Raw genomic sequence first — 144,179 nt, forward strand, 5'->3', positions numbered from 1 at the left:
CCATGAAAACTCTTCAGCATTTAAGTGCAAATTTCTCCTAATACATTTTTGTATGCAGTTTTGACTAATGTACACATTTTTACAGGAAATGTATCCTAATATAATGCATTCTGGTATGTTATTTTCACCAGTGTATTCATTTTGTGTACATTTTCCTCTCATATATGCTTTTTTTGTAAGCACTGCTTGGCTGGAGAACTGCATTGAAAAATTTGGTTAAGTACAAATTTCGAAGGATGGCTGTGTTTCAGTTCTCATATTATTTTGGAAAGTGCAAATTTGATAGACTGAGCTTTAAATGAGAACTGAATCAAATTTCTCCCCCATCCCTAATTAATGTATGTGGTTCTTCTTTGAACTTTGAGTTTTAGCAATATGTACCGGTTAGCCCCCGTGAGAGAGAAAGAGGGTGGAACCTCTTACTAATTTTATTATACATTCCAATAACTAGATGGGACAGCTTAAGGCTACAATCCTGTATACACTTATTTTTATTTATTTATAAAAATATTTGTATACCACTATTTCATTAAAAACATCAAAGCAGTTTATAACATGTTAAAGAAAACCAACCACCATAGAATAAAAACATTTAAAAAGCAATAAAAACAAAGGTCAACTGTTGGGGGGGAAAAAAGCATATTCTTAACTGCCTACATAAGCCTGACGAAACAGAAAGGTTTTCAACAAGCACTTAAAAGTTAAAACAGAAGGCACCTGCTGAACCTCTGTTGGCAGAACATTCTAGAGAACTGGGCAATGACACTGAAGGAGTAAGTCCAACTAAGCCCAGTTTGGCTGACCTCTAAACAATTATGGATAGGATTGCACAGTTAATGTGTGCTAAAATATACAGCAAAGAGACAAATACACTTTACTGTTTTCTTCGTGGCAAATTTTACTGTAAATGTTGTAGCAATTGTTTTTCTGGCTTCCTTTATAAAACCAGGCGCTACAGGTGCTGCAATGTCTATTATGTTTGTCTGCACGGATAGATACGTTTGTAAGCCTAACTCTCGCAATGAGCTGTTAAACACAAAATGGGTGTACCTGTACCGGAGAGAAGTTATTTTGGTGTAGCTGATATTTGTGATTTCTAGGAAACAGTGTCAATGTAATATTATAATGGAGGCCTTGAATAAATCTAATCACATAACATCTGTGTCATCTTGTTAAAAGATTTTCTCTAGTAACTGCCTGCTCAAGCTTTGTAATGTGTGTCAGATCGAAGTATCAAGACGAGAGAATTAAACAAAGACAACAGATAATTAAGCCAGACAAACACCTGGTACTCCTATATTGTTTCCAGTAGCAGTTAAATGCTCTTAGAACATACCAGAATGCCTACAAAATAGTGGTATTGTGTAAGGGCAGAGGTCACCAACTTTTTTGGGCACATTTGCAAAGAGGAGAAGCTGTTATGGGCACCATATGTGTACCACAATTCTCCCCTCCAGCTCTAATATCCCTTCTCTTTCCTCCCCGCTTCTGGGTCATCACCCCACATACTGCAGTTCAGCTCAAAAGAGCATTCTATTGGCTAAAGAAGTGTTCTTTCACAGTAGGCAGAGACATGTGACCCTGTGGGGCCACACGGAAGGTGTCGGAGAGCGCATGTGTGTCTGCAGTGCAACATTGGTAACCCATGCCATAAGGAACTATGGCACTAAAGGCAGGCTACAGTTGCACAAATTGGCTGGCAAGCCAGCTTCAACTTATGTTCCTTCCTCCTACCTGGGTTAACTGTACCTTCCTTTCCTTTGGTCCCTATCTGCTAATAGCCCCCATCATTTTTTGGCCCTTTGGAAGCAGTCATCTGCTCAGATCCTTGCTGTCTTCAGTGCTTTCCCCTTTCCTCCTTCTAAGGCCTCCCTGCTTCCGCTGTCCTCCATTTTATTGACACTCCTCTCCCATTGTCATGATCTTCCCTCCTCATCTCCCTTCCGTCCCACTTAGGCATGGGAGAAGTGAGTTATTTAATGATGAGCAGAGGCCCCCTTTTAAAAAAAAAAGACTGTTCCCAAAGCTGGACACCTTTAAAAAGGTGTATGTCCAGGCCATTAGGTATACTGACCAAGTTGGTCAGCTGTGTATGTCCATGTTCAGTCTTGATCATTCATTTCCAGATATCCATGGCATTTTGGAGGCCTTTTGCTGAGGCTGCAGTACATATAATTTCCTAAATGCTAGGTAAGGGCAATTTAGTTCGTAGGCACTCTTTTTATTTTTGTCATGGAATGCTCAACAACAGCTTGTCAGAAGAATCAGGAGTTTCTAATAAAATGAGCAATGGTGCAGTGAAGGGGGAACGTGGAAGAGCACAGCTCCAGGAATTTCCGCAAACCAGGAGCAATGATGTCATTTGCCAAAATGCCAAGGCAATTGACGGACTCCTCTATCTGGCAAATGAATGAGATGATAAGGAGGTGTTCCAAGTTTTACTGTTGGTTGTGACAGATTAGCCCAGAGACCAAGAGTCCTGCTAGATCAGACCAAAGGCCTGTCTAGTCCAGCATCCTACTCTCACAGTGGCCAACCAGATGCCTGTGGGAAGCTTGCAAGTAGGGTAGGAGCGCAACAACTATCTTCTCCACTTGTGTTTTCCCACAACTAATATTCAGAGGCATACTGCCTCCTATACTGGAAGTAGTACACAGCCTTCATGACTAGTAGCCATTGATCAGCTTATCCTCCATGAAGTCAGAGAATGAGAAAAATAAATCAAGAGATGCTGGATGGTTCTTTCATTTTCTTTGATGGGGTTCATACTTCATGCTGACAGTTTAAATTCCTTGCAAGTTTGTTTACATTTCTAATTAAAAGCTAAAGGCTGATCAGGGATGTGAACTCAGGGCTCCTAATCTAAAATTCAGCATGCTAACTATGTACCATCTTTTGCCTACGTACAATTTTATCAGCACAGACAATCCACTGAGCTTAATAAATTAATTTTATGCTATGTACTGCTGCCCTTTGGTGTGTATCTGTACACACACACACACACAGGCTGCATTTTTGGATTCTGCTTGGGGTACAGCTATGAGAGCTGTTGTGATGAGTTTCTGAATTTCAAAATGTTCCACAATACCACTGCAAGAAAACATGAGTGGGTTAAGAAAAATCTGTTATCTGCTGCTGTCATAAAGGCACTGCGTTCATTAAGCAGTATGCTGATGATACCCAACTCTGTTTCTCTGTAACATCCGAGTTGGGAGAGACTGTGTAAGCCCTGGACCAGTGCCTGGATTTGGTGGTGGGCTGGATGAGGGCCAGTAAACTCAGTCTGAATCCTAGCAAGACAGCGGGGCTGTGGGTAGGTGATCCAGGTCCAGATAATTGGTCAATTGCCTGCTTTGAATGGGGCTGTACTAATTCTGAAAGAGCAGGTTCATAGTCTGGGGATGCTTCTGGATCTATCTTTGTCTCTAGAGGCCCAGGAGACCTCAGTGGATAGGAGTGCCTTTTACCAGCTTCAGCTGTAAGACAGCTGTGGCTGTTTCTGGACTGCTCACCACTGTTGTTCATGCGCTAGTAACCTCCAGGCTGGATTACTGTAATGTGCTCTATGTGGGGCTGCCCTTGAGGTTGGTTCAGAAGCTGCAACTGGTGCAAAATGCAGCTGCACGACTACTCACTGGGGCAAGATATCGCCAGCATGTTCCTCCTCTGCTAAAAGAATTGCACTGGCTGGCCGTTAGGTGCTGGGCCAAGTTCAAGGTGCTGGTTTTGGTGTACAAAGCCCTATACAGCCTGGGGCCAGGATACCTGAAATAATGTCTTACCCCTTATATACCCAGTTAATCCCTATGCTCTGCAGGCAAGGGCCTCCTGCAAATACCATTTTATCAGGAGGTCCATTCCACACAACATAGGAAGTGGATGTTTAGTGTTGTGGCACTTACCTTTTGGAATTCCCTCTCCTTAAATATTAGACAGGCACCATCTCTGGTATGTTTTGGTGCTCACTGAAGACCTTTCATCAAGCCTTTTAAGTAGAGACCTCTCAGTTTGTGTCTGTTTTGGAATTGCTTTTTAAGATGTTTTTAAAGATTTTTTAAAAGATATTTTTAAGATGTTTTATTTTTAAAAATGTTCTTAAGATGTTTTGTTTTTGAGATGTGTTAAGATGTTGTTAGTGTTTTGTTCTTTGTTTGCTGCCCTGGGCTCCTTCTGGAAGGAAGGGTGGGATAGAAGTTTAATAATTATAACAGTAACAATAATATAAAGTTAGTTTGTAGCAGACATTTTCATACTGAAGCGTAACTCACCCATACAACATAAAAACATATGAAAAGCCTGCTGGATCAGGCCAATGGCCCATCTAGACCAGCATCCTGTTCTCACAGTGGCCAACCAGATGTCTCTGGGAAGCCCAAAAGCAGGACCTAAGCACAACAGCACTCTTCCAAAAGTCCTCTACAAAGAGCAGTGGATGGCTGTTTGAGATGCAACTATAGAGTTTGCTCCACTTTCCAAGCTGTGTGTGAGAAAAGGATTGCTATGTGTTTCTTGCCGTTTTCACCATGCAGCTGCAAACTACAAAACAGAATGTTTGTGATGGCATAACTGTATGCAGACAGCTTACCATGTGGTACAGCCTCTGCATAATGTCATTACAAGGCTACCATGCTGCTGTTTGTGTGTCTGAATCAAACCAGGAATAAAGAGACCCATCTTTGAATATTGTTGTGGATTATAATGACTGTGTATATGAAATGTTTTATAAATGAATTATTATTTAATAAGTGTATGAATCAGGTTGTCACAGGTTGTCATATGCATACGTGGAAAGTGCATCCATGCTTGTGTGAATATACAGAAATACTCAAGAGCAGACACATAATAATTTTGAAATCATAGCCTGTACTGTATTAAAGTATTGGATCCACTGGGATAAAAATACAAGTACCTGTATTCCCCCTCCCCCAAAAGTGAGGCCAATATCTGCTTCTTGGGAAGGGGGATTGGGAAGTGGTGCATGGAGGTAAAGAGTTAAAACTGTCTTTTTCCCCAACACTAATGCCTTGTCAAAAACAAGAGCCTCCCACAGCTGCTTTTATGTTTTGTTTCTAAAGTCAAGAGATCTGGTCACTGCTCTCCCACATCACAACAATGGTTACTGATCGTGATGATTATATGCTACCTCCAGAACTTGAGGCAGTGTGCCTCCAAATATTATTTGCTGGGAAAGAACAGCAGAGCTCTTATGTTGCTAGGTCCCCAGTCGAATTTGCAAAAAAAAAATCGCACATGTCATTCTTCCTGTTTAGATCTTGACATAGGCTGAAATTACATTTAACAGTATCACACATAATTATGTCCCAGAGATTTTCTAAGCAGAAAGATTCCAAATCAGAATACCTAACTCTGAATTCCTTGGGGTATGGTCTGAAGACACATGAGACCACCACCCTGTTGAAGCTAAGCAGGCAGAGGTCCAGGCAGTGCCTGGATGAACGCATGGCACCTTGGGTCCCATAATGAAAGAAAGGCAGCATATAAATATAAATATAAATAAATTACAGTTTCAAACAAAAATTGTGGCATTTTTTTAACTTGTAAGAATTTACATTTGCAATCTAACTTTTTTTTAAATCCACATGAGAATCACTTCTGATTTTGTTTTTCCCTTTACTATTTTCTGTTTAGGGTTTTTTTCCCCATTCATCATATGAACACATATTGTCTAACAACTCTTTTGCTTTTATTACAAGATTTTTAGGAGGATACTTCCCATCATGCATCTGAGGTAATTTCCCCCCCTGTTATCTTCATGAAAAATCTGCCATGGCAGGCTTCATTTAAGCAAGTAGCATAGCCCTTTTGTTGTAAAAGGAAATTAATACATCTTCAGGAAGAAGTTAAGCTGGAGAAAGCATCTTGCTCCTTCATTATAATGTAGCATGATCTGACGTTGTAATGCCTTATCTCACAAGAGGATGTCTTTTCACTATGTGATTTAGATATGACAAAAAATCAGCTTCAATAAGATTTATTCTTATTAGATGACTCTTTGCCCCCTACAGAGAGTCTTATATCGTTCAAGCCACAATTATATAGACATTTAACAATGACAAAAAAAACACCCTGTCTGAGTGTAGTACATTGTTTTTACAAAATAATATCAGGTTGTTTCTTTTCATTGGCATAGCCTACCCTATTGACATGGGGCCTATTTCTGCTTCCGCATGGAGTACAATTAAAATTAATTATTGTAAAGACAAAGCCTTATATGTAAAATAATGAGAACAGTATTTTTAAGAAGAGCTGCATTCTTTGAGCTGTAATCAGCACCTTCCCCCTCTGTGTGTGTGTGTGCGTCTGCGTGCGTGCCTGTGCCCCCTTATGCAAAAACTAATTCCAGTTGTTATAATTGCCCTTAGCCCTTCCCCACCTCTCTCCGAGTGTTTAAAGTACTTCATATGCTTTATCCCAGTAATCCTTACAACCACCATGAAAGTTAGGTTATTGTTATTCTCCATATATCACAGTTTGGAGGCTGAGGCTAGCAGCCTGCCTATGGGCTACATAGTGGACTCATGGATGACATGAGATTGGAACTGGAAACTTTCTGCCTCACTGCTCCCTATAGGCTGGCCAAGTGTCCTATATTCAGAGGGCTCTCCGATCCAAGTCAACTTTAAAGATACATAAGAAGAAAACAGAAGCCTTGTGGTTGTCTATCAACAGCCCCTGGACCACAGACTGAGCACGTGCACATAGGTGTTTGGTCACAGTGGGGAACTATAACGAGATATATTGAATTTGTATTTAAAGTAGTAATTATTTCTAAATTTGCATCTGTGCATTAAAATTAACATATGCAAATTTATGCAAATTTGTCCTCTTTTGTCCTCTTTTTGGCAATGTATAAATGGCTACCCTAACTCACTTTTTACCTAATATGCTACACCACTTAGCAGTTTAAAACTTATATACCCCACATCTCTAAAGCTCAAAATACCTTAGAACAATTTCAACTTTAAAAAAAAAAAAACAGTGATATACAATACCCACAAAAAGTTGTACTGCTAAAACAGTGTCAAATATAGATGATGATAAGCTAAATTAGCCTTCATGCTAATGCTTCATATACTATGTATGTTTTTATTAAAATATTTTGTTGTAAATGTGTTTGCCACCCTGGGCTCCTTCAGGAGGAAGCTTGGATATATATTTAATTCATTTCATTTCATTTTTAATTTGTATACCACCTTTCTACATCACTGCACTCAAGGCAGTTTGCAACCATAGAAATGACGAAAATATACAGAAGTAATCATACTATCATCCTATAATGCAACAAAATATAAAGTAATATAAAATAAGCTTAAACAACAAATGTTACAAATATACACAATAATACATATACAAGTGTTACACCAATACAGATTACTATTAAATAAACCCATATCAGTCCCTTCTGCTTCTATCAGACACACCTTCTCAGGCTCCTGGCTCTCACCCAGGACTCCATCCATCCATCCTGGCTCTCACCCAGGACCCAAACACAGCTCACCCCCGGAATCTTTCAACAAAGGGACCTGGGAACTGCTTACATCATAATTTTAAAAAACTGCTTACATAATCATAAAAACAAAGCTTGTTTTTATGAATAAATACTAAGGTAGATGGCAGTTCATACAAAATATCAAAGTAACATATAAAATATACAATAAAACATAAAATACCATACAAACAATACAAAACAATCATTAAAATGAGTAACTAATCAAAATAAAACTGTATAGGTATATTAGCATAAAAAAGGTCTTAAAAAGACATCCAACAATTAACAGATATTTAATAAATAAATATAGCATAGGTCCTTAATCCAAACTGAATCCCCTGATGTAATGCAAGAAGCTGAACATAGGTCTGTGGAAAGAATATCTTGCGTCCTATGTGGGCTTCTTCAAAATTTTCAACAACACACAATAACTTACTCCTTCAAAACTGAAATCACAAGCGTGCTTTGGAAAGTAAGGTATTTTCTTTACAAGTATAGTAAAACAATCTTGACTGGAAATTGGGATGCCACAGAGGACAAATAAAATTATTTCATGGGTCAGTGAAGTGGCCCACGGTATGTCACTTGTTCGTCCCTAATGTAGGCAATATCTGTTTCATCATGTTCTAAGCTATTTTGGCTTGGATTTGTGTAAATGAATATGTTGTGTATTCTGAAAATGCTTAATACATACAGGTGTGCCCACTACACTGGTGTGTGTGTGTGTGTGTATTTTAATGTAAGACAGATGACAGGGTAACCTTTGATCCATCATTCCTATTGATTTACTAGCCACATCAAATGAGTGATGTCAGATCAGGTAGCTGTAACAGAAAGGAATTATCATAGACCAATATGGGTGCCATTACAATCTGCTAGGCAACACTGTGCCTAACATGCTATATTTTGGCTGAATAATTAGTTTTTCTACTATTTAACTAAGAAATAACAAATTATAGTTTCCCTTCTTTTTCCTTGAGTTCCTAGAATTTGCCATCTTTCCTCTCCCATTCAGCCTAGACCAGGTTTTTCTTCATCCCCATATTCTAGGCAAATAGCCAGGCAGCAATCCTTGTAGTGTTACCAGATTCATACCAACCATCTATCAATATGTCTTTAGGGGACGGGCTATAGCTCAGTGGTTAGGTGCATGCATCTGTAGGCAAGGCAGGGGGAATATCCGTCTGAAACCATGGAGAGCTGCTGCCAGTCATTGACAATATTGAGCTAGATGGACCACTGGTATAAGGAATGTTCTTTCCTATGCCCTGCACCCATTCATCCCAGCCATTATCTTGTGGAGACTATGGACTGGTTCTGCAGCCCCAGTCTTCCCTCAGCAGCAACAACCATAAGGAATAAGGAAGCGTCCTTTGTAGCTATGCGTCAGTCAACCCTGATCATGTGTCCTGATGAAAGAGCTGATGCTACTCGGCCACCTCTGCCTCCACCTTGATCCTGGGCATACAGGACCCTGTTATCTGCATTAAGCACTCCATCTTCGTTTCATCCCTTGTTTCTCATGGGCATTACAAGAGCAAAAGAAAAGCTTGCTTTATTTGCTCCTTACTCCTTGACATAATCCACTTCTGACAGCCTGTAGTTGCTTAATGATAAAGCTGACCTTGGTTGGGGACCTCAGTCTATTTTCTTTTTCTTTTTTGCATTCTATATACCAACATGTCACCCAACTTTGATTATGGATTATTATTCTATTTATCTAAGACAGATACTCCTTGCTGTTTTCTCTGCCCTCTAATTTGGTTGCTCCTTCTATATTAATATTTGCTTCCTGTATATGTTTCCTTCGGCCTAGTTCATTTGTAACAATGGAAAATGAAACTGATTCACCCAAAACAACAAATCACTTTTGAGCTCCATTTGTCTATATGCAAACCACACATGACTTATGAGTGCACAGATAGTCCCAATCTTGTGTGGTGTATATAGATTTTGCACTGATTTCACATTTTTAATTTAGGAAAACCCTTTCTCAATCTGCTTAAAAATATTTTGTTTTAAAAAACTGATCTGATATTGTTGCTCCCTAACATGACACACAGAACTCCCAAACGCTGCAAAGTTGTCATTGTTTGGAGTATTTCTCACTGCATCACCATCTCCCAGATGCCTGGCAGGAAATGCACTATTTTGTTGCAATGAATAATTTACACACACACACTTTCTGTATACCGCAGCACAAACCTAACATTCAGATTTCTCAACAGTGTTCTTAAGGGGCAAAATTGATCTCTGCATCTGAGTTTTCATGCTGACAACAGAAGGAAACTATGTATCTGTATCAGCTGTAATCTCTAGAGTTCTGTCTTATGATGAACAAATTCCTGGCACCCTAGAAATATTTGACAAATGATCAAGGTACATTTGGTTTTCCTAGAAGGTAGGATTTTCAAATATGTACCTGACAATTGACAGGCCAGGGTCTGGATCCAGTCTTCCAGTGCAGGTTTTAGAGAGCATCAGCCCCTCCATGAGGTAAAGAAGAGAATTTGCACACATGATAAACTACTGCAACTGGCCTGTACCTGAGCCTCCAGCTGCTGTTTGTTCACAGAGTACCATAAGGCGCATAAAGGAGGAAGCCACTGGGTGCAGTAAATCCCACTCTCCCTCTGCAGTCCTCATGACCAAAAGGATCAAACATATTCCTTAACACAGGGGTAGCCAATGTGGTGCCCTCCAGATGTTGAACTCCCATCAGCCCAGCCAGCATGACTAATGGTTATGGATTATGGGAGTTTGCAGTCCAACAATATCTGGAGAATACCATGTTGGTTATCCCTGCTGTAATACATTCCTATGAAAGATAGGCACTGGAGGACTTGAGCTTACAAGAGTGAAAGTTTGGCTTCTGGGTAGGTTTTGAGGTTTTTTTTATCTTAACTGATACATTTGAGTGCATGGAGGTCTGAGAGTAAATACTTAGTGTTGGGCCATGGGCTGTGCATTTTAAAGAATATGGAGGAATTAGAGGGCTCATGAGAGAGAGAGGTTCAGGGGGTGAGTATTCATTGTCACAATAGCTGGGAGTTAGAGCCACCAATTTTGAACATTATTATGATATTCAACCAATAATATAATCCAGTGTTTTCCAGATTTATATACTGGGCATGGGGGTGGTAGTTCTGAATTAAAATTGGAGGCATTATTTGCTTTAACTTACCCTAAAGAAAGGAAACATAAGTATTTTGCCAATGCAGTTCAAATAATAGGCAGGAATCCACCTTGAAACTTGCTCCTTGCAATCAGGGATGGGACCATACTTTCTGGATAATGATGGTCCACAGAGCCAGAAATAAGTTGCAAAGAGGACCTCTGTGCATGGCAATTCTAGTCCCACTTACTTGGGAGTAGTTCCCATTGAATTTAGTGGGATTTATTTGGAGTAGACATGATTAGGATTGCAGTGTAAGTCATAAGGACTCTACCTGAGTCCCAGGAATCAGGTAGCAGTGTCCTGTTAGTCCCAGCTATAATCTTGGATACCCCCACCTTTAATAAAGAGAAAACCAAAGAAAATAGATGCAACCAAACCAAGGGGGTCACCCTTTGCTGTCCTTGACTTGAGGTGCACTCTCTCTCTCTCTCTCTCTCTCTCCTCTCTCTGGTTCCAGACCCAATCTGCCTTACATTTCCCCCTGCCTAAACTCCTAACTTCAGTCCCACCTGTTTCTTCCTCCCAGCATTCGCGTAGCTACAAGAAAAGGGGTAGGTTGGCCCTTTGAAGGTGGGAGCCCCACTATTCCTCCCCTTGAGCCCTGCCCTCCTCATTCCTCCTAGATGTGTGCTGGCTCCACATTCAGAAGGAACATTAATGGGTATGGCTGCTGCATTTTCCTTGTTAAGTGCACCATCTGGTTGTTTTGCCAGTGGAATGGGAGGATGCTACGCCCAAAGTTTGGAATGGGGCTGTTCAGAGCTTGGAAGAAACTAGTTACAAGTAACGAATTACTTGTTACTCAAAAAAGTAATGAATTACAAGTGGGTAATTCCTTCACATTTTGATTGTAATAGAACTAGGAGTAATTTTACCACTTTTGTGGAGTAATTGTAACATTTCCAGAATTACTTTTGGCATTACTTGGGGGGGGGAGCAGGGGAAGTCTTTTGCTCCTCTGATTTGTGGATGAAAATCATGTGCCTCAAACTGGGCTTCTGTGCAGTGTCGCTCTTTCCTCATGCTCTGTGGATGGGCAGGAGGCAACGAGGGAGGAGGCAGAGAGTGAGATGGGGTGGAGTGGAGAAAACAATTATTTTAAAAAATGGATAGTGGTGGTGGTGAATGGAGTGGAGGGGAAAAGGATCTGGAGGTCAAGAACATGGATAAAGGAGGAGAAGGAGATATCAGCAGAATGGAGATAAAGAACTCTGTGTGCACTTGGCACACAAAGTGGCCTACACCACCCTCTCTGGCTACTGTGCTGCATTTGCAGTATTTTAACTTTTTTGCATCTCAGGGGAAAATGTTTGCTTGAGTAAGTGTCCCTTAGATGGTGGCAGGGCCTGGTTAAGTAAGAGAGATTATGCTTGGTGGCTGGGGGGGGTGCACTTGGTTTGGCATGCAAAGATCTGAATAGTGGCCTCAGCTTCCCTCCTCACCACCCTTACCAGCAGAAAGACCACCATTGCTATCTTATGAATAAAAATAATTATTCTACTACCTCTGTATGTGTTTGTTTATTTTTAATGTTGTTTTAGGCTACTTAGATGTGCAGCAGCCAAGGCCAGCACCTTGTAGGCATTTTTTTAAAGTAACTGAAATGTAATGATTACTTTGGAGGAAAAGTAAAGTAATCAGTTACTTTCAGAGCAATTGTAATTGTAATGGTAATTACTACTATTTGGACCATGTAACTGTAACTGTAATTTATTACTTTTTAAAAGTAATCTTCCAAGCTCTGGGGCTGTTGCAGTGTTGTGACATAATTATGCTTCAGGGATTCCCCTGCATCTGTAGCTTGGGCTGCATCAGAGAATCCCAGAGCATCTTTTTTCCTTTGGGATGATGTCATTGCCCAAACACCGGGAGAGATGAGAGGGATCATTGCTACACTTGGTGCCTCCCTGCACCAGGGAGCATCAAGCAGGGAATGGATCCATACGGTGGCTTAATTTTCTGGGCATGCTTCAGCCCCTCTTATAGCACATTAGTGTCCCCAGCTAATCAAGAATCATGGCAATAAAGAATCTGAGACAAGTTCACCCACAGCAAGCAATTAAAAGGCTCAGTGAAGAGAATTCTTGATTATTCTTCCACAGAATGAAAAAGAATATTCTTACCACTGAAGGCTTAGCTGTCTATAGAAATATTGCTGTAAAAGTCACATACAAAGAGGCTGGGATAGTTACACAGATTTACAGAGATTATAAAGCAAGAGTTTCCAGACAGTTAAATGATACTACTTTTTTACAGGCCTTTAATTTATAATCCCACATGTGAAGGCAAAAATAGAAGCTTACTTGGAAGTCAACACAGCATTCCACTTATGATAGATCATTAAACAGGACATTTCATATGTGATTGGAGAATACCTAATTAAAATACTTGGCAGTACGCTTTACACAAATCCTAGGGAAAATATACCATTATTTACAATCTGTAGGTATCATTTTTTAAAACCATCAGCTCATTTTATTGAAGTTCTTAAATTATGTATCTCCAACACACCATATACAAGGAATATTTTAAAGGCACACTGCAGATTTTTTGAATTAAAAATGAAAATCCTCTCCATAGGGCATGAAACATACATTAAATTTGCAAATGTTTAATTAGTATCTCAGTTTAAAACAATATTTTCCTCAGAGCTAGCCAGCCAATTACCCCATCCCCCCCAAATTACAATTTTAATTCAGCTACTTGATATTTGTGGATTGGCATATGGTTGGAGATACTGAATAACAAATACCCCCTTCTTGCATTACATGAAGGAGCAAAGTGGGTACAAAGGGGTTGTGGGTGATGATTCTGGGCCCATCCCCAACAATATATACCTTCACCTGCCCCCACTGTTCATGCATTAGTGAGCAGCCAGGGAATGGTTTGCATCTGTAGACCTCTATGCATGGAAACTTCCTGAGATTGCATGGGGTTCCAGGACCTGGAGAAGCCTCCATCACAAGTTTATACACAAAGGCTTCCCTGCCTCAGACATCTATGCTAATGTGTGGGTAGTGGAGCAGAGCCTGGGGAGCTGCAATGTGGTGGCAGCAGGGCTGCAGAGCCATGCTTTACATAAGCGGAGGAAGCCAAAGCAGAAGACAAACTGAAACTTAATCTAGGTAAAACAAAAATAAATGTATTGATTTATTTGTTTGTTTTGTTATTGCATTTATATCCCACCTTTTCTCCAAGGAGCTCAAGGTAGCATACACGGTTCTGCAGGTTTGCATCTTATTGACCCAGAACTGCTGCTTGATGTCATGTTTTAGTCATGTATCTTACCTACTTTGGTTAGTATATCAGGTAGACAGACCTGATCACAGTGATACATTATTAGTTAGTTACCTCCAGATTAACTAATGCTACATACTGTATGTGGGTCTGCCCTTCAAAAGTGCCCGGAAACTTCAATTAGTCTAAAATGCTGCCACCTGACATTGTTGTCCAAGACTGGCTATTAAAAGCATATTACTCCAGTGCTTGCTTTCCCACTTCACTGCTATCCGTTCATTTCTGGGCTTGTTTCTACCCTTAAAGCCCCAAGTGGCTTGGGAATGGGATATGGGTACCTTAAGGACCACCTCCTGTATGTTTCTTTCTGCACGCTCCTATTAACATCAAAAATCCTGCTCCATGTCTCTCTCCACTGATTGAATGTGGTGGGTGAGTGCAAGGGGCAGAACTTTTTCAGCTGTAGTGCCAATTCTATAGAACTCCCTCATAATAAAAGCTTGTCTGGCTCCATCTCAAACCTTGGTGTTTTTGTTTTGTTTATTTTGCAAGCTTTCAAGGTTGCTTGATTAGGTTTCCTTCTGTGCTGCTGAATGCGCTTTGTTGTTTTGGCTTTTTTTATTGCGTTGACGGTCATTATTGTTCGATATTGTTCCATATTCCTTCAGTGTTGCTTTTGCTGAAGTTTCTCTGTTGATAAATTATTTTTGTCTTGTTGCTTTGGTACTGTATTTTATATGCCACTGTCTTTTCTTTTTGCAGCTTTCTATATTTTGTTGTTTTGGCTCTCTTCATTGCTTTGAGTCTTTATTGTTCTGTATTTGCTCTTAGGCACTTTGGTTTGTTGGTTTGTTTTTCTAAAAGAAAAGCAGGATTAAAACATTTTAAATAATAAAAATATTGGACTAAGTGGTTTAGTCAAACCCCAAAATTGAATTTGATTAGCTCTGTGTTCTGTAGGCTGACTAAATATGCAACTTCAGCTTTGTTAAACAACCAACCAATTAGCTATGTTAATTAATTTGTTTTTAATAAAGTTGTAGATCAGTATAGATATGACAATGTAGTTAAAGTTAATTTAAATATTTATTAATGTGAACAAATTCATTAAATATTTTTCAGATCTAGTCCAGGTATTAGGCACTGATGCACTAAAATTTTCAAAGAGCCAATGAAGCAAACTACCATTTTTTGCTAATATATAATATATGTACACTAGTTTTACATGATACACATATCTTTGCAAGTCCATAACTATTGCAGAATGGGGAGTGGCACTGAGAGTGACACTGTCAGGCTCTCTTCTAGTTGGATAGTAGCCATCAGCTGCAAAGATAAACAGTGTGTTTCAGGAGAAGGTCCTTACATCTATACTCTTAGTCAAGCTACAAGATTTCTGTGATAGGAAGCAGAGAATGCATCCACAGACCAGGCAAGGCATCCAAGCATGGAAAGGTAGGAGACCACTGCAAGGTAGATTGTTGAAATACTTGTGGACTTCCATGGGTGGAAGGATGCAGCTCAAAATGCAAGCAGTGGATTTTAGGTTGCTTAGACCAAATGCAAAGGGTGCTACACAAAGTTATATAGGCAGTATGAATCAACCAAACCAAGGATCAGCCACTGGACCTGGCCATTCCTTCCCTCTTCAGGTTCTGTTAAGGGTCCAGAAATTTTGATGGAGGAGGAAACTGGGACCAAAGTATATGATGTAGAAGATTACTCTTCTATTTATTTGAGAAGCTGCCATGCTTTCATCTTGGTTGGCTTCCTATGTCAATTGAGAATGGGACCCCAAATCCTCTGTAATATGGAGATGATTATGGGATGGGGGTCTTGATCATAATTTGCTAGGACAGCCAATAACTAAAACAATGGTGAAAACAATGTGGTTAAGCTAGCAAAACTTGAATAATATTTGTTTTGAGTTTGTACTGCTTTTGTTTCAAATGATGTGATTTGAAAAGTAAGCATGTTTGAACTTAATTTCCAATACATTAATAGAAGCATAATTAGGAATAATATGGTTCCTAGCTTGAATAATATGGTCTAATTATAATTGGCTACTGTAAAAATAACAACAAATTTGATTTTTGCTTTCCAATAATTCTAACTATTGAAATTTTGTGATATGGAAACTAATGCATTCACATTTGCTTATCATATCAATAGTGTCTAATTTTGTTAGCTCTTCTGTCGAATTATCTGATAAATATAACTAGCAGTTTTGATTTAGCGTCATTCTTTTTTTCATTTATTACACTTCTTTGGTCTGAAGAGCAATATGTTTGTTTTCACTAATAATATTAAATAGGAATCAATTTTCATATCATCATTCATCTATTTTTTCATATTGAATAGCCAGAACTCATTTAACTGAAGTATAACAAATGTGAAATGAAGTCCTTGCTTAATTCTGCTTGCATTTTTTAAATGTGTACAGCCATCAGAATGGCCCGTTGGTGGTAATATTTTCTGTTGAAACAAAATTACATTCTTACAGTGCCTCTGCATGTGGTTTTATTGGACACAGAACCTCCAATCTTCCTAAATCACACATGATCTGAGGTGAGCATGCAGTAGGGTTGCCAGGTCAGAAGCATCCCAAACGGTGAGATTTAGGGGTGGGCCCTAGTGATGTCATTAAGCATGATATGTTAAGCATCAACCACATTTGAGCATACCACTCAAACAAAACAAAATTCTCCAATTGGAAATTAAGCTGGAAATCTTAGCTAAAAAACGGTGTTCACAGGTCCAGCTGAAGTGATGGGTTCATTCCTTCTCATCTGTTTAAGGAGCCTAGGTAGGGAACATTTATTCTAGCCTACTTGCTTCTGGCAAGAAGGGTTTAAGTGCCCTCTGGACAGGCCAGTCACCAGAAGGCCACTGTAGGAAGAAGGGAGCCTAGTGTTGTGGAAATGTTAGATGGGAGAACTCAGGAGTAAAGATCGATGCCCCTGAAGGCTGCATTCTAAACACACTTACTAAGGGACTAAGCCCCATAGAACTCAACAGGACTTACTCCTGAGTAGATATGGATGGTAAGGCATCACTAGGGATCCTCTGCAAAGATATTGATATCAATGCAAGGTGGGCAACCCCCTGCCTGGAATGTCCTGCCCCTGCCTTCTAATGTCTCTGTTCCAAATCTCTACAGACTTGACCCTTCACTGCAGTCAGAGGTTTGGGAAATGAGTAAGAATTAAGAAGATTCTCTACCCTTTCCTGCCTATCCTGTGGGCTGCTATAAACTAAATTTGACAGCCAGCCCTATTCCAGTGAGTAATAATTGACAGAGGGAAAACACACATGGTTTGGTCTACCTTCATAGGCAGTAGCATGAGAACAGCAGCAATTGAAGCCACATTTCCCAATATGTGAATTCTCTTTTACCACTGTTGGGAAAGAAACAAACCATCATTCACACAACAAGGCGCATCATCAGTGGGTTTAAGGGGATGACCTGAGCACATGGAACCACTGTTATTGCTTTTATGGATGTAAGGAAGTGAGGTCAGAGGTTAATGAAATGCAAATAGAGAAGAAAAGAAAAAGATAGTGATGATTCCCTAAATGCAATACCATACCAACTACAACAAAATTCCTATGAGTAAGACAGAAAACTCAGCATCCCACAACCAGTCAGGGTTCCTAAACAAAAACAAAAATTAAAACTACCTGGCAGCCAATGCCACAGAAATCCCCATGGAGCACAACTTGACCTGGGGGCTGCAGTTAGTGCAGGATGCTGCAGCACAATTGCTGACATAAGTGAGACCCTGTCAACACATAATATCTCTGCTCTGAAATCTGCACTGGTTGTTGATTTGCTACCAGGCCATGTTCAAGGTGTGCTTTCCATGTTATGGATGCCACATAGTACTTCTTCTGCTCTTATGTGAAATCGATCCTTTAGTGTGGCAGCACCTACACTTTGGAACTCCCTAACTATATACATTAGGCAGGTGCCTTCATTGTACTCATTTGGCATCTGCTAAAAATATTTTTGTTTAGGCAAGCCTATCCAGGCCTGCAGAAACTATTATGCTTTTTATCTGTTTTTAAGTCATTGTTGGTTTTATTATTTTGAATGTTTTTGAATACCTATCTTTAACTGCTTTTGCCAATAATTTTATTGTTTTAATTCCTTCTGTAAACCACTTTGAGGGTTTTTTACAATAAAGTGGTATATAAATGTTGTAAATAAAATGAATAAATAAATTTCAGAGTCACTGTGGCCCTTTGGTCTCTTTCCTCTTTTAGGAACAAAGGAATCTGCCTTAGACCGACTCAGGCCATTTGGTACTATCTAGCTCAGTATTGATGACATGGACTAGCATTCGCTGTTCAGGATTCCAGGCAATAGAGATTGGATATTGGACCTTTGCATGCAAAGCATGTGGCCTACCACTGAGCTACAGCCCTTCCCCTGTTTAAAAATTATCTTTTAAAATTGCTCTTTTCAGTTCACTAATGAATGCACAACATACCTAGGGCAGATCCACACCATGCGTTCAAAGTATATTCAACATACATTTGAAGTACATGAATCCCACTATAGAATCATGGGAACTGAAGATTGTTAAGGGTGGTGGGAACTATAACTGTGAGGGGGAAATGACACTTCACAGGATTCTTTGGGGGAAGTCATGCACTTTAAATGCATGTTGGATGTGCTTTAAGTGTACTATGTGAATCTGCATTACTTCATAAACTTTGCCTGCGTATAAATCATTTTAATTATTTTTAACATGGAAATCAGCTTCAAAGTTTACTTGATGACCATGGGCTACTCACCATCTCTTAGCCTATCTGCCCTTCAGGGTGAAAACTATGGAGGGGGACTATGACCACTCCAAGGAAGAAGGGCACACTTAAAATGTAGAGGAAAAAATAATGTACAACCATAGTGCGTAATTAGATACTTATCAGGACATAGTATGAAGAAAAAATTATATGATCATGCATGTCAGAGATGTTTATTATTTATACAACCTGTTAAGATATTTATAGTGCAATCCTATGCATGTTTAGTCAGAAGCAAGTCCCAATGTATTCAGTGTTTTCAAACAGAAGCATGCACAGGACTGCAACCTAAACTCACTCACCCAAACCAAAATTCAGAATCATGCCACTTTAAGCTCTTGTACAACTGTTTTATACTTGTTTTATGGTTATTGGATTTTGAATAGATTTATTTCTTGTTGTGAGCTGCCTTGTTTTCCAACCCTACCTCACAGGGCTTTGGAAATATTCCATACACACACACACTAGAGATGTAAAAATACATACACCCTATGTTGTTGTCAAAATCAGTTGGTCATTGCAGAACATTTTTTTAAAATCAGTAGTATTTTCCTACCAAATAAAAGTACTGACTTTTGGCTGAAGGGCGGGTAATAAATTCTAATTCTAATTCTAATAATAATTCTAAGTTAGCCCTGCCTCGTTGCATTTTTAAAAAAAAGGATTGGAGGGGGAGAAAAATATTTACAATGTAATCCTTTGCCATGTTCACTCAAAAGTCCCATTGATTTACAGCACAATCCTAACCATGTCCACTCAAAAGTAAGCCCTACTGTATTCAGTAGGGTTTACTCCCAGGTAAAGGGATTAGCATTGCAGCTTTACTCCCAGGTAAGTGGGTAATGGATTAAAATTTCATATTGGAAAGGTTTTCAAAACAGGCTATGAATTATACAAATAAACTGCCCTCTTCAGCAGCCCAGTAAAATTTAAAGAAAAGTGTAATATAGGTTACATTCACTTAACTTCTGATGTGCACACAAACGGGAAAAGGAAACTTTTCAAGATTTGCAATGGGTTCTAGCATATTGCCTGGAGGTCAGCAAATCTCTTGTCAGTCACAACCCTGACTTCACATATTGGCTAAAAACCTGAAAGGGCAGGGATTAGAGCAGCCGACTTCTAACAGAAGTTGTGGTTGGGTGGCTGACGTTTTGGAGTATATCTCTTGGACCAGACCACCTAGAAACTTATTTTTTTAAAATGAAAGAGATCAGAGTCCAGAGATCAAAGTAACTCACCCAGAGACAGAGAGAGGACCCCCAAAAACCAGAGTCTTCAGGCGAAAACTGGAGACCAGGCAACCCTAGCATGCACTGATCTTACTTTTTTTTTTTTACACATTAGAAAGTGACTGGTATGGCCTGGATTCAGAATTCTCAAACTGGTGATTAGTCCAGTAAATTCTGTCAGCACCAGCCAACTGCCAGGTAAACACATGCGCAAACATATATGTATGTAGCTGCACATGTTGAACCCTCAACTACATATGTGTATCTTTTACACTGGTCTGCACAACTTGTGATCTACCAAGCTGAATGAAGCCTAACAGTGTTGCATTGTAGTCTACTAGCTGCTAGACATCTTTATTGTATTGGCAGTCCCAAGAAGATAGCAAAATTAGGTGGTTTATAGCTCCTTGTGACTGACCATACATGGCTAGGGGGTTGCATCTGGATTGGTAGAAACAGGTTGTACAGGCCTGGTCTATATGAATTAATATTTTGTTGTATTTTTATAATTACCATATAAAATAATACTTGAAGGAATAGACAGACATTAACATAAAAAGAAAGGTTGCTGCACTACGAATGCCCTACAAATGCACCTTTATTACTGAGCTGAACGTACAAGCATGCAATACAAGCCCCCCTCCCACTCACTTCCTTATTGCCACCACATCCTTGTCTTCCTTCTGCTTCATTCAGTTATTGTCACATCTAGTTTGGCTCTAAGAAATGAAGTGAGTTTGTAGTCTGAATCTAGAAAAAAAGAGAATTTAGATACAAACAGATGTATCCTTGGAATGCAATCACTCTTTTTGGTAACATGAAGCAGGACTAGTGGATGTGCTAACTGCTTATAGGAGACTATTTGCCTCAACTGAACTGTGTAATATATGTGTAAATACATGAAATATTTCGAAGTCTCAGTGCTCTCTCATCCAAATGTAACCAAATCCTGTATTGCTGCTGGACTTCTCAGCATTCCATGCAAGGGAGTAAGTGCATTAAAATATAATAAAATGCCATTCAACCCATCATTAACACCAAAGTATTTCCAGCTATCTTCAATGATAATTTAAAATGTACATACTTTTTTTAGCAATACATGATTTTCAGATTAAATCTCTAATTTCAAAGATTTAGAAATAATTACTTTCTTTAAATAGAATTCCTTCTCATTCTGTATTCAAATCAAATTTTATTAAAATATAGTAACATTATATTGTAACAACTACTTTCAATAATTTTATTTACACCCAGTTCTCTAAGCAAATCCCCTATGTGTATTTTTTTAGTTAGCATCTCATATTAAAGAACTGAATCTCCAAACCATTTACAAACTCAGCCTTTGTTATCTTTAATAACAACCACATTATAATAGGTTGGATCCAGACTTCCCACGAGTAGAACTCTGCTCATGGGGTGCCACTGCTAGAGGAAGTGGAGACTATTTTTGCTGATTTTCCCTTCCTCCTGCAGTTGCCTATGCCCCCTGAAAAGCTACTTTGGAAGGCATGGGGACATTCTACAAAAGTTGGGGAGGGAGCTGCAGGAGGAAGGGGAAATCACATTGTGACAGTTTGAAAATAATGATCCTGGCTTGCTTAACTATAGTCTAGCAAGCCAGGAAAGAACTTCAGATTTGCTCATTTTTTCCTTACCTCCTCTGCATATGCACTGACTTCAACACTTCCGTCACAGTCTCTTTAAACCAGAGTTCTCTGTTAAATTCAAAACAGGGAACTCTGATTTAGATCACATCCACACCATACAATTAAAGCACCCTAAAGAATCCTGAGAACTATAGTATGTTAAGAATGCTGGAATTGTAGCATGGTAGTTCCTAGGATTCTTTGAGGGAAGCTATGTGCTTTAAATGTATGGTGAGGATGTGACCTTAACATCAGATTACTAACCAGCTTAAAATCCTTTAGATCAGAGTTAAATCAGACTTCCACCGTTAAATCAAGCCGGCATTTTTACCTCTTACAAAAGAGATTTTCAGAATTATAATTAACACAAGCTTTTTTAAAAGGCTTCCAACTATTTGTAGATTGTGTTGCCCATACATTGAGATCTCACACAGTGAGCCTGTCTTCTAGCTGTAGGATGTAACAAGCGCTCCCCACTTCCCCAATCAGTGAAAAGTTCCAGGTACAGCACTTCCTTGGTTTGGCTTCCTCTGGAGAAGAGATCACTGACATCATTTATCTCACAACCATTACAGCACAATCACCGGCTGCAGTTAAGGCCTGAATATTAATTTATTATTTATTATTAAATATGTATTTTAGACCACCCTTCATCTGAGTATATCAGGGCAGGTTATACTTCCATTAAAACTACAATCAAAAACACAGTAAAAGAAGATTAAACAGCCCTAAAATTCTGGGCATCAAATCGGCATCAAACCTCAGAGAGCTTCCCATGGCTCTCATTGCAGTGGGTTGCAGTGGCAGACTAAATCTCTGACATGCTTGAGCAAATATATTTTTACTTGGCAGTAAAATGCTAACAATGTTGGTGCCAGTTGCGTTTCTAAGGGGGCGGCATTCCACAATCTGCGTGTGACATTAATTAGAAGATTAGCAATCATGTTGTGCGTTTTTTTAAATTAAATGCCAGGCCCAGGTGTGTGTGTGTGTGAGTGTGTGATCAATTATTATCAATATTACAGCATTGGAGAAGGTGCCAATGGAAGTTTTTTTTCCTAAAGCTAATTGCTGAGGAGAGGGGCGATTTAATGAAGATTATGACTTGGAGGGAAGCCTTGAATTTTCACTCCCCATGCAATGTGATCTTCATAACAATTGCATCCGCACACACATGCATGCCTTGTATTTAATTTAAAAAAAACACACGGCATGATTGCTAAACATGTTAATGTCAGGTATAGCTAGGCTTATAACGACCAATTTACCTGTTTGTTTTTGAGGTGATGAAGTCTATGTGTGATGATGTTACCATATCATTTTTATAGGGAGAGCCATTTGTGTGAGAAAGGCCTGCACATGAAAAAATGAAAGGTTAACTTGTCAGAGAGAATATTTGAACATTGGTGTTTCTCCAGTGTGAAGTTCCTAACTTTGTGCTTATGTTCATTCCAGGTAGAAATGAACTAAATGAAGGAGGAAAAATCAGGGTTGTGCCTTCTGTCCCTATTGCCAGTTGCCCATTCATTGAAAGTATTATTTCCATTGTAACGTATTCATATAAATGCAGGCATGTGTACATTCTCCACACAATATCAGTTCCCTGCAAAAATGCAGGTGTTTTTTTTTCAGGGGAACATTAATTTGCCTTGCTGTATAGCACATAGGTCTCCTGGTTTCTGTTCATAATCACTGCCTTGTTGTTCACCTTTGGAAAAGTCGCAAACTCCCAATTCTTTCACCATCACTCAGTTGAAAACTGGCAAGAACTAGCAGCCAGCTTCCTCAGATAGCTTACAATGAAGGTTTCTCCCCCCTTTTTTAAACTGAATATATTCCTCAAGAATTATTATAATTTGTTTACCAGAATGCCTTTTCCATTACTAGCTTTTGGGGCATCAAGATAAGAGAAATATATATTTCAGCAATGTGAAAATATCCCCTTTCAGATATATTACAGTTGGCTTGCTAACCATTTGCGGAAATTTGAAGGATCCATTTGCTGTTTGAATTGCTTATCATCTACTGAGAAATCTGCTGGCAAGGTTAGGTTATCAACAGAAAATAAGAAATAAGATGAGAAACAGTAAGAGAACTTGAAAAGAGTAGTTTAAGACATTGGCCTCTTTAACTGTAAATAGCTTCTATTCTCTCTAGACCAGATTATTGAAATGGCAGCACAATACTGATATGTCAGGCCCCAGACCATCATCTTCTTTACATGATTCTATCTTGAGTCACAATCAGGTGTCATTGCTTATATACCTGACTACATTTCTATTAGATTTTAGACCACACACACACAGTGTCTCTAATCCTGCAGTCATTGTAATAATCCTGTTTAATCCCCTTGATTTCAAAGGTTATTTCAGACCAATTAAATTAAACCAGCCCAATATAACTCCAGAACATGGATGTGGAAACTATGGTCCCCCATGTGTTGTAGAACTAGAACTCCGATCCTTCCTGACCATTGACCTTGCTGACTGGGGCTGATGGGAGTTGGAATACAACATATAGAGGACCACAGACTCCTTATCCCTGCTCTAGAGGCTGCCTCCTTTTCTATGTCCCACCATTTTCCTATGTCCCAGTTAGACTATTATTCAAACTATACTATATGGATACCTAGAAAAAATATATTGTTTCTCTTTGAGTTCCATCGAAGACTAAGGGCAAATGTTTCCCAAGAAGTAATGGGATATCTTGAAGGCTAGCAGGGCATTTTAAATGTATTGCATTATATTTGTTTAATTATTGTATGAACCCAATACAATATTTGCAACTTTCCCCCCAGGGATCAGTTAAGAAGTTTCTCTGCCACCTTTTTGATTTTAAGTACTTGTTCTTTGGTTCCACTCTGGTTCAAGTGGATCTCAGCTTCTTGTACAGCTTCCTCAATTAAGTCAAGCAGCAGCTTTGTATGGGGGATGGCATTTCCCACCTACCTAGATGACATCTGGAGAAACAGAGGAATAGAAATGGCGTGTCCAACACATAACACTGAGTTTTCTTTTACTAAACTGAGAACATTAGATGCATCGTACACAAATTAAAGAGAGGGTGAATCAGACTGGGACTAGGGATATTTTATGCAGCATGGTAAATAGATGTGTATAACTGGCTGACTCCATCCAGGATTTTTGATACATTATGTCCTGCAGACTTCATCTACAGCCTGACTGTAACATTCTGCATCAGAAAGGGGAAATTTTAGTCTCTTGAAACCTGATGTCTTGATCACTCACATATATTTGCTGCCTTACATATCTCTGGAATAGAAACCTCAACCATGGTAAGGCTCTTGAGATGAAGGTAGGTATGGTGGAAGGGTAACAATGCACACATGTACACCAAGGAGTATATTCCATGTGGGATAATAGTTCCTGTCAATCCTTATGGTGCCCTTTCCCCCCTCCTTAAAGGCATCAGTGTGCACTCAACATTTTCAAAATGTTGGATTTCTTATGTGTTATCATTAAGGCTCTTATTGCAAAGCAGTGTAATTCCTAGAATATGTAATCATTTATTAATATTTTTTAAACTATTGCATTCATGGTATAAAAATAAAAGCTGAAGATTAGTCTATTGGAACTTGCATTTCCTTTCACTTTTGTTTGACAAAATGAACTTACTTGGAAGGAAGGGAACCATCAGGACGCAGTTAAGATCAGAAACAGAAGAGTGATGTGGGCTGCCTCTTTTGAAGATATGTTTTTTAGGAGCTGAAAGAAACTCAGGATTCTATGAGAAAGGAGAATAAAGATAGATCTGGAAAACAAAAAAAGGATGAAAGAGAAATTAAAGGCAAGGTTCAAACTATGGAGATTGGCTTAATTATGGACATGAAAAAAGATTTGGATTTCCTGGCTCTGACGGATCCTGGAGACAAATATTATAGTTTGGAATTCAGCGCTGTCCCTGAAGGAATTGAAGAGATTGGAGATAAAGATATTATCGGTTCAAAAAAATTCCTGGACTGGAAGGATTTGATGGAATTTGAAATGGAGAAAGTTAACAGAATTAATCCCTGTTTTGTGTCAATGGAAAAATCTTCAAGAGATGTACCAGTGTATCATGTGGAAAAGAGGAACAGAGATGCGGCTTTGCAGCAATACTTCCGTGATACGTTCGGAATTCATGGCAAGAAAATATCTGTGATGGAGGAAATTCCTATCAGACTTTTATTATATGACTATGACAGCAAGATTTTTGGATGCGTGGAGATGGAAGATGGAAGATGGACCTAATACGGATAAAGACAGAAGAGCGATTTGAAATTACTGGACTTAGTAGACTTGATGAGTTGGATTAATTGACATGTTTATTTAGGGGGGGGAAATTGATTGATATATATCTCAAGGATTGGAAACTTCTCTTTGACTTTTTGTGGAAGATTAAAATATGATGTTAATGAGATTTGAAACCAATTAAGATAACCGCTGGAGGAAGGTGATTTTATAATCTATTAAGAGATAGGTTTGTTATATATTATAGATTTATAGCTGAACTATGACAAATCGGAAGTCAATATTTTTATATATTTTTTCTCTTCTTTTCTTTTTTTTATTGTATTAGTTATTGATTTGTGGTTTTTTTGTATTGTTTTGGTTTTGAAAATTTGAATAAAAATTAATTGAAAAAAAAAAAGAAGATATGTTTTTTCAGTACCATCCTATACATGTCTACTTAGAAGTACATCCCAATAAATTCAATGGGGCTTACTCCCAGGCCTTAATATCTGAAAAGAAGAGAGATTAGTTTTCTGGCCTTTCTGGTTTCTGTTTGCCTGACACATGACTGGAGATATGTTGGGCCTGGCTTTAATGTATCCATTGGTAAAAGAAATGCACTTAGTGCATGCTCAGGTATGGTATTTTACATGTTCTATCCAGCCTGAGCCCAGGTATTTAAAGAGGTAAAAAAACAATTATTATGGATGTTGTTTGAGCATCATGTTGTAAATAAATCTTGCCTTTTGACTGATGAGGCACTGCATGTACTGCATGTCTATTTGAGAAGGGCATCATATATATATGCCCCCTCAAATAGACTCACTCGTAATGTAAACACGTGATGTCTGAGCTCACTGACTTTATGAGCTTCCCAGAATTAAAAAACTTCCATGACAGTCTTAAGACACCTCAATAACTAGAAAGTATTTTAAACTGAACATTTTTGCCTCTGTCATGTGAAAAGTCGCAAGGTGAAATCTATCACATTGCCAGCAAGCAAGGTAGGCCATACATGCAAAATACTGGTATAAAGTGGTCTTCCCTTAATAGGTTTAAACCACTCTTTGATTGGGAATGGAGGAGGAAATGGCTCCAGCAGCCCTGAAAGGTACACATGAGATACAATGGAAGGATGTGGAAGATTCCCTACCCCCACTGGTCACTTTAGCAATGCTCAGATTGAGGAGGGATTTCCAGCCTGAGAGAGAAGCTGTCTGCTCTTGCAGAATGCATTTATTTACGACAATTCTATAACCCCAGTTCTTGATTTTTAGATACGTTTAAGAGCTCAACATCCCTGAAGGTTCTGTGCACCCCAGTCCCCAGTGTGCACTGGTGACACACTGCCATGAAGACAGTACTTTAGAGCAAAATCCCAAGTCCCTCTTCAGTGGAATAAGCAGGAGGACCCCCATACTCAGCAAGGCTGGCTTACCACATTTTGATCTAACTGAAGTAATATTATATTACCATCTAAAGGTGTGTATGATGGTCGTGGGACATAACACTATTAAATCTTGAGTCCTACACCACTGCAGATGTGTGTGTAGGAAGAATTCATTCATTTATCAATCTTTCTGTTCTATTCTATGCAGTTTTGTGGAAGTACATACCACTTCCTACATAAGTGAACATATGCACAGCCCTTATAAAGCAGAAAAGTACGATGTAACTTCAAAATATTGAAGCCTGTGATTTTTTTACTTTGCTTTATTTATTTTATTAGTCCGGATTAATTGGTTCTCTAATAATAAAAACGAATAATTTGGCTTTGTTTAAATGTGGGAAGAAACTGTACAGATGCTGAAGATGCTTTCTGTTTCTTCAGTTCATGTCTTCCAGGTGCTGGAGCCCGACACGTCGAAATAGGCTCTAAGACTAGATACCGTGTGGATTAAAACTCTTCTGCAATATCTGATACATATATGTGAGAGGACGAGACGTCCAAAATAAAAATTAGCGGGTTGATAGTTTTCATGTTTGGGTTCTCCCCCCCCCTCCATCCGTAAGGCCTTAGAAGACACTGGAGAAAAGCTTCGTGTGAGGGAGAAAGAAAATCAGAACGACAGAGCGTGAGACAGAGCGCCCTAGCGAGAGTTTCGTTTCTGGCGGGAAAGCTGGGACGGGGAAAGCCCTGAACTGACGGGGCTGGCGCAGTGCCAGGCGCAGTCCCAGGCTGGCGCGCGGCTTGTCTGCCCGGAGCGAGCAAACGAGCACGCGCTCGCTCCTGCCCCAAAGCCATTGTTTCCTTTCCTGGCGGCGTCAATGGAAATTCCCCCCTCCCTTCTGCTGCCCGGGCTGGGCAGGGCTATTTATACAGCTTGGCGCTGCCGTCACGGAGAGCGGCTTCGCTGACGGGGGAGCTGACGCTCTTGGCTGCCGGAGTCGGGCTTGCGGCGTCGCTGGGGCGGCTACAATGGACGCTCTGTGTGCGGTGACAAGAGAACTAGGAAGGAAGGAAGGAGAGATGAGTAGGAAGAAAGACCTCCTCCCCACCCCCACCACTTTCACCGCCTACCCGTACCCCGCTTACTTCGAAAGAGAAACGCTGCGGCTGCGAGAGCCCCCTGGAGGTGACCACTTGCCCCTCAGGCGAAAGGCTCTGGCTGGCACAGGGAGCTTAGCCCTGGCGTGCGAGTGATTGACAAGAAGAAAACCGGCGAGCCAGGCGGGCGTTAGCAGAAAAAGCCTGTGCTCCCTGGTATAGCCCAGAAATAGGTAAGAAGGGGGGATGCGCATGTGGCCCTCTAGATTAAACCTCATTCTCAGTAACAACTTCTAATAGCACCTTCCCCCCCCCTATGAGGAAGGAGGAGGGGCCTCTCTTCTTTGTCCCCACCCCTAAACAAGCCCACTATTTCTAGATCAAGGAAGCCTTTTCCCTTGGGCGGGGGAGTGGGGAGAAGGGGTTTTTCGTGACACTGCAAAGGATCCTTTTGGATCTTCAGCACTAGCTGTAGTGGAAAGCATTAGCTTGTTCTTTCCTCCCTGGATGTTTCCCAAATGTATCAGTTAAAATTGTTCACAAACTTGCTTCTTCTACTCCTCCTCCTCCTCCTCATTTCACAACGTCCTATAAAGCATTCCATACAAACTGAATGTCCATATCTGTATCCTGGTAGAGTTAAACCTACCTCTACTTCTTTCTCTCTTCTTTATTTAGTTAAATCTTGATAACAGTTTTCTGTGCAGCTGGATTTCCGCTGGGTGCAGATGTTGCTAATGGCAGCTTAAGCACGGATGGGCAGATAACATATGGAATGCAACATGTTGCCATATGGTCCCTTTAGCCTTTCACCTCCAAGAAGATCAATCAAATATATTCTGGGAGGAAATTTAATGACTCTGAACAAGAAGATGAATTGCTTGGTACAATTTATATTCCTTGACCTGAGACTTTATAAGACAGTTAGCGGATCTTCCATTCTGTCTAGTAAGGATGTGAACTGACATGCAGGAAGACAGCAAATGCTATCAGCTTTCTATTTGTCCTCTGGGATCTTGTGAACTGCCAAACATGTCTCTTGGCCTGCTTCCCTATAACATAATTTGACAATACAAAGAATAATTACATTAAATATATCTATAAAATGTTATCAGCATCATATATGCGGTGTGTGTACAGTTTTCTGTGTTCGCTGGAAAAGGGAAGCAACAGAAAGAACAGCAGTAAAAGAGCAAATTATAGAAAATTGGACTGATGTTAGCAAATCCATTGCCATGCTCTCATGTAGCCTGGTTATGTTCTCATCTAGAGCAACGTTTTCAGGTGTGTGTTTTTTAACTTATACATATATATTTTGTTTTGGAAGGACAAAAATGTATCTCATCTAATCATACCAATTTAACTTTACAGAAAGGGGTTAACTGCCCTAGTAGAAGTATAAAAGGTATGTCATCGATACATTTTAGTGAGCTTGGTTTGCCTGGCAAATATATCTTCATGTGTAAAGTATTGGAAGTCCTTTCACAATTTTTTCCTGTCAGTGGTTGATAGCCATACTCACAGTAGATCTATTGAAAACACTGGACTTAGGAACTTGTCAATTTGTTCCAGTGGGTTTACTCTTAGTATCGCATAGTTGGATATCACCCAGTGTGTATAGAATAACATTCCTTAGAATCCTGTTTATTAGGAGAGTAATCCTAACACCTGTTTTTGTTGCCTTTGTCTGCCACAGCTTCTATGCACTGACATACAGTGAGAAGAAAAACACTCTTCAGTCTTGAAATGAAGGTTTTGCCAAGCTCAAAATCCATGGAAAGCATTTTTGCATAGCTGTATATGCTCAATCAGGTTGTGAAACTTGTTACTTCAGTAGGAGAGTGGATAATACTGTCTTTTTAGTATGTAATCAAGTATTCTTTCAAACTGTTATACCATTCAAGTGCACCACTGTGCACCACTGATGTGAAATGGGTATAATGGGTATAAGATTTTAAAGTCTGATTGTACTGCCTATGTAATGAACAATGAAAATAATGATTTCCCATTCACAGGTGTAGAAATGGAGGTAGTAATGTCTGGTACTGTTAAAAATAGCGATATAGATGTTTTTGAAAAGCACATAAATTGTTCACATGCACTTTTATATCAATATCTTTAAACATTATTTCCCTATACTTTAGAATCTATACTTTAAAATTAAGCCATGTTTAATGTTAACCTGATGGCCTCTTCTCCATTGCAAAACACTTTCAGGAAGAAACACTCTACCACAGAAAAGGATTTAGAGTTCCTCCACAACCCTCTCTGGTGAGGATGCTGTGCAATGGAGAAGAAGCCACTACACTAACATTGCACATGGTTGCAGCATAATGTATAGTTCAGTGAAGAATCCACTTTGGGTCAATGTCTACAACCCCTTTGGAGCCAATAAAAGCTTTTCCTGAAGAGCACTGGAGTGGTGTTCTCTGCTTAGAAATAAATGTAATGTATATCAACAACACAGAATTATTTGTCTCAAAAGCCCTACTTTCCATACTTGGTCATGTACTGGACTTCACCATAGATAAAGAACTTTGTTTAGAGGTTTTTCTTTAAATAAAAATAAAACTGAAATACATTAACTGCTAGACTGCAGAACTGAGCATTTAAAGGGATAGAAAACCATTATTGGTTGGAAATATCCTAACAAGCTGAAGGGGAAAATGCTCTTAGTGAAACATCAGAACAAATAATTATGTATTTTAATATGGACCTTCCAAAACAGAGCTTCCAGCGGCCCAGGAGAATTCATCATTCATTATTTTATCTGCTAAACTGTCAGACAGGAATGCTGATACAATTGCTTATGTCTTTCATCCCAAAGGGAAGCAGAGCAAACCAGAAAGAATTTGAAGACTGCGTATTGTGGATTCTAAGTGCACAGGTTTACCCGTAAGCATTACTCTGATTTTATTATAACCACAGCTGCTGTCTTCCTGATATATTAATATTTCAGCATTCTGCTTTTCATGTTGATATATTAGCTAACTTAGTGATTGCATTTGTAAAAGATGCTAATGTTGTAGTATTTTCTCCTCACCCCCAACAGAACAGAATATATTTGCATATAGTTTTTACTTCTAAAGTTAAGATGTTCTAAAACATTGTTCCATACATAACCTGTCAGGTTACAAGTGTCTAGGCAACTTCTTTCTCATATGAAATTTTCAGATTTGGAGTTTTTTTGGGGGGTTGCTGGACCAAGACACAAAATGTGGTGTACTTTGTGGCTAACAGATGGGTGACATTTTTAATTGTGGTCTGCGTTTGAGTATTTAGATACCAAAATGTAGAATTATGCTATATCTATAAAACTGTTTCCATTTATTTAATGTAGGCTTCTTTTTGAAGCATGGAGCCATGAATGTTTGTTCTCCCTCTTTTTTTCTCACATCATTACTCTGATACTGCTTGATTAGCTCCCTCCCCAGTCATGATTGGTAATTAAAATAGGCATTAAAATTAGTCACTTAGCAATTTTGCTGTTCAATTGGCAATTAAATTACTTAATTGCAATTAAAGTCCTAATTTTAATTGGCAAAATGATAGATGTAGATTTAAGATAATATGTATAAATACTTTAATAAGTGTCTATATAAGGATTACTTAATTACTCAACTTCAAGTTTATGTTGTTAACTTCAGAACTTTAAAATGAGCAATGAAATTTTATATTATATCTATTCTAAAGATATGATAAATAGTATCTAACTTATCACTATAAAGGCCCAACTATAAGTTACTTCTGTAATGTGCAAGAATGGCATAGGATAGCCAATGTAACAAGCAGCAAGGCACTGGTATGCCTCTTGCTTCGAAGCACCTCTTAAAGCAATACAACTTGCTTATTAATAAATAGGGTTGGGATGTTGGTTTTAGACAAAATCTAGTAAATTTCTCATTGGAAAGAGGGGTGGGATTAAAGTGACACAGAACATTCCTCTTCCAAATAATGCACAGGATGCATCAATTTTGAGATATTTTATTACTTTCCTTGTTATTGATTAGCTTCAATGTGTTACTGAGATCCAAGTACCATTTAAAAATTGCACTTAAGATCTAAAACCAAATCCTTTAAATATACCTTGTCAAGGCTGCTGTTCCTTTAAGTTGTGCAGAATAGGGAATTTGGCAGATGCCTCATGTGCTACAGGGGTAAGAAAAAAGACCTGCTGAAATTATATTTTCTACGTAATTATTAAAGGTGCAGGAGCTCTTTTGTCATTTGCATCAATCTACCCAACTTTTTTTGAAAACCTGCTTTATTAATCTTAGTTTATGTTTTTTTACAAACAAAAGTTTCAGATAAATGATTGAGAAGAAAAAGCCAGGGTAGCTTAAACATATAGATTGGGCAGTAACAAGAACTCCAGTTGTTGGAAAACAAAAAATACAATAATGTGCTTATCAGTTTTTCTGTATCACCAAATCTAGCAGTCTTTATTGGTATTGTTAGCTGTATATCCCATGCATTTCTGCTCCATACGAGTTCTGTTTTTTCCCCATAATTTGGCCAGGGGGAAGGGGGGGGACTTAACTTGGAATGCAATTTTTACAGCTAATTGAGATAAGTATCAACTGTACCTCATAAAAAATATATACATATGGCGTAATTTGAAAATTGTACTTTTATTTTCAAAGCTCTTCATAGAATTAGTCCAGGTTTAATGTTAAACTAAAGTATATTTCTTGTTTACATTGAATGATGCCAAATAAAACATTTATTACAAATTTCAAGTGGAAAGTTGCATCTTCTATATTGATTCATTTATACTTGGCATATAAATTGTTTTTAACTAGTGTAATAACTAGTCATTTTGCGTTCATTTTCACATATCCCTAATCATGACAGTTTCCCAACATACTACAAATAACTATTAATGCCTCAATTCTAAAACATTTATATTTTAAGTGAAATCAGTGGAACATGCTGTCAAATAAATGTTCTTAGATCTGAGTGTAAGTCAATACAAAAAAAATTGTTACTAAATAAAAGTGTTGGTGGTTGGGATGCCAGGCTGCAACACTAAACACAAGGGCACAGAAGTGAGGCCCATTACTTTATCACTTAAGATTAGTCAATATTTATAGAATACATTTAATTTACTCAAAACTCTTTTCAGTCAGTCCTACTGAGAGTAGACCCATTGAAATCACTGGCCCCAATTAATATTAGTCCATTGATTTCAATGGGTGAACCCTGAGTAGGACTGGTTGGATACAATCCAAAGTGCTTAAGCCTGCAATCTACCTGGAAATAGACAAACTGAACTTAATGGAACTTAATACCTCACCTCAGTTGTTCATGCTTTGGTAACTTCTAGGTTGGATTACTGTAATGCGCTCTACGTAGGGCTGCCCTTGAAGACAGTTCGGAAGCTTCAGCTAGTGCAAAACGCAGCAGCCAGACTGCTGACGAGGACCAGCCGGTCAGCGCATATAACACCTGTTCTGGCCCGTTTGCACTGGCTACCTATTTGCTTCCGAGCCAGATTCAAGGTGCTGGTTTTGACCTATAAAGCCTTACACGGCGTGGGACCGCAGTATCTTGTGGAACGCCTCTCCCGCTATGAACCGACCCGGTCACTTCGCTCAGCATCTAAGGCCTTCCTCCGGGTACCAACCCATTGGGAAGCCCGGAGGACAGTTACTCGATCTAGGGCCTTTTCTGTAGTGGCCCCCGAATTGTGGAATAGCCTCCCCGAAGAAATACGCCTGGCGCCGACGCTTCTATCTTTTCGGCGCCAGGTTAAGACCTGGCTATGCTCCCAGGCATTTTAAAGCGTTTAATGTTACAATTTTAAATCTCTTTGTTTCAGTTTATTTGTTGTGATATTTGTATTTCTGTACTTTTAATCTTTTGTACACCGCCCAGAGAGCTATTCGCTATGGGCGGTTTAAAAATGAAATAAAATAAATAAATAAATAATAGGTATAGGATTGCACTGTTACATACATCATCACATTCACCATTACAACAAGCTACAGAATGGTTTTATCTTAGAGTGTATGATGGTTTTAAGTTAAGCAGGTTCCAGACTGATCAGTGTTTGGATGAAAGGCTGCCCAGAGTCCCCCACAAACCATTCTGAATTTCCCGAAGAACGAACATAAAATAAAGGCATAACTCGTGTGAGATAAGGGAGATAATTTCCACTGAAATCAGTGAGACTTTATAAAATGTATTTTGAATTGGGGTGTAAATTCAGTAATAGCAGCAAATATTTTTCCTCCTTCCTAATAATGAATATTAGGAACAAAACACATACACACTGGCAATGCCTATGCTAGATTGTGAGTGAATCTCCAGAACTTACAGACATATTTACATTTTTAAAACTAGTATGTGTTGAGTTTGCCTATAGCTAATTTCTTTCAGTAAAGAAATATAAACTGTCTTTTTCTGCTCTCATTTGCAAACCCCCCCGAAAACCTCTTGACATTAATAATTACCAACAGTAACAATGCAATCAGAAACATCATTTAGAAACATGATAGTCTGGTGTTGCAGTGATTGCTTTTGGGGTGAAACAGGAAGATCTGACAGCATAAATGTTTAAGGGCTAGATTCTGTACTCATGCTGATAATGGTACTGTGTGTGTATAAACAGAATTCATAAACAGTTATACAAGTAAATGTACCAAAAAAGAATTAAATGTTTTAAATTAAAATCACAACATACATTTTGACAAGAGTGGCATACTCAATATCCAAATATGTAACATAGTAAAATAACAATATTTCAAAATGCTTGTGTAGACAAGGTTTTTAATAAGACACCTCTTCTGTGTGCTTGTCCAAAACAGATTATTATCATTCCTTTTGACTTTTAAGTATTAATAAATACTTCTAGAATACTTTTATTCAGTATAAACTTAAACTGAAATTAATCTAGAAATCAGTAAGGTAAAAGGAAAATGCTACCAACTGTTCCAGTGACCCAAAATGCAAGCCTTGGATACCAAGATGTGAAATACGTAATATCTTTCCTGTCTTCACTAGAATAGGAATAGAATGTTATACAGCTTAATCTTTTTTGAGCATATTACAAGATTTACTGAAGCACGTTTGAAACCCTACTCAGATTTTATTACGCTATTCCAAATACACTTGGCTTGTATTGATTGTTAAGCCAAGCCCCCTACCGCCAGGATCGCAGAAATGCAGTAGCTAATGGTTGTAATTGGCTAACTACAGGAGTGTTTACACTAGAGGGAAAGGCTACAGACTTGGCGACTTAACTCTTCCTTCAGTTTATGTTCCATGTACCCTCCCCCCAAAAATTCCTTCTGGGTGGCCCTATGGAAAACAAAAGGAGACTATTCACTCCCAAGATAGAGGTGTTTAATTAGTGAAAACTTCACAGTGGGGAAGAGAGTTTTAGCAGACAACCCAGATGGATCGGACAGACTGAGTAATTTCAGATACAATATTTTTAAAAAGGCAGTAGAAGATAAGCACACTTAATCACTATAGACAAACTTGTTTTAAAAAAACAAAAACAACTTTTACCGATCAGAATTCGTACAATACAAGATGCCCAAAACATAGGCAGAAGGACAGGTGGATACCTCATAGTTTTCAATGCCCAGAAGGTGTTGATCCAAAGGAGTGCAGTGTAGTGCTAGCCAGAACGCTGAACGCCTGAGGTTCCATTCAAATCTGTACTTAGTCGTGACGTTAACTGGGCGCCAGTTGGTAGCCAGTTGCTGCCAGGCTAAATGGGACAGCCACATCTACGCTAGCCTAAGCGCCTTTGAAGTGATGATACCATTGTGATAAGTAAATACCACTCACACTCCTAAGTCAATAGCGCGCGCGCGCACACACACACAAAGTATGCTTGCTCTCTTTATACACAGAAAAGCAAACACCAGACTGACATATGGAAAGCTCTAACTAAAAGGGGGCAAAGCAGGGGTGTGACATGCCTAATTCGTTGCACATGCTTTGGATGAGGGCGAGCAACTTCTCGAAAATAAAAGAAAGAAAACAAAAGTTCTCCGTCTCAAAGCTCAGGCCAGGAAAAGGTTTAAAAATAAAACCCTTCTTTGGCTGCTTTCGAGTTTCCGATTCTGGGAGCCTTAAAATAGGCCAGCCCACTCCCAGGCTGTTGCTTCCCCCTCTCTCAGCGCAATGGAGCAGCCACCGCCGGGGCAAGTTGCCTAGGCGCTCCTGCTGCCGCTACTATTTTTGGCGCATCCCGACCCTGCTGCGTCAATGGCACCGTCCCCTTGCGTCACGCGCCGCCCCGCCCCTCCTCTCCTCTGCTCCCTCCCAACTCTCACTTTTTCCCTTTCGTTCACTTCAACCCACGGGCGGCGGCTGACGCGGCTACGCTCATGCTAATGAGCTCGTGCTTTCCCCTCCTCCCAGTCCTCTCCCTGCCTCTCGCCCGGACCAGCAGCAAGAGGAAGAGGAGAACTTAAGGTGGCCGGTCAAGGTTCCTCCCCTCCTTCCCCCGACCCTACTGGTGCGCCTCTCCACGACAGTGCTGCATGCTATCTATAGAGTTCCTAAAAATAGTTCGGGGGCGAAGGAGGTTTTGCCCGCCCGGGAGGGAATCCCGGTTGGCTTCAAGCATCCTTCACCTTCCCAAAGCAAGGGAGGGGTGATTTTTAGGCAGGAAAAGAAAGCCTTCCGATTCTAACTTGCAAAAAGATGCTCAAGACTTTCTTAAAAAGAAAAAACTCCGGGGAAGAGACCTAAGAGTATCCAAGGGGCCAGATCCTCCTGCTCCAAAGTAAATAAAGAGAAACAGATCGGTCTACGCTTACTTGAGAGTAAGCCCCGCTGAGCTCAGTGGAACTTACTTCCCAGTAAACATGCGTAGGATCCGGCTGCTCGGACACTTTCTGGAGACGTGGCGATCAACGTTGGATTTCCACCCCTCCACCTCCTTTCTTTTAGTTAGTCCCACACAGAGCTGCCCCATCACCACCTTCCACGTGTAAGATCGGGTCAGTTCAGGAGCCAGATCTTAGTTCCACGCCACTGTCAAGGCATGAATGAGGTTTTGAGTGTGGGGTGGGGTTTGGAGGGGTGACACTTTTTGACGGGAGGGTGGGAAATGTTCTCCTCCAGGACTGTTGAGGAGGGGGGATGGGTCCAGGGGGAAGAAAAGAGCGAGCACGTGTAAATCGCCCCTTGGTTGTTTTTTGGGTTTTTTTGCAGAGCGCGGGGAAGGAGGGGGGAGAGTGGGCACGGGGCTCTTGGCTAACAACTTCTCCAGCTAAGGAAGTGAACGTCTTGGCCCTCTCCTTCAGCACCAGCCCCGCGTTCTGCTACTAACCCCGAGAATTGAGACGCCTACTCCGAGGTCGCCCTGCCCAATGGCTCGCTGGGGCAAGCAAACCAAAGGAAAAGGTGGGAAGGACAGGCAAGCTCCTGCTACGTCTCCCGCCAAGTTAGCAGTAATTCACTACTTGGATAAGCACTTACTCACAAGTAAGTAAGTAATGCCTAATTTAGTGGAAAGTCCAGTACAGCCTTAAACGTGTTTTCATCCTTACCCTGCTTCTGAACTCAACTGCTGTATGTCTAATATATTTGCAGCCCCCAGGACTGGAGCATGTTCTTCTAAATAATATTGTGTCATCTGTTTGTCCTTCCCCACATGTTCCACAGGCACGAACTTTCCCAAATATCAATTGTTTCCTTCCCAACCCCCCTCTCTCGCACACACATACACACATTCTCTTCCCTCCAGAAATTATACCTTTTGCGAACTTTTTTTTTTTTTTAGCAGTTGGAAAGAGGAATGAAGGAGTGATGCTTCGGGACGTAAATCGGACTAGGAACGATTGTGCAACTTGTTGAATGCGTTGGGTCTGCTTTAAAAGGATAGACTGGGTGCGTCAACACATTCCTGTTTCTTTACCTGTAACATGCCTTGCTCAGAAAAACCGAAGGAGGGGGAGAGCATCCGGGATGAGAGAGAGATAGGTAAAGAGTCTCTGATGCAGACAAGAAAGTAGCTAGGTAAGCAGGTAGATGACAGACAGCTATGCAGAGCAACTTTGTCTACTCTGCTGAATTCAGTGGCATTTTCTCCCAGGTAAGTGCGTCTATAGGATTGCAACCTTAGATCTGAAGGGGGGCATACCTGAGCAGATGCACCTGTTTTCCCTGTGGTAGAGAAGCCTAAGGTAAAAGGAGCTCACCTAGCAACGAGGGGGAGGGGGAGCAAGATGAATTGACAGTGCCCAGCGATTCTCGGCTCCGTGTAGGACAGCAGGGGGCGGGGAGAGGGAAGGAGGCTTCGCGCTTTGTTTACTCGGACGTCGGGGTGTAGCCGAACAACGAGGAGGAGGAGAAGCGGAGGGCCCTGCCCCTCTTTTGGCAAAAGCAGCGCCAAGGTGGAAGGCCGGGCGGCAGCGAATTGCTTCCCACCTTAAAAGCGCCACTCTCGGTGATGTCACGTCGGAAATTTACCAAAGCAAGAACTAGCCAACTGTGCCGAGAGATCCAGCCCCTTGACTGGCTGATTGGGCGGGCAGCACTGACGTGCACTGACGCTTGGAGACTTGAGGTGCATGTTGGCTGTGCAAAAGCGAGCCCACATAAACAAAGGCACATTGGAGGGAAGGGCCAGTCTGTCCAGCTTGCTCGCCCGCGCTTTGCTCGCACGGCACTTCCTGGAGAGAGAGAGCGTGTGGCGGCGTGCTCGCGTGTATATATGTGCGTGGCGCGCGCCCGCGTGTGTGTGTGAGAGAGAGAGACAGACCAGACCAGACCTAGCGAAAGGGAAGAATAAACAGCGAGGGCTCTCTCGGCTTTCTCCGTTCCCTCGCCGATCCGCCCCTGGGAAACTGAGCTACCAACAGTTGAATGAATGAAAGAGACACCGCCTAACAAGTAAGTGGATCGCGCTCCTTTTCGGGACTCTAGCCTTGACTGCCATCTGCATGAGCTGCCCGGTTTTCTTAAGGCGAGGAGAAGTCATCGCGGAGGGGAGGGGTGTCGAGGAGCGCGCGACAGCAAGTGATGAAATAGTAACACATCGTGCAGGAGGTTTACTCAGCATGTACTTCCTAAAAGGACCTCGCTGTTCGGCCTTTGGATCTGGGGTTCTTCCTTCCCCCCTCCCCCACCCCCATTCCTAAACCGCTGTTTTCAGTTTTATAAGATGGGGAAAGTCAGCTTTGGGTTTAGTCTGGACTTGGTGCCGTAACGTTCAAGCTCGTGAATGCGATCCTCCGTGTAGGGTTTTTGCCCGGGGCTGGACTGCAGGATCTGTGTTGCTTGGGAACGACTTTGATCTCAGCCCGTTCCAAGGCTAAGCCAGCTGGACTGGCGCTGAGTCCGCCGTCACTTCGTCGCCTTTCAGGTTTATTGCTACCGGAGGTGTATGTGCGTGAGGGGGAGGGGTTAAATTAGTGTAGCACACGCGGCTTCATAGCGGGGGATGCCGGCCTCCTTACTTAGCAGAGACAGGGCTGGTGGGAAAAATCTCTTCAACCCTCTTCTGAACTTCCTAGCCACACGGGATGGGGGGGGGGAGGAGGACGCACGAGGTAGAGCAACTGACAGATGAAGAGACTGTTTGCTTTGAATGGGATTCGAATTAAGGCATGCTGGGTACGCGGCTCTGGAGTGGACGCAATCAGCAGGCACTAGGTGGGCATCAGTTGTCAAACTTCCCAGGGCTGGTTTTCTTGGAAGCTTGCGATCATCCTCCTTGCGATGCCACCGTCAGGAAAGCCCCCTGCAAAGTTGGCTTGTGTCATTTCCGAAGGCGATCCGGAAGATTTGGGGGAGAAGGTATCCCCGCCTCGTTTATTGCCAATCTGTTACTTTGTCCACGCACGTCCCTTGGACGCCTTTCCATGTTCCGCCTGCAGCCCTGGGGCTGTCATTTGTAGCTTCTTCGACCTTTCAGCGCCTGCCTCATTGTGTGTGTGTGTGCGCGCGCCTGGGTTTTAATTAATTCACTTTATGCTGTTTTGCTCCTTTCGTTCAGTCCAGCGGAATTTCTAGATGAAAGGGAGGGGAGAGATCGGCTTTTCTCTCTCCTCCCCTCTCTTCCTTTAAATTATTTGATCTAATTAAACTTACATTGTGATCCTAAGGACATTTTCTTGGAGTCTGCTTTCCAAAGGACCGACTGACTTCCAAGACATTTTAGAGATGTGCGTGTACGTGGGTGTACATATGCCTATACATACACTATTAAGAAGTGGGAGGGAATCAAACATACTTTTGCTGTACAACCAGAAAAAAATCTCGCGGTATGGCAGCTTTTTTCAAAAAGCTTTTCTCCTTCCACCTTTGTCTTCATAACATATTCGCACATATGTGGGAGGCTCTAGCAGCCAAACTCTAGCCTTTGGAGAAAGTCCTGCTTTTTCAGGGGCTGGGGAAACCAGCTCCTTTCCCTGCCAGTTCCTTCCAGGTGAAGCTGAAGGAGTAACCAATTTTTTGTTTCCTTCTTGTGTCTCGTCCGTCTTCCAGAGAGCATCCAGGGCAGTCTGGAGTCCGCAGTGCTTTGCTCAACTCTTGGCAACTGGTCCCTCCGCTGAATCCTGACGCTGTCCGCCTTTAACCCCCCCGAAAACGCCTCTCACTTGGCCGAAGGTGGGTGAGCTTCTGGCTGCTTTCATCTCCCACCGGCCACCAGATCGCTCCACTCTCCCTTCCTGGGGCCTTAAAGGGGAGAGATGTGGCAAGTCCAGAGAGTGGGGCTCATGCAAAATTGAGGGGGGGGAGGAGAGAAGAGGAGGGCAAGGGAGAGACGCCGGCTACACCCTCGGCAGCTCAAGAGCTGACAGCTCTCAGACAGTTTCTCCTTTGGCTTGTCTGCGGGGGTTTCTTTCTGCTTAGGGGGACAGTCGCCACCCGTCTCCCCGCTCCGCCCGCGGCTCCAATTTCCCTTATGATCCTCTCTTCCCGCCCCCTCCCCTCCTCTCTTCTCCGCCCCTCCTCTCTTCCGCAGTTACCTCTATACACCCCACCCTCTTTCTTACCTATCTCTCTACCTAATCCGCCTCCGTTTCGGCCCCACTGTTCATCTCTCTCTCTCTCTCTCTCTCTCTCCATCCGCCAGGCTCCTTTCCTACCTCCCATTCGCCCTTCTTCTACTCCTACTCCCTCTCTTTGCCTGCCATCAGCCACGCTTTCCACCCCCTTACCACACCTCCCTCTGTACCTCCCATCTACCTCTCTTTCCCTGTTGCTGCTCCTCCTTCCAAAATTCCCTTCACCGAGGTGGGGTGGGGGCGAGAGGGGTGGGAAGGGAAAGGGCGGGGGGAGGAGGGCTGAGGGGTCGTTTTCCCCTTCGGGGGCTTGTTGCCCAGGACCAGCTGAGCTATGTTGTTGTTGTGCCGTGTTTCGTTTGCAGCCATGCCCTGCGTCCAGGCTCAGTACGGGTCCTCGCCGCAAGGAGCCAGCCCGGCCACGCAGAGCTACGCTTACCACCACTCGGCGGCTGCCGGGGAGTACAGCTCGGACTTCTTAACGCCCGAGTTTGTGAAGTTTAGCATGGACCTGACCAACACTGAAATCACTGCCACCACTTCTCTCCCCAGCTTCAGTACCTTTATGGACAACTACGGCGCCGCCGCCGCCGCCGCCGCCGCGGGCTACGACGTCAAGCCGCCCTGCCTGTATCAAATGCCCTCGCAGCCACCCCCACCGCCGCCCCCGCCGCCGCCCTCCATCAAGGTCGAGGAGCTGCCCCTGCACGGCCACGCGCACGGCTACCCCCCGCCGCCCCAGCCGCCGCCGCCCCAGCCGCAGCCCCCGGCCGGCGGGCCCCAGCAGCCCGAGGAGCTGGCCGTCTACTACAAGCCCTGCTCCTCGCCGCCCACCCCGGCCGCACCGGGCTTCGCTCCCGGGCAGAGCGTCTGGGACGAGGCGGGGCCCCTGCACGGCTTCCACCACCACCACCACCACCATCACCACCATGCTCAGGCCTACGGCGGGACCGCGGCGGGCGGAGGCAGCGGCGTCCACAAGGCGGCCCCGCCGGCCGTGCCCCGCCTTTCCCTCTTCTCCTTCAAGCAATCGCCGCCGGGCACGCCGGTGGGCAGCTGCCAGATGCGCTTCGACGGGCCCCTCCACGCCCTGCCGCTCAACGGCGAGCCCTCCGCCCACGGGCCCGGCGCCCACCACCACCACCACCACCACCACCACCACGACGGGCAGCCCTTCGCCCTGCCCAACCCCATCCGCAAGCAGGCCGCCGCCGCCGTCGGCTTCCCGGGGCTGCAGATCGGGCACCCCTCGCAGCTCCTCGACGCCCAGGTGCCCTCGCCGCCCTCTCGGGGCTCGCCCTCCAACGAGGGGCTGTGCGCCGTCTGCGGGGACAACGCCGCCTGCCAGCACTATGGCGTGCGCACCTGCGAGGGCTGCAAAGGCTTCTTCAAGGTGAGCTGCTGACCCAGGACCCTGGGGGAGTGGGTGGGGGAGTTCTTGTGCGTGCGAGTTCTACAGAGTGGGCTAGTCATCATCCCAGTCCAGCCCTCCAGCCCTCTCCTCTCTGCTGTAGCCACCCTTTACTCCATCCATCTGCACACATTCATTCCTTCAAGACACAGTGATTTATCACTTCTTCACTTTCCCCATCTTTTCTCAGGCCCCGCCTCGTTCTACTTTTGGCTAGAATAATGACCACTCCCCTGATTACTTCCGAATTAGAAGCCCCGCTTGAAAAAGCTGTGCAACCCGCTCTTGGACAGCCCTGAACGGAAGTTATATGTCAGGAGACTCATTCACAAGACCATATCCTTTCGCTCAGGGTTAACTAATACAGAATAGGGACAACCCTCTGATTGCTCGTCTGCGATACAGACCAGAGACCCCGTTCCTCTTCCTCTGATTGCCAGAGGCAGCCACGCTTGTCATCGTCTCGATTGTGTGAACGGGTGCCAAGGCGTTCAGAGGATCGCGCCCTATTAAGCAGACTAAACGATCCCGCCTCTTCATAACTCACAATCCCCAAATCACTTTCGAACCATTGCCCTGACAAGGGCTTAGAAACCTTCTCCACCTTTTAGTCACCCTGGATGGGAATATCCCCAGGCGTCTGGAAAAGCCAGACGTTTGTATTTCTTTTTATTCTAGACTCCCTGTCAAGAACACAGGTTAGGTCCGGTGCCTGGAAAGAGTTGGCGAAACACAGCTGTCTGTTTGTCTTGTCTGTCTGCCGTTTCCCATCCTGACATAGAACAGAACAGCCTGGTCGAATGGTGTGAAAGAGCAGCTCCTCTGCTTTAGTAGATAATATTTGTGAAAGTGGGAGATCGGGAGATACCCAGGACTTGTTATTTCTCATTCCTTCGGAAGTGGAGACAATGTGCCTGGGCACTACGGAGACCCCCAAGGACCCCAAGATGTTTCGAGGGTTGACAGGCAGTTGGGGAATGCGACTTACGCGGTCTGGAAGACGCGCGCTTGGAATCGGAGGAGAGAAAGCGTCGTCCAGTCCAAAATATCCTTCTTCCCTCTCCAGGCCCCTCAAACCGAGTCCTACCAGGGATCGCCCCACACACTCCCAGGCAGGAATTCCGAGCGCGCTTGTGCCAGTGGGTTAGGGGTGTTAAAGCATGCTGTCGGCGCTGTACCGAGGCCTGACTCCATAAAGACAGCCATCCCTAGGGAAGGGGTGGGAAGGAAAGATCGCTGTTGGTGTGTCAAAAAGTCCTCCACAGACTGCTTTCGGTGGCCACGACCTAGAGGGGCCCTAACGCATTTCCTTTCCCACCACCCACCCTCCCAAAAAGGAGATGCTGCAAAGCCTTCTTGTAAAGGCGCGCAGAAGCTGAGCGGGCGACCAGGGGCCATTTCCAACGCACGCGCCCTTTCCTTTTGCCTTCGGATTGAAATTGGTTAGGACAGAGAACCGTGTCTAAGCTAACCAAGTGGAACAGAATTCCCTACGGTCAAATTAAGTTATCTCTTTATTTCCCCCTGTCCTGACTGAATAATCTGATCATTTGAAAGAGAGAAAGTCTCGGAGGAATGTAAATAATATGAATGCCCACGGATTTGTATTTACCGAGCTGTCCTCGCTCCTTCGCTCGGCATTCTAAAACATGGGCCTGGAGCTGCGGGGTGAGCTCGGAGGAGCAGGGCGCTCGCTTCCATTATTTTCCAGCTAAATGCCTCGGAAAAGGAGAAGGTCCTGCGGGGGGGGGGGAAGAGGAAGAAATCCTAGCCTGTGGATGGAATTTAACCGAGGGCGCCTGCCCCCCTGCTCTCTCTTCGCAGCGCACCGTCCAGAAAAACGCCAAGTACGTTTGCCTAGCGAATAAAAACTGCCCCGTGGACAAACGCCGCCGGAATCGGTGCCAGTACTGTCGTTTTCAGAAGTGCCTCGCAGTCGGCATGGTCAAAGAAGGTATCGCTTGCCTCTGGCTGGCTGAGGGGGTGGTAGTAGCAATCCGCCCCCCTCCCTTTTAACTACAACTACAGAATCCAGGGCCCGTACGCTCCTTTCTCACTAGTCACCAAGCTCTGCTTGGGTTGCTTCCCATCCTGTGCAGCGAGTTAAACCCACTTTTCAGGAAGCCTGCACAGGATCGAACTCTTGGCCCCTAGTCCTCACGCCCCCCCCCCGTTCACTCGGGCATCTCCCAGAGGCAAAAGAGTAGGCAAAGGGCTGGAGGAAAATGTGACGAAATTGACGCCAGCCTCGACGTTACTGGGTCCGTTAGCCTTCATCCTAGAGGTGGGGGAGCCGGTTGGGTTTGCTCACGTCTAAGATAAAGGGCAAAGTCGCCTAGGGTAGAGAGAGCGCCACGTCCTGAGCCCTTGTCAGTGGGCCTATGCTCAGAGGCACTCTTTCCTAAGCAAGAACAAGAAGGGCTGTCATTGACCCAGCGCGGGGCTAAGCCCAAACAGGTGGTGACGCCCAATCCTGGCCCACAGCGCCTTCAGCATTAATTTCCCCCTTCAGGGTCAAAGAGATTTTCCTCTACAAGGATAGGCTGATGGTTCCTTTTAAAAAACAACTTTTAAAAAATGAAGCAGAGAGAGAATGGAAAAGAAAGCAATCTTCCCCCAGTGGGACCCTGTGCACCTCTGTCCCTTTGAAATGAGTGCTTGGGGGTCTGCTAGGCGCTGGCAACGGAGTGGGGGTGGTCTCTTTCGCTTCCCCCTCTCTGGCCGAGCGAGTTGACCCACTTTCTCTTTTGCAGTGGTCCGCACAGACAGTTTAAAAGGCCGAAGGGGTCGCTTGCCATCGAAACCGAAGAGCCCCCAGGAGCCCTCTCCCCCCTCACCCCCGGTGAGTCTGATCAGTGCCCTGGTGAGAGCCCATGTCGACTCCAACCCGGCTATGACCAGCCTGGACTATTCCAGGGTAAGCTGGAGACAACATTCGCCTAAGGGTCCTCCTCGCGGGGAACAGACGGGCACGCGGCTAGTCCATAGCGAGGCCATTTCTGTCAGGCATCCCGGGGCTCTAAAAACGTTGGCCAAAACCACAGGGATACTGGCCTACTTGCTATTAAGGGCCTGTTGTTGAGCTGCACCGAGGATTGCAGTGTGTCTGGGGCGGGCAGGGGAGGCTTGCACCCGATGTACACACGTAATAAGGCAGCCCTTGCCCCTATCCCCCCCTTGCCCAGGGGACTTAGCCCCGACGGAAACGCCAGTAGGACAGGCCCTGCTCCTCAAAGCCTTTCTTCTGGAAGCCCCCGCTGGCCTTGGCAGACTTCCTTCTCCGAAGGGCTTTGAGGAGCTCGCTCAGGATTGTGGCGGAAAGGGGACGAGGATCCACCCCGGAATCTCTCTGTCTTCCTCTGCCAATACTGTGTCACACTGATTGACCGATGGATTGATTACCATTAGGCCCTTCAGTACTTTTGCACCCAAACAGAGCCAAATAATGTAACAACACGGACACACACTTGTATTTTATCTGCAAGTCTAAATGCGGGTATACTGCGTGATCAGTAGCTGTATGGATTGTGCGCACAAGAGTGGTCGTTCCCGGCGTCCCCCTTGCCTCCCCTTCTTCCAGGGGCTGCCTGGCGCTTTCCTCGCCCGGTCCTTTCGGGGTGCCTCCGGAGGGCCTCTTCTAAGCCGACCCATCCTGGCCTCAGCCATTTTCACCCTTCAAGCACCCCCCCAGCATCACCCCTAATTGAATTAATTGCCCTGGAACATCTTAATTTCCTTACTGGTCAGAGAGAGGCTTAATTATTATAAAAACCAGGCTCCCCTCCTGGAAATGGGGTTAGCAATTTCACGGGCTATATATTTTAGAGACCCTCATTAAATTGCTGGGGCCTCTCTCCCTCTCCCTTCCCTTCCCCCTCCTCGTCCTCCCCTCTCTCTCCGTCGGGACGGAATCCCAGTTCCAGGCTAACCCGGACTATCAGATGAGCGGCGACGACACACAACACATCCAGCAGTTCTACGATCTCTTGACCGGCTCCATGGAAATAATCCGGGGCTGGGCGGAAAAGATCCCCGGTTTCACCGATCTCCCCAAACAGGACCAGGACCTGCTCTTCGAATCCGCTTTCTTGGAGCTCTTCGTCCTGCGGCTGGCCTACAGGTAGGCTTGCGGGGCCCAGCTAGGCAGGAGGGCGGCGGGGATGTTTGCCTCTGTGTGTGTGTGAGAGCGAGAGCGAGAGAGAGGTCATTCCACTCTGTTTGTCTGTCTGCGATCCTTCTGATGAAAAAACCCTGAGCGGTTCAAGGTCCGCTGAGCTGCGTTTTATTAACTCCTCGGTAATTAGGTGCCTCTTAAGCCCTCCGTTTATTGCTCCGCGAGTAATTAGTTGTTTGCCCCCCCCTCTCTCTGGCCGCCCCCTTGTGAACTCGCGGCAGATCCAACCCGGTGGAAGGCAAGCTGATCTTCTGCAACGGCGTGGTCCTGCACCGGCTGCAGTGCGTCCGTGGCTTCGGCGAATGGATCGACTCCATCGTGGAGTTCTCTTCCAACCTCCAAAATATGAACATCGACATCTCTGCCTTCTCCTGCATCGCTGCCCTGGCCATGGTGACGGGTGAGCATCAGTTTTGGTTCCCTCTCCGTCCTCCCTCTTTGTTATCACACCGTTTTACTCTGGATTAATTAATCCAGAATAAACACTCAACCCTCCCTTTCACCCCAGTCTAAGTGATGTGTGCAGATCAGAATCCCCATCCCACTTAGTCTCTCAGTCAGGATGAAAAATCCAGACCAACAGCCTCATATTCATACCACTGGTAAAGCAGGTTAGAATTCTCACATAAACCGGAAACTCCCAGGCTTTCATTCAGAATTAAAATCCGCTATACTTACCCCCACTTCATACTGGCATGTTATCTCTATTACACAATTATTACACATTTATTAACAGAATTCCCCCTTCACCAACAAATCCCTGCATTTTATACTGGATTAAGACGGACTGTTTATGTCATCCACTTGTGAAGGTAAAGTCGAGTCCTCTCATCAGGTTTTTAGATCTGCTTTACTTTTTACAGAATAACAACTCTGGCCCCACACTTAGAATTGCTAATAGGGAACTCGGTTCACAAACCATCCATAGGAAGCTGCTTTTATTCTGAGCCAGACCTTGGGTCCATCTAGTTCAGTCTTGACTACACTGACTGGCAGCAGCTCTCCAGGCTTTCAGAGAAGGGACACTCCCCGTCCTACCTGGAGATGCCAGGGGTTAAACTAGGGACCAAAGTTCTACCCCTGAGCTCGGGCCCTTCCCTCAAACAGGGTGTGTGCTTGAGCTGTCAGTACACTGTTTTATGCTGTTGCACACTCAAAAGTGCTATTCAGGTCAGTTGGGTGTATGGGATTGCATTTTGACAGTGCCATCTTACACATGCTTGCTCAGAAGCAAGTCCCCTTGAATTATCTGAGATTTACACCCAGGTGAGTGTGACTAGGATTGTAAGCTAGGACAGACAAAGGCGGTTGCTTTCTCCACCATTAAATGAACCGCAATCTGTCTTCCAGCAAGGCCTGCTGTGGGCCCCTACCTTCAAGCGCCACCTCACCCCCCACCCCAGTCCAGACTAATAAACACCTCCTCTCTTGCAGAGAGGCACGGCCTGAAGGAGCCCAAAAGGGTGGAAGAACTTCAGAACAAGATTGTCAATTGTCTTAAGGACCACGTGACTTTCAACAACGGCGGCTTGAACCGGCCCAATTACTTGTCCAAACTCCTGGGCAAGCTTCCGGAACTGAGCACGCTCTGCACGCAAGGCCTCCAGCGCATTTTCTACTTGAAATTGGAAGACTTGGTGCCACCGCCAGCAATAATTGACAAACTTTTCCTGGACACGTTACCTTTCTAAAGAAGAGTGACAGAGACAGAGAGAGGGAGAGAGAGGGGGGCTCTTCTTTGCTGCTGAACTTTCAGAATGAAGAACTTTCCAACCTTCGAAGAGCGGAGGGAAAAGCAAGCAAGAAACAAAGCAGATCCAGGAGCCTGAAGGAGAGACCGAGCGAGAGCGAGAGCGAGAGCACTCCTGGTTAGCAAGGAGCACCTTTGGGTGCTGCTGCGCTCCCATCCCTTCAAAACTGTGGCTAGCCTCTCTGCCGAACGGTGACTGGACATTGGGGGCTCTCTAGGGGCATGCCGGCTTGCGTTCCTTGGACTACACACAGATCCCATGGTACAAGCTTTTTATTATCGCCCAAACAAACAAACACAGTATCCTTCACACACGCCCCTCTCCCCAGATCAAAAGGGGGGGAAACCCCAGAGTTTATTACTATGAGGATGATTATGATAACGATGATCAAGGACTTTTGAGTTAAGGATGCTGAGCCTGGCTCAGTCTTAGCTGCTGCTGAAGGCAAGAGTATTAAGGTGGGCTACACCCGCCTCCCCCTTTACGAAGACTTTACAAAAGTGTTTTCCGCTGTAAAGGAAAGCTGTAATATATAGAGGACAAAGTTAAGGTGGGGGGAGGGAGAGGGGGTGGCATGAATCGTCAGAAGGCAAAGGATTGTACATTTTATCAGATGCAGTCCGGCTTTTTTCCCCTTTCCCTTTTCTTTTTTTAAATCTGTGCCTATTTATGAATAAGCTATTCAAACAGTTTCTAACAAACAAAAACCTTTAAAAAGTGAGGGACAGAAAAGAATCACGAGAGTAAGTCGAAGGGGGTTGAACAACAAAAAAGTTGACGATTCAAGCAAGAGGAAGCAGGACTATTAGGAGGACAATGTTATTATTATAGGCACTTGCTATTTCAGTAATGTCTATATTCTATAAATAGTAATTTCAGACACTATGTAGTCTGCTAGATTTTATAAAGATTGGTAGTTCTCTAAGAAGCCTCGAATGTTTTTCTCAATTGTAAAATAGGTGGGGACAAGTGTGACACAAATCCAAACAGACTCTCCCCCCCCCACCTCCCCACTTTCCGGAAAATCTTCTGAAAGGGACCCATATTCCCATGTTTGTAAACACCGTCCAGCATTCCTTGTTTGTAAGTGTCGTATGTACTGTTGATGCTGATTAAAAGAAAACAGTTTATATCTTGATTAATTTGGTTGTCTGAAGCGAAGCCAGTCTTGCATGCACAAGCGTTTTGACCGTTGCCAGAGTGCTTATATCTCATATACAGAACTTCCTTGAAATTACTGAGCACTTTGAAATTTTATTTTGAGGGTGTTTTGGTTTTGGGGGGTGGGGAATATTTTTCTTTTTGAAAAACAAATGTCTAAAATTGTCGGTTAATAAATTATTTTATGTTTCAGTATGAAAGTTTTTTATGTGTGCCATATTCTGTAGTATATTTTTTTTCTTTGTATATTTCCAGGATGGCACTTTCTTAAGTCACTGCCTCCTCTCCACCCTACAACCCCTTCCTTATGGTGTACTGCAGTTAGCCTCGGACAGTTTCTCCCTAAAACTCTTTCTTTGAGAAAGACAATTTTACTGTTTACAGCAAATAAATCCATATAAACGAACAGAATCCCGTCTTCTTTCTGTCTAATCCAAGAGCAGCCTCCACGTCCTTAAAGGGAGCTAGCAATTATGATGATGATGATGATGATGATAATAATAATAATAGACTGCAAGTTAAAAAGAGGTGCTGTAATTTGGAGACTCAATAGAAAACTGAAGAGGCAAAGCAAAGACCTTGCAAGCTGATTTCTTTTCCTGCTGCATTCTCGTTTCAACTTGCCACTGAAAGTCTTGGCTAACTTGCACAGGTATTTAAATGCCCTTTTATAAAGTGAATTAGATTGTATTTGGTGAAATGGCTTCTGTTACGGAGCCTTTACGACTATTATGTGTGTACATTTCACCGCAGTCTGATTTGTAGTCCGAGCCTAAGCAGTTCCCGGGTAAGCTGAGCTCAAGGAGACTTTACTGCAAGACGAACGTGATTACGACCCAGCTTTCTTCTAAGAACATATTTACAGTTGGAGTCTTCATTTCCCTTTCCTGGGAGTTAAATAGGTTACATTTGGGGAGATGGCCCAAGGGTGTGCATGTGTGCCCGAGCTCACCAAATGTTGGACGTGTTTACTCGGAAGTAAGTCCCACAGAGTTCAAAGGGGTTGATTCTCAAGGAACTGTGCAACAGGATCGCAGCTTTATCTTACTCAACTGTCAGGAGAAGAGAAAATGACTCTTTTTATGTGTTCCTCTGGAAGAAAATCCCATTGTATTGAGTAGGACTTACTGCCGAATACATATCTTAGGGTCGGGCTGCATATCTAATTAAAGTCAGTGTCACATTTACACCTCAAAATATAGGGTTTAGAATCCAGGTGTTCTTTTCCGCAAAGCCCCTAGAAGCTGTTAGTTTAGTTCCCGTAGATTCGTCTTGTGATGTATATTTTTTTATCGCTCCTTGAATAAAACGCTTCCATTATTTTTGAAAGAATCAATGGAGCCTATTAGCGTCGTAGTAAAGATTTGTCTTTAAGGAAACATGCATCTAAGAAGACAGGAAATGATATGCGTAAGTTAGATCTTCGGGCGTTTAAAAAGTAAACTAGTCGGGCCCTTCCCCCAACCCTCTTGTACTTCAGTATCAATCAATCGGTCAATCAATGAATGTTCGGGGATACAGTGACAAGTTACCCCAGACCCTCACTATGTCTCCGGGTATGGAAAGATCGCAGTGTTTTAGGACAGGATCTAGACGGGCGTGGGGGAATGTATGTAGTCTAATTCTGTAGGAAGAACTTTTATCTGGACTGAACGGAGGTGATTTTAAGAGAGCGGTGAAGAGATCCCGCCTCCTCTCTTCTCCGGAAGATGAACAGCACACACACACACCCTTCATATATAGGCGCGCCTGTTTGCGATCGTCTTTTGGATCGCAGGTGGCGTGGCACTTGTTTTCGCTCGCGCGCTCGCTCTTTCTCGATATGCTAACCAGCCAGGATGGCACGGTTTCTCTCTTTCCCCTTTCAGAGAAGGGCGGAATGTGGCATCGGAACTTGGGAGAGAAAATGTAGGGACAGAACAGGCGAAGAGGGATAAAGCCGACTGCAAAAGAAATAATAATCTGTGTGAAGGGACGTGGCTCGGTGGTAGAGCACCTGCTCTGCGCGCAGGGGGTCCCGCCAGGTTCAGTCCCCAGGTAGAGCTTGGAATATTCTCAGTCTGAAACCCAGGTGAGTGGCTGCCAGTCAGTGTGGACAATGCTGAGCTAGATGGACTTAAGGGTTTGACCCAGTACAAGGCAAATTCTTATATTCCTAGACTCCTGTATTCTAGTCTTTGGCCTTAGAGGAACTTGGACGCAGGAGTGTGATCCCAGCGATGAATTAGTTTATCTTTTGCGTAAGGGCGCAGCTTTAAAGCACAGTCCTGCTGGGTCGGCCTGCTAGAATTAAAATCTCACGGAGCGCAATGGGGTTCATACCCAGGCAAACCTGGGAGGAAGCCCTACGAACTCAATGGGACTCGCTCCGAATGTATAGGATGGCGCGGTTATTAGTGCTCCATCGCGAGTGCCTGTCCTCTCTCTTCTCGAGTGGCTTATAGAACGTTAAAGACCCAGCTGCCTCAGGGAATGTCACCGAGGTTATATCTGCCCCGGAATAAGATCAGGTATCATCCATCCTGCAGAGCAGAGGAGTCATCTTCTGTCTCAGTACCTTGAGGGGAGCTCCCAGTAGTCCTCTCTACTTTCATCCTCCTGCGTTCTCATATTTACTTTGTTTTGAGGAATCTTCCCAAAAAGAAACCCCACACCCCACCCCCGCTGGCTGCCAGAAAAAGAAAAAGAAAGGCAATCTAACTGCATAATACATCTTAGGAAAGGGCAGCGAGTCAACTTAATAGAGCTCCTAAGTCTCTCCCGGGATCGTCCAGACCTGGAAATATCACGAATTTGAGGCCTGGGCCAACTCTGTTGAACCCTTCTTGACATGAAATCTCTCTTCACCCTCCTCCCGCCCCGAAAGTAGGAAACCTTGCGTGGATACGACCCAGATATTCCGAAGGTACTGTAGTATTGTGAGCAAAGAGGAAGATTATAGCGTGGCAAACAGTGAATTCCCCCCCCTTCAATACACCCTCTTAAACAGGGATTTTGTCTCCCTCTTGCTATTCGTTGTGAGGAAGGAGAGCAAGTGGTAACTATTTCGGAGTAACTCATGCCGAGTTCAAAGAGTATAAAGTGTGCTTTGTGAACGTGCGTGTGAGAGAAAGAGTTGTTGTACATTGAGATTCTTTACCCTTTAAAAAAATTACATCTAAGAGAAGGAATTTACCAGGGAAGATAAAAGTTACAATTCCAGAACGAGGCAGCCCTAGCAATGTGGAGAGAAGGGTCTGGAGATGAGTGGACAGGAGGCTCTTTCAACAGGGCGCTTCCCTCACTGCCTCTCTCTCTCACACACACGCGCGCGCGCCTCCTCAAGGCCAGAGGCTGAACTCTCCGTGCCTTTGGGACGTAGAAGCCTTTCCTCTGCCGGGACTGAAGGGACAGCGACTGCAAAGTGAATAATTCCTTTTGTACTTGAGCGCGTTTCTGTCTCGGATCGGCGTGAAAGCTGCGGACACAGCGAGGGGCTTTGCCTGCACTGAGGGAAGTGATTTAAAGATCCACTTGTGCGCGTGGCTTTCGGTGCCTTGGAAGTAAATAGGCCGTTCTCCCCGTCGCCGGCGCCTGGTGCCCGCGTCAAGAGAGGGAGGTGGAGGCTGGCGCCTGCGAAGATTACAAGGAGCCCTCGAGGGGCTGCCAGCGTGCTCAGAAAGAGCCTGGCTGGCGGCACCGGAGTAGTCCTGCATTGGATGGCTCCGGGGGAAGCGTTTCGGGGCGGAGGATTGGAATGGTATTTAGCCAGAGAGAAGCGATAAGGGGGAACTGGTTTCTATGAGCTTGAATGGGATTACCCTGGGGGAAGCGGGGTGGTGGTGACTCTCATTAGCTGGAATGGGATTTGTCATCGGGAAGCGATTTGGGGGAAAACTGGATCCCGTTGCCTTGAATGGGATTGATCCAGAGAGAAACGACTGGAGGAACTGACCCCCATTGGCCTGAATGGGACTACCCTAGATGAAGCTACAGGGAGGGGGGTTGTCGTAGAGAGAGTCTGATTCCCGTAAACTTGAACGGGATTTATGCCCGGGAAGCGATAGAGAGGGAAATGGATTCCCACTAGCTTGAATGGGATCTACCTGGGGGTTGGGAAACCGTTTTGGGGCAGTGTGTAGCTAGTATGTCGCTCTCGCTGGCCCACCCGTAGGTTCCTGGATAAGGAAAACAGATTTCGTGGTCCTCTCAGTTGCTTCCTGGGCCGACCTGACCCAAGATTGCACAACCGGTCCTCCTCGGGTAGAACCGTCCGTGGAGAAGACGACGGAAGTGCCTGCTTGGGAGCGAGGAAGAGCACTGCACAGCAGTGCCCTCCCCGCCAAAACCAGGAAAGTTTCTTTCCCAGAAAGGGACTCGGTGCGCGCGCGGGGGGGTCTCTTCCCCGAAAAGGAAGACCAGCCTTTGCAGCCGGTGGTAGCCGCGGCTGCCCTACCTGTGGTGCCGCACGCCTCGCCGCGTCGCCCAACCCTTTGCGCGCCGCAGTCAACAGCGGAGACGGCCGCCCCCATCCTGAGCCCTCCGGCAGCGGTGGACCATTCCATTGTGGCAGCCAAGGCGGGGGACTGCCGGGGTGTCATTAACAAGGCTTGGCCACAATACACGGGGCAGAACGCCCTCCGCCTGTTCCCTGTCTCCCCACCTTGGAGAAATAAGTCCACCTCGGGAGGTTGCTTTTTGTTATGATGTAAACAAAGATCTCTCTCTTTCTCACATACTCTCTCTCTCTGTGTCATTTGATTTAAAAAGAAAAAGAGGGGTTTAAAAAATAAATTAAACACTGAGGTTTTTTAACAGAGCCTGGGCGGCTGAGAAAATGCGAAGGAGAGTTGATGTCGGCGTCTGACCGATTCGGAAATTATTTTTGGAAATTCTTTCTTTCTTTCTCATCTTGCGCTCACGCACCCACAACCTGGTTCATCCGTCCTTCGTCTGGCACACTCTCAAGTTAAGCACTTTCCGATTGGGCAAGCCACACGTGGCCGGCCGGCAACGTTTGCCCTGCAGCTTTCCAGCCACCAGTGCGGTGGAACCGGGCTTGCGGTGGAACCGGGCTGGGGGTGGGAGGGGGCGCGGGAGTCCCCAAATGCCATAATAAGCCAATCGGAAGCGGTGGCTCTTTTTTCTCGCTTTCACCCATTATGCCCGCCAGGATCTCCGCATCCATGCGAGCAGCAGTAGAAGATCTTGATGACCGTCCCAGTTTCTCCGAGCTGGAATCCCTCGTCCAATGTTTTGCCTTCGTGTGCCTCCGAATTGCCTTGCAATTTCGTGAAACGCAACCAGGCTTACATCAGGCTGAGGCAGCGATTTCCCCCTAAGGCCACTCCGAATCAGTTTCATAGCAGGGCAGAGAAGTCCAGCCTGCTCCCCTCCCTTCCCCCGCCCATGACGAAGATCCTAAAATATACAGCTCCAGGCCCATTTATAAATCAAAGTAAACTTCCTTTTGCTCGGCCCCACAATAACCCGTCGAGGTAGGGCCATTCCTCTTGTACAGCTGAGGAAATGGTTGAGAGATTGTGACAGCGATGACATTATGGCTGAGAGATAAGACACGAAGCTCTGCTTTGGCAGGTCCAACCCCAGGCATCTTTTGATTCACTGGACCACAGCGGCCACCCCCGTGCGAGGGTGCCTAGATGATGCACAAGAGGCCAGGGCACTCTCGCCTGACAAGCTACACCGGCGGAAATGCCGTCTCCTGCGGAACTCTTCAAGAGGCAGGAACCCCGCCCTCTGCTCCATATGGCCAATCACCTCTCAGTGCCATCTCTTTCTGCTGTAGCCCTTGGATAGGGGACCCAACTGAGCTCTTTCGGAACCATTCGGATGGAGGGGCGGGGCTTGGAGAGAGCACTGCGTAGAGGAGACACCCCCAGCTCCAAAGCAGCTGTCCGTCAGCGAGCTCTGCCTCCGCTTTCGGAGGTCTGGATTCATGTTGGTCGAGATGTTACTACAGACAGCATAGGGCCCGATGCACTCAGCGTTGTGCCCGTCTATAGATCCCACCGATTGCAGGGGGAGGGATATGCCTTACCTTTCCTCAACGAGATTTAGGGTCCACCCTAGACCCGCTGAGCCGGGAATAAGTCCCTTTGAGTTTACTTTTCATTCACGCAGCTCGATCAATTCTCACGTTGATTGAGAATTAAGCCCGACTGAGGCCAATGGGACTTACTCCCGGGTAAGTCTGCTACAGGCTCGCGGCCTGCCATCGCAACCCTCCGAAAGCATCTCGTTTAACTCAGTGGGGCTTACTCCCGAGCCAACGTGCTCAGGACAGCGCCTTAAGGCGTCGCGAGTGAATCTAGTTGGGCTTCCGAATTGCTTTAGGATCAGGCGCTCTGGCAGTTTTAGGACGGACTGGTTTTGGAGAGGCGGGCCTGTGTTTGTCAAGCATCTCGGCAAAAGAGCCAGGAAAATCAGATTAAAACCTTGAAATGTCGGGGAACGCGACTCAGATGGGGCTCCGTCATGTTCTTAGACGGATGGAGGCTTATTGCCACCCAGTACTCTGTAAGATCCGCAGCTGCTGATGTCGGTGTAGGCGCTCGCAGCTGATCGAAGCCTCTTCCCATCCATCCATACTTCAGACGTAAACACAACCGGCGCAGCCTCGTGGTTAGGAAGTCGGACTTGCCTCTGGGAGGCCTAGCGTGTCAGTCATGCTCAGCTAAGATGACGGAATGGCCTTGGACGAATCGCTTCCTCTCAGACTCAGTTCCCCATCGGTTATTAAAAAGGGTGGGGAGGCGATAAATTAGTTTGCAAAGCCCTGTGGAACCGTGGCTCACCTGCGGCTGAGAGACACTGTCTATATTAGATGCGGCTGCACCCATTTTTGCAAAAGGAGGCTGCAATCATATGCAATGTTGCAATTATTGAGAAGGGGGGAGAGACTCTTAATGCAGTCCCCAAACCCCATCCCCTGGGTCTCTCTAGTTTTAGCCAAATTGTGACCAAATAGGCCGCTAAAAACAGTACCGAAGGGGCACCCCAAAAGGTAAGTACCCCCCTGTAATTCCAGCAATGGGTTTACACAAGGTAATTCCACAATGGACACTTATTTGAAAATCAGAGGGACTTATTTCCCAGGAAATGTGCCTAGGATCGGTTAAACAACTGCAACCGAAGCACACTTACTTTGCCACTGAAAATATGCATGGGATTGGGCTGCGCGCATGAAAGCCGCCCATCTCCACATTGTTCTTCCACAGGCCGTTCATTTCGATGGGGCTTCCCCAGCGGAAAAGCGCCTGCTGCTTTTGCCTCTATGATGTTGAATGATAAGAGCTGCAGGCTTTGATGGTAGATCCCATGGAGCTCAGTGGGATCGCCTTCCAAAGTAAACGCGCACAGGGTCGGGCTGTAGCTGTGTAGGTCATAATAGCAGCCACCGCATCGCGTCTACCCAGCAACATTTGTATGTAAAATTGTAGGATTGTGAATTACATCTAACCGAAAATTAAAATCGGCTGCGACCTTATGCACGCTTACTCCGGAGTCAGTTCCAGTGGAAAAAAGCCGGACTTCTATCTTGCAGTGTACAAAGCAAACAAGCAAAAACTATAAAACTAAATCCATTCTAGAATGAACATCACGATTCCTGTAAAAATGAATAAGAAGGATTCACTCGTCCGGTCCCGTCGTAGAATTTTGGAACAATCGTGTCTGTCTGTAATATTACTGAAAGTCGTTCTCCCAAACTTGTACCGCTGTGGAACGAATGAAAGCAGCACTTCCAAAGAACAATCCATTTTTAGATTTCTAAAGATCTGGAAAAAGGTACGACTCACAGGAAGTTCAGCATCCAGATCCTATGCATGCTAACCCTTAAATAAGATCCACTCCGCTCAACGGGGCTCGCAAGCAAGCAAGCCTCCACAGAATCTGAAACAGGCTGAAAAGGGGATAGACTCCACTGAACTCACTGGGATTTAACTTCTGAATAGGTGATAGGGATGCGCGGTTAGACCCTGCAAACTGTCTGGAATCCTGGGCCCACAGTTTAGTTGGTTTGTGGAGAGATCGGGGCTGTAAACCGCTGTATACTTACGTGGAGTAAGGCTGCAATCCGAACCACATTTCCCTGGGAGTAAGTCCCATTGGCCTGTGTAGATTTGGGTAGGATTACAGTGTAAATCCCATTGAAATTAGCGGGATTCAGCTCTGCGTAAAACATGTAGAGGCTCGCGCAATCCTTGCGCATTGTTACTTTCGAGTAAATCCCATTGAAAAGAGTAGGACTTGCTTCCCCGTCAATATGTATACATAAACTCAGATTGCCTGGCGGAAATCCTAATACATACACGGGGGAAATAAGTCCTATTTGACGCATCAGGAACTTTCTCCCGAGTCAAGCAGACAGACCACGCGTCGGAAAATCTGCCTCGACTTTTGAGCACCTGGTTAGCCTGGAGGCGACTCCACTTTTGACCGCCTCGGGAGCGATCCACCAGGACCAGCGGATTCTCCCGAACTCGCTCGCTGTCTAGGTGGAGGCAGCCCTCGCCACAAGCAGGAAGCTAAAGAAGGAACCGTATATAACCCGTGCCCTTGGGGAGCCGCGGCCTCTTTGACCATATTAAATATACATCCTGGAGCAGCCTGAGAACACACCGCGGGCTAAATTCAGGCGGCAGCCGTATCCACACTTGACTTAAGAGTGTCCCATTGAGGCTAATGGGGCTTTCTGCCGAGTTAGGATATCTGGAAACGGGTTGATACTAGGCGGTGGTGGGGAAGGGAAAAGTTTAAATTTCCTCTCTAGGGAACCGATAGGCTCCTGCGTCATTAAGAGCAATACGACAGGCTGAAAGTCAATAGGTGCAGCCAGGGAGGAAGAGGCAGCTTTTGAACGTCAAACAACTATTAAAAACAGGCCCCCCGAGAGCTGCAACTCTATTTCACCCCTGATTATTGTGAGAGCCTTTGGCACTTTAGCAACTTTCTGTGGCCCTCCGGATGTTGTTGGACTGCAGCTCCCATCTGCCTTGACTACTGGCTGTGCCAACATCCGGAGGGAAGCTGATCAGGGGAGCTTTACAGTCTGAGGGCAATATATGTAGATTTTTAACGGTACCGATGAATCGGAGCAAGCTGCTACCAATTTAGATGTTGCTATTTTTTCTTTTTACAGTTATTCGTTGCTTTCTTCAACTGTGTTAGGAGGTGCTGTTACAGAGCATACCTGTAGCGAGATCTCTGCCCCGCGGGGTCTTAGTCTACATCCGAGGGACAAGCCAAGGCTGTCGAATAAGGCAAGTACTGTTAACTCATTATAGAGAGGAGTAGAAACAGGAGGGGAGCGGCGGTAGAGTTAAGCTGTGTATGTGAAGGAGTAGTTCTCGCGCCGTTCCCTCCCAAATAAATAAATACATACATACATAAATAAATAAATACCATTCTCAGCCCACAGGCTAGTCGGAGTCAGAAGTATGTCCTACTGATTTCAGTGGGATGTGTTTACTCCTTATCACAAGTTTGCCAACAGTGTTCTGACCTGCAAGGCAGCGCGGTGGATTCGAAGACAACGGGAAACAATTTGAACAATTCCCATTAAATATTAGTCTATATCCATTCAACCATCTGTACGGGCATGGGATCCTCGGCTATGAAGGCCTTGCGATGGCCACCAGACCAGCTAGGGCCCTAGGCCAAGCCCGGCCCCACCCTCACTGTAAGATGGCTGCTGGGAGGGGTAAACGTGTATGCGACGTGTAGGAAAAGATCCCACCCAGTTCTTACCAGAGAAGGAACGACAGAAGGAAAAGAGAAGAGGTTATTTCCGAGGCTGCTTCAAATTCAAAGTGAGGCTTCAGTCTTGGCAATGCAAGGTAACAAACAAGGGTTGGTCGTGCTCCTGAGTACCAGTGTCTATAAACTTTGATACAGGGTCCTTGCATTTGCAATGAATTGTGAGGCGTCCAGTTGGCTGGGTGGGAGGTTGCTGAGAGAATACCCGGATCTAGTGGATCTTTAGGTGAGATGGGATGACTGCTGAAGCAATTTAAGCCTAGAGAGTAGCCTTCAGCAAGAAGGGTTTAGTGCTCTGTTGTTAGTGGGCTTGGGCCTCAGATTGACTGCAGTAGGGCCCCGCTTTACAGTGCTTTGCTTTATAGCGTTGGGCTAATACAGCGGTTGTGAATTGTAGAAAGGCCCCGCTTTACAACGCTTGTTCTGCTTTTATGGTGTTTTTTTGCCGCCTGGCGCCATTTTGGTCAATGTAAGTCAATGGGATCCGCTTTACAGCGGTTTTCGCTTTACAGCGGGGGTCTGGAATATAACCCGCTGTATGAGCCGGGCCCTACTGTACGGGGAGACCTGGAACCACCATGTCTCATATTGTTATGGCCCACCCGCCGGTTCTTTTGTCAGGCCTATTGCTTGTCTAAATGCCCCAGAATGTTTTCTTAATAGCCAGAAAATAGTTGGATCTTCCTTGTGTGCGCTAAATGAGATAGGTGGCATATACCCCTTCCCCAAACTAGGATGGTGTAAACGTGATTAGTGTGTGACAAGGACAGAAGAAGCAGATTCTGGACCAGAGAAAGAAAGAGAAACCCACTTACCTGGGAGTAAGTTTCATTGGTCAGTGGGGCTTCTGTGTAGACACAGATTAGGATTGTGCTATGTGAGATCTCTAGAAAACTAAAGCACATTGGGGTGTGCCTCATTTGCCCTAATGGACCAGTATCCACTTGATCTAATAATGGACAAGCGCGGGCACACACACTCTCTTCTTGACTGGCCACCTGATAAAACCAAATTTGAGCTTTTCAGAGCTGGAACACATTGGTGTGTTTTGTTGCCTCTCTTGGGATGGGGGCAGAGATCTTGCTGCTTTGTAGAAGTACTGTGTTGTCCATCTTCACATATACATGTTGAGCACGTTGAAAGTAAAATATTACAAAATACTCTGTATGCTACAGCAATCTCTCCTTCCAAAGTAAGGGAAGCTCAATTTTTGGGGAACCACAGCAGCAGACAGATTGCCCTCATATCCTAATTGTTGGCTTCCCATAAACACCTGGTTGATCACTATGGTCTGATTCAGCAAGGTTTTTATATTCTTGTGTGTAGATGGTGGCATGTTATGTTTTATTGCATTTCTTTGAGAGGGCTATTATGTTTTTAATGCTTAGGGAAATGGTGAAGGTATATAAAATATTATTGTCTTTAATCCACACTATAGTGTTTTTCTCTTTTTGATCCAGATCTCTTTCATGCTTCAATCATCTACTCCCCCTATGTGGGAGGTAAGAAGTAATATAGTTTTATCCAGTGGTCAAGATGGTGTGTGTGTGTAGGTGTTGTCCTGGGAATTTAAAAATAATTATTTAATAATAAAAGATAATTATGAATTTAATTATATCCAGTGGAGACCGGTCCACTAGGGCAAATGGGGTGCTTTCCCCACCAATCTCAGTCTATCCTCATCCAGCCCCCGCCTACCTACTTTCTTACTTGCAACCAGTTCACTGGGTGATGCTGTATGTGATTTGCTCCACCAACCTCAGCACACCTTCAGCTTGCCTCCACCTTAGGCTCAGTGTTGCCCTTGTAGAAGTCAGCAGGGAAGAGCTGTAGAAGAGTGGCGAAATTGGGAATGGAGAGACTGAGTGAGCCTTTATGTGTTTGAATCTTTGCTAAAGATTACACCTTCCCTGCAAATTAGTCAGACAGAGACTTTAAGCTTTAAAATAAGAAATAACTACTTTATTCTGGAAGTACATACTTGATAGGAAAGAGTTCTACATCTAGTTAACTAGCTAAGTTGGAGATGCAAACACTAAGCCTAGTGTTTGCCCCCATGTTTGGAGGAGAGGTAGAGACAAAGAGAATATGTCTGCTTTCCCTCTCAAGAGAAAGAAAAAAAAGGAAGGAGATGTGGTCAACATCCTATGCATATCAGTCTAGCAGGAAGAGAGAGACAGCAGGAGATCAAAGGATAGGTATTAGCTTAGCAATCAGGAGGTCTCCTCTCTAGCTACCATTTTTAACCCCATGCAGCCTCAACCCACAAGTTGGAGTTGAACCACATAGTCCAACAAGAGGATGGGGACAAAACCACTGGACTCTGCTTGTCATTGGATCTGGTTCTGCTCCACCTGCTGTTGACCTCTCTGCCTTCCATCTTGACAGCCCAATGGGCACCACCCATCACTCATTAGATTCCTAGATCTGGTGTGTACGACTGAGATGTAGGCTTGCCTGAAACCTGATCAGAGGGGGTCAGAAAAGGGAATAATTCATCCTCTCTGCCTCAATAATACATTTTACACCTGGGGAATTGAGACTGAGAGATGATGAACATTTGGTTAAGATGACCTAGTGAGCTTCTGGCTCAACGGCTGTATTGTTCCAGGTGGAGGAAGTACAATGGGTCTGTAAGCCATTCAAGGCGGTCATCCTGATCATACTAGTGGTTAAGTTGTTGGACTGCGACCTGGGAGACCAGGGTTCGAGTCCCCACATAGCCATGAAGCTCACTGGGTGACCTTGGGCCAGTCGCTGCCTCTCAGCCTCATGAAAACCCTATTCATAGGGTCGCCATAAGTCGGAATCGACTTGAAGGCAGTACATTTACATTTTTTAAGGAGTAAGTCTCAAATGAACATAGTAAACATGGATGGCATAGTAAACATGTGCTGTTCTTGCTTCTAAGGCAGGCTAGTCATATATGAGTTCATTGAGTAGCTTGAAGTGCATTCTTGGTTGCAGATCCTGCTGTTTTGTTATCTGACAAAGGGGGAAACTCAACAAGACGGACATCAGCAGGGGAGTAAATCCTGCATCAAAATAATTGTGAGATGATGACTGCCTAATTCTTCTCAGGCAAACCACATCTTCTAAAATTAAAGAGAGGGGGATGGCTGTGTATGAATCACAAACATAGGAGTTTGGGATGGAGGGACTGCTTTCAGCTGAACACTTTGATCAGGTGTGTGTTTCTTAGGCCTTTTGCAGTAAGCTATCCCAATCTAGCATAGCAAAAAAGGTGGCCACTTGCACATCACCAAGGAAAGCTATGCAACACCCAAAAAGAGGACAGAAAAAAGGAAAAGAGTTGCATAAAACTGGCATATGCTAATTTAGATGTATAGGCACACATTTAGATAAGAACAGAAGAACATAAGAAGAGCCTACTGGATCAGGCCAGTGCCCCATCTAGTCCAGCATCCTGTTCTCACAGTGGCCAACCAGGTGCCTGGGGGAAGCCCGCAAGCAGGACCCGAGTGCAAGAACACTCTCCCCTCCTGAGGCTTCCGGCAACTGGTTTTCAGAAACATACTGCCTCTGACTAGGATGGCAGAGCACAGCCATCATGGCTAGTAGCCATTGATAGCCCTGTCCTCCATGAATTTGTCTAATCTTTTAAAGCCATGCAAGCTGGTGGCCATCACTGCGTCTTGTGGGAGCAAATTCCATAGTTTAACTATGCGCTGAGTGAAGAAGTACTTCCTTTTGTCTGTCCTGAATCTTCCAACATTCAACTTCTTTGAATGTCCATGAGTTCTAGTAGTATGAGAGAGGGAGAAGAACTTTTCTCTATCCACTTTCTCAATGCCATGCATAATTTTATACACTTCTATCATGTCTCCTCTGACCTGCCTTTTCTCTAAACTTAAAAGCCCCAAATGCTGCAACCTTTCCTCTTAAGGGAGTCGCTCCATCCCCTTGATCATTCTGGTTGCCCTTTTCTGAACCTTTTCCAATTCTATAATATCCATTTTGAGATGAGGCGACCAGAACTGTACACAGTATTCCAAATGCGGCCGCACCATAGATTTATCCAACGGCATTATGATATTGGCTGTTTTATTTTCAATACCTTTCCTAATTATCGCTAGCATGGAATTTGCCTTTTTCACAGCTGCCGCACACTGGGTCGACATTTTCATCGTGCTGTCCACTACAACCCCGAGGTCTCTCTCCTGGTCGGTCACCGCCAGTTCAGACCCCATGAGCGTATATGTGAAATTAAGATTTTTTGCTCCAATACAGGAATACCCCCATTAACATATGCAATGGGACCAGAGCGTGTATGTAAAGTGAAAATGTACTTAAAGTGAAGCAAATTATCTATGCATGTACTGCACTGCAATCGCGACTAGATGGCAGCAGCGTCATGCCATTAAGTGTCCGTAATTGCAAAGTGCACGTACGTTAAGTGGGGAAAGGTGGAGTATGGAGCATGTCCGTTATCGCAAGGGTCCGTTAAACGAAGGTACGTAAATCGGGGTATTCCTGTATGCATAATTTTACACTTGTTTATATTGAATTGTATTTGCCATTTTTCCTCCCATTCACTCAGTTTGGAGAGGTCTTTTTGGAGCTCTTTGCAATCCCTTTTTGTTTTAACAACCCTGAACAATTTAGTGTCGTCAGCAAACTTGGCCACTTCACTGCTCACTCCTAATTCTAGGTCATTAATGAACAAGTTGAAAAGTACAGGTCCCAATACCGATCCTTGAGGGACTCCACTTTCTACAGCCCTCCATTGGGAGAACTGTCCATTTATTCCTACCCTCTGCTTTCTGCTTCTTAACCAATTCCTTATCCACAAGAGGACCTCTCCTCTTATTCCATGACTGCTAAGCTTCCTCAGAAGTCTTTGGTGAGGTACCTTGTCAAACGCTTTTTGAAAGTCTAAGTACACTATGTCCACTGGATCACCTCTATCTATATGTTTGTTGACACTCTCAAAGAATTCTAATAGGTAACTGAGACAGGACTTTCCCTTGCAGAAGCCATGCTGGCTCTGCTTCAGCAAGGCTTGTTCTTCTATGTGCTTAGTTAATCTAGCTTTAATCATACTTTCTACCAGTTTTCCAGCGACAGAAGTTAAGCTGACTGGCCTGTAATTTCTGGGATCCCTCCTGGATCCCTTTTTGAAGATTGGCGTTACATTTGCCACTTTCCAGTCCTCAGGCACGGAGGAGGACCCGAGGGACAAGTTACATATTTTAGTTAGCAGATCAGCAATTTCACATTTGAGTTCTTTGAGAACTCTCGGGTGGATGCCATCCGGGCCCAGTGATTTGTCAGTTTTTATATTGTCTATTAAGCCTAGAACTTCCTCTCTCGTTACCACTATTTGTCTCAGTTCTTCAGAATCCCTTCCTGCAAATGTTAGTTCAGGTTCAGGGATCTGCCCTATATCTTCCACTGTGAAGACAGATGCAAAAAATTCATTTAGCTTTTCTGCAGTCTCCTTATCGTTCTTTAGTACACCTTTGACTCCCTTATCATCCAAGTGTCCAATCGTCTCCGTAGATGGTCTCCTGCTTTGAATGTATTTATAGAATATTTTGTTGTTGGTTTTTATGTTCTTAGCAATATGCTCCTCAAATTCTTTTTTAGCATCCCTTATTGTCTTCTTGCATTTCTTTTGCCAGAGTTTGTGTTCCTTTTTATTTTCTTCATTCGGACAAGACTTCCATTTTCTGAAGGAAGACTTTTTGCCTCTAAGAGCTTCCTTGACTTTGCTCGTTAATTATGCTGGCATTTTCTTGGCCCTGGTGGTGCCTTTTCTGATCTGTGGTATGCACTCCAGTTGAACTTCTAATATAGTGTTTTTAAACAACTTCCAAGCATTTTCGAGTGATGTGACCCTCTGGACTTTGTTTTTCAGCTTTCTTTTTACCAATTCCCTCATTTTTGTGAAGTTTCCTCGTTTGAAGTCAAATGTGACCGTGTTGGATTTTCTTGGCAATTGGCCATTTACATGTATGTTTAATTTAATAGCACTATGGTCACTGCTCCCAATCAGTTCAACAACACTTACATCTCGTACCAGGTCCCGGTCCCCACTGAGGATTAAGTCCAGGGTTGCCGTCCTTCTGGTTGGTTCCATGACCAACTGGTCTAGGGCATAGTCATTTAGAATATCTAGAAATATTGCTTCTTTGTCATGACTGGAACACATATGCTGTTGGCTTACTAGGCCTTACTACCAATGTGTTTTTTCATCAGGTCTGAAATGTTTCAAGATGTATGGGAAAGCAGCCTTATCTGCTGTGCTGGCCTGGGAGCGCTCATTCAAGGCCAGACAGTAGTTGTCATGGTAACTGGAGATAACAGCTGGGAAAGTTGTAACTGCTGTTAGTTCTTCCTTCTTCTGTGTGTGTCTTTGAAGCAAGCAGTCCTATCCTTGAAGGGGGGGGGAGAATTCTACTTGTATCTATCCTCTTAAGCCTTTGGCCGTAATGTCTTAGTAAAGACTCTTAAACCTTTCTCAAGCCTCTGTGAAGTTTCTTGCTCAACTTAACTCCAACGTAACGTATGCTGTTCACGCAACAACACTCACACATCAACATATGCGGCCAGTCTATGGTAGTTGAAGTCACCCATTACTACCACATTTCCTAGTTTGGATGCTTCCTTAATTATAATTTAAAACAGAAAGACACCATAATGGAGAAGACTGTCACCAGGTGACCTGTGCACTTGCCCAGTCTGCTGTCCCAGTGCTGCTAGCTGCAGATGGGCAGTTTCAAGGCCCCTTCTGATCTCTCTTCATAGGGTTCTTTACCTTTAAACTGGATATGGACTGGACTATTGGAAGTGGGGCAAGAGCAACTCCTGTTTTGTTCTTTTGTTTATGTTCTAGAAGGGAGATAGGGTCCTCCAGATGGTTAGGCGTGACTACCTTTACCTGTGATGCTCTGACTGACTTCCTTCTGTTAGACTGATATGCTTAGGGAAGCTTATCTGCCCCTCCTCCTTCTGCCCTGCCCTTCTCTTCTACAGAGAACTCCTTCAAGTAGAGGACTGCCCTCTGTAAAGTAGGAAACATGGCCACCCTAGTGGCAAAAGCAGCTTCTTGAAGAGGGGTGCAGTATTGAAAAAGATTATCTTAATAATGTTTTGGGGAGAGGGGAAAAAAGCCACAGTATGCAACTGGGAATTTGGAGCAGTAAATAGTTTCAGATACCTACACAGGTAGCAGGTGGTGAGATTAATGGCAGCAAGCAAGTGAATGGTAAGAATGGTAAGAGGCAGGATCTCTTAATTTGGGTGTGGGACTTGAAAACAGGCATTTGAAGGAATTGCTGTGGAAGTCCTAGACAAGATCCACAATTATCCTGGACAAAAAGCTGTTGAGGAGGGAGTACAGGAGCTGAAAGCAGCAATCTGGGCATCTTGCCTGTAGATAGTTGCAGGTTCTTTTCAGACTGTAAATGAAAGTATATACTGAAAGCTGCTGAGACATACTGAAAACCTCTGGGCAAGTTTGTTTGTATGAGCTGTAGAGGTGCCTAGGCTCTCATAGCAGAGTAGGTTTTGGGTACATGAGCTGTCAACTTCCTTGAGTGCCCAGGTTATTGAAGATGAGTGGCTGTTTTTGGCAGCTTCCTGAAGAACAGTTGAAATTTCTAAGTCAGGGCTGGGGAGCCTGTGACCCTCCAAATGTTGTTAGAGTACAACTCCCACCGATCCCTGACCAGTGATCAGGCTGGCTGGTCTGATGAGAGTTGGAGTCCAACAATGTCTGAAGAGCTACAGGTTCCTCATCAGTACTCTAACTCTTTACCTAGACTATATTGATGGTGCTACAGATGATGTAGTGGTCCTGATCCAACAACTAGCTGAATGGAATCTGGCTGGGTAGGTTGTGGGAGCCCCAGTGTGGTCTCAGTGGGTAGGCCTAAAGGCTAGCAGCCTTTGTTATGGATCCACCACCGGCAAACTCTGGATGAGAGAGCACCTAAGGCAGCCATCTCCAACCTGGTATCCTGCAGATGTTTTAGACTGCAGCTTCCATCATTTCTGATTACTAGCCATACTAGTTGGGGCTGCCACAGGAGATGTAGTCCAAAATATCTGGAGCTTACCAGATTGAGGAAGGCTGACCTAAGGTCTTGGGTCTTCGAAGAGGGAGATAATTTTGTTATTAAAGGTGAATGCATATGGTATAACTTTCAGTGGAGTACTTTGAAACACATAATGCCTTTTTGGATTTTTGTTTTAAAAAGTAGTATGTTTCTCTGTAATTGAGTATCTACAACTCTTGTTTCTAGTATGCAAGGATGATGGGGTTGCCCAAATATCTAATATTCCAAAACTATTCTCATTGGGTATCTTTGACAAAATATGGTGGATGTGGATGAGGCATTGGCTTTGTATATTTTCTTTTGTTTCTTTATATTTTGTTTCATTTACATGAGGAAACAGTCTTAAAATATGCTTTGTGTGTCTTGCCTTTCATTAAAACAAACCAAAACCAGCCACTAGCAAATCCATATTCTGTAACTGGTGACTTGGGAACAAAACTGCATATGGCATCTAATGATTACCTCTTTTATGTTGAGTTCCAAAAAACAAATATTGTAGGTATTTGCTTTCATTGGACCATTGCACCCATTATGTCAGCAAGCTGGGATCTGTGTTGGAGTGCTCCCTTGGAAAGAATGGGTTTGCTCTATGATGACAGTTGACATGTATCATTATCAGCATATTTTTTTCATTCACAAATTACGTGTGTCTGTCTGTCTGTCTGTCTGTCTGTCTGTCTGTCTGTCTGTCTGTCTGTCTGTCTGTCTGTCTGTCTGTCTGTCTGTCATCTATCTATCATCTATCTATCTATCAATCTATCTAATGTTACATGTGGAGAAGCCCAAAGCCCTTTTAATTCATTTCCCCATTGCTTATAGATGAGTGTGCTGGGTTGTGAGTCATTCACTTGAACTTCGGAGTATCAAAGACAGAACAAATCTGTGTAATTCTTCATAGCTTTTGTCCACTTGGGAAATCCCTCTAATGGCTGTATACACAGAAATGTCTTTATACGCGCACACACACACACATGACACAACACTCACCCATGGCTTATTTTAATATATGAGGCAGGCAGTGTTGCAGAATCTGCACGTACCAAAGTGTTAGCTCTAACTAACCTTTGTGGCAAGTTGTGGTGTGGTGTGAGATGATGGTATTCAGGAAGGTTTTGACAGGTTTGACATTTTATGTATGGTGTGCTTCTCTAGTTTTTTGACTTCTTCCTCCCACCCCTTTTCCTAAATAAAAGGTGATTGTTGCCGGATCAGTTTATGTCGAGGGTTATATAGAAAAAGGAGAGGTGCATTTCAGGAAAGAGAACTGACTCTCAGATTTTCCCTGCTGCACCATCCCAGCAATACATATGTGTGTGATTACATTTTTATTTAACATTTAGACCATATTAACCAGGTCATAAAGGACTCTCGTGTTGATTAGGTAACACAATTGTTTAACCTTTTGTAGTGTTCAAAGGCACAATATTTTCTTTGAATGCTAAATATTAAACCCGGGCTGAGTTCTGTGTTTTATCTTTGCTCAGTCAGTTGCTAATGCAGTTAGCTGAAGGCAAGTGTGCCTGCGAGCGATACACTCGTATTTCTTCTCCAACACAATCCTGTCAAGGTTTACTTGGGAGTAAGTCACACTGTATACAGTGGAGCTTACTCCCAGGTAAGTGCATATATAGGATTGCAGCCTAAGTTAGACATTTCTCTCATTCCTCCCTTCCATCTATAGTATTGTAAGCTGTCCTCAGAACTAATGCAGATTAAGCAGAAATGATATACATTTTCTAAGTAAATAAGGAATGCATAATTTTGGAGATTTCTTTTGAAACCAAGGAAAGAATGTCGGGGAACTTTTAAATGTAACTGGAAAGGGATTTGTAAAGCATGTTGAAATGCATTATATTGTTTTATGTGTTTTTGAAACATGCTAAGAAAGCTTTAGTCTGTACAAGTATGCTGTTTTTTTTTAAAAAAAGAATTATTCTCCCCCAGCAAACTTGACAAAAGAATAATTTCTGGACCCAAAGCTTTTTGTTTCTGGTTATCAGATCACTGTATTTTTCTGAGTGAGTATGAAGGAGTATGATACTGCTTTTAAAAAGCTTTCTCAACAGTGGAAACTGAACTACTTTATCAAAACCATCTCAAGGCCACTGAAAACATTATCACAGAAAAATATATGAAAAAACTTATATAGATGCATAGGGAACTTTGACCAATTGCCAGTTTCGTGGTGCTTGTAGTCATCTTTTAAGTCACATGACTCCAGCGGGTAGAGTGTTGGGCTTGGAAGACTTTGATTCAAATCCCTGCTCAGTCATGATTTTGGGCCAATCTCTCTTAGCCCAACCAAGCCACAGATCTGCTGTGAGATTAAATGGGAAGAACATTATGCACTCTGTTCTTAAGGGGAGGGCAAGAAAATACAAACTGCTGAAATGGCTTTCTAAACAGACATGCATAGGTTTTCCTTGGTCTGAAGCATCTCTCGGATTCCTCCAAGCATGTGAATTGGTAGATGACCTTTCTCCAAATTGTACCAAGTTCTGTAATCTAAGCATACTGAAAACATGGTATGAGTACTTCAGGTATGGAACAATCCTATACATGTCTATTCAGAAGCAGGTCCTACAAAGTTCAAAGGGACTTACAGGTAAGTGTGTGTGTAGAGTTGAACTGTGAATAACTTGCAGTTTCAGGTTTTCTAAACAAAGCACTAAATCTGTAAAGGCAGATATAAAAATCCCACAACTGATATAAATTTAAACTGCCCATCTTTGAACAAGGTCTTGGTGACTACAGGTAATAAGAAAAGATTTCCCTGTTCCTTTTACTTTCTAGCTGTTCATAGAAGTCTGGAAAACAAATACATCTTGTGTTGTGCCTTAAAGGTCAACAACATTAGAATATTGTAGACCCAAAACCAGTGTGTCACTGAACTCCTGAGGGCCTTTAATGCATACATCTGGTATTATGATTTGTGTCTGAAGCTTTATTGAGATATCCACCAGCAAAGGAAATTGGCCTGGCAAGCACATGGGCTAGCGCTTTAACAGCAATGGCCCTAAAATTGTGGAATATAATCCCACATGATATTTGGCAGGCCCCATCCCTTTTTTACCTTGGCTTTCAGAAACTAATAGTGGCCAAGGATCTGACTGTCTAGCCTGGTCTTGGTGACCGTATAATGCTATATTTTTGATATTGGTTTGTTAGTTTCAATAATGTGGAATTGTTTTATTGAGATGGTTTTCAAATGTTATGTATTTATTGTTGTATTTTATGTGAACCACATCGTGAAAAAATTATTCCTGAAAGGCCATGTAGAAATTTATGTAAATCAACGAAATGTGGAGAGCTCTCCCACAAGAATCAAGGGACAGTGCAACTTCCTCAGACGGTGCTTTCATGGAGAATCAAGGCTTATGCTTTTGCTTGGCTTCTATAGTTGATAATTTATTGGAAAAAATGACATCTTATTTGTCCTACTCATCAGCTATTGTCCTGCAATGATAGCATAACCATTTAATGGAGGTGAAGCAATTTTACTTCAGGGTGGCTCTGTGTGGGGTAAACTATGTGTTAGCCCCTTTAAACAACCAATCAGAAAACCGTGCAAACATTGTGCTCTATTTCTAGGGGTGATGAGAGGATGTGTGTGTGTGTATATATATAATATATATATCTCAAATAAAAAATAGTGTGTGTGTGTATATATATATAAAATATATATATCTCAAATAAAAAATACTGGGTGGTATGCAGTGCTAGTTCTACTCAAAGTAGACCCATTGAAGTTAATAGACATTACTAAGAGGCTGATTAATTTCAGTGGGTCTACTGTGAGTAGGAGAAGGGAATACAACCCAATGTCTTGATGTCACAAATGTTAACCAGTAAGTACCCATGATCATTATATCATGATCTGTTCATACAGCAAGCACAATAAGAGGTACTGGTGAAGATATGGAGAACTGCATATGGAGAAATAGAGATTTCTGAAATTTCTAGTCCTGTGCCATAGCTTTTCTTCCAGTTTCTTAAAAGCTTTCCCTTGCAAAAAAAATTTCAGCTTTTTGGCCTCATTCATGGGACACTTGGTATTTTGTAATTTCTTTACAATTTCATACGTCTTCCCCTAGGGTTGGGGAAGTCAACTTAGTGCTAAGTCAAACATTCTGGATTTTTCCTTACACCACAAAAAGTTCTCCTCCCCTCCAGCCCCCACAACCTCTAAATCTGTTCTGGGATTCCCCCCAACCTTCTGGAGCAGATTTGGGGATGGTGCAGGGCGTGGGTGGGTGGCGGAGAGGAGGGGAAATCAGGTTGCACTAATTGAAGTCATTCTGCTAGAGCAAAAATTTAGCTGACTGCTGTCCCTGGCCTTTAGTTGATGCACGGGAACCTTGGAAGGCTGACTACTAAGCACTTGAGACTCAGGAGTTCACTGGTTTTGTTTTGAGGGGAAGATTTTATTTATCCTCCTTCCCCTCCTCTAAAAAGACTTCACAAATATAAATAACAATGAACAATGGTCAGGAGCATGATAGACAGCCGTTCTGGATTTCCACAGTTATAGGAAGGTCCTGCTGAGGACATAATGGCTTTTCTGGAAGTGTAGGCACCCAGGAAGGCTGCAGAATGCAGACCACCAGAGAGATGATTTGTAGAATGAAATAAAGAACCCTCTCCCTTGGCTGCTTTGCAAGTAAGGTAAGTACAACAAGACTACACACCATCCCTGAGAATTTCACCAAATCTTTCTCTTGCTTTGATAATATTCTAATGCAGTTTATTTTCTAATTTAATTGATGGACAATTGTTTTAAAAACACAGAAGAAATTTTCAGTACAGCACAGGAGATTTCTGCAATGCGAGAATAAGCTGGAGAAAGGATTGTCCATATTCTTTGTAACCAAAAGTTTACTGTCTCTTCTTTAAAAAGTTAAAAATTGTCCAGTCCCATCAATGACAAATGGAAATGTTGTGCAACTTTTTAAGGTGTTCAATCTCCAGGCCAGTTCTGGCAAAAAGTCATGCAAATATTTTCATCGCTCTATTTTTATTTTTATTTCCTTTAACCTTGGTGTTGCTAATTCTCTAGGGTCATTTTTAAATGTTATTCTCTTAAAGAAATGTCTCTGACTTTTGTAAGGTTTGACATTATGTTGTCCCAGATCTTTCTCCTGTTCTTATATCTCTGTGCTTGTTGTCAGCTGCCATGACAGCTCCTAACCTCCCAGGGGAAGGGCAGGTGAGTAGGTTTCTTTGGCAATGATGTCAGGGTTGCTTTGCTTCCTAGAACTGCTGAGAATGAATGTTCTCTGAGCAGTTCAGTCTGCACTTTCTACCCGAGGTCTGATTACTGCTGTGATATGGGTAGCTTTAACGGCTTGAAGTCTGGGATCATAAGTCCATCCCCCTAGTTGTCAGTGAAAAGTATTGCCTATGTGTGTTACAGGGTTGGTAAGAGAGTCCACTGGTATTGAAGGACTGGCATGCAGAGGTTTGTTTGGAAGGCGATTTCACAAGAACTGCACTTTGTTCATAGCCTCCAAACCCCATGCCAATCCAAAATTTCTAAGGCCCATTATCCCTTCTTTTGGCTGCAATCCTAGCTCCCGCCCTCCTCAACTGCTGGTCCTTTGTAGAGTGGTGGATCTACTGTTGCATCCGTAGCCCTGCAATAATCAGAGGCAGAATGTGAGGGAGGGGAGGGGAATTGGGCCTAATTACATTGCATGACTCCTGTGAGACCAGCTAGGGATCCAATGGATCCCAGGCTGGCTCAGCCCCACCCTTGGAATGCTCTGTCTGGGGATTCAGCTGGCCCCTGCCAGTGGGGTGTTGGAAGTGGGGCAAGAGCAACTCCTATTTTGTTCCTTTGTTTATGTTCCAGAAGGGAGATAGAGTTAGGGTCCTCCAGATGGATAGGCTTGATTACCTTTACCTGTGATGCTCTAACTGACTTCCTTCCACTGTTAGACTGTTATGTCTTTAGGGAAGCTTATCTGCCCCTCCTCCTTCCACCCTTTCCTTCTATTATCTTCTTTGACTGTCCAAGAGAGAGGAGACACCTTTGTCTCTGCTCTCTCTCTCCTAGCCATGAGGGCAACTCCCAAGCCTGGGTGTTGTGCCTCCAACTTAGTTAGTTAGTTAGAACTAGGTATGCCTTTCTATCTACTATGTATTTCTATAAATAAAGTAGCTTTTCTTATTTTACTAAGTCTTTAGTCTCACTGATCTCAATGCAGGGTAAAAACCTGCTTTCTTAGGTAAATGCACACACTGGCACATGCACATTTTAGACCACTGTTCTCTACTTAACAAATATATACAAATTTACACAACAACAATGGGAAACAGTCAGTGCACTCCTGCTCATATGTTCAGCAGCTGGCGGGAGGCTGGCTCAGCCGGCAAAGCTGAGCAGAGACTCCTCCACTCAATCCTAAACTCCCACAGTCCTGTGTAAGAATGTTTTTTTTTGGGGGGGGGCAGGTTGTTCTGTTAGTAGGATAAGCAGCGTCTACTCTGGGGAGTTCATTTTTCCTTCTACTCTCCCCCTTTGGATGGTTCAGGTGTTACCAAATTTGTTGTGTGATAGAAAAGTTTATCAAGTGAAATAGAGTTGAAAAACATTCAAACATAAAGTAGGAGATCATGATGGGGAGATGGGGGAGAAATTCAATTTAGTTTGCATTTAAAGGCAAACCTACCTAATCTGCACTTTCCAAAACAACAGGTGAACCAAAACACAGCCATCCTTCAGAATTCATACTTCTCCAAATTTTGCAGTGTAATTCTCCAGCTAGGTAATATGTACAAAAATGCATATACTGTAGTTGTATGTACATGAAAAAAACATATGTTAGTGAGAATAGCACACACAAATGCATTATATTTGGGAAAATTGCTTTGCAAAATAGCGTATGTTAGGCAAAATTGCCCACAAAGATGTTCATATTAGAAGAACTTTCCACTAAACTGATGAATTTTCATGAGGACCTTTTAAAAAAAATGTTGCGGAGAACTGAATTCAAGATTGGAAAAATTAGAAACTATAAAAAACTGAAATTGGCAGATTCACCTAGTCATGAGACCTAATTAATAAATCTAAAATTAGCAGCAGGGTAACTACCTCTGGGACTAACTAAAATGCTGCAAAGTAGATAACAGAACTTGTCAGCAGGCTGGATGTAAATAAATATAAAAAGGTGGGGGCTGACTAGGAAGGGAGATTCTGCCCACTTCGTTTTGATCTTTTGAATATTCAGCCAGATTTATTGAATTCAACAGCTTATTCTCCTCTTCTAGTAAAGGTTACAACCCTGCTGTTACCTTTGAATCTTTTTTCTAATCGACCAACATGTCTAACATGCATGTTTTCTCAATAAAGGAAATTCTTCAAATAAATTCTGATGTATTATAATTGTTTAATTAATTAAATTTGTATCCCGCCATTCCTCCCTAAAGGAGCCCAGGGTTGCAAACAAAGTACCTTTTAAAACATCTTGAAAACAAAACATCTTTAAAAATAAATCTCTAAAATATCTTTAAAAAAAAACGTAAAAACAATTCCAACACAGATGCAGACTGGGATAAGGTAAGGTCTCTACTTAAAAGGCTTGTTGAAAGAGGAAGTTGGAGATTAGTATAGTTTAGGGTTACCAGGTCTCCAGTTTTTGGGCGGAGTCTTTGGTTTTTGGGCCCCCCCTCTGGTTCTCCGGCTAGCACACCTTAATCTCCAGACTCTCAGCTTCAATTTAAAAAAAATTAAGTTTCTAGGTGGTCTGGTTCCCAAGATATACACCAAAATGTCAGCTGCCCCCTGTGGGACTGTTAAATCTGTTTTACAGATCTTTGTAACAGCTCCTAGCTCTAACTACAACTCCCATCAGCCCAATCCAGTGGCCATGCTGGCTGGGGCTGATGGGAGTTATAGTTTAAAAAAGTAACTTTTCCAAGCTCTGGCTCTAACCCTGCCCTTTCAGGATTGTAGCCAATAAATGAAGCCAGGGTTGTGACTTGTTGATCCAGGCATGCCTAGGCTTAGTTTCAACGTCAGAAAATGGTCGCTTTGAGATTTTGCAGTTTGCGTAAGTAATATGGCTTAAAGTTTTTTTTTCCTCTGGTGTGCAAGAGTCAGACTCTGGGCTATGAAATATGAAAGTAACGAAGCCGCTGGGGACAATCATTAGGAGATTTGGTCTGCAGTGTCACCAATATGCAGATGACACTCAGCTCTATCTCTCGTTTAAATCTTCGCCAGAGTTGGCTGTGGAGACCTTGTCCAAGTGCCTGGAATCCGTGAGTGGATGGATGGGAAGGAACAATCTGAAGCTGAACCCCGACAAGACCGAGGTGCTGCTCGTGGGGGACAAAGGAAGGTTGGGAGATGTTGACTTGAAGTTCAGTGGGGTAACTCTACCCCTGAAGGACCAGGTCCGCAGCCTTGGGGTTGTACTTGATTCCAGGCTGTCCATGGAGGCTCAGATTTCGGCAGTGAGCCGGGCAGCCTGGTATCAACTACACCTCATACGAAGGCTGCAACCCTACCTTCCTGCTCATCAGCTCCCACTGGTAGTACACGCCCTGGTCACCTCTCGCTTGGATTAACTGTAATGCGCTGTACGTGGGGTTACCCTTGAAAACGGTCCGGAAATTACAACTTATACAAAATGCGGCGGCTCGACTACTTACGAACAGTCGCCGCCGAGATCACATCACACCAGTGTTGTTCGATCTACACTGGCTTCCAGTTGTTTTCCGAGCCCAATTCAAGGTGTTGGTATTAACCTTTAAATCCCTATACGGTTTCGGCCCAGTTTATCTTTCGGAGCGCCTTCAACGCCACCAATTATGCCGCCCAACAAGATCAGCCACACAGGGCCTTCTCTCAATCCCGCTGACAAAAACAGCCAGATTGGCGGGTACTAGAGAGAGGGCATTCTCAGTGGCGGCCCCCACCCTCTGGAACTCCCTCCCACAAGATCTCCGGCACGCCTCTTCCCTAAATGTATTTCGGAAAGCCTTAAAGACCTGGCTCTTTCAACAGGCCTTTGGGATCTCCGGGGAGGGTTAATTGTCTTGATTGAAATGCCTCCTGCCCTGTTTTAATATTGTTGTTGCAGCTGTATTGCTTTTATACTGTTTTTATATTGTATTATTGTATTTTATTATATTGTGTTTTAATGATTTTGTACGTCGCCTAGAGTGGCCATTGGCCAGATAGGTGACACAGAAATTAAATTTATTATTATTATTATTAAAGTATTTAATCCAATATTTGCTTTTCTGGGAGTAAAGGAATGCTAATCCCATGTACCTGGAGTAAACCCCATTGAACTCCATTAGGACTTACTTTTGAGTAGACATGGTTAGGAGTGTGCTATAAGTTAATGGGACTTTTGAGTAAACATAGCACAGACTTGTGTTTGTGTTGTAAATCTTTCTCCCTCCAATCCTATTTTTAAAGCAATTAGGCAGGGTTTACCTAGGTATCATGGTTTATGTAGGAAACTAATACTGATTTTTTTAAAAAATTGTTCCTCAGTGACCAACTGGTTTGACAATAAACTATTATATGGGGTGTAGTTTTACACCTGCAAATGTGTGTGTGTGTATGGAGCCTTTCCAACAACCCTGTGAGGTAGGGTTGGTGATTGGAAACCAAGGCAGTTCACGATAAGAAATAAATCCCTTTAAAAACTAATAACCATAAAACAAATATAAACATTTACAAAACAGCTTAAAGTGGCATGATTCTGAATTTTGGGTTGGGTGAATGAAGTTTATTTATTTATTTTTATTATTTGATTTATATCCTGCTCTTCCTCCCAGTAGGAGCCCAGGGCGGCAAACAAAAGCACTAAAAACACTTTAAAAATCATAAAAACAGACTTTAAAATATATTAAAACAAAACATCTTTAAAAACATTTTTAAAAGGTTTAAAAGCATATTAAAAATCAGTTCCAACATAGACACAGATTGGGATAAGGTCTCAACTTAAAAGGCTTGTTAAAAGCACAAGTTCCTTATCACTTGAGGGTATAGTTTTCCCTGGTTGAGTAAGCCCCACTGAATACATTGGGACTTGCTTCTGAGTAAACAAACAGGATTGCACTATAAATATCTTTACAGGTTGTGTAAATAATAAACATACTTGATAGTCATGCTTATATAAATATTTTGTCATACTGTGTCCCAATAAGTATCCGATTTCACACTATGGTTGTACAATACTTCCTCTACGTTTTAAGTATGCCTTGCGGTGGTCATGGTTCTCCATTGTTTTCATCCTGAGGAGCAGATAGGCTGAGAGATGGTGAGTAGTCCATGGTCATACAGTAACCTTTATAGCTCATTTCCATTTTGAAAAATTAATTTAAATAATTTACATGTAGGCAAAATTTATTAAGTGGATTCACACAATACGTTTAAAGCACATCCAACTCGCATTTAAAGTGCATGACATCCCCTAAAGAATCCTGGGAAGTGTTGTTTCCCCCTCACAGTTATAGTTCTCACCACTCTTAACAAACTGCAGTTCCCATGATTCTGTGGTGGGATTCATGTGCTTCAAATGTGTGTTGAATGTGCTTTAAATGAATGGTGTGGATCTGCCCTAGGTATGATGTGCATTCAAGAGTGAATTGAAAAGAACAATTTTTAGAGATACTTCTTATTCTTACTCATTTCTCAGACCTCTTTCTGAAGTGAAAGGTCAAATCTGTAAAGATGTTTGGAGCAGCCACGTTAAAAGATAAGGGCAGGGTATTCCAGGCAGGGGGTTGGCAACCCTGCTTGGAGATGGATGTCTTTGCAGAGGATCCCTAGTCAAGCTTTACCAACAGCACCATCCAGACTATATCTACTAAGTAGCCAGTCCTGTTGAGTTCTATGGGGCTTAGTCCCTTAGTAAGTGTGTTTAGAATTGTAGCCTTCACATGCATCCATCTTTACTCCCCAATGCTCCCATCTAACATCTCCACAACACTAGGCTCCTTTGTCCCTACAGTGGCCTTCTGGTGACTGGCCTGGCCTGAAGGCACTTAAACCCTTCTTGCCGAAAGCAAGTAGGCTAGATTAAATGTTCCCTACCCAGGCTCCATCTTTTAGCTAAGATTTCTATTTTAATTTCCAATCAGATTTTTTTTAATTGTAAGCTCCAAGCAACTGTGATTGATGCTTAATGTATCATGCTTAATGACATCACTCGGGCCAGCCCCGTGACATCACTCAGGCCTGCACCATGACATCACTATGGCCCGCTTCCATGACATCACTAGGGCCCGCCCCTCATATTTCAGGTTTTGGGATGCTTCAGACCTGGCAACCCTAGTACAGCTGGTATAGCACAGTGGGGAGGAGAGCCTGGCTGGGAGTCCAGAGTCTGTGAGTTCAAATCCCCGCTTGTGTCTCCTGGGTGTCAAGGGCCAGCTAAAGGTCACCCTCACAGTGAGTGGCTCAGGGGTTATGTGCCCTGCCACCTGCGCAGCCATGGGCAAGCTGCATAGTCCCAAGGAGCCCAGTTGCCCCCCAACTGGCAGTTGTGGATAAGGAAGGGGCTGGTTTGTGCAGCTGTGGCAAGCTGAGCAGGCCCTAGCCAGCTGGGGAGGACTAGCCTCAGAGGGAGGCAATGGTAAACCCCCTCTGAATACCGTATACCATAAAAACCCTATTTGTAGGGTCGCCATAAGTCAGGGTCGACTTGAAGGCAGTCTATTTTTCTATTCTAGAAATACTTGAGAGAAAGAAGGCTGTGGCTTAATGGTAATGTTGTTGCTTCCAAGTGTTGTTAGATTTCAGTCATGGATATTCCAAGATTAAATATAAGTACTTAATGGAGTTGCATAGTTCCACATAAACATCTGTCTTACTCATGTTCATAATCAAATTTCTTAGATAGTAATTCTGAAGAGGTAAGAGAGACCTAATATTTAAGTGGCACTCTTGCTAGTAAGGAAATTTCTCAAGCGTCAGTGGCCAATCAGTTATTTTCTTAAATACTAAAAATCTAAAACAGATCTACAAGTACTGATGCATGTTCCAGAATTTACTGATGTGCAAACACTTTAACCTCTAGTGTAACCACAGTGAGATATAATAATAATATACCCCTCATTGTCTATATTTAGAAACAACTTTAAACTGTACAATTTTATAAAGCAAGGACCATGATTCACAGGACACTCTAAAGATGTCCTTTTTCAACAAGCCTTCTAAATGGAGATCTTTATCCTAGCTAATACCTGTATTGGATTGAATTGATTTTATGTATGTGCTACTGTGTATTTATTTGAGTGGGCATATCTTTTAAAAATTGTTTTTATACGTTCAATTGTTTTGACTGTTTTTCTACATTTAACTGTTTTATATTTGTTTTTATTATATTGTAAATCTATTTGGGATGCCTCATAGGAAGCGATTTGTAAATGTAGTAATAATAATGATGGTTCAGCCCCAGTTAAGCAACTTCAGGCTCCATGGTTTCAGCAGAAGAGATTTAGGTTGTTTTCCTATGTGTACGTACCTAGTAGTGAGGATTGTGTTTATGGATTATGTTCTGCCCAAAGCATTGGGAAAAGCCACTACAAGATATGGTTACTGGGGGATGTTGCAAGCAATGCTGGAAGATTGCTGCTTTTAAAACATTTCTTTGTCTCTTCCTATGTGATTTAAGTCCAACTGAATGAATATCATGATGGCAGAACATGGGTTTTTACTTAAGTCTTAAAATAACACAAGAAAATAGAAACCAGAAAATGTTTTTTATTAAAGTAGACTTTTAAAAACCATGAATAGAAGAATTTATGTATATGAACAATCCCAACTCTCTACTTTTCACCGTGCAGTCTACTGTTAATTTAAAATATTTGCTTTCAATACCCTTCAGGGCCAGTGCCAAAGGGCGGCCAGGTTGGGCCCTTGCCGAGGGCTCTGCAGCCCACAGGGGCCCCTGAAGGGCCCATCATTAGGGTGGGGAAGTAGTGCGCCCCTTCCGCAATCCCTGGCAGAGTCCCTGCCTCGGATCACAGGGAGGAAGCTTCTAGGCCACCCACCCATTTCCTTGCTCCATCTACCTCTCTCCTGTCAGCTGCTGCTGCACGCGCTGTGCGCACAGGGCTACCATCAACCAAGTTGGTGGCAGAGGCTTCTTTAAGGGGCTGATGCACCTACTGCCATCTTGGGTGATGGCAGGCATGTGCGCGTTCATGCGCATAGTGTATCGTGCATGCGTGCCATGAAACAAGATGGCAGTAGGTGCATCAGCCCCTTAAAGAAGCCTCCGCTGCCATCTTGGTTAATGGCAGCCCTGCGCACACAACGTGCCCAGCAGCAGGACAGAGGTAGGTGGAACAGGTAGGAGCCATGTTCCCTGGGTGTGTGCCTGGCTGTGTACATGCGTGTGTGTGGATGGTGGCACCCAGGGCAGGCTGGTGCAGGCCCTGAGCATCATAAACAGAAAACGATGTTGATCTCTTGGTAGTCCCTACTTGTTATTTGTACATACTTGTGTATGTACACACACAGCCCACATGATATGGCCTAGTTAGGTCTCACAACTTTTCCTAAGCATGGGGATGTAATTGGAAGATCGAATGTTCTCTATATCTGCATTTTTTATCATCAAAATCTCTTCCGTTACATTTTTTTAGTTGCTTAGTTTTTAAGCAACTGCTTAGCAGTCTATTTTAGCATTAAGAGGTATATAAATCAATACAAAATAAAAATAAACTCAAGTGACCCTTTTGTTTATTATGGGACACTGTACTATTGGACACATGAACATTTTCTTAAAGAATATTTTTTTAAAAGGAAGAAAAAAAAGAATTGTGGTCTAACTTTGATACTTTATTATGATTATCTATTTTAAACTTTTAGACCTCATTTCTGTATGTGGTTAACGAACTTACCACAGAGTAAGGCAGATATGGGGAGAGTCCTGATATAGAACATAGATTTCTGGATTGACTCTGGCTTGTTGCCTTGCAGTTGGCATACTGAGAGCCAGTTGGAAAAGGAAAAGGAAAAACCAGGATAAGAGTAGTGGAATGTCGTACTTGAACCGCTAACACAGGGTTGATAAACCACCTGCCTATGGGTCTGATTTGGCCAGCTTTTTTTTGGTGGCCAGACATCCCCCCCATTTACCCCTTCCCCATTAGAGCTTATAGTGTCATGGAGGAGGGGCACTACTGAATGAGAGTATTCTTGTTAGAAGGTGAAGAAGGTGCACTCAACATTTTGCTGCAAGTCCCATTTGTTGGATTGTTAATTGTGGGCTGAAAAACATAGGGAGCTGCCTCAATTGGTCCATCTAGTTGAGTATTGCTTACTCTGACAGGGAGCAATAGCTCTTCAGGGTCTTACACAGAGATGGGTCTTCCCCATCATGATCTTTTTAACTGATGATGCCAGACATTGCAACAGGGACTTTCTGCATGGGCAGTCTGTGCTCTACCATTCAGCTATGGTCCCCATCCCAAGTTAGCTTCAGTATAGTTTTGTTACAGCTTTGCAGAGCAGTTCAGCTGAAACAGCTTACCAAACAGGGGTTTGGAGAGGGAATGCTCATGTAAACTTGTTTCTTTTCACTGTTTTTAATGGCTTCTTGCCTGCTTTTCCAAATGTCGTTACAGTTTAACATCCTGGCAAAATGATATCCTTATTTTTAATTGCTTTGTTATGATGTTGTCATTGTTAAGGGTTATTCTGCATTGTGACAGTAGTTGGTCTTGTGTGTCAAAAGCTTTCCCCCCCCGTTATGATTTGCCTAATGGTACTTCTGTTATAATTTGTAGGTTAATGAAAGTTGGATATGGAAAGGACCTGTTTGACTGCAGAGTCAATGGTCTGCAGATGCAAAGCATAATCATCCAGAAGATGATACAGCAGATGTTGTTAAATATATGCCAGCTCGATCTTGACTAAATTATGGCAACTAGTTACACATGTTCCTTGTGTGATATGGTAAGGATGAATTCATGTCAAATTGTGTATGAATAGATTTTTTTTTTAGATGCACATTTCCTGAAGATGCATTTTCACTTTAAAGGAAAGAGCGCATGATGAATTAGAAACTTTGACTTAAAGTTTTTTAGGTTCTGCCACATCAGAGTTGTGTAAGATATATTTTGTGAAGGCAGAAAAGACCAAGAGGGAGAATGACTGCTTGCTTATACGTGGAAAATCAATCTTAGGATTTGAGACAGTGTCTTCCAACACTCTTCACTTGTTTTCCTTACCTTTTGGAAATGTTGTTCATTATTTAAATTTATATGCCATTTTTTGTATGAATATACCCAAAGCAGTTCACAACACAATAATAGTATTGTTACAATGAAATAGCCTGGTATGAATTCACTTCCAAATATAATAGATTAATCCAAACAAATGGTTCATTTCAGTTATACAAACATTATTAACATTATAACCTTTTTAATATTCATGACAAAATACAGTATCAACCATTGATCACCCTGTATCACCGCATGCCAGCACTGTAATTATTCAGGAAGCAAAGGTGTTTCACTGGCAGAAACCACTGCAGTTGCTTTAAAGCAGCGATGGGAACCTCTGGCCTTCAGGCTTAATCCGGAACATCAAGCCTCCGCATTTACCCACCGGGCTGTTAGGGGCAAGCCACGCCCACCTGCGGGGGAGGTGAAGGCAAGACTTGGCCGAAAACCCCCTTGCGCACTGCTTCCCAAACACCTGACAGCCAGCTGGTAGCATCATATATGACATCAGATATAGGGCAGTGGGTAGAATCATATATGATGACAGCTATCTATTGCATCGTATATTATGCCAAGAGTCGAGCAGGTGAAGGCAGGGCTTGGCCAAAAGATGCTTTGCAGGCATTGTGCAAACACTTCCAAACCATCCGAAGCCAGCTGGTTGTCAGGTGTTTGGGAAGTGTTGTGCAAAGCGCTTTGTTTTTTTTTTTTTTTCAATAATTTTTATTCAGATTTTCATAAAACATACAAGACAAAATCATAAAACATTCAAAGACAAAAAACAAAATCAAAAATAGTTAAACAAAAAGAAAAAAAGAAAAGAAGAAGAAAAAAAAAAAAAAAACAAAAATAAAAAATAAAGAATAAAATATTGACTTCCCATTTGTCAAAGATCAAATCAGTTATAAGTCTATAATATATAGCAATCCTGTCTCTTAAGTCATATTATAAAATCACTTTCCTCCAGTAGTTATCTTACTTAATCATCAAATCTCATAAACATTACTTTATTCTTTCCACAAAAAGTCAAAGAGAGGTTTCAATTCTTTAAGAAATATATCTATCAATTTTTTTTTTCCAGATAAGCATATCGATTAATCCATCTCATTACTAATTATGATAATCTTATTGTCATAACCATAGTCAAAATAAACATTTCAATTAATCCATCACATCAGAATCTGTTAGGTTCAGTAATTTCAGTAGCCATTGTTCTATTATCTCTATTAGTTCCATTTTCCATCTTCCATCTTCAGTAGTCTTGTTAAGTCCAGTAATTTCAATATCCAATCTTCCATTATCAGTATTCCATAATAATCTTGCTGTCAAAGCCATAGTCATATAATAAGAGTCTGATGGGAATTACCTCTATCCCAAATATTTTCTTGCCATCCATTCTGAATAAGTTGCTGAAATACTGCTGTAAAATCATATCTCTGTTCTTTTTTTCAAAATACACTGGGTCATCTCTTAAAAGTTTTTCCATTGTCACATGGCTGCAGTTAATTCCATAGATTTTCTCTATATTGGGCTCCATCACATCATTCCAGTCCAGAAGATAATCCATGCCATTGATAACTTTATCTCTAGAATCTTCATTAGTTTCTTCAGAGATAACATTGAGTTCCAAACAATAGATTTTATTTCTAAAGTCCATAGACTCCAAATCTTGTTCCTGTTCCACGTTTGTTCCAATCTCCGGGATCTCCTCTCTCACAGGGACCCCTATTCCAGTCTCCAGGGTCTCCTCTCTCACAGGGACCCCTATTCCAATCTCCGGGGTCTCCTCTCTCACAGGGACCCCTTCCAGGGTCACCTCTCTCACAGGGACCCTTATATCTTTAATCTCCTGCTTCATTTTACTCAATTCAATTTTCGTTATCTCAATCTCATTCATTATTCTCTGAAACATAGTTATTTCCAGATTCTCAGCCACTTTCTTAATTGCCATTTTAAAAGAAAAATATAGGAAAACCACTTCTTATTTCAGCAACAATTGGGTTAATACTCCAAACTTGGTGACATCACAGTATAAACAGAGCAGACAGCCTTATCTCTCCAATAGTTAAGTAAACAAAATGCAGTTCCCAGGATCGAAGCAATTAATGGCAATCGTCAAGAAACAGATTCGTCAAAATAAAATAGACCAAAAAGAGAGTAGTCTCAAAACAGTATAATATTTTTCAAAATAAAAATCTGGAATAGAAATCCCTCTTCTGTGTGTATCTTTAGAATGCAAATCCAGGACAGCTTTTTGCAACAAAAACAGAGATAAGCTATTAATTAGTGCGTAGCAGAGAGAAGTTACGGCTCCCCAGTGAGATGTCAAAAACCGATCAATCTGGCAAATCTCTTTTAAACAGCAACAATTTAAGTCAAGTAAAAGAAAAATATAGAAAGAAGGGTGCTTGCCTGTTAGTGCGTTCTCTCTTAGAAGATAAGATGAACGTTCGCTTTAACAGATAGAGCTTGCTGTTGAAAATCCGTCCCACCTTCGTCGGCTGGACCTCGTCCCATAAATTAATGAGATCTGGTCGTCCCAACAAAAATAGGCTTTGAGGTTAATCTCTTCGTTTCTCCCTACCCGGGAGAAGTTTAATCAGTCAAAAAAAAAAGAAAAAACTGACTGATATATCTGAATAAGCTTCTTTTGAGGCAGGAGCCCGTCTCAAAAGCAGGCACAGGCTAAGTCACCCTTCCCGGAAGTCAAGGAAGTGTTGTGCAAAGCGCTTTGAAAGCCCTTGCTCAGCACTTGCCTAGCGCTTGAGCAGAAGGCCTGCAAAGCCTTTGTGCAGCCCTTCTGAAGCACCCGACAACCAGCTGATTGTCGGGCACTTGGGAAGCACTGCCCAAGTGGATTTGACAGGTGTCCGTCATCTGATGACATTATGGTTCAGATGATTGACAGATGGGCTATCCGGCCAAGTTGTCAAAATTGGCCTGTGGGGGTTGGGGGGAGATAAGACATGACAGAAGACATGATGGGAGTTGTAGCCAATGACATTTGGTTCTCCACCCTCATTTTAAAGCTTTTTTTAAAGTCGAGAGCAGAGGTGGCCCAAGGTATTTCACTGCCTTACCCAGAGGACAAGATGGCACCCCCTCCTAGTTCACCAAACAAAAGCCAGGTGGATTTGCAGTTTAATCTGTCATGAACTCTGGCAATAGGGCAGCATCTGACGAAAGCAGTCTAGCTTAGGGGGTGCTATGCAGGCTATGCACAGCACAGACAGTTCTGTCCTCCAACACCTCACCACCACTCCTCGTTCATCTCAGCCTGAGGGAAGTTTCATCTCGCTTTGCCTAATGGTAGTGCTGGCCCTTGTCAGGAGAGTCAACTGCAGGGTGTGCTTTGGCCCTTACTCATCCCAGAGAGATGCTTTGGGATCTGCTTCAGGTGCTGAAAAACTGTGTATGACTCTAGGGCAATTTATGTTGTGCTATGCACTCCTGGAAGTGAGTTCTGGTTTGCCACACCAGAGTTGCTTTTAGATGGCATATTTCACTCTAGAATTTCACTTCCTTTGGACTGGGAGCTGCTTCATCCATGGTGAAGTTCCTACAGAGATATTCCTTTCCTGTTAGAAGTTGTGCATGTAATGTATGATAAACGTACAAGTGTCTCTTTCAAGTGGGGAAATGCTGCCAATCAGGGCAAACAGTGCTGACACAGAATTGTTATCTGTCATGTGTAGAGTGATGTATTATGTGCAGGATGATTTTGAGGGATTCTCCTGAGAATGTGAGGAACTAAGGAAAGAAATGAATCCTGTAAGTGGCCGGGGTTGCTCAGAATACTGCATATTTCAGCATAAATACACTACGGTGGGGGGGGCAACTGTGCTAGGGAAGGAAATTTTAAAAATTCTTTTCCCCCTGCTGTTTTCCTGATCTGAGTAGTCTTCTCATTGTTGTTTCCCTTGTTTGTGGGGTGAGGGATCAGGAAAACAACATGGGAGAAAGACAGAACCTCCTCCCATCACTGTATTCTGTTGTTGCTTTTATTAATAAATAATCCTATTCATGAATCCTATTCATGAATCTCCGACATTGCATTTAATTTGACTCTTAGTATACCACTCTGCATGTTTGTTGTTGTTATCTGCCTTCAAGTCGATTACGACTTGTGGTGACCCTATGAATCAGTGACCTCCAAGAGCATCTGTCATGAACCACCCTGTTCAAATCTTCTGAACTTACAAGTCTGTGGCTTCCTTTATGGAATCAATCCATCAATCCAACATCATTTTGCTGCCACTATTAAATCATCTCTTTGCCGCCCAGCAGAGCTCTTTCGAGTTGTCCGGTGGCTTCTCCATTCAAACCCTCCGGACACGGTGGAATCATCGGAGGCCCGCTGTAATCAGTTTGCCGATCACTTCCAGAATAAGATCTCATGTATCCGCCAGGACCTAGACTCTCAAGTTATAGCAGTAGATCCTAGTGAGATGTCCGGAGCACAGTCTTGTCCTGTTTTGTTGGATGAGCTTCAGTTGGTTCAACTCGAGGACGTGGACAAGGTGCTTGGACAGGTACGTGCAACCACTTCGGTACTGGATCCTTGCCCCTCCTGGCTGATAAAAACTAGCAGGAATGGAACAGGTAGCTGGGCCAAGGAAGTGATAAATGCCTCTTTACGAGAGGGAGTGGTCCCGGGCTGTCTGAAAGAGGCAGTGGTGAGACCACTCCTGAAAAAGCCTTCCTTGGACCCAGACAATTTTAACAGCTACAGGCCAGTGGCGAATGTTCCATTCCTGGGCAAGGTCTTGGAACGGGTGGTTGCTGGCCAGCTCCAGGCGCTATTGGATGAAACTGATTATCTAGATCCATTTCAATCGGGTTTTAGGCCCGGTTTTGGCACTGAGATAGCCTTGGTCGCCCTGTACGATGACCTATGTCGGGAAAGAGACAGAGGGAGTGTAACTCTGTTGATTCTCCTTGATCTCTCAGCGGCTTTTGATACCATCGACCATGGTATCCTTCTGGAGAGGCTCGCGGAGTTGGGAGTTGGAGGTACTGCTTGGCAGTGGTTCCGCTCCTACTTGGCGGGTCGTCTCCAGAACGTAGTGCTTGGGGAACATTGCTCGACACCGTGGGCTCTCCAATATGGGGTCCCGCAGGGGTCAGTTTTGTCCCCCCTGCTTTTTAATATCTACATGAAGCCGTTGGGAGAGGTCATCAGGAGTTTTGGAGTGCGTTGTCATCAGTATGCTGATGACACGCAGCTCTGCTTCTCCTTTTCATCTTCTTCAGGTGAGGCTGTCGATTTGCTGAACCGTTGCCTGGCCGCGACAATGGACTGGATGAGAGTTAACAAACTGAAGCTCAATCCAGACAAGACTGAGATGCTGTTGGTGGACGGGTTCTCTGATCGGATGGTGGATATATACCCTGTCCTGGACGGGGTTACACTCCCCCTAAAGGACCGGGCTCGTAGTCTGGGAGTCTTTTTAGACTCTTCCCTCTCACTTGAGGCTCAAGTAGCCTCGGTGGTTAGGAATGCGTTTTACCAACTTCGGTTGGTAGCCCAGCTACGTCCCTATTTGAGTAAAGAGGACCTTACATCAGTGGTACATGCTCTGGTAACCTCATGTTTGGATTACTGTAATGCGCTTTACGTAGGGCTACCTTTGAAGACAGTTCGGAAGCTACAACTAGTGCAAAATGCGGCGGCCAGATTGCTGACAAGGACCAAGTGGTCCGAGCATATAACACCTGTTCTGGCCAGCTTGCACTGGTTGCCAATATGTTTCCGGGCTAGATTCAAAGTGTTGGTATTAACCTATAAAGCCTTATACGGTGTGGGACCACGATACCTTGCGGAACGCCTCTTCCGATATGAACCGGCCCGTGCACTACGTTCTGCTACGAAGGCCCTCCTCCGGGTTCCAACTCACAGGGAGGCCCGGAGGGTGATGACAAGATCTAGGGCCTTCTCAGTGGTGGCCCCCGAACTATGGAACAGTCTCCCTGAGGAAGTACGCCTGGCGCCGACTCTGCTCTCCTTCCGGCGCCAGGTCAAAACCTTCCTATTCTCTGAAGCATTTTAAGTTACACTGATTTACTTTTTTAAATGTTTATTGTATTGGATTGATGATTGTATTTTAGTATTATTTTGTTATTCATTGTATTTTTATGCTATTTTATGTTCACCGCCCAGAGAGCTATTGGTAGTCGGGCGGTATATAAATTTAATAAATAAATAAAATAATAAATAAATCTCTTGTTTGGGCGTCCTCTTTTTCCTCTCCCTCCTGTATTTCCCAGCATTATTGTCTTTTTATGGTGAATCATGTCTTCTCATGATGTGTCCAAAGTATGATAACCTCAGTTTCATCATTTTAGCTTCTAGTGACAGTTCTGGTTTCATTTGTTCTAACACTCAATTATTTGTCTTTTTCACAGTCCATGGTATGTGCAAAGCTTTCCTCTAACACCACATTTCAAATGAGTTGATTTTTCTTTTATCCACTTTTTTCACTGTCCAACTTTCACATCCATACATAGAGATTGGGAATACCATGGTCTGAATGATCCTGACTTTAGTGTGATACATCTTTGCATTTGAGGACTTTTTCTAGTTCTCTCACAGCTGCCCTCCCCAGTCCTATCCTTCTTCTTGTTTCTTGACTATTGTTTCCATTTTGGTTAATGACTGTGCCAAGGTATTGATAATCGTTGACAAGTTCAATGTCATTGTCAACTTTAAAGTTACATAAATCTTCTGTTGTCATTACTTTAGTCTTTTTGACATTCAGCTGCAGTCCTGCTTTTGCACTTTCCTCTTTAACTTTCCTCAGCATTCATTTAAAATCATTACTGGTTTCTGCTAGTAGTATGGTATCATCTGCATATCTTAAATCAGCATTACCCAACCTTTTTTGACCCAATGCCCCTTTTCAAAATCTTTTTGTGCCCAACGCCTCCCTCAGATTAAGTATATGCCAGTGCTTCCTATTCTTCCCTTAAAATATGAGTAATGCATAAAAGGTATTTTAAATTATTATTACTGATCGTTTTTATCATGCCTTTTTATTGCACTTAGATTACACATTGAATTCTTATTATGATTTATTAATATACATATATAAGCAAAAACTAAGTCCACACAGTATGAACCAATAGAATACACTGTGTTACTTAACAACAAACTCATTCAGTTTACCGGCATTGTTTTGTTAAACAAGTTCATTTAAACATCACAGAAACAATGGGTAGGGAGTGTGTCCCATTCCTGAAGAAAACCAGCGAATGACTGTCTGCATCACCCATTTGCACACGGCACTCATCCGTTGGAAGAATGCGCCCTCCACCAATATACCCAACTTATCACTCTCTCGTGATTGGTTCCAACATCCCTCAAGACAGCATTGGAACATTACCTAGTGCCAGGGCGTGGCTAATATCCCCATTCCTTGATATGACACTGGCCGCTATTCAGAATTTCTTTTACTGAAGAGCACACACTATTTATAGTGTTATTTCCATGAATTGAGACTATTAAATATATTCTAACTGGGGACAAAACAGTTTAAAAATTAATGATTTGTGTATTAAATAAAATTAAAATTAAATGCTTCAACTGTCGCATCAGACCGCCAAATGTCAATGCCCCCTAATGAACCCAAACTCTTCTGAAATTCTTTGCTCCGTTCCATTTTCCAACGTATGTTTGCGATATGATCTCTGGTGTCTCTTCCGTTTCTGAATCCAGCTTGGACATCTGGCATTTCTCGTTCCATATATGGTAAGAGCCTTTGTTGTAGAATCTTGAGCATTACTTTACTTGCATGGGATATTAAGGCAATAGTTCGATAATTACTGCGTTCCCTGGGATCCCCTTTCTTTGGAATTGGGATGTATATGGAACGCTTCTATTGTGTGGGGCATTGTTTAGTTTTCCATATTTGTTCACAAATTTTTGTCAAAATTTGGACAGATTCAGTCTCAGTAGCTTGTAGCAACTCTATTGGTATGCCATCTGTTCCTGGTGATTTGTTTCTTCCAAGTATTTTAAGAGCATCTTTCACCTCACATTCTAAAATTTCTGGATCTTCATCATACAGTTCCTCCATGAATGAATCTGTCATCCTGTCATCTCTTTTATAGAGTTCTTCAGTGTATTGCTTCCATCTTCCTTTTATTTCATCTCGGTCAGTCAGTGTGTTCCCCTGTTGATTATTCAAGGCTGGAGCATTGGGCTGAAAACAACAAAATGAAATTCAACAGGAATAAATGCAAAGTTCTACACGTAGGAAAAAGAAACCAAATGCGCAGTTATAATATGGGGGATACTTGGCTCAGCAATACGACATGTGAGAAGGATCTTGGAATTGTCATTGATCACAAGCCGAATATGAGCCAACAGTGTGATGTGGCTACAAAAAAGGAAAATGCTATATTAGGCTGCATTAACAGAAGTATAGTTTCCAAATAGCGTGAAGTATTAGTTCCCTTCTATTCAGCGCTGGTTAGGCCTCATCTTGAGTACTGCATCCAGTTCTGGTCTCTGCACTTCACGAAGAATGCAGACAAGCTGCAACAGGTTCAGAGGAGGGCAACAAGGATGATCAGGGGACTGGAAATAAAAGGAGAGACTGAAAGAACTGGGCATGTTTAGCCTGGAGAAGAGAAGACTGAGGGGAGATATGATAGCACTCTTCATGTACATGAAAGGTTGTCACATAGCGGAGGGCAGGGATTTCTTCTCAATCGTCCCAGAGTGCAGGACACAGAATAATGGGCTCAAGTTGCAGGAAGCCAGATTTCAACTGAACATCAGGAAAAACATCCTAACTGTTAGAACCATATCACAATGGAACCAATTACCTAAAGAGGTAGTGGGCTCTCTGACACTGGAGGCATTCAAGAGGCAGCTGGACAGCCATCTGTCGGGAATGCTTTGATTTGGATTCCTGCATTGAGCAGGGGGTTGGACTTGATGGTCTTATAGGCCTCTTCCAACTCTACTGTACTATGATTCTGTAAGTGTTGGCAATGTCACAGCATTGCCTATGAACCAGTAACTGAAACGTTTTAAAGCAGGCCCTTGTTCTATGTTAAAAGTTCATTTTATATTCTCAGAAGTATTCATAAATTTCATAAAGAGGAGTCTCATTGCTAAGCACTGAACTTGCATACAGGAACTGTAGAAGGGAATGGAATAACAAAAAATTAAATATTAACAAGAGGAATATATGTTCCAAAACATCCTTGCACGCACAAATTCTATGAAAAAGTGTATGTCCATATACAGATGCTGTGAGAAATGTGTAATCTCTGTGTCTTTTTTAGTATACTAGAGGCTGCTGCCCCTGCTTGCTTTCCTTGCCAAGGCCACTTTCCCTCACCAACTTCCCCCACCCCTCACCAACCCTAACTCCTCCTTCGGTAACCCCTTAGACCTTCCCCTTTCACCTCCTGCAACTGCTAAGCCCTCTCCCTTTTCCCTCCTTAGACTTCGCTAAGCCCTCCTTCCCCCCTTTAGACCTCACTAAGTCCCCCTGCCTTTCCATCTGTATACAGTAGGGTCCTGCTTTTCAGTGTTTCGCTGATACGGTGGTTTTCTTCAGGGTTGGGGGAAGGAGGGTAGTGTGTGTGTGTCTGGACAGAGGGAGCAAGCGGGTGCGGGCAGGCCAGCAAGCAGCTCCATCCCTGCGATCCGCAGCAGGCTCCCTTACCCATTTAGTTTGAGGTACAGTAGTTGCTTACTTGGTTCCCCCCCTCCCCATTTCTACCTACCTAGCCCTGTTCTGTTTTTGGGGGGAGAGCAGAGGCTGCTAGAGCGGGAGTTCACTCTAGCACGGCCCGCTTGTTGCTGCGCCTGCTTGCAGCTCGCAGCAGCGGCTTTATCTGTTTTTATGATGTTTTAAAGTGTTTTTAGCGCTTTGTTTACTGCCCTGGGCTAGATGGGCCACTGGCCTGATCCAGCAGGCTCTTCTTATGTTCTTATGAGAAATTAAGAAGAAATGGGGTTGCTTTTATAGTGAGAAGTGATGTAGCAAAAGCAATTAGGAGCTACAACGCAAGGTCTGAGCGAGTGATATCAAGCTCCAATCCTGCCCCTTCTACTTCATGTTTCCAGGAGGGCCATAGACTCTTTTTTGGGAGAAGACTGAGCCAAAGTAGGAATTGAGCACTTCTGCCTTTTCTTTGTCATCTGTTATCATTTTGACATCCTCATTGAGTAGCTGTGCCACCATTTCTTTTCTCTTTCTTTTACTATGGACATACCTGAAGAAAGCTTTTTTGTTGCTTTCAACATCTCTCACTAACCTCAGCTCATTCTCAGCTTTAGCTTTCCTGACGCCATCCTTGCAATTCCGTTATACCTGCCTGTACTCTTCCTTTATGGCCTGGCCTTCTTTCCTCTTCCTGCATGTGTCCTTTTTTGTTTTCAGGTCATCTCTACGCTTTTTGTGAAGCCACATTGGCTTCTTCTGCTGTTTCCTTCCTTTTTTCCTTGCTGGAATTGCTTGCCATTGTGCTTTTAGAATTTCCGTTTTTAGAAACTCCCACCCACCTTGGACTCCTTTTCTCATTAGGATCGCTTGACAGGGAACCGTACTTACAATTGTTCTGAGTTCATTACAGTTGGCTTTCCTGAAGTCCAGGGTGCGGATATGGCTACTCTCAGCTTTTCCTTCTGCTAAAATCAAGCATTCAAGTATGGTGTGGTCACTTGCCCCTAGAGTTCCCGTAACTGCAACTTCATCCACCAAATCATCTCTATTGGTTAGAAGCAAGTCCAGGATAGCTGATCCTCTGGTTGCTTCCTCCACTTTCTTTTTTTTTTTTTATATAGTTTTTATTCAAATTTTTCCAAAAAACAAACAAAACAAAGTAAGAAAAAACATAACAATACTACAACAAAAAATAAAAATAAAATGGTTGACTTCCGATTTGTCACAGATCAGCTATAAGTATATAATATACATCAAACCTGTCCCTTAATATGTACATACAGAATCCCTTTTCTCCATAAGCTGTCTTAATTAATCATCAAATCCCAGTATCATCATTTTATTTTGATCTTTCGACAAAAAGTCTAAGAGAGGCTTCCAATCCTTAAGGAATGTATCTGTCGATTTTTCTCTAAGTAAACACGTCAATTTATCCATTTCTACTAAGTCCATTAATTTCAGTAGCCATTCTTCCATTGTTGGTATTGATTCCATTTTCCACTTTTGTGCATATAATAATCTTGCTGCCGTAATCATATATAATAATATTCTTCCATATTTCTTTTCTATTTGTTTATCCATAAAACCCAGTAAAAAAAATTCTGGTTTTGACTGAATATTTATCTTTAAAATTTTTTGCATCTTCCTACCTATCTGTGCCCAGAATAATTTCGCCTTTTTACATGACCACCACATATGATAAAAAGATCCTTCTTGTTGTTTACATTTCCAACAAACATTAGAGACATTACTATACATTTTTGACAGCTTTTCTGGAGTCATGTACCAACGGTACATCATTTTATAAAAAATTTCTTTAAGATTATAACATAATGTAAATTTCAAGCCTTTTTTCCACATATTTTCCCATTGATCCATTTGTATGTTATGACCAAAATTTTTTGCCCACTTTACCATGCACTCTTTTACTTGTTCTTCCTCCATATCCATTTTCAATAAAAGTTTATACATTTTTGCAATTATGTTTTCATCATTTGTATACAAACCTATTTCAAAATCAGATTTACTTATTTCAAACCCATACATTTTCTTGTCCATTTTATATCTTTCTAACAATTGTAAATAGGCAAACCAATGAAAACTATATCCTTCCTTTATCAATTGTTCTCTCTCTTTCATTGTGTATTCTCCATGTACATTTTCTAATAGTTCTTGATAAGTTAACCATTTCTCTTTTCCAGACATTTCTCTTCTATAAAACGCTTCTTGACTTGAGACACATAATGGTATTTTCGAATAAAACCTTGGTTTGTATCTATTCCATATTTTCAACAGAGAACGTCTTATAAAATGATTGTTAAAGTCTACGTTTACTTTTACTTTGTCATACCATAGATATCCATGCCATCCCCACTTCAGATTGTGGCCCTCCAAATCCAATAGTCTTTTATTCCTCAATAAGATCCATTCCTTTATCCAGACTAAACAGCAGGCAGCAAAATAAAGTCTCAAATTTGGTAATCCCAGTCCTCCTCTTTCTTTAGCGTCTTGAAGTAATTTAAATTTAACTCTTGGTTTTTTTCCTTGCCATACAAATTTAGAAATATCTTTTTGCCATTGTTTAAAAGGTAAATCAGAGGATATTACAGGTATTGTTTGAAACAAAAACATCATTCTCGGTAATACATTCATTTTTATCACAGATATTCTACCCATTAATGACAGTTGTAGTTTATCCCATCTTAGCAAGTCTTTCTTAATCTCTGTCCATAATTTTTCGTAATTATTATGAAACAGCTTTGAGTTTTTATTTGTCATGATGATGCCTAGATATTTCAACTTTTTTTCTATTGTAAAATCTGTCTTGTCCATTAACTCTTTCTGTTCCCTTAAAGTTAAATTTTTCACCAACATCTTTGTTTTTTGATTGTTGATCTTAAATCCTGCTAACGGTCCAAATTCTTTTAATTTGTCCATCAATATATGAATTCCTTCCAAAGGGTTTTCTAGTACAATTATCAAATCATCAGCAAATGCTCTCAATTTATATTCTTCTTTTTTTATTTTTAATCCCGAAATCCTTTTATCTTGCCTTATATCTCTAAGCAGCACTTCTAAAACCAGAATAAATAAAAGGGGAGATAATGGACATCCCTGTCTTGTACCCTTTTGTATTTCACATGAATCCGTTAAGTCTCCATTAACAATTATCTGGGCCTTCTGTGATGTATAAATCGATCTGATCCATTTTATAAAGTTGTCTCCAAAATCCATTTGCTCCAAAACCTGGAACATAAATTTCCAATTCAAATTATCAAATGCTTTTTCAGCATCTAAAAAAATCAAAGCTGCTTGTTTATCATTTCGTTGTTCTAAATATTCCAACACATTCAAAACATTCCTGACGTTGTCACGTAATTGTCTTTTAGGTAAAAACCCTGATTGATCTTCCTGAATAAATTGTTGCAATATTATTTTCAATCTTTCAGCCAAAATCATTGTAAAAATTTTATAGTCATTATTCAGTAGAGATATTGGCCGATAATTTTTTGTTTTAGTTAAATCTTGGTCCTCTTTAGGTATTAATGTTATATTAGCATTTTTCCAACTATCCGGTATCTTTCCCTCTTGCAAAATAGAATTCATTGTAGACTGTAAGGGTAGCAAGAGTTCTTCCTCCAAACATTTATAATACATTGCAGATAGCCCATCTGGTCCTGGCGCCTTTCCTAATTTAATTTTATTTATAGCTTCAGATATCTCTCTTGACGTAATAGGGCCATTAATAACTTGTCTCTGAAAATCTGTAATTTTCGGCAAATTCTGTTTAGATAAATACTCTTCTATTTTTTCAGATGGAATTTCTTGACACTTATACAATGTTGAGTAATATTGATGAAAAATCTTTTTGATTTTTACATTATCTGTCAGCGTCTCATCTCCTTCTTGTATCTTTAAAATAATATTTTTTTGACGTTCTTTTCTTAATTTATATGCTAACCATTTCCCAGGTTTATTTGCAAATTCAAAAGTCCTTTGTTTAGCAAAATTTAATTTCCTTTCAATTTCTCTAACTGTCAACATTGATACTTGCTTCTGTAACATTTTAATTTGATTTACAATAGAAACTTTAGCTGGATTCTTTTTCAATTCTTCCTCTTTTTGTTTTATTTCTTCCAAAATTAATTGCATTTTCTGTTTCTTTTTTTTTAATTCAGAATTACATTTAATAAAGTATCCCCTCATAAATGCCTTACTAGTATCCCAAACAATATTTTCACTTGTTCCTTTATATAAATTATATTCAAAGAACTCCTTTAATTTCTTCTTACATTCTTGTACTACTTTATCATTCTGTAATAAAGATTCATTTAGTCTCCATCTAAATCCAAGATTTTTTTTTTTTAAAGTTAATATCACAGGATTGTGGTCCGAAAAAGTTTTTGGTAATATATCCATTTTAAAAATATCCTTCGCTAAAATTTTTGACATCCAAATCATATCAATCCTCGAAAATGTTTTATGTCTTTCTGAAAAATAAGTAAATTCCTTTGCATTATCATTTATATATCTCCAGGTATCCACCAATTCTAAATGTTCCATGAGTTCAAAACAAATCTTCGGTAATTTACCTTGTGTCTCTTTGATATTTTTTTCAGAAAGCCTATCAATTTTTGGTGAGATTACCCCATTCCAGTCACCCATGACACACCAATGCTCATATGAAAACTCTGACAATTTTTCCATAAGTCCTGTATAAAACCTTGTTTTATCTTCATTGGGGGCATAAATACCCACTATCAAAATGTTTGTACCTTGTAAAGTAATTTCAACCCCCACAAATCTACCACTATCGTCCAATAATACCAATTTAGGAAGCAATTGTGGGTTAATATAGAGAACAACTCCATTTTTTTTTTTTGGTCCAGCTGAAATAAATTCTTCACCCAAATTTTTACAAATCAAATATTTGGAATCTTTCTTCTGAATATGAGTTTCTTGTAGACAAATTATATCCAATTTTAATTTTTTCAAATAATGAAACACTTTCTTTCTCTTCTGCGCCGTGTTGGCTCCATTTATATTCCAAGTTAGGTATTTGTAATCCATCATTAAGCGTGTATTTTAAAATTTGCCTGATGCTCCTTTTGATCCATCATCTTCCTTCCCCTCCTCTGCATATCCTTGTTGACTTTGTTTCCCAGGAACTATATCCATATCTTTGAGTTTATCTTCTTCCATATCTTTTGAAGCTTTTCTCAAGAAGTCCCTTGCTTTTTGAACAGTATTCAGTCTGTATTTCTGTTGTCTGAATGTAAAAATCACTCCTTCTGGAACGTCCCACCTAAATTGAATTTTGCATTGCTTAAGTTTTTCTGTAAGGAAAGCATATTCTTTTCTCTTACGTAAAAGTCTAATAGGAATTTCCTTCATCACCAGTATTTCCTTACCATCAATTTTAAAGGTATATTTAAAGTGTTGCTGTAAAACCATATCTCTGGTCGTCTTCTTTACGAAATGAACAAGCACATCTCTTGGAATTTTTTTCATTGTTGCATATCTGGAGTTAATTCTATAAACTTTGTCTATTTCAAATTCCATCCTATCTTCATTCAAGTCCAGAAATTTTACTAAAGCATTAACAATTTTATCTCTAATGTCTTCACCTGTTTCCTCAGGGATTGCACGGAATCTCAAACAATACTCTTTATTTCTCATTTCAGTCACAGCTAAATAGTCCAAATTTTTTTCTAGTTCCAGATTTAGTATATCTGTTCTATTCTCCAAGGTTTGTACCTTTTCTTTAGTATTTTTTGCATCTTCCTTTATTTGCCCAATTGTCCCTTTAATCTCATCCACTTGTGTTTTAATATAGTCTTTTATATCTGTCAATTCAGTTTTCATTTCCTGTTTCATTTCCTGTTTTATAGCATTAATCCCTTCCATTATTTTTTGAAACATTTCTGGGGGTATATCCTCTTCCTGTGTATCAATAGAACCTCTTCGCCCCTGGGCCTTGGTTGTTTTTTTAGTTGTCATTTTCAAAAAGAGGCCTTTAATTTCTAATATTAATCACTGTTTCAGAACCTAAGGGCAGTCTATTTCTTTTCTTTTTTTCCCTCCACCAAAAAGAAGAGTTAATATTCCAGGCCTATTATTGAAATCCAGCCAGCACAACACAGTCCTTATCTGCTTCCAAGAATGCAAAACAATTCTGGTTGCCAAGACTAAACAATTAGTAGCATATACGAGCAGCGGATTCATCCAACAAGAAATAGTCCAAAGAGAAAAATAGTCCAAAATATAATAATTACCTCTCATCCGTTTTTAAACTTTAAAAGTCCAAATTCAAGCCAGCTTTTTGTCGTAAAAAAAGTATATAAGTTGTTTATATTTTCTTTCTTCCTTAATTATATTTAAAAGAGAAAAAGTATGACTCACCCAGGTTTCTCAATTGCTGATTCATAAACAAATCCCTTTTATTGCAGTAATTTAAGCCGAATGATAAGGTTTAGGCAGAAGTGGGCTCGCTGGTTAAGAACGTTTTTTTTTGAAGGAAGAAAAAACGCTTCGCTTTATTCCAGTTCAGCTTGCGTGGAATTCCTGACTCCGTCTTCAGCCGATCGGCTTGCCTTCTTATCTCAGGAATTTCCTGATCAATTCCAGCCGCCGACAGCTCAACGAAGTCTTGTGGAAGATCTGATCGGTTCTCCTATACCTTGGAGAACATTTAAGCCAGTCCAAGATTCCTCTTGGCTGGCTTTTAACCTGAAAAAAGCTTCCTCTGAGGCAGAGCTCCCTCAGAGACAACCACCAGCCAGCACCACTTCCCGGAAGTCGCTTCCTCCACTTTCTGTATGAGAAAGTTATCTGCAACACAAGTCAGAAATTTATTGGAGGGGCCGTGATTGGCAGAATTTGTCTCCCAACAGATATCGGGATAATTGAAATCACTACTACATCATGCCTCCTCGAAACATTGGCAATTTTCTTTTCAAAAGTTACATTCTCGTCTTCTCCTTAATTGGGTGGTTGGTAGTAGACTCCAAGCACCACATTCCTTTTATTACTTGCCCCATTGATTTTAATCCAGATACTCTCGGTGGAGCTACCAAGCTCATCTTCCTGTATTTCTGTGCGCTAAAAACACTTTAAAACCTCCTTTTTTGTTCCTTCTGTTCTTTTTGAACAAGTTATATCCATCAATTGCTGTATTCCAGTCATCGGAGTCGTCCCACCAAGTTTCAGTTATACTTATCAAGTCGTAATTACCCTCCTGTATTAAGAATTCAAGTTCGTCCTGCTTGATTCCCATGTTCTGCGCATTAATATGCAGACATCGAAGACCATGTGATTTATGGCTTGGGTTCCTTACTATATTTTTCTGAGGGCTGTTACTGGGCCCTATTATAGTCAATCTCTCTGTTACCATTACTGTGCACAAGCCTTCACCAGTTGTTACCACCAAGTTTATATCTTCCTCCCCCTTAGGATTCAGTTTAAAGCCCTCCCAATGAACTTCTCCATGCTGTGGCCAAACACATTTTCCCCAGTCTTTGTGAGATGCAACCCATCATTTGCCAGTAGTCCATCTTCCAGAAAGCATAGCCCATGGTTCCAGAATACAAATCTCTCATATTGGCACCACCTTTGTAGCCATTTATTCAACATGGAGTATTTCCCTTTCTACTCCTCTTCTAAGTACTGGAAGGATGGATGAAAAAACTGGGCCCCAAAGTCCTTGAGTTTCCTTCCCAGAGCTTCAAAGTCTGATCTGATTTCTTCATAGCTCCGTTTGGCAGTATCATTTGTTCCCACATGGATGAGGAGAAAGGGATACCTGTTGGTGGGCTTGATGAGTGATGGCAACCCTTCCATCACACCTCTAATCCATCTTCCTGGTAGACAGCATACCTGGTGAGTCCACAGATCTTCTCTGTATACTTGGGTCTCGATCCCACTTGTTTATGAAATAGGAATCTTTCCAACTTCTCTTTGTCAACTATGTATATCTAGGACAGCAATGGGTAACCTATGGGCTGCATGCATGCTGAGATCTGCTGCAGGTTGCCTTGGGCCACTTCCTGAATTCACCCTTGTGCCCCTCACTTCCGTGTGTGTGTGAGAGAGAGAGGAAAGGAAGGGTGCATGTGTTTGAGTAATTGTGTGTGTATGCATGCGAATGTGTGCAACCCCTTCACATCCCACCACATGTGGCCCTTGGGGTCAAAGAGGTGTCCATCTGATCTAGGAAGTAATTCAAAAATAGGCCAAAACACTGTGATTCCTGACCATAATGGAAAAATTAACAAATCATTTCTTGGTACTTGATGAATGAGTGCATGTGGAGACTCTTCATGTGGTCTGGCAGGACTTGATTATGTTTGCAAATCAGCCTGACACCTAGAGGTGTGATGTCACCTCAGTATGCCACCATTTATGGAACACATCGTACAAGTCTACTTAGTCCATAGATATGGCTGGTTGTGAACATGTCTACATGTCTACTTGTTAAACTTGCAATCTGTGTAATTGAAGAAGGATGGAAATACTTGGTTAGTTAAAAATACCATTTGTGATTTGTAAGATTGTTTATATAATCATTATTATTAAAATATGTTAATGTATCAATGTATTGAGAAAACATCCATTGTTCTTCTGGAGTATATCCCTCCCCTTCCCCAGTTTCTAGGAAAATATCCATGGTCTCAGTGGTTTCAGTTTGATAATGTGAACTTGACGTATACAAGATTTGCACCACCACTAGTCCATATTGAACAAATGCCAGCTGTTTTGCAGGAATTGTGCAGAAAGTAACCATGATGTCTTCCTGGTTCAGAGGACTTAAAGGTGTCACAAGGTCTCTTCTTGGCAGCCTTTGTCCATGGCTTGTAGTTGTAAGAGGACACAGGTCTGGGGCCAAGGTTGGGCACAGGAGCTAGGCATGGGCTGTTCCAAGGACCAAAGATAAAGGCAAGGGCTTGGATCCTAAGAAAGAAATAATTTTAATGAAGGCTCCTCCCCCAGAAGACCCCTGTGCCCCATCCCATAATTGTTCAGAAGGGCCTCCTGACTCTCAAGAGAGGCTTTTGGGTGGTGTAGGTAGGAGATGCTTCTTCTGTGAGCTTCCTTAACTTAGGTCCTGAGCCAAGGTCTGTAGTTGGTGTTTGTGATCTATTTGGGAAAAGCTGTAGCTCAATGATTGTGAATTGTGTTTTGCATGCAAAAGGCCTCTGGTTCAGTTTATGACATCTTCAGATAGAGCTTTGAGATACCCTTGTCTGAAACTTTGAAGAGCTGCTCTCAGTCAGTGTAGATAATGCTAAGCTCGATGGATCAGTGGTCTGAGTCTGTAAGCCAGCTTTTTCTATGTTCTTCTGAAGCATGGAAGCAAAATGTCAGTGGGGACAATCTGGAAAGGAAAATGGAAGGAAGACCATTGGCTGCAGTGGGTTTTGAAGCACAGTCTTCTGGGAGCCAGTCAACTCCATGACTGCTGTGTTTAGCTATTAGTTTCACAGCATGCTTGAATAAGTTTTTATATTAGATTCTATTTCTTTTTGTGTGTTTTTATGCCTTGTTCGTGTAAGTTGCTTTTGAATTATTTGGGGGGGGGGGAAGTGACTGATGCACAACTAACACAATTTGAGCAAGCCAAGAATTGCCTGCCAGAATTCCATATGACCATGCAAGGGATCTTTGGGAAGGCGGGGACAGCTGTCTAATTATGTACCTCAGCTGGTGTAGCTACCAATCAAATATCTTGGGCTAGCCCTGCCCTCCTTGGGGCATTTTATTGGCCACTGACCTAGGGAGGAATGGTGATGAGGTAAAAGTACCCGGTAGTTGCTAAGCAACAACTTGGGCCCAGTCCGACAGCCTGCTAGGCAGAGTCTGATATCTTGTTGCCACAAGAAGCAAGGAAGGGAAGATGGTAGGAGTCTTGGGTTCCCTTGGGGCTGAGGTTCTGTTTCTCCTGGTTTGCAGCAGTATGAATAAAAAGCAGAGTTGTTGAGAGCGGAAAGAGTAAAGGTCATTGGTCCTAGATAATACCAGGCTCTGGCAGGCTACCTTGCATAATGTATTGGAATTAGTGTTTTCTGCTATTTCCTCCCAGTGGGGTTAGTAGTAGTAATGATGATAATAAAATCTTGGAGGAGCAGTTGGTTTTCATCTTTTTGCCCAAAGGAAGTAAAAGAAGAGGCAAGGCCTCAGAAAGGTGCTGAAAGATCAATCTTTATAAATAGTAATAGCCTTAGTGGAACAAAAATGCCCATTTCTGTTCCACTAAGACTATTACTATTTATGAAGATCGATTCAGCACCTTTCTTTTCCTTCCTTTGGTGTTTTGGTGCTGTCATTTTTGTGTGTGCGTACACCCCCCCTTTCATCCCACTGGCCAGCCACACCTCCTTTAGCCAGACCTACCTCCTTCCCTGTCTTTTCTTGCAAAGAAATCGATCAGAATAGAATAGGAGAAAGATGTGTGCTCCTGAGCATGCACAGAGTGGCTACCCTCCAGGGAAGAGAAAAGAGCTCCTGAGCAGGATTGAATCCTGACACTTAAAAAACCAAAATGCTTGCCCTGCCTCTCTTCACTGTATTCTGGGGACAATGTTCTTGGGGACAGAATTCATTTGATCAAAGTAATTTAGCTATTCTGAGCATCTGTCAGGGGTGGGGTGGGGAGAAGAACTATTTCTGTGGTGCAGGACTTTGATCTGTATGGGAAGGAAAAGGTTTCTTTCATAGTGAACACACGTGTGTTCACTATGAAAGAAACCTTTTCCTTGCCATACACCCTTTCCCTTTAGTGAGTTTGCTTATATAGGTTCTTGTGTGCCCTTTACCTGCCAAACTATATTTGATCTAAGCTTCCTTCCTCTGTGTGTGTGTGTGTGTATGTGTGTGTATAATCTATTTTACAAAACAACAAAACCCACCATAAATGTAATGGGGTCTAAGGAAACCGAAACCCCTGAATCCAGGGTTCAGAAAGCATTTCTGAGGCAAAGCGACTGCCTCACTCAAGGCCTTGTGTGTTTACCTACTGTTGCAGCTGTATCTGAGGAGCATATTAATATGCCTATTAGTAATGGAGGCCTATTTAATTTTGGGGTCAGGCAGCAAAAAAGAATATTTCTTCTTCTTGGTTGTCATTTTTGCCCCCCCAAACCCCTCCCCCTTCATTGCTGTACCTGGACAGTAACTAGCTGAACATTTACAACTCTGAATGATATAATGCAATTAAGACTCTCTCTATAGCACTCTAATTTGCATATCTCATTATATAGAGTGACACCATTAGAAGACATGTGTTGAAGCTTTCAAAATGATTATGATATGTGAAGGTATTAGAGGCCATGAATATGGCTGGCTGGCAAGCAGTGCGCTGACTCTGCCGGCACAGCACCGAATTCTCACAAGCGCCGCATCGCTTGCTTGCTAGGTGTTTTAAATGGAAAATAATAGATCCTGGAGGGCTAAAGTCAATCAGCTCTTATTCAGATGAAACTCCCATTGACTTGAGTGAGGCTAGAGAATTTGACTCTGAGAGGGAATGCTAATTAGCAACTGGATGTGGTCTAGGAATAGAAATAGGGTTTAGGTTTATTACCAATTTAAAAAATAGAAATAATGGGGGCATATCAGGGCTGCAGGTAGTTTCCCTTCTTGTGTGTGTGTGTAGGGGGTATTTATTTGTATTTTCATGTTGGGCATTTAAAAATTACTATTTTTCCTTCTTCTGCTTGGGTAGTAGAAGCATATGCTTATATGGAGGATGGTGGGAAATGGAAACCCGTAGAAGGAGCAATGATCACTGAGTGGCTGAACTGGTCATGGGAGTGCTTTCAGTATGGTAAAGCTAACACATGGATTAAGGAATTGAGCAGGAAGAGAAGAATGTAACAAATGTATAAGGTATTATATGGAGATAGGATTCCTCCCATTTAACATTTTGGGATAGACATTTTAATTAAAACATACCTTTGAATTGATCAGGGATAAGGAACCTGTGGCTCTCTAGATGTTGTTACTCTCCAACTCCCATCAGTCTCAGCCAATGGTCAGAGCCAATGGTCAGGGATGGTGGGACTTGAAGTCCAGCAACATCTGGAGGGCCACAGGTTACTCAATCCTGTATTAGATCCTTAATATATGGTTCTATGAAAAAAACCCCATAAGAGTTGGAAAGGACCACAAAAGTGATCTAGTCAAACCTCATGCCAGTGGAGGAATCCACTATACTGCATCTCTGACAGGGGCCATCCAGCCTCTGCTTAAAAATCCTCTGGCGAAGGAGAGTTTACTTATTTTCTCTGGAGTTTTTTTTGCAGTGGGGGAGTAGGGCTTATGGTGTTAATCAGTTGAGAATTTACGTTTTGTGTATTTGCTTGCTGATATGTTATATTGCTCATTCTTGTTGAATACAATGCATCATTTTATGGTTCACCATGTTAGGGAATCTTCCCTGAAATAAGATGAAGGAGGTCTCATGATGGCTGGGGACTCCTGCCCTTCATGGCATCTCAAGCAGGATGTTCTCACAGTGGCTGGGATCTCCTGGCCATCGCAAGACTTGCTTGGATGGACACTTGCTCTTTTTCTTGGCCAACTAGTAGGGTAATACGCTAACCTATCCTCAATATCAGGGTTATTCTAGGACAACCTTCCCCAACCTGGTGCCCTCCAGATGATGTTTGACTCCAATTCTCGTTAGTACAAGCAAGCATGGCCAATAGTTGGGGATGTTGTGACTTGGAGAAGGTTGTCCTAGGCTTAAGCTGGTCACCTTTCTGGGGTTCAGAAGGATTCCCCCCTATGTTTTTCCATGTTGCCCTGATTGGGTGGGGATTGGCCTGTTTTTCACCTTCCTTAGAGTATGCCTTTTACAGGCCATGTATGTAGCTCAATGGTTAATGCTGTAATAATTGTCACTATTGGGTTGGTGGAGCAGTGAGAAGGGGGATGGAGTAAGGCTCCCTAGTATGTGATGTTATGCATCTGGCCTAAGGCTGTCAGTACAGAGATAGCGGGTTTTCCCCAGGATAGGGGTGTTGTTGTAGTCAGTGAAATTGGCAGGCAGGGTAGGAGCCGTCCAGCAGATTTTAGACAACTGCTGAGGAATATAATCCTAATCATATGGCCAGACAGGATGCCACCATGGTTAAGAGACTCAAGTGTGAGTAGAGACGTGAAGGCCTGGAAAAAAATGGAAAAATAAAAAAGCCAATGTTCCCTCTTCCCCTCCATATTTTCATTTTTTTTGTTTTTGTTTCCCTGTGTTTTTTTCCAGGCCTTTACATCTCTAAGCATGGGTGTAGCACCTGATGGACATTGCATCATGGATTGACAGTTTCTTGGGCAGAGCTGATTAAAGAAATGGAGGACTTTCTAACTGCTCCCCCCCAAAAAATTCATAGCGTGGATTATAATTTAGTTGATTGAAAATGTTTTAAATAAAAGTTGTGGCCAAATTCTAATCCAGAGTGCTGTCTGCCTCATTCTGTGCTATCTGCAATGTGTTCTGTTGTAGCATCTTAAAGCTAAAATGCCACAAGGATTTTTCCTGAGCTGATTGAGTGGATACACCTTTCTGGAATGTCCTTCTTGTTCCTCATGTATCATTGTACTGAAGGGAAAAAAAGAATTTATAAATATGCATTAAAACAGCTTTGTACCCACACAGAGCCCAAATACACCACAGTTTCCTGGTTGAAAGAACACGCTTAATTCAGCTACTCCATAGAAGATAATCTCTTTCCAGGGAGGATTAAGGCTCTCAGAATAAGAGAGCTGTATGAACCATGTAAGGATATACTTACAATTATAAGTAAGACTATAATTACCATGGTAATTTGGTTTCTTCATGGATGAGATTTCTTCAAATGGACTCAGAAATATCTCTTTCCAGCTTCTGCATGCTTCTGCTGAGTTTGACTCACAGACAAAAGGTTCAGATCAGTCACTTTAAGGGGATCTGTGGTGCTTGGAAGGAAGCTCTTCAGTGCCTTTTTTATTATTATTGTTTTGTTTTAATTATTGCACATAAATAAAAAAAATGCCTTGGGCGCGTCCTTTCTCTCTCTTTTTTTTAACAGATTCATACCATACTTTCATTTCTTACCATGAAAGAAATTGCTTACTTTACTGTATGGCTTACAGTTAGTCTCCTGGTACCAGTGTAACACTGGTGATGATAACTGGAAGATCCCTTTAACCCAGTGATAGGGAACCTGTGGTCCTCCAGTTGTTGTTGGACTCTAGCTCCCATGATCCCTGACCATTGGCCATACTGACTGAGGCTGATGGGAGCTGTAGTTCAGCAACAATTTAAAACTCTTAGGAAATTTTCCAAATACTAGCAAAACAACTAACAAACACAACCCACATAGAAAATAAATCAGGAAACGTGAAAAAAACCAAATGTCCTTCTTGCAAAATTACCTGATCATCTGCATTTGGTCATCTGTAACACATCACATTGCAACTGGCCACATGTTTTCCCCCTACCTATATCACTTATCTTTATGAGGAATATTCTTTCCTCAGTATGCAGTTCATTAATATCATAGCTAATACAGTTTTTATCACTGGTGGTTGACTGATTAGCAAGTAATAAAAGGAATGTGGTGCTAGGAGTCTACTAATAGGGCCTAGTAACAGTCCTCAGAAAAATATAGTAAAGAAGCCAAGCCATAAATCGCATGGCCTTCAATATCTGTATATTAATGCGCAGAACATGGGAAACAAGCAGGACGAACTTGAATTCTTAATACAGGAGGGTAATTATGACTTGATAGGTATAACCGAAACTTGGTGGGATGACTCCCATGACTGGAATACAGCAATTGAAGGATATAACTTGTTCAAAATGAACAGAAGGAATGAAAAGGGAGGTGGAGTGCCGCTATATGTTAAAAATATATATCCCTGCACAGAAATACAGGAAGATGAGCTTGGTAGCTCCACTGAGAGTATCTGGATTAAAATTAATGGGGCAAGTAATAAAAGGAATGTGGTGCTTGGAGTCTACTACCGACCACCCAATTGAGAAGACGAGAATGTAACTTTTGAAAAGAAAATTCCCAATGTTTCGAGGAGGCATAATGTAGTAGTAATGGGGGATTTCAATTATCCCGATATCTGTTGGGAGACAAATTCTGCCAAACATGGCCCCTCCAAGAAATTTCTGGCTTGTGTTGCAGATAACTTTTTCTCCTACAGAAAGTGGAGGAAGCAACCAGAGGATCAGCCATCCTGGACTTGCTTCTAACCAATAGAGATGATTTGGTGGATGAAGTTGCAGTTACGGGAACTCTGAGGGAAAGTGACCACACCATACTTGAATGCTTGATTTTAACAGAAGCGAAACCTGAGAGTAGCCATACACGCACCCTGGACTTCAGAAAAGCTGATTTTAATAAACTCAGAACAATGGTAACTACAGTTCCCTGTCAAGCGATCCTAATGAGAAAAGGAATAAAAGTAAACGTAGACTTTAACAATCATTTTATAAGACGTTCTCTGTTGAAAATATGGAATAGATACAAACCAAGGTTTTATTCGAAAATACCATTATGTGTCTCAAGTCAAGAAGCGTTTTATAGAAGAGAAATGTCTGGAAAAGAGAAATGGTTAACTTATCAAGAACTATTAGAAAATGTACATGGAGAATACACAATGAAAGAGAGAGAACAATTGATAAAGGAAGGATATAGTTTTCATTGGTTTGCCTATTTACAATTGTTAGAAAGATATAAAATGGACAAGAAAATGTATGGGTTTGAAATAAGTAAATCTGATTTTGAAATAGGTTTGTATACAAATGATGAAAACATAATTGCAAAAATGTATAAACTTTTATTGAAAATGGATATGGAGGAAGAACAAGTAAAAGAGTGCATGGTAAAGTGGGCAAAAAATTTTGGTCATAACATACAAATGGATCAATGGGAAAATATGTGGAAAAAAGGCTTGAAATTTACATTATGTTATAATCTTAAAGAAATTTTTTATAAAATGATGTACCATTGGTACATGACTCCAGAAAAGCTGTCAAAAATGTATAGTAATGTCTCTAATGTTTGTTGGAAATGTAAACAACAAGAAGGATCTTTTTATCATATGTGGTGGTCATGTAAAAAGGCGAAATTATTCTGGGCACAGATAGGTAGGAAGATGCAAAAAATTTTAAAGATAAATATTCAGTCAAAACCAGAATTTTTTTTACTGGGTTTTATGGATAAACAAATAGAAAAGAAATATGGAAGAATATTATTATATATGATTACGGCAGCAAGATTATTATATGCACAAAAGTGGAAAATGGAATCAATACCAACAATGGAAGAATGGCTACTGAAATTAATGGACTTAGTAGAAATGGATAAATTGACGTGTTTACTTAGAGAAAAATCGACAGATACATTCCTTAAGGATTGGAAGCCTCTCTTAGACTTTTTGTCGAAAGATCAAAATAAAATGATGATACTGGGATTTGATGATTAATTAAGACAGCTTATGGAGAAAAGGGATTCTGTATGTACATATTAAGGGACAGGTTTGATGTATATTATATACTTATAGCTGATCTGTGACAAATCGGAAGTCAACCATTTTATTTTTATTTTTTGTTGTAGTATTGTTATGTTTTTTCTTACTTTGTTTTGTTTGTTTTTTGGAAAAATTTGAATAAAAACTATATAAAAAAAAAAAAAGAAAGTGGAGGAAGCAACCAGAGGATCAGCTATCCTGGACTTGCTTCTAACCAATAGAGATGATTTGGTGGATGAAGTTGCAGTTACGGGAACTCTAGGGGCAAGTGACCACACCATACTTGAATGCTTGATTTTAGCAGAAGGAAAAGCTGAGAGTAGCCATATCCGCACCCTGGACTTCAGGAAAGCCAACTGTAATGAACTCAGAACAATTGTAAGTACGGTTCCCTGTCAAGCGATCCTAATGAGAAAAGGAGTCCAAGGTGGGTGGGAGTTTCTAAAAACGGAAATTCTAAAAGCACAATGGCAAGCAATTCCAGCAAGGAAAAAAGGAAGGAAACAGCAGAAGAAGCCAATGTGGCTTCACAAAAAGCGTAGAGATGACCTGAAAACAAAAAAGGACACATGCAGGAAGAGGAAAGAAGGCCAGGCCATAAAGGAAGAGTACAGGCAGGTATAACGGAATTGCAAGGATGGCGTCAGGAAAGCTAAAGCTGAGAATGAGCTGAGGTTAGTGAGAGATGTTGAAAGCAACAAAAAAGCTTTCTTCAGGTATGTCCATAGTAAAAGAAAGAGAAAAGAAATGGTGGCACAGCTACTCAATGAGGATGTCAAAATGATAACAGATGACAAAGAAAAGGCAGAAGTGCTCAATTCCTACTTTGGCTCAGTCTTCTCCCAAAAAAGGGTCTATGACCCTCCCAGAAACATGAAGTAGAAGGGGCAGGATTGGAGCTTGAGATTGATAGACAAACGGTCAAGGAATATCTAATCACTTTGAACGAGTTCAAATCGGCAGGGCTCAATAAACTGCATCCTAGAGTATTGAAGGAACTGGCTGAAGAACTCTCAGAACGGCTGGCTATTATCTTGGCAAAATCATGGAGGACTGGTGAAGTGCCAGATGACTGGAGGAGAGCTAACGTTGTCCCTATCTTCAAAAAGGGCAAAAAGGAGGAACCGGGGAACTACAGATCAGTCCGCCTAACATCAATGCCTGGAAAAATTCTGGAGCAGATTATAAAGCAGTCAATCTGTAAGCACCTTGAAAACAATGCACTGATTACGAGGAGGCAACATGGATTTATGAAGAACAAATCCTGCCAAACTAATCTTTTCTCGTTTTTTGATCGTGTAACCTCCCTTGTAGACTGTGGGAATGCTGTGGACGTAATATATCTCGACTTCAGCAAAACCTTTGACAAAGTGCCCCATGATATTCTGATTAGCAAGCTAGCTAAATGTGGGCTGGATGGAACAACTATCAGGTGGATCCAGAGATGGCTCCAGAATCGTACTCAAAGAGTGCTTATCAATGGTTCCTTCTCAAACTGGGTGGAAGTAACGAGTGGGGTACCACAGGGCTTGGTCCTGGGCCCGTGCTCCTCAACATTTTTGTTAATGACTTGGATGAGGAGGTACAGAGCATGCTTATCAAATCTGCAGATGATACAAAATTGGGGGGCATAGCTAATACCATGGAAGACAGAAACAAAATTCAAAGGGACCTTGGTAGGCTGGAGCATTGGGCTGAAAACAACAAAATGAAATTCAACAGGGATAAATGCAAAGTTCTACACTTAGGAAAAAGAAACCAAATGCACCGTTATAAGATGGGGGATACTTGGCTCCGCAATATGACATGTGAGAAGGATCTTGGAATTGTCATTGATCACAAGCTGAATATGAGCCAACAGTGTGATGTGGCTACAAAAAAAGAAAATGCTATATTAGGCTGCATTAACAGAAGTATAGTTTCCAAATCGCGTGAAGTATTAGTTCCCCTCTGTTCAGCACTGGTTAGGCATCGAATACTGCATCCAGATCTTGTGCGCACTTGAAGAAGGATGCAGACAAACTGGAACAGCTTCAGAGGAGGGCAACAAGGATGATCAGGGGACTGGAAATAAAAGGAGAGACTGAAAGAACTGGGCATGTTTAGCCTGGAGAAGAGAAGACTGAGGGGTGATATGATAGCACTATTCATGTACATGAAAGGTTGTCACATAGATGACGGCCAGGATCTCTTCTCGTTAGTCCCAGAGTGCAGGACACGGAGTAACGGGCTCAAGTTGTAGGAAGCCAGATTTCAACTGAACATCAGGAAAAACATCCTAACTGTTAGAACCATATCACAATGGAACCAATTACCTAGAGAGGTAGTGGGCTCTCCGACACTGTAGGCATTCAAGAGGCAGCTGGACAGCCATCTGTCGGGAATGCTTTGATTTGGATTCCTGCATTGAGCAGGGGGTTGGACTTGATGGCCTTGTAGGCCCCTTCCAACTCTACTATTCTATGATTCTGTGATTTTTCACTTGCACAACTCTAAAATAATAATCATTTTTTTGTCATCTTGGTGCCCATTCACTTTTTTGCTGGTACTGTTCTTACATACCTTAATTCACACAGATGCCATGCATATTGAGACAGTAGGATTATGTTCCCATCGTTTGTCCAATCTGGTCTCTGCCTGTTCCACCCTGAGGCTTTTCTGCCTCACCAATGCACCACTTCGTTATGTCCAAAGTGCATATTTGCATCCAGTAGAATATATATAGACATGATGTCCAAAATGTCCATAATCCTGGCTTGCTTAAGCACAAGAAGGCTTGATCCTACCCTTAATGTGCTTGTGTAGTCTCCTAAGTACATTAAGTTTTGCAAGATAAGCTGTTAATTTTTGGGGGGTCCATTTTCTGTACAGATAGAAGGCTTATTTGAGAGAGATTGAGTTGAATGAGTTCATGGTAGATGGGAGTGGATTGGTTTACTGTACCAGCAAACTGGAGAGGCATGTCAGCATAATGGAAGCAGTGTGGGTAAGTCGCCTCTATAGAGTCTATTAGTGCACACATAAGCAAATTGTGCATTTACCACTGTGCCAAAAAGCCATGCATTTCAAAAAGGTCCTAAGAAACAACTGTTTCCTTCACCTCTTTTTAAAGAGGGACTTTTTATAGAGCTATATCTTGGGTGCCAAACTAGTTAGCATCACATTCCTGTGTCCTATTTGGTTTGAATAAAGGGAGAAAAAGCCTTGTAGGTAAGGTTATTTTAATCACATGTAAGTAGTATTTTGGCTTTGTTTTGGACATAATCAAAATGTTAAAAAAGGAGCTATTCTGAGAACACAGACATGTTAATGCTACACAAATGGGATAACAAAAGATAAAATGTGACTGATTAGGTAAACTATGATTGAAATGGTGTTGGCAGAAAGATTACCTGTGGCAGATCAAATGACGTTTGCCAAAATAAACGGTGCAGATGAAATGGAGTTTTAGGACGATTGCAAATGATTATCCTGAAGCTCTCGCACATTTATGAGGCCCTGATCCTGTGTAAAAACCATGGGCAGACAATCCAAATATAAAAAATTGAAAAATCCTTTTAAATGAAATTCTTCCAGGCAAATTAGATCAACAGATTATTATTTTTTAAAAAAGTGGTTCTCTTTCTGTGTTTCTTTTTCCTTTTTAAAAATGTGTGTTTAAATTGGTTCTCCTCAAAAAATCTGCTTGGTATGACTTTACATTCAGGACAATTTTAATGAAGTAATGTTTGGTAGGATCTAGTGCTGCCAAAGCTATGCACTTGTAAGACCCATGGATTTCCCTGTGAGAGAGCTAAGTAGTTGGCTCTATAGGGGAAATAGGTTCTGAGCCTGAGAAAATTTGTGGCTTGCCCTAAGGCCCTTAGTGAACTCATGGTTGGACTTTTATTTATTTTACTTGTCAGTTGCATTCTCTACCCAGCCAACAATAAAGAAGCCCATATGATTGTTTGTGGTAAGAAATAAGAGTTTGTTTATTCTGCAGTTATTATTGTTATGGAAATATATATATGCAGAGATACTCAGCGGTCTGAGCTGCATGTGTGCTAGTGTGTGTATTTACCGAAGTAGCAGACTTTTACCTTGCATTTTGATCACTGAGACTTAAGACTTAGTAAAATAAGAAAAGCAGCTTATTTATAGATATACATAGTAGATAGGAAAGGCATACCTAGTTCTAACTAACTAAGTTGGAGGCACAATGCCCAGACTTGGGTATTGCCCTCATGGCTCAGGAGAGAGAGCAAAGACAAAGATGTCTCCTCTCTCCTCAGACAGTTGAAGAAGACGACAAAGGAAGGAGGGGCAGATAAGCTTCCCTGAGCATATCAGTTTACAGTGGAAGGAAGTTAGGTAGAGAAGAGCACAGGTAAAGATAGGCAATCCTAGCCAGCTGGAGGACCCTAACACTATCTTCCTTCTGGAATACAAACCAAAGAACCCAGACAGGAGTTGCGCTTGCCCCACTTAACAACACCCCTTCTCAAACAGTGTTTGGTTCAGCCCACGAGGTTCATCTTGTCTCACAGCTTGCAGTATCTGACTTTGCCCAATGCCTTCGTCAGAGCCATGTCTTCTGTTGGATAATACTCCATCTTGAGTAGTTCTCTGCAGTAGGTAACTCTAATGAAATGGTGCTTCACGTCTATGTACTTGGTTCATGAACTCACCCTTTCAGACTCCATGAGTCTGATGCATCCTTGGTTGTCTTCATGCATCACGACAGGCCCAGGTACAGAGATGCCTAAATCTTTGCACAGTTCAGGTAGCCACGTCAACTGTGCTAGTTTCAGAAGCTGACACATACTCTGCTTCTGTGGAAGAGAATGCAGCAGTCTCTTGTTTCTTACTTGCCCAGCTGATCACTGAATCTCCATAGCAGAAAATATTTCCACTGGTGGATTTTCGATCTGTAGTGTCTTCAGCCCAAACAGCAACTGCATATCCCAGTAGTTTGGGAACTCAGGTAGCCGCTAATTTCAGTTTCATGGTTGCAGTCCCCTTCAGATATCTTACCACTCTCTTGATTGCTCCCCACTCCTTCTTGGCTGGCGAGCTGGTTTTTCTGCACAAGTATCCCACTGTTAACACCACATCTGGCCTGGTAACAGTGCTGATATATAGAAGTTTCCTGATGGCTTGTCTGTAGCTCTCATGGTCTTCCCATGGTTGTTTGTTGTGGTCTGGTTTCAGGTATCTACTTCCATTGGAGTAGGTGCTGGATGTGCATCCTTCAGTCCTAGACTTTCGAGATGGTCTTGGGTTTTTTTTGTCTTTGACTCAGCAAGAAGGACCCATCATCTTCTCTTTCAATTTGTATTCTGAGGTAGTGAGTGACATCACCTAGGCACTTCACTTCAACCTCCTTGTTGCGATGATTCAGTAGTTGTTGCTTGTCCAGTGGGTCTTGATAAGCCGACAGTAGATCATCAATGTAAATCAGTAAGTAAGTCCATCTGTTGTTCTTGAATCTGCTGTACAAACATGGCTCTGCTCTGCCTTGTACAAAGCCTTCCTTCAAGAGCATTTTGCTCAGTTTCTCATTCCAGGCTCTGGAAGTCTAAAGATGGATTTTTGAAGTTTACAAAGTAAGGTTTCTTTTCCTGAAACCTCAAACCCTGGTGGCTGTTGCATGTAGATTTCCTCTTCTATTTTTCCATGCAAGAATGCTGTTTTTATATCCATGTGCTCCACCTGCATTTTCTTATTAGCAGCAACACTCAGAATGAGTTCTGATAGTAGTGTGTTTGACTACAGGAGCAAATGTTTGATAGTAGTCTTGTCCATACTTTTGAGAGTATCCTTTGACTACTAGTCTTGTATCTCTCAATGTTTCCTTCAGCATCTGGCTTTTTATTGAATATCCAGTTGCAGCCTACAGCTTTCCTTCCTTGAAGAAGCTTGGTCAGTGTCCAAGTGTTATTCTTGTGTAGAGCTTCCAGCTGTTCCTTGGCTGCCTGCCTCCACCTCTCAGTTTCAACTTTGGGTAAGGCTTCATTCTCTTTCCAGGTGTCTGGTTCTGGAAGTTCATCTCTCACAAGGTAAGCAAGTCTTTCTGGTGGTACACCTTTGTTGGGGCATTACGAGCATGTGGGTGATGGTGCTTTGGCTGCCCCTTCTGGCTCTGACTCCTCGTCTTCCTCTGCTGTTGTATTACTGTGATCCCTTCTGTTGTGGAAGAATAGCTCAGTTTCTTCTTCCATTTCGCTGTCATTTGTTTGGTGTGGCACCCCTTCTGGTTGGTGTGCACACTTTCCTTCCTCAAAGTGGACAGGTCTGTATACTCCAACTTTCCAGTTTGGGGATCTATGACTCGGTATCCCTTCTGCTTTGAAGAATATCTGATGAATATTCCTTCCTTGGCAGTGTTGTCAAATTTCAACCTCTTTTGCCTCAGGATGTGTACAAAGGCCTTGCAGCCAAATACACAAAGGTGAGACACTCTTGGTTGTCTGATCATGCCATAGCTCAAAAGGTGTTTTGTTGGTTGCAGCTGCCGGAAGCCAGTTCTGTAGATAGGTGGCAGTAACTGCTGCTTCCCCCCAATACTTCTGTGGTAACTGTGTATCTTCCAACAAGGAACAAATCATCTGTCTAAGAGTCTTGTTCCTGTGTTCTGCGACCCCATTTTCTGGAGTATAAACAGTAATCTGGTGGTCTATGCCTTCCTCACGTAGAAAGTCTTGCATAGCCCTGGACTCAAATTCTCCTCCACTGTCAGATCTTATAATTTGTGGCTGTCTGCCAAATTTGTTGGACACAATTCTGATACAGCCCTTCAATTTTTGAAGTACTTGATTTTTCTCTCAGTAGGTACATTATAGTATACCTGGAGTAATTATCTATGAAAGTAAGCCCTGTGATGGTGTTATAATGGGTCCACAAAGGTCTCTGTGAATTAATTCTAGAGGTTTTGTAGTTTTCCTTTCACTTTTCTTAGGAAATGTTGGTTTCACACTTTTTGTTTTTATACAACATTCACATTTTTCTGTGAATTTACATTCTCCAATTTTAATGCCTCTAGCCAAATTTTCCTTCTCTAGAGCATTGATTCTGGCTAAGCTGGCATGTCCCATTCTTTGGTGCCAAACATGTAAACATCCAGAATCATAGGTTTTGTTGGCTGTATTTGCATGCATAGTTTCCAAATAGTCCAAATGCAAAAGTCTATTTTTCAATTTTGCAGTACAACATACTTCTCCTTCATATAAAACTTGGCAAATTTTGTCACTTAAAAAAAGTTTGCCTCCAAGCTCCATTATTTTAGTGGCACTTATTAAATTATCTTTAAATGCTGGAACAAATAGACAATTTTTCAGTTCAAGCTCTCTGGCACCCTCTGGCATTTTGCAAAGCAGCTCCACCATGCCTATTCCTTCAGAACAGAAAACATCTCCAGATGCTGTGATTACATTCTGTGTGTGAGGGCTTAAGTTCTTAAACAAATTTTTATTATTTATTAAATGTGCGGTACAACCAATGTCGATTAAAAATCTGGTTTTATAATTATCATTCTTTCCATCAGATCCATAGTAACTTGAATGCTTTACTTTAGCTTGGCTATTTGATTTTCTTTCAGTTTGCTTCTGTTTAAAATCAACTCTTTCTCCTGTCTCCCTTCTAGGACAATCTCTTTGAAGGTGACTAGGAGATTTGCATTTGAAGCAATTCTTCCTTTGTATGTCTGTACCCTGCTGTGGCTTTGTGGCATGACTCATCTCTCTATCCTGCCTTTGGCTGCTGTTTCTGCCCGCAGTAAAATTTGCTTTTTCAGACAGCGCTTGTTCCTGTCTCTTTATAGTCCTGCTTTCAAATATGCCATAATCTGATCCAAATTCTGATCTGTCTGTTGAAGTATGCAAGCCGTTATATAATGGTGTGGATTTAGAGAGGCCAGGAGTATGACCTTTTGTAAATCTTCATTCAATGATCTTCCACATCTTTCTAATTCTTGCAGAAGACTTGTAAATCTCTCCAGATGTGGATTCAGATCTTCTCTGTCAGATTGTTTCAGCATGTACAGCGACTTATAGAGAAACATCACATGATTTGTAGATTTTCTCTGATACATATTTTCAAACTTTCCCCATATTTCTTTAGCATTCCTACAGTCCATGCAAACATTTAATGCCTCTTCTGATAAAGCAGAAATAAGAAGAAATTTCACTTTGGTATGCTTATGCTTCGAGGATGCTGTGGCTGCTTCATCCGGTGCTGAAGGTTCAGGATCAGTCATGACTCCATGCTGATTCTCTCCTTCCAAAAGTGCCATCATCCAAGGACTCCAAATCACATAATTGTCCTTCTCCAGCCTTGGGATGCTTGTCAAGTGTTGATTCTTCAGGCATGGTTTCCTATCTTTTGTTCTGCTTTTCTTTCTCTAACCAAAAGTCTCCTTGTGGTTTTTTTTGTAAATCACACACAGTACTTAGTCTTTTTAGCTTTCAGGCACAACTCACAATTCAATTTAGCTTACTGGCGTGCATAACCCTTTGTTATGGAAATATATATATGCAGAGATATTCAGCGGTCTGAGCTGCATGTATACCAGTATGTGTATTTACCTAAGTAGCAGGCTTTTACTCTGCATTTAGATCACTGAGATTTAAGACTTAGTAAAATAAGAAAAGCTTTATTTATGGAAATATATAGTAGATAGGAAAGGCATACCTAGTTCTAACTAACTAAGTTGGAGGCGCAATGGCCAGACATGAGTATTGCCCTCATGACTGAGGAGAGAGAACGAAGACAAAGTTGTCTCCTCTCTCCTTGGATAGTCGAAGAAGACAACAAAGGAAGGAGGGGCAAGTCAGCTTCCCTGAGCATATCAGTTTACAGTGGAAGAAAATTAGGCAGAGAAGAGCACAGGTAAAGATAGGCAAGCCTAGCCAGCTGGAGGACCCTAACTCTATCTTCCTTCTGAAATACAAACAAAAGAACCCAAACAGGAATTGCTCTTGCCCCACTTCCAACAATTATGATGAGTAGAGCAGGATTGGGTGCTTTTTGCTAAAGGGTGAAATAAAGAGATAACTTAAAGTGAACTGAAAAAATATCTACCCCAAGTTACCCTTTATTCTTTTAGGAAGAAAGACAGAGAGAGAGACAGAGGGAGTGTAACTCTGTTGATTCTCCTTGATCTCTCTGCGGCTTTTGATACCATCGACCATGGTATCCTTCTGGAGAGGCTTGTGGAGTTGGGTGTTGGAGGTACTGCTTTGCAGTGGTTCCGCTCCTACTTGACGGGTCGTCTCCAGAACGTAGTGCTTGGGGAACATTGCTTGACGCCGTGGGTCCTCCAATATGGAGTCTCACAGGGGTCAGTTCTGTCCCCCATGCTTTTTAACATCTACATGAAGCCGCTTGGTGCGGTCATCAGGAGTTTTGGAGTGCGTTGTCACCAGTATGCTGATGACACGCAGCTCTACTTCTTTTCATCTTCTTCAGGTGAGGCTGTCAATGTGCTGAACCGTTGCCTGGCTGCGATAATGGACTGGATGACAGCTAATAAACTGTGACTCAATCCAGACAAGACTGAGATGCTGATGGTGGGTGGTCTCTCTGATCAGATGGTGGATACTCATCCTGTTCTCGATGGGGTTACACTCCCCCTGAAAGAGCAGGTTCGTAGTCTGGGAATACTCTTAGATCCTTCTCTGTCACTCGAGGCTCAAGTAGCCTCAGTGGCACGGAATGCGTTCTACCAACTTTGGTTGGTGGCCCAGCTACATCCCTATCTGGACAGAGAAGATCTCACCTCAGTTGTTCATGCTCTGGTAACCTCTCGATTGGACTACTGCAATGCGCTCTACGTAGGGCTGCCTTTGAAGACGGTTCGGAAGCTACAGCTGGTGCAAAATGCGGCGGCCAGACTAATAACGAGGACCAGGCGGTCTGAACATATAACACCTGTTCTGGCCCGCTTGCACTGGCTACCTATATGCTTCCGGGCCAGATTCAAAGTGTTGGTTTTAACCTATAAAGCCTTATACGGCGCGGGACCACAATACCTTTCGGAACGCCTCTCCTGATATGAACCTGCCCGTACACTACGCTCAACATCGAAGGCCCTCCTCCGAGTTTCAACTCATAGAGAGGCTCAGAGTATGGTAACAAGAACTAGGGCCTTCTCAGTGGTGGCCCCCGAACTGTGGAATAGTCTTCCCGAAGAAGTGTGCTTGGCGCAGACATTGTTATCCTTTTGGCGCCAAGTCAAAACCTTCCTATTTTATCAGGCATTTTAGCTTTTCTTAAACATGTTTTAATTGGTTTTAGATTGTGGATTTGCATTTATATTTTTTGTATTGTTCTGTGTGATTCTATTGTATTTATTGTAATGGTTGTACACTGCCCAGAGAGCTATGCTAGTGGGGCAGTATAAAAATGCAATAAATAAAAATAAATAAATAAAATTAGAGAACTTATTGTTCTAACATTCATAGTGGCTATTTTTTCTTTTTCTTGAGTGCTTAATGGCAAAGGATGCAAACAGCCCTATAGGAATATAAACACTAACACACAAACTACAGTTAGCTGGCTGGTTGGCCACTTAGGTTGTCACTTAGGCCTAATTTCTGATTTTCCCAATATGTGTAGCTCAGCATGAGGCGTTTTCAAAGTTTCTGGGCAGAAAAAAATATTGCCCAGCCACCAGGAAAAACATTTCAATTGTTTTCCACAATTAGTTCCCAATCGGTTTTTCTTGCATTTGAAAGACAGCATAGCTAACCTTAATTTTTTAATAAACTTTTACATTACCTAGGAAAAGCTGAAACTGTTCTAAAATATTATTTTAGGTGCTGTGATTCTGTCTCTCTCTTTCTGAAAATATGTATTGTGAACCTACAGAAAGCTTTCCTGCATGTTTATCAAGCATTTTTTATAAGTTTACGAAAGGAAGCCTATTGTGTAGTAAACATTTTACAAAGTTCAGGACTCAATATAATTGACTTCAGCAATTTATGCATATTGTTCTCAGCACCACTCTCCCTAAATGCTTGACTACATAATGTGCTCTTACTCTGGTTTTTTTTGTATTGGTGTTGTCGTAATACAAGATTAAAACAATTTTTGAGAAAGCAAGCTCCACACCAGTTTTTAACTTTTTAGCTATAGCATAAACTATTTTATTTGTTTTACACCTTTTGTTATCCCCTTCTCACTGAATCCTCAGCATCCTTTTTTCTTATGAAGCAAAAAATATGCCAATCAATTAATTCCTGGTGTTCATACTACACTTTCTGTTAACCTTTTCATATCCCGTTATGTAAGTGAACACCCTCTCTGCATGGAGGAGTGAGGAGGAAGATCACTGCCTTTCCCTTCCTCTTCCCTGGCCCTCACATACAGTGAGTGTGGGGAGTCGGAGTGAAATTGGCTGGCGCTGTGTGCCTCCCCCCCAAAATGCCCCACCACACAAAGAAGGCTGGCTACAGGGCTGAAAAACAGTTGCTTGGTGTATGAAACACCCGAAATCATTACAGTATATGCTTGTGGCAGCAAAGAACACTTTCTTTTCATACACTCTTCGTGTGGCTTAGAATGGCACGTGTGCTCTTTGCTGCCACCAGCATATAACGATTATTCATCTACTGGTGGCTGCAAGACTTGTGGTCACCCAGAGTTGGAAGGATGCCTCGATATACCAATTGGATAATTGGTTTAGAAAATCCTGTTTTGTGGCTGTTTCTGAAAAGAAACAATCAGCTGCAGATGATATGGGGGGAAGCAGCTTCAGCAGCTTTTTTGGAAGTGTGGTGGCCTTTTGTGACCTACATAACCCAACAGGCACATGGATGGACAGTCCCCAGGAGATATGATTTTATATGGCACTCCTGATGATGATGAATTTTGAAATTCCCTTTGGATTTCCCAATATATTATGAAGGTCATAATGAAATTCCAAAATTTTAAGCATTTTCCCATTAGTTAGATGAATTAGTAAGATGTAGTACTCTCCAGACCTCTGTTGTTATTGCTGCTGTGGTGGTTTTCTTTGATTATTGTAATGTAATTTTATGTATTATGTGCAATGTGGAAAATAATAAATTAAAATAAAGTTAAAAGTTTTGAAAATACAAAAATAAGAAACCCCCAAGGTTAGCTGAAGCTCAGTGTAATTCTTAGGAGCTCATTGGATCTCAGACGTTGCCTATAATAGCAAAAAATAAGACAGTTGTGTAATTGGACTATTATTTCAGATTGTTGTACAAAGAATCTGAAATAGCCATCGCGGTGTGAATTTCCATCGCGGTGCAGACATGCTGTTAGTTGTGTGATGCCTCCTGTTTTGATTCCTGAAGAGCAACATGCTTAGGAAAAATGGAGATGTGATTGGTGAGCTGTCATATCCAACTAGTACTTGGCTGCCCAGCTAGCTCTAATTAGAGACTCCTTGAGACATTTGCAGTTTGACCCTTGGGATTAAGCACCTGATGGCTCCTTTGATTAAGTTTGGAATCTTTAACATTGCTTTAAATCACATTAATTTCTCTTGCAGTTGTGGGATGGCAGGTGCAGAATAGCTAATCCTAATGATTTGGCTGTCTTTTTGGTGCAGAGGACAGTTAAGAAGCTCATATGATATCACTATTCTCAATGCTGTGTCTTTTCTTAAGGAAGAAGTCACCAAATAAATGATGACAATATGGAGTCTTGTGTGTGGTGCAGCATGCTGACTGTAGTTGTATGCATTCTGTTCAGCTGCTTCACTGTAGCTGAATAGCAGCTATATAATCTGAAGCCATACAACTATTTTAGTGACATGATATATATAGTGATTTTTTTATTTTTCTTTTAAAAATGCTTTATGTTTATGTGTAGCCAATGTGGCAAGCTTTTGGGAACAGGTGAAAATGAGCTCCATAACAACAGGTGTTGGACTGGTGCGTGATGCCTGAATTAATGTTGACATGAGATCAAGAATTTGGGAATTTCCTACATAATCATGCAGAGCATGTTCCCTGAACGTATCATTTCTGTGATTTACCATGAGGAACTTGCAGGAGTAATTTGTGGAGGAGCATCTTTCTGCAGTGCAGTAATGGTGCTGCAGTCTCTCCTTTAAAAATTAAACCAACACATGTGGTTGTGCAGTTGTGAGAACACAGGAAGGTAGCCATGGTAGTGTATTCTGTTTTAAAAAGAAAAGGTTGGATGAGTGCCTCAATAATAATGCATGGGAATGGGGTGTATGTGTAACCTCCATCAAATAATTTATTTGCACCTTTTTGGTATTTAATGTCACAAGTAGGATTCAACAAGATTCCTTGACAGTTGCTCAGCTATATTCCACACAGCAATCATAGTAGTCACATGTGCATGTTTTGCAGAAAGAATGGCATCTTCCTAGCACAAACATGTTGCATGTTGAATATTGGGGGGAATGTTATTCCCTGGCAACAGGAGTGTAGTCTTTCTTGAAGATGTATGGATTGAGAAACTAAAGGATGCTAATGGCATAAAATGTGAGGGGAAGACTTGTAGGATTTTTTTTACCACTTGCAGGTTTGCTGTCCATGGTACCGACCAGAACAGGTCATGTTAATTTATTTCTGATGTCCAAATGGATGCAGACAATGTCATTTTGACTGAAGGACATCACTGAACAAGAATGACAGTTGCTCACTGTCATTCTAAATAAATGTCATCTTTCCTAGTTTGCTGAGTTAAACCTGTTGTGTCACCCAGTCAGTCAGAAAACATCTCAGTTCTAACATCCTATAAAATATACTAGGCTTTGAAGTAATTACATCCAAACGTGCCAAAATTGTGTTGATCCATGTTACTTTTTTTGTTACTATGCAAGATCTATTGATGTTTCTTTATTGGGCCCCATAATATCCAAAAGAGACTTCTGCCCCTTCAAGCAAGGCTGTTGTATTAATGGCCGTATCTTTTCGAGGGTCTTATTTGTTCTGTTGCCCCGTATGGGCCATCTATGCAGTTCTTTTGTGTTGTTGACTACCATGGGCATTGACATCTTGGGAAGAATGCTTGTTTCAAGACCCATCACTAACATAAAATACCAAATTACAGCATCCATCATCAGAATCCATCACATTGAATTATACAGCCATCAGCCATTTGGTATAAAAATCAAGGCATGGTAATATAGTGTTACTAGATAAATGTCACCTATTTTGAAAATAAACATTTTAGCATTGTTGTTTTTAATAGACCAAGGCAAGTTTGGATATTGTTATCAGTTCCGCCTGACATCTTGCTGAGAGATGCCTGTAGCTTTTTGTTGGTCATACTTTTGTAATGTACTAATTGTCTGTGGCTTTAAACATGAATACTTTGGTTGCACTGAAATCAGTTGCACTGAAAAGTTGCACTGAAATCAGTGGGACTTAGTTTCATCCACATATGATTAGGATGGAGCTGTTAGTCTTTTAATTAAAATATTAAAAAGCTACACAGTTTGAAACAGAGGCAGAACACGGATTGGTGAGATAGCTTTGACCTTCTGTGCCACTCGTGTTAGATTCTAGTTGTGTGGATTAACATTTGCTTATGTTTAATGAAGTGATTGCCAACATATTAAAAATGAAACATTTGCCTGTTATGTTGCCCTTGTATTCCATTTGCTTTAACAGTGGCACAAAAATGTGTGTAGGAATATCATGGGGAGGGTGTTTGTTTTTTGGTCACAGAAGATAGTTAACCCTGTGGAAGAAATATGGTGTTGGTAGTACCTGTTAACAAGAAGGGAAATGGGCAGTGGTGTCATAGCTAATGTCAGCAACATTTAAGACAATGTGTACTATATATGTATTGTACAGCACAGCAGGCAGGAAGGGCTCAGTCCCCTTGCTCCTGGCAGTTTAGAGCAGCCTATGTTCCACTTTGATACAAAGACTTCAGTCAAACCAGTTTTGATACTCTGTGGTACAATGAAGCAAAAGAGGAGATGCAGTACAGTAGGGCCCTGCTTTACGGCGCTCCGCTTTACAGCGTTCCACCAATACAGTGGTTGTCCTACGGCACTTGTTCCAGTTTTACAGTGTTTTTCAGGCGTTGGGTGCCATTTTTGTCAATGTTAGTCAACGCATTCCGCTTTACAGCGGATTTCGCTTTACGGCAGCGGTCCAGAACAGAACCCGCCGTATGAGCGGGGCCCTACTGTAGTTATGAATTCAGGTTGGTGACTTTGGGCCAGCATTTGCCTTGTGGCTGTTACAGAGGCTGCTTTAAGTTGCTGCTTTAAATTGTGGTGGGGTCATTTCATGGATCAAATTATTTTGCCCCACATCAAACTGGGTTTCCCTCCTTTTGTCCACTTGCAGTGCTGGAGAAAAATAATGTGTAATCCCTCTGGTGAGCTACTCCACTTGGTATGTGGCAGCTTCCTGTGTTCTTGGGATATACCTATTTGGAAAGATGTCAAAATTACTGAATCATAACAAGTGCCTTCAAATTGTATATGGCAGATTCAAGGTCCATAATTATGTAAGAACTCTGCGGAGAACTTTCTCATACTTAAAAAAACATAGAAAAATGGCCATGTCTCTTCACCAAGAAAGAGATTTGGGCATTATTGCTGAAAAAATCCTTAAAGCTTTCCATCCAATATGCAACCACGGCAATGAAAACAAACAGAGGTAGGCTAGTGATTGCTACAGGAATAGATTAGGAATCAAGAAAAGTAATAAAAATACTAGTTGATGGCATGGTGCAGGTAAGGGCTCCTGAGAAGTCATAAAACATTTCTAGTATCTGTGCACTTTGGTGGTGGCTGAAGAAAAGCAATCAAACCTTCCAATATTACATTAAGCCTAAAATATTTCATGCACACAAATTACATAAGGTTGAATGTATTCTCTTAATAAGTGAATGCAGTGTAGTGGTGACTTCTTCAGGCAGTGAAATTAACCTGTCAAATCTAATACATTTTATTAATACTAAAATTTTAAAAGTTTTGCTATCAGCAAGGAACCTAAGACCATACAGCACCTGACACATGGTCAATGCTACATGAATATTAGGCAGTGCACATAGTCCTCAGTGCATCTGTATGTTGCCTCTGGCTTGGCTCAAATGGATGGAATGGTAGAAGGACTGATTGTTCTTCTTTACATAGGAACAATGTGGCACATGATTATCCCAACCCTACTCTGCCTGCACTCTGCCTAATGCTGAAATAGCCTGGGACCTGATTCATACTCAATCTCAGTGTCCCAAGTGCCCACTTCCTTGTGGCCGCATTCTTTGGTGCTCCAGTAATATCCAATTGATCACTGTGCTCTGCAGGAGAAGGAGAAGGAAGCTCATCAGGGAGAGTGGGCAGAGGAGGGTGAGACTTTTGAGAGCTTTGAGGGAGGGGGAGCATTAGCAGCCCTCCAATTTCCCTGGACAATCCCCCGGGTGACCTAGACCTCGCTCCACCTGAAAGTGCCTTGCCACCTGCAAGTGTTCCACCAGAGCTGTTGGGGAGTGATCTTGCGCGTGTGCCAAAGCCACACCCCCAGGACTCCCCACCTGGGCCTTCAAATGCTTCCCTTCCAACTTGCTCCCTGCCTCCTGAAGTCGAGCCGGCACCTAGCAAGCCTTTACTGTCCGATGTGCAGTCGGAGGCTCGCTCCCTCCTTGCCCCGTGTGAGATGACGCGAGAAGCGGGACAGTCAGAGGGTGGAACCACGAAGGAGTCGGAGATTACGGGCGAAGACCTTCCCTACTTAAGGCAGCACCCCCCTGGTTGAGGTGCTGACTCAACTTACTCCACACTCCGCAGAGAATGCTTAGTTAGCATAGTTAGCATCAGTAGTGAGCCAGCCTAGTTAGGTCTATGAAACGCACTGCTTTTGATGTAACTGTGACTCTAATAAAGCAAGAATTATTGCCAGTCTTGCCTCCTGTGTCGGGCTCTGGGCTGGACAGCTGAAGACCTTCTTTTTCCAACAAAACGCTGGAGTGGAGGTCTTTATCTGCATCTGTATTGGAACTATTTTTAACTGTTTTATATATGGAACTGTTTTTGTTTTATTTGTGGAACTTTTTTGTTCTTTTTACACTTTTTTTGTTTTATGATTGCTACAGTATTCATTTCTGTATGTATGTCCTGAACATTCATTTTTATTTTTATTTATTTATTTATTATTTAATTTTGTATTCCGCCCTTCCTCCCAGCAGGAGCCCAGGGCGGCAAACAAAGCACTAAAAACACTTTAACATTTTTAATCTGCAATAAAGAAGCATTACTTTAGAACTGATTCTAAATATTTAGCAACAGTGCTAGATTTTAAATTAAGCATATATCTATCATTTAGAATATTGTATTTTAATTTTTGTTTTAGATTGTATTTTTTTTTTATGAATAGACATCAATAAAGTGTTTATTGAATAAGTATGTAGGCTAAGGATTGCAGTCTTGGTCATGATATAACTCTCCCTCCACCCCATCCCCTGGGACTTGGTCACAGGACAATGATCCTTTCTGATGCAGTCCCCAAAACTGTGGAAAAGATACAGGCTGTTTGCTGCCTCCTCTTTGCAGCCTAAATTCTCAGATCTACTATTAACATTGTAGGTAATTTGCATGCAGGGGATCGCCATTGATTATGGTAATTCTAAAATAAAAATAACTCGCATTTCAAAAGAATACTTTTATGTCTCATTTGTAATTCTCCCATGCAAATTACAACAATTCAATAGTTCTGCTTTGGTATGTGTATTGCATAGAAAGCACAAGAGATGCATTCATACCCTATTTATTGTAATTGACTGCTCTTCAGATATGGAATGATTTCATTTTCTGTACTTATTTACAAGGAGCATTTCCCACAATTGAACTTAAAGTTAAGTATTTGCCTCTTACACAATTATCTGAGGCTATATGTGTATGTATTAGGAACCTAACACTTATTTTATCAAACTGCAGACGAAGGTTACAAAATATTTTGCTTCTAATTATTCTAGCTTTCTAAAATGCTTTTCTGTAAAATGTCAGGTTTGTTGCTGTATGAGTATTTACTTACTTATTGGCATGGGTCCAGAGTCCCCATAGGAGAACCCCATTCATGGGACACTACCACTTAAAGAAGGTGAGTGGGAGGGAATTTTTGCTCCTTCGTCCTGTGCCTCCTGAAAAGCTGATCTGAAAGGTGTGAGGAATCCTCCAGAACAGTGTGGGAGGTGGTAGTTTGAGCTGAAAGCAGGGGGGAGACCAGAAAATTGCCTCCCTGCTCTTTCCTTCTGCAGGAGTGTCTTCTGCCTCTTTGTCCCTTCCAGTCATTCAAGGGACTTTCTGGACCCAAGCTGTTACTATTGTGATTGTTGTTGTTTATTAAACTTTTAATGTGAAAATGTCTTCAGCATACCCTTAAGCATATTGGGACTTTTTCAGATGATTAGATTCTAGCCTGAGAGTATTTCTTGGATCTGGTGGTCTCTTGGTCAAAGTGTGAGGGTTTCTGGGAGAGAATTCTCTTGGGTCTTGAGAAGGCTGTAGAGAAGAGAGCAATTTAGCACAGGTAGTGACTGTAAGTAACTTTAATGTTGCAACCACAGGTCATGACACAACAAACCAAAACATACACAAAAAGATTCAAGCATCATACATGCAAAAATTAATAAAATAAAAATAAAACTAAATTCTAAAGGTCAAATAGTAGTTACAGCACTAACAGAACAGGTAGTAACTATCACTGTGGCATGGTAGAAGCTAAACTTGCTAAACTAGCTATGAAGCTATGGAAGTTGCAGAAACCATGTCAGTATTTGAATATGTCTACAGCTGACATAAAAAATGGACTAGAATGCTGTCTAAAAATGTAATTAGTTGGATCACTCCAAATGGTTGTATACACTCTGATTACATTACAAAGAGTTGCTTTCATCCAGTGCACAAGTGAGCAGAGAAAACATGAAGCTGATCAGGCAAAGTTAAGTCTTCTTTATGGCATTATCAGCTAATTAATGAACACTGTTTCCCATCTGCCATGTCCTCAAGTGGTATCTCAGACACATCTGCATGTTACAGCCAGGATACTGGTACCATGAAAAGGTGAAGTGATCTTTCAGAATCTATGGAATATTGTGAGTCTAATAGTGTGTGTAGTGGTTAATGAACTGATTAGGACCTGGGAGACCAGGGTTCAAATCCCCACTCAATCATGATGCTCACTGGGTGACCTTGGGCCAGCCACTGCCTCTCAGCCTAACCTGCCTCACAGGGTTGTTGTGAGGATAAAAATGGGGAGGGGAAAAACCATGTATGCCACCTTGAGCTCCTTGGAGGAGAGGTAGGATACAAATATAAAAATAAAATAACATCTTCAGGAGATGCTTATGGTAGGAAGACCAACAGCAGTGTGTTCAGACCATACAACCAAAATTGATTATCAAAGCATTGCTAATGCAATTTGATTTGCAGTCACGAAATGGCAATGATTGATTTGCACCAGATAGTTGAGTGACTGGCCAAACTTTAAAGAAAGCAGCTAAATATGCAAATGAGCTTAAATATTAGGGAATTGTGTAAGAGTGACAAATTTAGCATTGCAAGGATATGAGCTCTTGCTTTTTCTTTTCAGAAGAAAATTTCTGGGTATTAAGGGGGCACAGTGTAAATCACTATTACTGTAATTCATCCTCTTACTTTTTACAGAAGTCAAATGGAGTGCAAGGGCAAGAGGTTTTTAACACCCTGCAGTGCCTGGACGCTTATGTAAAATAATGCCCTCTAGTGGAATTTAGGAGCAGGGACAACTCACAAAAACAATCTGATGTAAGGAAAACTGAGTTCTGTAAATGTTGCTGTGAGCAGAATAAATTATGGCTACTAGTTCTTGTGGTCAGTGGGTCACTGCATTACAGAAGAGCCTCATCACTTTGTTTTAGTGTTTGGGGACTAACAGCTTGAAGTATGAAATAGTCTTCCTTTGCAAAATATTGTGTTTTGGGAGGTGATGCAAAAGGTCTGTCTTTGGTGTGTTTGCTCTGTGATGGCTGCTTCACACATGCATAATGTCATGATGTCATCAGTGAAAAGTGTCTATGTGCAAATCTGCTTTGAACTACTCCTGTGCCTCCTTGTTATCCTTGTCCCTCTCTTGACTCTCTTCTCCCCTGGGATCTGGAGCATCTTAGGGCAGGATCTGTGATCTGCTTATTTAGAAGTATAATTTCCAGTGGTGCAATGATAGTAGTAATAGTAGTTATGATGATTTGTCTAGGAATGTGGGACTCTTTTCTTGGTGCCTTACATGACTTAAGCCATATTGTGCTACAAAAATGAACCTGCTCCTACCTGTTTGCTTGTAGGAAATGTAGTATATAATACCTGTGTGGTTTTAAAAAGAAGCCATTTAGGGATTGTAGCTCAGGTTCTGTGCACTTCCTGTGCATGCAAAAGATCCCAGGATTCATCGGGGGGGGGGAGATTCCTTTGTGAAATCCTAGAGAGTCACTGTCAGCCAGGGTTGTGCCCCAACTGGGCATCATTTGTTACACTGCCCCATATTTAGCATTACTTTAATTTCACTATTGCTTATCTGTTAGCCTTAGTATCTGTTACCATCTATTATGATGCACTGATTAATTGTTCCTATGAAGATTATATAATCTTGTTACCAGTTTTCCTCATTAGAAACAAAGCGTTCCTCTGGCCTTTGTCTCTGCTGCCACTCAGAGTTCCAGCCAAAGAACTTGTCCTTACATTGTCTTTTCACCTTCTCCATAACCTCAGTCAGATTCAACCATCCCTTAATTCTCCTCCTATAGCTTAGTATTTGATCTTCTGCATTTACCATTTTTTTGCTGTCCAAGATGTGGTCAAGTTAATAAAGTTGATGATTGATGTGCATGAAAGTGTGGATTGGATAAGAGATTCCCTGACTGGATAGTCACACAGCCAGAATAGCCAGAGTAGACATTACTGAGCTAAATAGACCCATGGTTTCACTTGGTTTATAAAGCAGCTCCATAGTTTCATACTTCAGTCTGTGCTAATTCTTCAATCTGCTCCAACCACGTATAGCTGATATTTCCTGTTGCTGTTTCTTTAAAATGCACACTTATTGAGGCAGAGTTGGTTGTAGAGTTATTAACTGGTTAATAGTTCCAAGTATCAGTGGAGTCCTAGTTAATTAGACAAGTAATAGTTAATTATTGAATCCTACACCATGTTGGCAAACTAGCCTAAGGCATTTCCTTATAGTATTGTCTTGTGCATTTCAGCAACCTTTTTATTAGTGTATCAGTTGGCTTAATTGACTCCGTAGTAGTTTTCCCCTCTCCTCTCTAGCTGCAACTCTTTCCTCTTAATTTGAAGCAGGGATCAGCCCTGGAAGCTGGGAAGTAATCATCTAGTTCTGGGAGGTCACAAAGTGATAACAAAGAGTATTGGTCCTGGAAGGCCAAAAAGGAGCTGGAAGGGGGGAAAAGATCTGAGCAGGAAGGAAGGATGGGTGGACAGCCGCCCAGATTGCAAAACCAGCACAGAGACTGACCTATTCAAGCTTGACAGGAAGAGCCAATGAAGGGACAAAGGCTCTCAGAAATTGGTGGTCTCAGTGGAGGGTATGGTGCACTAGCAGAAGAATAGGTTAATGACCCTTGAATTACCTGAAACCTTGAACTGGTGGTTCCCCAGTAGGTAATCAGAAGGGGTGTTGCTAGGTACTTACAGGGCCCATGCCACAAATTTACATAACATTTGCATATGCTAATTCATAGATGTAGGTGCTGCTGGGTAATTAAGGTTAGGTTGGTGTTTAGGATCTCACCAGCATAGCACTTTGCAACGCACCTAGCCACTGTATAAGTAAAAATAATGTTTTTACTGCAAAGTAAAAATAATGTTATATGTTTAAAGAGGTTGAATGGACAGCAGATCTGGGGCCAGCAGCAAAGGATTTTGGGCTCACACCACCTCCCGCACCATTCCCTAACAATATCTTTGGTAATAAGTTAAGTTTTGCTCCATATTGTCCATAGGCCCGAATGGAAGTAAATATATATGCATAGATTACATATATAATGGGCAAGAATTGGGCCAGCCTAAAGCATCACAGCACTTACGGTGAAGACCCTTTTAGTCTTCTGTTTGCATAAATATCTGCAACAAATACTACAGCTTCAACCCCTGCCCCCCCCTTGTTGTTCAGTCTTTTCTGTGTATTCAGGCAAGGAGTGCTTTCTAAACTTCTTTTCTGTCCCTCCCTTACCAGCTGTTTGAGACAATAGGGAGTTGCCTTGAGGCAGTAATGTAATCTAATGTATTGAAAGGGCAATAATGCAATCTGATGTCATGGAATGAATGTAGGTAAATCTCTGAACAAGTACAGAGGGTTTTTTTAGCCTTGAATTTTTTTGTGGAAATAAATGATGTCCCTTCATGAGCAGCCCACATAAACAAGTCCATGCTCCTCTGGTGTTAGGGGCAGGACTTCCTGATCACAAAGTGTGATTTCTAGGCTGGGTTGATTTCTGGCAAGATGTTCCTAGATAAGAGTGACCTGTCTTGAAGAGTGACAGTAGTTAATAATCCACCTTTCCTGCCTAAGGAAGTGATAGCTCTAAAAAACAAGCTTCTCAAGTATCACTGTTTGTTCTTTGAAACTAGAGCTCAAGGTAAGTTGACTCCAAGTAGTGCAGATTTTGTGAAAGAAATCACATTGGTCCTTCAATCAAATGACAATGTTGTAGCCAGAATAACGGAGTACTAGCTACCTGGCATTTCCATCACATTTGTGAGTGCTGTGCAGATGATGGCTTTGTAAGTGTTTAGGTATCTCCTGGCTAGTAATATCCCTAATAAGGAGTTTGCATCAGTGTTTTACATTTTTGTTTATTTTATTTAAAAATGGTGGGGGTTTTAAAAATAGTTTTAATATTTAAAGCAGCCTACACCAACCTGATGCTGTCCAGAGGTTCTGTACTACAGCTCCCACCAGCACTAGCCAGCCACTGCTGTCCACAACATTTGGAGGGCACCAGGTTGACTGAAGGCTGCTGTAGAAGCAGAATGCTCCTGAGCTGTGTTTCACTGGGGTGTCGCTTGGTCTAGCCCTTTTAAACCAACAAAAATAATTGCACTCTACCTCTACTGCTATAACAGTACCTTCCACTGTTCTACAAGCTTCTGTCTTTTTAAATTTTTTTAAAAGAAAGCTCCATGTTTCCACTCTCCCAGGCTTCAGTATACAACTACTTTAAGCTATGCCAATTTTCACTTCCCTGTCTTTTGAGAGGAAGTGAATTTGACATTGTATTTATTTATTATTACATGTATATCTTAACTTTCTTCCAAGGAGCTCAAGATGGTATACCTAGTCTTCCTCCTCCCCATTCTATCCTCGCAACTACCCAGTGAATTAGGTTAGGCTAAGAGACAGTGAGTGGTATCCAATGAGGCAGGTCCACTAGTGCAAGGATTTCTGGCTGTGCAGCAGAACATCTCCCTGTCCTCTTCCCACACGCCTTCAGTGTACTCTAATTCTATTCAGAGGATTCCCCCAACCCTCTGGAGTAGATTTGGGGAGGGTGTGTGGGCAGAGGAGAGGGAGAGGAAGTTCTTTTGAGCAAATGGAAATCCTTGCACTAATGGAACTACTTTGTTGGCTGCTGCCCAGTGACTGGCTCAAGGCTCACCCCATGAACTTCATGGCTGAGCGGGGTTTTGAACCTTGGTCTTGCAGGGGAAATGGATTTTGCAGAAGAGGAAGATGTACTTGGATGTGCAAATACATTTGGGGCTAGACGCTTTTGGCAGTCTACTGCTACTCCTTCCCTGTTTGTCCACAGTATCTGATGTAGTATATTGGCTAAAGAGACAGAGTTGTAAATCAGGAAGTTCAGGGTTCAATCTCACCTCTTCCTCATGAAATCATTAGGTAGCCTTAAGTAAGCTACTCCCCCCTCAGCCTCTTCTGTCTCCTCCCTCCCCCGGTCTCTCCCCCACCACCACCCAGGTCATCTGCAGTATGGAGGATAGTAATACTGATTTATCATACAGGGTTTGTTGAAAGGTTTATAACTAGATAATACATGTGATTTGCTCTGAACACTCAAAAGCATTATACAGATGTGTGTGTGTGTGTCTATATATTAACACTTTTTTATTTGTCCCCTTTTAATTAATTTGCTTTATTGCTTCAGTAAATTATGAATTGTATTTACTGTGTTTTGCTGTTATGTGCTATTTTATTTTTGATATGCTGCATTGTGAGGGCATTATTCCCCAAAAGCTGGGATAGAAATGCATCAAACAATCCAGCAATTGGGAACTTGTGGCCCTCCTGATGTTGAACTATAGTTCCCATAATCCTTGACCATTGTCCATGCTGGCTGGGGCCAATGCAGAGTTGGAGTCCAACAAGATCTGGAGGGTGCCACATTCCTCATCCCTGAGAAACAAAGTGGCTAATGCCTCTGAACTGGATTATTTCATTTTGCTGTAATCGCTATAGCTATTTTTAGACACATCCTCCATGAATTTGGCCAATACTTAAAATGCCATTTAAGCTAGCTGTCGTCATCATCATCGCATCTTGCTGCTGTCAGTGAATGGAATAGGTAGAGTTCGATGAGGTCCTCCCAGGATATGTGAATAGGCAGAGTTTGATGAAAATCTGCAGAATAAGTAAATCTAGCTTAATATCCTCCACAGCCAAATTATTATTAATGTGTATATATGTGTGCGTGCGTGTGCGTATATAAAATAAATAAATAATTCCTAATTGTGTACTATTTCAGAAAAACTATCCACAGACGGCAGGTCTGTAACTATGAGCAACAGGATATATATTTGCCTGCCGGCAATGCTGAATGTCGGTTCAGCCTGCAAATGCTCCTGCTGCTCCTTCTGTACAAAAGCGGGAGGGATGGAAGAGGAGAGAGATCTATTTTGGCAGGTGGCAGTCCAGGAGGTGGATGGAATGACAGAGAGGGCCACGTCATTCTGCTACAGTCAGGACTACAAAAATTAGTTTCTGCATGCACTGAGAGATGTCGTCCTGCTTTCCCATTTTAATAAAAACTATATGCATGCATGTTATATTTTGTTAACAGTTAAATGTCATGCCAGCCCCCGAGCAAGTTAATAATGTACATTCCCCATATGCTACTTAATCTGAAGTTTGTGTGTGTCTCTTTGTGTGTGTTTTAAAGCCAATTTCATACATGGTGGATGCTGAGCAATTGCGTCGGCGAATTTTGCGCCATCTTATTGTACGTCTGTGTAGTTATATATTATACAGTGTAAGCGAGTAAGTACCCTGTGACAACTGTTCATGAGGAATATTAATTTATCTTTTTTTAAAAAAAAAATCTGCTTTGAAAGCATAAATTATATGTGCAGCCATGCCCCCACACTATTGTGTATTGTGTTGTGAATACTGCTAAAATTGTACGACTTGGTTCAGTTTCCTAAATATATATGTAATATATTTAAAAAGTAATTCATCTGGGAGATGAAATGGGAAATAAGAAGTGAGGGCTCAATAACTCTATAGCCAATGTGGAGATTTCCAGAGGTTGTTTGACTACAGCTCCCATCATTCTCTGATCATTTGCCATGCCAGATGGAGGTGATGGGAGGTAGAGTCCAGCCATGTCTGGAGGGTACTTCCCTGCATTAGGAAGATACCTTCTTTGAGAGGAATGACAGTAGCACATAATAACTATTTCCAGTGGAGCTTATGCAGGAGAACTTTCTGTTGGATTGGGCAGTTATTGAGGACTGGTGCTTTTTTTAAAAAAAAACACACACCTATATTCACTACTTACATGAATAGAAAACAATTGGGCTCAAATCACCAAACCAACCAAGATATTTTCTGTATTATCAAGACACAATATGTTAGGGACAAATGGAGGTGTTCATGGCAATCTCTTCTGGTATCTGGCAGGTGATGATATGCACTGCAGTGCTCTGCAAGTCTACTCATGAATAAGACTCACTGAGTTCAATGGAGCTCACTCTCAGGTAAGTGGTATCCGATTGTAGCCATAGTAACAGGTTCCAGCTCTTTCCTCTAGAGGGAGATGACAGAAGGTGCTTCAGATGAATTTAGGACAGCCCTTGATTTAACAACTGGTCACCATAGGTGATCAAGAATTACAAATTGCTCCATAACTCCTCTGCCAATTCACTTGGTTTCCATGCTAGCTGTGGAGGAAAGAAAGTAACTTCTTTCACAACCATCTTGCAAATGGAGTAAGCTGATATAGGGAGTGGGCGGGGGAGGGAGGGTGATCTTGTTACAAGTCTTTTTAAATTTTTACTAGTCTGCTAAGAGGTAGCAGCCTGAATTTTCCCTTCTCTGTGGTCAGCATAGAAAGGCAGGCCAGTTCCTTTTTTTTTTTTTGCAGGCATGAAATATTTGTGGACTTGTTTACCAGACCAACTTAGGCGATGGCTGGTGGTAAAGATTCCAACACAGAGAAGCAGCCATCTGATGATCTATAGTCTTCTGGCCCTTGGCAGCCAATTGCTTTGTAAATGAAGGGTGAAGAATAGTTTTTTTTAAAGTGCAACAGTTTTGAAAGAGGCTGAGAATCTTAGGCTGCATTTGCATGGGCACAAGCAACCATGGCTTTAGATGTCTTGCTGGAGCAGACCAAAGATATATTTGTTCAGCATTCTGTTTCTAGGTTGGTTTATAATTAGTTATATGCTAAGGCATAGTTGTTCTATATCATGTAAGATGCTACAGCAAAAGATTGTGATCTGAATTCATGTTTAAGCACTGTAGCTCTGGGTGTGTTAAATGCATCCTTGTTATTTTTAGTTTGGGCCTTGTTAACTACACTTATCTTCCTATGCACCTCAAACACATATGTGCATATACCTACTACCTGCGCAGTCTGCTTAACTGCATCTGATGAAGTAGGTCATCAGCTGTGTAAACTCATGTCATGATATACCACAGGACACAAGTGTGTTGACTATTCTTATCAATTAGAGCTACCTGGAAAACAAATAAGGTACTGGTGTGTGTGTCTGTCCCCCCTCCCCCAACCTCTTCATCTGCCAACAAGATTTATAATTTGTGTCAAAATTCTACGTCAGAGGTAGTCAATGTGGTACCCTTCAGAAGTTGTTGGCTCCCATCATCCTTGAGCATTGGTTATGCCGGTTGGGAGGTGGAGTCCAAGAACATCTGGAGGTGTTAACACGTGTCTATTGGGAACCTGAGTGTGTGAACCTGCCACCCACGTGTCCCATTAAACATGTCTCCTTGAGAGGAGGGAATCTTTTGCTAGGGATAAACCAAGCTCTGTGGGGTTCCGCTTTACAGTGATTTCCGCTTTACGGCGGGGGTCCAGAACGGAACCTGCCGTATAAGCGGGGCCCGCCTGTATTGGGACTCAAGGCTGAAAACAGTGTTCTAGGGGAACCACCAGCACTTTCAGAGCTCCAAAAATTCCAGGCCAGGTCTGTCCTTTTCTCAGTCTGCTTCAAACTGCAGGTTGTCCTTTTTCACAGAGACACTTGTATTACAACATTCCATAGGGGGAAGCTGAAGAGGCATCTCATTCAGATATTTGCAGGCTATTAAGAACCATCAGCCTACAATTTCTCTAGCAGTGGGAATGTGCCAGGCTGAACTTGTCCAACAGGTTTGACTCACTCTAGCAGTCTCTTTTTTTAGAATCACAGGGTTGGAAGGGACACTAGGAGTTCTGGCAGCTCAACTCCCTACCCCCATTCCATAACAATATGCTTGCATGCAATATCTGCCATTGAATTCTTGGTTGTGATTCATCACCCAGGCAACTGTGTGACCTCAGAAAACAGTGTCTGTCACGTGGGCTTTTAGGATCTTTCAATATGGGTTTAGAATCTTTTAACTTGATTGGGATTCTTTTGGTAATGTCTGTGTAATCATTTAATTGTATTTTAAAATATAGTGGTGTGATTATTGCTTTCTCTCAGAATGGCTCATTATAGTTTAGTGAAGTGGTGGAGAAACTGTGACATTCCAGATGTTGCTGGACTAGATTTTGCTTTAAAAAGATGCAAGATTATTTTCTGTAAGATGCCTGACTTTTGGTTTTGTGTGGGTAGTGTGAGTGGCAAAGCTCTTTCATTAACGTAAATAAAACAAATAAATATATTTTGTGAGGCTCCTGGGAACTTCTAATGAGAAATTGTTGGCTCCATCTATAGGTAGAATGAGAGAATTGAAATGAATGGATTCTAAATTTATTCAAATTTTATCTGGTTGGCTATTGTACTTGAGTGTGTGTGAGAGAGGTGAATGGATCACCTATTATGATAAAGATAGCAGTCTAGAATAAAACAATTGATTGGAAATGAAAAATATTTCAAAGAAAAAAACCAAAAATTTTAAGGCTTAATAAGAGAGGCTCAGTGACTGCCATAAGCGTTGGTACTATTCAAGGGAAAAATGGATGAGACACTTTGCTAAATTTGTAAGTTTTTATCCTTATCTCAGAGTGGAGAGACATCTGGGCGTACTCTTTGCAGGTTTATTTCATTATCTTGGGTTTGAGAGGGACTTCTTTTAAAGTAATGGCTATAGACCAATATTCAAGGAGCCCATGATCAAGGAAAAAATGCTTTGCAACATAGAAGAATGAGGAAAATGGTTTTTAAGCTCTCACCATCCTTTCATGGAAGAGCAATCCCTGGCAGAAATAATGTCAAAGTCAGTCCTGGAGGAATCTTGAAGACCTTCTCTACAGAGTGCAGCACGTCATATGTTGCAGGGGCGATCCACTTTTTCCCTTCTTGGAAGGGGAGCAGGCACATTATCAAAATCATAAAATAGGTTGGACACATGAAAGGACACTGGGTTCCCTCCTTGTACTTTCTCTTAAGAAATGGGTATTGTGCCAACACTAGAGATGCTGAGATTACCAGAGACAATAAATCTGGGTGTGGATCTTTTTTCAGCTCCAGGGTTGCATTCCCTTCTGGGCAACCTTCTGTAGTCCACATGATAGTGGTTGGCAGACCAATGAATGTAAATCATACCTTTATACATTAGGCTAGTTTCTAAACATACAACCACACACTCATACACCCCCCTGTATCCTCCATCCAGACAAGCAAGAAGCAATACCAGAGTTGACTCCAACCAAGTAAAACCATTTGGGCCAGTGAGGGGTGTGGCCTGAGGAGAGGGCCTGAGGGCCTGGAGGGCCACATCTTCCCCCTGGGCCTGAGGCTGCCCACCCCTGGAATAAATGGAAGCCCTCATGACGCTATGAGACAGTCAATTGCAACAGCTGAATCCAATTAATTAGACAGTGAGTAAGAACACCTGCTTATCAGCTTGAGCCTGGTACCTCAAGGCCACAGGCCTGGGAAGGTTGGAGAAGCATGCAGCCATTAGGCATGAAAACTCTGGAAGATTTCATCATCAGAAAGCCCTCTGATTGGCTAGTTAATTCCTGGCTGTTGCTGGGCTTTTCCCTATAAAAGTAGAACTAAGATTCTGGGTCTTTGTTCCCCAGTGTTCTTTGGTGCTACCTGATGTTGGGGTTCCATCTGCCATCTGCTATCCAGGCTATACATCTCTGGGGAGGTGTGGAACCATGAGGTTACTCTGCTGGTTTACCCATATTGTGTAACTATAGATTAGGCTAGATAGCTTTGTTATTTTTACGTGTGACTTGAACTCTCTGCCCTTTGTATTTTACTTAACCCTTGGGGTGTTTGGTTTAAGGAATTATTTTACTGCTATATTTTAGCACTTATATTTTATTTTAATAAAGCTATCCCTTATTTACCAGTGTGTGTTCATTTCAGGGGGAATTTGGCTCTGAATCCAGCACCTTGGCCATTTAACCACAGACTATCCTATAGTTGGGCATTTTGCCTTAAGGCTCCAAGACAAGGAATGCACTTTTGGCTCTTGTCTTTTGGAATCATTGGCAGGTCTATTTCTGGCACTTCGGGTTTCTTCTAGGCCCAGAGTGGGTGACCAGGTTTGAGGTGTGGTGGCAGTCTACCTACCTTACAGGGTCGGTGTTGGTTTAATTCAGCTCTGGTAAGGGAGGCATTTCCATCCATCCGTGGTTGGTAAAATGAGTACCCGGCATATGCTGGGGGGTACAGAAAGGCCGGGGAAGGAACTGGCAATCCCACCCCATATATACGGTCTGCCTAGTAAACGTCACAAGACATCACCCTAAGAGTCGGAAACGACTCGCACTATAAGTGTGGGGATACCTTTACCTTTTAAGGGAGGCATGGGTTGTGCCTGGCCAGGATGTTGCCCTGGGCTTGGGAGTTGACCCCCTGGTGAGAATTCTTTACACCCTGTACTCTAGGAATCTTGAGATCAGTTACAGAGGTAGATCATGGTGCTCAAGGCGCAATCTCATGATAATGTGTGATTGATGCCTTGGAGCATTAGGCTGCTAAGCAGAAAGGTCAGGGCTGTTTCATGTGTGTGCAGCAGTGGCAGAAAAAGGATGAGCCAGTGACACATCTGTTCCTTAGACTTCTGCCTAAGTGCAGAGGGAGAACTGGTACATTTCCTTTCCCGCAAGAGGCATTAGGTTCCACACGCACATTTGGTCCACATTTGGACCCTGTTTGTCTTGCCTCAGGGAATGTTGAAACAATAGGAAGTTGCAATGAGGGAAGTAGAAAGATTGGTTTGCTTGGGGAAAACCCAGAGTTTGGGCCTAGGAAGATAAGGGGATGTGAGAGTGCTTGAATTTCATATACCATTTCCAAAGAGTCAACCAAAACCTTGACAGGGAAGGCAGAAGAACTGCAGTGACTGAATTTGTTTAATTTATTAATTTTATTATTACATTTATATCCCACCTTTCCTCCAAGGAGCTCAAGGTGGCGTACAAACATGGTTCTCCAGTTCCCAATTTTATTCACACAACAATCCTGTGAGGGAGGGAGGGCTGAGAGACAGTGACTGGCCCAAGGCCACCCAGTGAGCTTCTTGGCAAGAAGGGATTGGAATCCTGGTCTCCCAGGTCCTTTTGCTTAATAGTTTGAAATAACCAGTCATATATGCAGCTGCAAATATCTAGTGTAGTGTGAGTTATTTTAAAAGTGCATGCAATATTATGGGTCCATTTTGTGGTGGTTAACTATTGTGTAAAGTGGTGATATTCACCATGAAGTCTGTGGTCTTGATGGAACCATCTATAAGGCTGTAGTTAGGTGGGCAGTGTGAAGAATTTGACGAAATTACAAAATATTGCTGCTTCTCAGATGGTACCTGCAACTCTTGTGTTTTTCAACTCTCATGGCTCTTTATTGTTCAGTAGCTTCCAGGCAAGTATCTTTGATTCACATGGGGCCACCGCTGAGCTCACAGCTCAATGCCTTTTTAGCAGGTGGTGCCTCACCTGTAGAATGTCTTCCTCATTCTGTTGCCTGGCACCCTACCCTTTTGTCATGTGGGTGCCAGGAGAAGACCTTTTTTTTTTTTTTTTACACCCAGGCTGTTAATGCTTTCAAAAGTGGCTGTGAGCTTTTAATGATTATTCTTCTAGAGGGCTCCCTGTATTCAGGAAAGGCCCAAGATCTCTCGATCTCTCTCTCCAGGGCCGGCACTGGCGTGTTTGGCGCCCCCCTGCAAATTATAAATCGGCGCCCTTACCTTTTATAGTTGAACTGCCAATATCGAAAATCAGAGTAAAGCTAAAGAACAAAGCAATCATAATGCCAAAATACAATTTAAATAATATCCCAGAAGAATATAAAGATCAAATAAGGAACAGATTTGAGGCTTTAAACTTAGTTGATAGAGAACAAGAAGAAAAACTATGGATTGAAGTCAGAGACATTATCAGGGAAGAATGCAAAAAGACAATACCTCTAGTTAAAAAGAGAGAAAGACCTCAAGGGATGACTGACAAAACTCTTAAAATGGTTAAAGATAAAAGGAAAGCAAAAGGAGACAGAAACACGATCAGAACCTTAAATGCAGTAATACAGCGACTAGTACATAGGGACAAAGAGAACTATTACAATAGTTATTGTAAAGAAATAGAAGAGGACAACAAAAAAGGTAGAACAAGAGCCCTATTCCAAAAGATTAGAGAAATTAAAGGGAAGTTTAAACCAAGAGTACCCCACATAGCCATGAAGCTCGCTGGGTGACCTGGGGCCAGTCACTGCCTCTCAGCCTCATGAAAACCCTATTCATAGGGTCGCCATAAGTCGGAATCAACTTGAGGGCACATAACAACAAAGCCAATCTGGGGGCCTGAAGAACAGTCCCTATAAGAACTTTATAAACTTTCAAAAGACTGGAGTCCCCAAATTTGCTTCTCACCCTCTCCCAACTTCTCTTTCCCCATGTTCCTTTCCTGTTGTGTGTCTTGTAAGCTGGGGGCATCTTGTCTTCTTATTCGTCTTAGAATCATAGAACAATAAAGTTGGAAGGGGCCTATAAGGCCATCGAGTCCACCCCCCATCAATGCAGGAAATATTTTTTCATCTGTCTTTTTTATTCTTTCTGGGAACCTGAAGGGTGAGGTAAATCTGCTTTAGACCAAAAAACAAGACAAAATAAGCTGAGATGTATTTGTGATTCTGTGACTGGATGAGGCCCTCTCAGCTTGCCTGCACCGAGGCAACAATGAGCGGGTATTATGGGATGGGGGCGCCAGAGAGCCCGATCCTGCAGGACCCTCCTCAAGCCCTTTCCTGCCTCCGTGGCTTTGGGCCTCCTGGTTGACTTTTGCCTCAAGTCCGAGCACGCTGAGGCGGCGTTTCCTTCTGCCTCTTGCGCTTCTTCCTGCCCTCCATTTCTTGTCCCCTCACTCCCCTGAGGGGGAAGTGGCGGCGGGCAAATGGTGTTGGCGAGCGCCGGCCAGCCTTCGCCCGGCTAAACGGGCTGAGTCTGCACCCTCACAGAGGGTGCCTCATCACCTCACAGAGGGTGGCAAGAGAGAGAAAGAGAAAGTACAAAATGGAACTGAGGAGCATTTTCTCGCTTCTGCCTTCCCGTTTGGAGCGGAAAGGCAAGGAATTGAGGGTCTGAGCGGCGTACCGGCAGCCAGTTGAAAACTATTAAATTGTAACGGATTTTAAATATACATTTTATAGTAATTTATTAATTTTTCCAGGCATTTTTAATTTTTTTCCTGGACTTAGGGGCGCCAGAGGCGCTCCTCAAGCGTTGCGCCCTCCTGCCATGCTTACCTTGCTTACCTTGTTACGCCCCCCTCTATGTGTGTGTGTGTGTGTGTGCGAAGTAAAGTTATTTTTGTCAACTCCAAGCTCCCTGAGCTGCCACCTCCATGTTTCTCTGGAGTGTCCCCTCTCAATCAGAGCCGTTTTTCAGAGGGATAATTGAGGGGGAAGGGAGGAAAAAGCAAAAGTAAGTGCACCCCCTGTTGTAGACAGTTGTGTTGTTGATTTGATCTTAAGACACTCAGGGAATGCCAATAGCAACGAAGACGCATGATATAAATATTAGAAATTTTAAAAAGGAAATTAAATCAAGAAAGACACCATTTTGCACTTACCATGTCACTTGAAAAAAGGCTAACATGCAAATTGTGGTGGCTGCTTGTACAATTTCCTTGGGGAATGTTTTGCTTTATAGCAAGTGGTGTCTTTGTAAGGCTACTTCCTGGCAGCAACCTCAGTGGCCCTTCTGCCTACTCTCAAGTAGACTTATTTATTATTTATTTATTACTTGAATTTATATGCCACTTTCCCATACAAATATGCTCAAAGTGGCTTACAAAAATGCAAATGATGACATCAATAGCAATCCAAAAACATAAAATTGTTTCAAATCTTTTCAAAATATAACAATCCAACAATAACTCCAACTGTTTACCTAAACATTATCACATTTAAAGTCATCATAAAACATCATAAAACAAGCTGTCAATCAATTAAAACATATCAAATTAATAAAATAACATTCCAACACAAAAGCATAAGAAAACAGTTTCTGTCACTCTAGCATTGATGTTAAGAGTCTCTGCTGATGGATGCTGTTGTTATATGAAGACTTCATGTTCAGAGGCAGACTAACTCCGGGCACCGGTCGCTGGAGAGAACCCACAGTGGGAGAAGGCTATTGCTTGTAGGCTCCCCCAAAAAGCAGCCAGATGGACACTGCAGAAAGGCAAGATGCTGGACAAGGCAGCGCCTCGGTCAAGTCTGGTGGGCGGACTGGCAACCTTGTGTGTGGCGTGGCGGGTGGCAGGCGGCTCCTCTCCCCAGGTGACTCCTCCGGGCGCCCCTCTTCACCCTCTCCTCCGCCATGCTGGGGGAGATGGCTACGGTGGTGTTGACCGCTGGCTTCAAGCCCTACAGTGGCTGCTCCTTTAAGCCGAAGTAACAGTGCATAAACACCAGGTAGTATTGGCAATTTGGGGCTAACCCCCCTTGTAACCGTGGCAGAAGAAGCGGTGCTGAGATACAGCGGACACTGTAGCCACCAAGACCGCCGCCATCTTAGATGTTCATCTCACTTGTTCAGAGGCTACTGGTTAGTGAAAGCCCACCCATAGTAGCATCACAGTGTGTTCAACATTTCATTGTATGAGAAGATATTGCATAAAAAGTATTGATTAAAGTACTCCTGAACTGCCCCATATGTATGTCATTGCCTCAAACCCAATCAGGGCAGGATGTGATGTGGTGTGAATATGAATAATTCTGCTTTCCCTTTCTCAGTGGCTCATCAGAAGGCCTAACCTTTAAAATTTGGTGCTTACATGAATCCTTCTGAAATGAAATGGGATTTGCCCCAGCAGAGCTTCTTAAGCATTAGCTGTTCAGATAGAGGTATGCCAGGTGCTTGGTCTCTCTGGAATGGTTCTCTGCAAGTGTTCATTGGGAGTCCTTCCATCAAACAACTTGCTCATCCTGACCCTGCTTAGCTTTTGGAACGAAGAAGGGTTCATTGTCTTGGGTGGTGTGGCTTCAAACCAGGATTGAAACATGGAGAGATGATTCTTTACGCAAATACTTAATCCATGTGCAAGCGGCTGTTATTATTATTACTATTATTATTATTACTATAGAGCGCATTACAGTAATCCAGCCTGGAGATTACCAGTGTGTGGACAACAGTGGTCAGGCTATCCCGGTCCAGAAATGGCCACAGCTGTCTTACCAGCCGAAGCTGGTAAAAAGCACTCCTAGCCACTGAGGTCACCTGGGCCTCTAGCGACAAAGATGGATCCAGGGGCACCCCCAGACTACAAACCT

At 42.2% G+C, this 144,179-nt stretch overlaps 1 protein-coding gene and 2 long non-coding RNA genes across 6 annotated transcripts; 2 read left to right on the forward strand and 1 right to left on the reverse strand.

The window, feature by feature from the left end:
* Window positions 1–14,697: 14,697 nt before the first annotated feature.
* LOC133378145 (uncharacterized) lies at window positions 14,698–22,954 on the reverse strand. The gene is made up of 3 exons (XR_009760874.1): window positions 22,881–22,954; window positions 20,618–20,716; window positions 14,698–14,782 (listed from the first exon to the last, which is right to left on the reverse strand). It is a non-coding gene; the product is annotated as an uncharacterized LOC133378145 (long non-coding RNA).
* Window positions 22,955–36,734: 13,780 nt separating this feature from the next.
* Window positions 36,735–50,142, forward strand: NR4A2 (nuclear receptor subfamily 4 group A member 2). Of its 4 annotated transcripts, none has more exons than XM_061612941.1 (9): window positions 36,735–36,808; window positions 37,602–37,782; window positions 40,789–40,911; window positions 41,675–42,702; window positions 44,545–44,674; window positions 45,474–45,637; window positions 46,638–46,840; window positions 47,116–47,294; window positions 48,329–50,142. In XM_061612941.1, exons 4-9 carry the CDS (start codon window positions 41,677–41,679, stop codon window positions 48,583–48,585), a joined length of 1,959 nt encoding a protein of 652 aa, XP_061468925.1. In that variant the 5' UTR covers window positions 36,735–36,808; window positions 37,602–37,782; window positions 40,789–40,911; window positions 41,675–41,676; the 3' UTR covers window positions 48,586–50,142. The 4 variants fall into 4 exon arrangements, with proteins under 4 accessions (XP_061468925.1, XP_061468928.1, XP_061468927.1 ...); XM_061612944.1 differs by having other exon boundaries at window positions 45,474–45,562; XM_061612943.1 differs by lacking the exons at window positions 36,735–36,808; window positions 37,602–37,782 and adding an exon at window positions 38,311–38,392.
* A 9,195-nt stretch (window positions 50,143–59,337) lies between these two features.
* LOC133378147 (uncharacterized) lies at window positions 59,338–105,960 on the forward strand. The gene is made up of 3 exons (XR_009760875.1): window positions 59,338–59,645; window positions 82,410–82,578; window positions 105,789–105,960. It is a non-coding gene; the product is annotated as an uncharacterized LOC133378147 (long non-coding RNA).
* The last annotated feature ends 38,219 nt before the right edge of the window (window positions 105,961–144,179 follow it).

The sequence above is a fragment of the Rhineura floridana genome, chromosome 2 (genome assembly GCF_030035675.1).
Source record: "Rhineura floridana isolate rRhiFlo1 chromosome 2, rRhiFlo1.hap2, whole genome shotgun sequence".
Lineage (NCBI taxonomy): Eukaryota > Metazoa > Chordata > Lepidosauria > Squamata > Rhineuridae > Rhineura > Rhineura floridana.

Coding starts and splice junctions, on each gene's coding strand:
- NR4A2 (XM_061612941.1), top strand. CDS start 41,677: ATGCCCTGCGTCCAGGCTCAGTACGGGTCCTCGCCGCAAGGAGCCAGC. Junction 44,675..45,473: donor AGTCGGCATGGTCAAAGAAG/GTATCGCTTGCC, acceptor TCTCTTTTGCAG/TGGTCCGCACAGACAGTTTA. Junction 46,841..47,115: donor GTCCTGCGGCTGGCCTACAG/GTAGGCTTGCGG, acceptor AACTCGCGGCAG/ATCCAACCCGGTGGAAGGCA.